Source organism: Rhinolophus hipposideros (genome assembly GCF_964194185.1).
Source record: "Rhinolophus hipposideros genome assembly, chromosome: 21".
Classification (NCBI taxonomy): Eukaryota; Metazoa; Chordata; class Mammalia; order Chiroptera; family Rhinolophidae; genus Rhinolophus; species Rhinolophus hipposideros.
This window is the reverse complement of record NC_138067.1, coordinates 38,425,024-38,568,312: the sequence shown is the minus strand read 5'-3', so window position 1 is coordinate 38,568,312 and position 143,289 is coordinate 38,425,024. Positions and strand designations below refer to the sequence as shown.

The 143,289-nt window shown below is 45.2% G+C and overlaps 6 protein-coding genes across 8 annotated transcripts; 2 read left to right on the top strand and 4 right to left on the bottom strand.

Annotated features, from left to right (window-relative positions):
- The first annotated feature begins 6,401 nt into the window (after positions 1 to 6,401).
- LOC308489393 (galectin-10-like) lies at positions 6,402 to 40,857 on the top strand. Its single transcript, XM_081030429.1, has 4 exons — positions 6,402 to 6,666; positions 38,349 to 38,425; positions 38,926 to 39,136; positions 40,659 to 40,857. The coding sequence occupies exons 1-4, from the start codon at positions 6,505 to 6,507 to the stop codon at positions 40,782 to 40,784; spliced, it is 576 nt and encodes a 191-aa protein (XP_080886555.1). The 5' UTR covers positions 6,402 to 6,504; the 3' UTR covers positions 40,785 to 40,857.
- A 4,759-nt stretch (positions 40,858 to 45,616) lies between these two features.
- On the top strand, positions 45,617 to 66,816 carry LOC308489887 (uncharacterized protein). Its single transcript, XM_081031511.1, has 2 exons — positions 45,617 to 46,223; positions 64,255 to 66,816. Exons 1-2 carry the CDS (start codon positions 45,688 to 45,690, stop codon positions 64,973 to 64,975), a joined length of 1,257 nt encoding a protein of 418 aa, XP_080887637.1. The 5' UTR covers positions 45,617 to 45,687; the 3' UTR covers positions 64,976 to 66,816.
- An 11,239-nt stretch (positions 66,817 to 78,055) lies between these two features.
- SELENOV (selenoprotein V) lies at positions 78,056 to 80,871 on the bottom strand (the record flags this gene model as incomplete). The annotated part of the gene is made up of 5 exons (XM_081031510.1): positions 78,056 to 78,163; positions 78,257 to 78,331; positions 78,443 to 78,496; positions 78,652 to 78,676; positions 80,120 to 80,871. 5 exons carry the CDS (start codon positions 80,869 to 80,871, stop codon positions 78,056 to 78,058), a joined length of 1,014 nt encoding a protein of 337 aa, XP_080887636.1.
- Positions 80,872 to 84,912: 4,041 nt separating this feature from the next.
- Positions 84,913 to 94,934, bottom strand: DLL3 (delta like canonical Notch ligand 3). Its single transcript, XM_081032111.1, has 10 exons — positions 94,844 to 94,934; positions 93,959 to 94,127; positions 93,549 to 93,827; positions 92,631 to 92,688; positions 91,313 to 91,555; positions 90,029 to 90,246; positions 88,870 to 89,092; positions 86,861 to 87,452; positions 86,537 to 86,621; positions 84,913 to 86,200 (listed from the first exon to the last, which is right to left on the bottom strand). Exons 2-10 carry the CDS (start codon positions 94,025 to 94,027, stop codon positions 86,195 to 86,197), a joined length of 1,773 nt encoding a protein of 590 aa, XP_080888237.1. The 5' UTR covers positions 94,028 to 94,127; positions 94,844 to 94,934; the 3' UTR covers positions 84,913 to 86,194.
- Positions 94,935 to 97,436: 2,502 nt separating this feature from the next.
- Positions 97,437 to 105,510, bottom strand: TIMM50 (translocase of inner mitochondrial membrane 50). Of its 2 annotated transcripts, XM_081031902.1 has the most exons (12): positions 105,362 to 105,494; positions 105,098 to 105,199; positions 104,333 to 104,483; positions 103,751 to 103,782; positions 103,513 to 103,534; positions 101,982 to 102,040; positions 101,770 to 101,889; positions 101,229 to 101,333; positions 101,032 to 101,130; positions 99,973 to 100,129; positions 99,568 to 99,674; positions 97,437 to 98,627 (listed from the first exon to the last, which is right to left on the bottom strand). In XM_081031902.1, exons 1-12 carry the CDS (start codon positions 105,482 to 105,484, stop codon positions 98,526 to 98,528), a joined length of 1,179 nt encoding a protein of 392 aa, XP_080888028.1. In that variant the 5' UTR covers positions 105,485 to 105,494; the 3' UTR covers positions 97,437 to 98,525. The 2 variants fall into 2 exon arrangements, with proteins under 2 accessions (XP_080888028.1, XP_080888027.1); XM_081031901.1 differs by lacking the exon at positions 105,098 to 105,199 and having other exon boundaries at positions 105,377 to 105,510.
- A 1,298-nt stretch (positions 105,511 to 106,808) lies between these two features.
- Positions 106,809 to 136,711, bottom strand: SUPT5H (SPT5 homolog, DSIF elongation factor subunit). 2 transcript variants are annotated; one of them, XM_081032750.1, is made up of 29 exons: positions 136,655 to 136,711; positions 136,299 to 136,373; positions 131,655 to 131,820; positions 128,047 to 128,112; positions 126,909 to 126,978; positions 126,714 to 126,782; positions 126,551 to 126,616; positions 126,217 to 126,247; positions 125,758 to 125,826; positions 120,236 to 120,487; positions 119,013 to 119,102; positions 118,840 to 118,910; positions 117,377 to 117,482; positions 117,049 to 117,142; positions 116,820 to 116,956; positions 116,218 to 116,373; positions 115,968 to 116,114; positions 114,979 to 115,125; positions 114,769 to 114,894; positions 111,314 to 111,398; positions 110,857 to 110,970; positions 110,670 to 110,772; positions 110,459 to 110,586; positions 110,264 to 110,369; positions 109,675 to 109,833; positions 109,390 to 109,558; positions 109,081 to 109,284; positions 107,309 to 107,404; positions 106,809 to 107,235 (listed from the first exon to the last, which is right to left on the bottom strand). In XM_081032750.1, exons 2-29 carry the CDS (start codon positions 136,371 to 136,373, stop codon positions 107,092 to 107,094), a joined length of 3,246 nt encoding a protein of 1,081 aa, XP_080888876.1. In that variant the 5' UTR covers positions 136,655 to 136,711; the 3' UTR covers positions 106,809 to 107,091. The 2 variants fall into 2 exon arrangements, with proteins under 2 accessions (XP_080888876.1, XP_080888875.1); XM_081032749.1 differs by having other exon boundaries at positions 136,545 to 136,692.
- Between the last annotated feature and the right edge of the window lie 6,578 nt (positions 136,712 to 143,289).

Here is a 143,289-nt window from a genome sequence, read left to right as displayed (position 1 = left end):
CTCATAGGCTCTTCTTGGCTGTAACAGTTTCTAACTTTCCTTGGTATTAATGACCATGGCAGTTGTAAGGACTGATTAGGCATTTTGCAGATTGTCCTACAAATGGGATTTGTCTGATGTTTTTCTCATGATTAGACAGGGGTTATGGGTTTGGGGAATGAAGACCACAGAAGTGGAGTGTCATTCCCATCACATCATCTCAAGACTACATACCATACACACTGTCCTAGTTCACCTGGCTAAGGTAGCGCTTGTCAGCTTTCTCTACTTAATGTACTAGTTTTTCCCCTTTCCTTACTGTCCTCTTTGGAAGGAAGTTACTATGAGCAGCTCACACTTGAGGACCGAGGAGTTATACTCCACCTCCTTAAAGGTGGAGTGTCTACATAAATTATTTGCAATTCTACGAGAGAGATTTTTCTTTTTCCCTTATTTATTTATTTCTCCAATAATTTATATCCGTATAGAGTCATGGATATTTATCTTATATTTGCGGTTATTTTGTGTTAACTTAAATTCTTCCAGTTTGGACCATTAAGAGGTTTCAGTTGGGTCCTGTGTCCGTTTGACATACAGCCGTCTGTGTGACTGGGGCACTTCCTTACTTTCTTGCACCATGAGATGCTCCAGGCTCATCTTGTATGTTTTTTATTCCAGTCCTAGAATCAGCCATTTCTCCGAGGAGTCCTCGTTCATTTTATTGTAGCATGGCATTAGAAAACAAGATCTCGGTGGTAGTGTCGTTGTTGCTGCTGGGTAACATTTGTTTTGATTACAAAATCATATGACACATTTGATCAAGTCTTCTATTATAAAACACAGCATTGTTCTATTCCCCCTAGGAAAGAAAAACTGCTATCTGTTATACTGACATACTTTGTTATCCTTATAATATTTATTATACGTTTACTGAAAGAGCACTTTTAGGCTTATGTGGAAAAAGATTTTTTAATAAATCACTCTTTGGTATCTATGAAGGAAAATATAAGCTTAATTAATTGGTTAAGGCATTCCTCAAAGTTCCTCATACTCAGAACCTGATTCTTTTGCATGATTTCCCCCCAAAATTTTTATTACGAAAATTGTTGAACATACAGTGAATTTTAAGCAATTGTATAGGGAATATATATATATATATTTATGAATATATTTATATATATATATATTTATGAAATACACTTTCTTTGTACACATCTATCTGTCTATCCATCCATCAAAGTATCTCAAAATAAATTGCAGATGTTTTGACTAATTTTCTGATTAGAGTTCTTTTTTAGGGGGTACTTTTCACTTTATTTTACTTTTCTTAGCCATTGCAGAATATATTGAATTGAGAATCTAGGGGGTAGTATAAACTCTATGCATTTTTAGGTGTCACAAACAGGAAGACACAACCTGAAGCCTTTGGTTACTGACTTTCAAACATATCTTGTCAGTATACAAAAACAGCTGTACAAAATCCCTGTCAGGAGAAACTAGCAACTGCCAATCTGGCTCGCCGGGGCTGGCCGCTTTGAAGTGAGCTGGGCTAACGGTGGGGGGAGAGGGGGATTCATCATCTAATGTCAGACAGCAGCCTGGGGAAAGTCAAATGATGGTGAGCGTATTCGAAAAACCCTCGTTTCCCAAACCAGCTCCTCAGATGCTTTTCTCGAACAGGGTAGAGTTCTTGATGTTTATGCTTTCCCATAAATATTGTCCTTGCATTGTTAAGAACATTGTTTTGTTTTGTTTTTTTAAGATTTTATTGGGGAAGGGGAACAGGACTTTATCGGGGAATAGTGTGTACTTCCAGGAGTTTTTTCCAAGTCAAGTTGTTGTCCTTTCAGTCTTAGTTGTGAAGGGTGCCACTCAGCTCCAGGTCCAGTTGCCATTGCTAGTTGCAGGGGGCACAGCCCACCATTCCTTGCGGGAGTCCAACCAGCGGCAGCTCAGCTCAAGGTGCTGTGTTCAATCTTAGTTCAATCTGGGGGCGCTGCCCACCATCCCTTGCGGGAGTCGAGGAATTGAACTGGCAACCTTGTGGTTGAGAGCCCACTGGCCCATGTGGGAATTGAACCGGCAGTTAGATCCTTCGGAGTTAGGAGCCCAGAGCTCTAACCGCCTGAGCCACCGGGCGAGCCCATAAAGAACATTGTTGATGGAGCATTTCTTAGAAGAGTGCTCAACGATCATCTCAGGATTTGCTTCTAAGCTTGGCTTTCTTCCTTTTACAATGTGTCAGTAGAAGGGTTTCCAGACACCAACCAGAATTCATATTCCTTCTTTAAGTGACTTTTAAATGATGTGTGCTAAAACATTAAGGGATTGCAGTGGTCCCGTCACCTCACTGGGAACAATAACCAGGGAAGGGTGACTGTGCCGTGATTGTTGTCCAGTGGAGAGAAGCTGTAAGATAAAAATCTGCTTTCTAGAGACGTTGAAATGTGGAAAAGAAACAGAGTAGCTCAGAATCGATACACTCACATAGATAACGAATGATTAGCACTTACTATATGGCCGATTTTACCTTCACATATTGCTTTTCTGATGCTCTTCCTTTCTTTATGTACATGCAAGTTTCTGACCTATATCATTTTCCTTCTCTGCAAAAAACTTCTTTTAACATTTCTTGCAAGGGAGTTCTCACACAAATTCTCTCAATTTTTATTTTTGTGAGAAAGTTTTTATTTCTCCTTCACTTCTGAAAGACAATTCTTAGGGAACAGAATTCTATGGTAGTGTTGTTTTTCTCTCAACACTTGAAATATTTCGTTCCTGTCTCTTCTTGTTTGCATGGTTTCTGAGAAGTTGGATGCAATTCTTATCTTTGCTTCTCTATAGGTAAGGTGTTTTTTCTCTCTGGCTTCTTTTAGGAATTTTTTATATTTAATTTTATGTAGTTTGCAAATGTTATGCCCATGTTTGGCTTTTTTATTGAAGCAGGGTGTGGGGTCAGTTGGCATTTTTCCTGCTTGTTGTTCTCTGAGCTTCCTGGATCTGTCGTTTGTCCATCTGACATTTGGGAAAATTCTCAGTCATGATTGTTGCAAATGTTTCTTCTGTTCCTTTCTCTTTCTTCACCTTCTGTTATTCCCATTGTGTATGTCATATTTTCGTGTATATTCTGGTATTTTTTCAGTCTTTGTTCTCTTTATTTTTCAGTTTTTAGGTTTCTATTGCTATTCCTCAAGCCCTGAGGGTCTACTAATGAGCCCATCAAAGGCATTCTTTATTTTGTTATAGGTTTCTGATCTCTAGTATTTTTTTTTGTTTTTTCCTAGTATTTTTATCTCTCTGCTGTCATTGCCCATCTGTTTCTATGTGCTATTTACTTTGTCCATTAGTGTCCTTAGCATATTAATCAGAGTTGTTTTAAATTCCCAGTCTGATAATTCCAATACCTCTGCCATGTCTGGTTCTGATGCTTGCTCTGCCTTTTGGTATACCTTGTAATTTTTTGAGAGCTGAACATGTTGTGCTGGGTAAAAATAATTGTTGTATATAGGCCCTTTGTAATGTGGTGGTAAGCGGTGGGCAGAGGGGAAGCACTCTCCAGTGCTCTGATTAGGTCTCCATCTTTCAGTGAGCCTACGCCTCTGGACTGTGAATGTTACGAATGTTTCTCCTTTTTTTTTCTTCCTCTTAGGTGGGACATATGGTTAGAGAGGGCTGGATTTGAATAATTTTCTTCCCCTGGGTCAGTTATGTTCTGATGATACCCTAGCAGATTAAATTCTGGTTAAGTAGTTTGCCCTGTATGCAGGCCTTGTTAAAGAACAGAAGACTCTGGCATATTTTAAAAGGGTTTATTTTCCCTTTCCCCTGCTACATGATGGGATGTTTCTTCATTATTTATTGGTTGAACTCCTGGAAGTAATTCTCACAGTCTTGTGAGGGCCTCTTATAACTGGGTCTCCCTAGAGTTTTTAACTCTGAGTTGTCCACACGTAGCCTCTGGTAATTTGTCCATTACAGTTCAGGTTTCCCACCCCAGCACTGATTGCTGCAGTGGTTTTGCTTGGTACGTATCTTTTCCAACAAGCAGCGACTCCTTCATTTGCCTGCCTCTCCAACCTTGGGTGCAGCAGTATGCCCTGTGTCCTCCCATCTCTTAAGGATCCAAGAAGAGTTGATTTTTCAGTCTGTTCATCTTTTGACTTGTTAGGATTGAGTGGCACCTTCCAAGCTCCTTACATGGGAACTGGTAACCAGGACGTCGGAGGTCTGCTTTTTGTTTTTCATTAACATGTCATCACACCTTTTCTCCCAGACTGTATTCTATCTCATCCTCAGTACTATCTGTCTTCCCCCAGACAATCTCATAGTTCCTGGATCAATTTAGCAGTTTTCTTTGTTCATTTCCCACTCTAATTTAGCAAATGCTTCAATTATGGCCAACTTCAGCAGGAGTGAGTCAAATTACAGGTAAGAAGATCCTGCCTGGACAAGATGGGCCACCACGCACTGCCTCCTGCACAGGTGAGATACCTGGAAATGAAGCTGGTGTACCGTGTGTCTGAGTTCATGGGGTGGAGCCAGGAACAAGACATGGTAAGTAAAATGTAAAAAGTTCTGTACGCACAAGACTACATACACAGTGTAACAGTCATACATACATAGGTAAATGATCATATTTCAATAATGTAATCATTTGTAGTATGACAGAGTACCTGCCTCATATCAAAAAAAGTGTTGCTCGGCCTGTAGATTTCACCCTAAACAAAATACTGGCATCAGGAAACTCAAAGCGTTGAAAGGGAAAGAACCATTAATAACTCACAGAAATACGTGGATATTGTGAAAACTGCTATAAAGATGTACCATAGAGCCCAAGGTTATTTCACTTTCTTTAGTTATGGAGTTTCCATTTTCAATAGCAAGCTAATAGAAATAGCGAGCGTGCCTCTCGCCCCAGTCTACACTCCACATAGGGAGGGCTCTAGCACAGAGAATTTGTTCCCACCTGCACTCCAGCTTCTATTCTACACTGTGTAGGCTCGGGCAATCTTACTGGTTTCAATTTCACATGTCCAATTAATATTCTTGATGGCTGGATTTACATGCCTTCTGTTTCCCAAGACTAGACAGGAGAAACATTCCCCATTCAGACACAACCTTCACCCCCCAATGCAATCAAGCAAGAGACTTAACCACTTCTCCTAAAGCTTGTTGAATCATCTCCACACTTTCACCTTAATTCACCTTAACTCTTGCATTCTTAACGGCAGTCTCCATTAAAACTTTATTAACAGTTTGGGTTTTACAACACTCGGTAGGGAAAGTGTTCCCCAGCCAGACATAATATCCATTCCCACGAAACATTCAGGTAAAGGAGACACAGCTTATTAACACAAAGCCTGTTGAAACATTCCAAATCTCAATCCCATCAACCTTTACGTTTGAGAGAACAAACTTGATGTTCTCTCAATACAATTATAAGCCACCCAGGGCTTCAGCAATGGATTTTGGTTCTACAGTTCATGGGCCCCTGTATGAAGAACTATAGAAACTTCTCTTCCCCACCTCCCTGATTAATTTAACCCACTCTGCTGCAAAGGCTTTCGGTCCCCAGTGAGGGGTTGAGTCAAGGGACCTTGGTCCTTTTGTCAATCTCAGTTCATCTCCCTAAGCATTGCTTGAAGCAGTTGCAGGTAAGATTTCTTATTATAATCTTTGAATCTTGACTTTTAGAATATCTCCAAACGAGGGTAAATAAAGACTTGTTTAGGGATCTTTAATTCCGGGGGACCAGTGTGGGGTCCTTTTGGCCTACACCACCTTTGGTAGTATTATATGAGGTATAATCATAAAATATGGTGAATGTTTAAATAAAAAAGATTGCAGTAAAAGGCACATTGTCATTAATCCCCTTCAAAATACTCCCCCTCACTTTGAACACACTTATCCCATTGTTCTTGACACTTTCTGAAGCAGTTCTGGAAGTCCTCTGTCGTGAATGTCTTTTTTGTGTTGTTGTAGCCATATGTGGCCAAATAGGTGGCTACATTTGATTTTTGTGCTCCACTGGGTTTCTGCAGCTTAATTGTACTCCAGAGTTCTCAGAACTATTTTCATTGGTGAGTAGTTGTTAAATCATTTCTTTTCTTGAGGTACAAGTGCTGGGACTTCCCAGTCCACCAATCTTGCTAATGTCATACTCCTAAATGTTTTTCGGTTTGTTTTTCTTTTTGTTTTTGTTTGTTTGTTTTTTGTTGTTGTTTTTTTTTTTTTTTTTTTAGAAATAAAGCTAGTCCATAGGGAACAGGAATTTCTACATGGTCTTGACTTCAGTTGGGGTGCTTTCATGGAGCTAAACTCAATTCGGACAAGCTAAGACCCAAGGAAAACTAGCCTGTTTCTGCTTTCTCCAAAGGCACTGATGACTGTTCTGATACTGAAATTTGGATGACGAGGCTCGGTGGACAGAAATTTCAGGCACTGATAAAAAGTAGAGGGATCTCTTTCTTCTCACAGAAAAAGATAAACTCCTGAGCTCTGATCTGTTTAGATTGGAGTCGACCCATGGCAAGTGTTTGGAAATGTCTCAGTTTGGCAAGATTTGGATCCCAGACCTTTCTCAGGCACTGTGGACGTGTCAGCCGTCACACTGAAGATCATTGCCAGCCATGCCCCCTCCACCAGGGAGGAGGTACTGATCCAGACTGCTGGGATGGTCATCCCCAGGTAAGGCATATAGTTGTACAAATTGATCTATGTCATAGGGAACGGAGGCCCAAGGAGGATCAGAGACCCCCAGACATAGCTGCTGGAGGTCATGAAGCTGAGAATCCCGTGAGGCATTCCTCACAGAAGCACCAGCCCCGCCAGGTTGCTCAATACCAGAAGGCTTAGGTGGTTCGTGGTCATTGGCATCCAAAATGCTGGAAGTCGTGGGATGAGTGTTTGTAGACGTTACAGGTAAAGGGTTCTCTTCCTTCACTGAAGTGATCTGGGTTGGTGCTTCTGGTGACAGACTTGGCCGAGTTTGTAGCTGCTGCTTCCTCCTTTTGATGCGTTGGTTTTTGAACCAAGTCTGGGGAGGGAAGAGCTAAGCAGGTTAATACAGGGGGATATGCCCAAAGGGGAAACCTCATGTTCCTCAGGAATTAGGTTGTTTTGGTGTGAGAAAGCTAATCTCGCATCTCTTCATATTTAGCTGAGCAAGAGAAGTTTGTTCTCTCCTTTGCTGTCCTGGGTTCCAGAGGGCAAAGGGGATGTAGGGTGGTGCTAGCAGGGGGTAGAATGTTCTGGGCTTTCAGAGAAGGGATTCTTAACTCTGAGAACATGGAGTGGGAGTCTAGCTTGGGGTATCTTCGGGATTTATCTAGGGGTTCTTATGCCCTGAATCTTCTGTGGGAACTTATTTGCAAGGCATCTAGATAATTACAAATGTCCTGATCCAGGACAAACTAGAAATAAACAGGAACAGACCCAAATGGGAGTATCTGAGATCGAGGCCCTAAGGGTCTCCTGTAGCATTGTGGGTCTGGAATCAAAAAGGCCTGGGTTCAAATTCTAGCTCTTGTATTTATAATTCTTGGAAGACAGTTCCCCTCAGTGAGCCTTAGTGTTTCTCAGTGAAATGGGTGATCATGAGAATAACAATTCCTGGCACATAGCAATTATTCAATAAACAGGAATTCTGTGATGATTAAAAGTGTGTGTGAGGCTCTGGGGTAGGTGTGCTATCTAGAGACACACTCAGGGACCCACCTTTATTACTAACTCATCAAGATGAGTAGCTGAAGTAAGTGCTGTCATGGTAACCCAATGTGGGTACATGGTCTTTTCGAATGTATCTTTCAGTATTCGAAGCTGTTCTGGATTAAAGATGGTGCGGTACCGGCGAGTAGACCCTGGCTTTTCTGCAAAGGGAATAGACAAAAGGCTTTCATAAAAAATATATCCACGATGATGTAAAGTCTAGCATAGGGAATATAGTCAATCATATTGTACTATATTGTACAGGTGGACACTAGACGCATCAGGGAGATCACGTCCTAAGGTGTATAAATGTCTAATAACTATACTGTGGACGTGAAACTAATGTAATATTGAATGTCAACTGTAATATAAAAATAAAAAAAATAATATAATTAAGAAAATTATATATTTTTTTATAGAAATTGCTGTATACCAGAAGCAGTGTGTGACACGAAGCATTGTCATGATGTAGGATGATTTATGGCACACTTTAAAATACAGCTTCTCTCAACCATAGTTCACACCTGACTGATTGCACCGAACAAGTTAAAACTTGTCACACACTGTTACTAAGGTGCAACACGCTGCTTCCCATGTTGAAGATCCCTACCTTTCCGTTGGTTGGCACTCGGCAGCAGCATTCACCGTATTTTGTGATAAGAACGGAAAGGCTCCGTGTCACACGTTGCTGCTGGTATATGGCAATTTCTGTCAAATAAGATCATTACAATGTGTCCTCATCCACCTTATTCACCAAATCTGGTACCATGCAACTTCTGGCTCTTCCCCAAAGTCAAAATGGCCATGAAAGGTAAAGGTTTTGAATTGATTCAGGACATCAAAGCAGCCACAACAGAACAACTAAAGACACTCATGAACAAGGACTTCCAGAACTGCTTCAGAAAGTGGCAAGAGTAATGGGATAAGTGTGTTCGAAGTGAGGAGGAGTATTTTGAGGGGGATTAATGGCAATGCGGTTTTACTGTAAAAATTTGTTTTATTTAAACATTCATTGTATTGTTTGATCGCACCTCGAATTGTTTGCCTCCATTCCTTTATTAGTAAAATGGTCTCAGATATCCTCAAACATCAGGGAGACAGAGAGAAAAAGAGACAGAGAGAGAAGGAGGAGGAGGAAAATTAGCAGCAGCAAATAATTAATGAACAGAATTCTTTTCCTTAAGAAAAAAACTAGAAGAAAATTTCAAAACATGAAAATCAATATTCTAAAGATATTGTATTCATACACAGAAAATGTCTTGAAAATAAAGGAAAATCAGATTGGGTAAGTGTTCGTGGAAACTGGCAGCTAAAAATAAGCCCTTAAACAATAGAAGAGTTGGAAGAGTAAGTGAAGGAAATATTCCAGAAAGTAGAATGAAACAGATAAACTGGGGACAAAAAGAATGAAAAGATAGGAAAATAAAGATCTGATCAAGGAGGTCTAATATTTGACTAAGAAGTATCAGCAATATTTATTTAACTAAAAAGTATCTCTTTGACTAAAATTAAATTTTTTAAGAAGGGTTTTAAAAATATTATGCAAGAAATAATTTAAAATTTGAAAAAAAAGTACATGAGTCCCCAGATTGAGATATTCCGTGACAAGCACAGTAAATGAATAAAAGGCTCACTGCTGAAAAATACCAGAATACCAAGATTATAAAAAATCCTAAGAGCTTCAAAAGGCAAATAAAGTTTTCTTACAAAGAAATGGTAATTAGAATTCTATTGGTCTTCAGAAAAGCAATGCTGCATATTAAAAAACAATGAATCAAGGACTATAACATTCTTAAGGAAACTGTTTTCAACCTAGAATTCTCTATGCAATCAAATCTATTCTTCCATGTGAGAATAAGACAAAGACAATTTCAGATACTCCTGGACTGAGCCAACTCACCTGCCATTTACTCTTTCTTAAGGAACTGGCATGAGGATATAGTTCAACCCAACAAGATAAAGAGCAGGGGGGAATTTGTGTGGGAGCAAAAAAATCCACATAAGAGTGACAAAGGTGAAGTCCCAAGTTGACACTTACACACCAGGCTTAGAAAGCAAGCAGGGTCAATTCCAGGAGGAAAGAAGACAATCAGAAAACTAGATTCAATTGACTATCTGGTGGGTTTTGGTATTTGGAAAAAAAACACACCTGAATATGCCATAAGCCAAATTGATAAATCCTGCAGTTGAAAATTAAGAAAGATCCATCTAACCTCACTCCAGTCAGAATGGCTATCATCAATAAATCAACAAACAACAAGTGCTAGTGAGGATGTGGAGAAAAGGGAACCCTCGTGCACTATTGGTGGGATTGCAGATTGGTGCGGCCACTATGGAAAACAGTATGGAGGTATCTCAAAAAACTGAAAATGGAGCTACCTTATGACCCAGCTATTCCATTCTTGGGTATCTATCCAGAGAATTCCAAAATGCTAATTCAAAAAAATCTATGCACCCTTATGTTTATTGCAGCGCTATTCAAAATAGCCAAGACATAGAAACAACCAAAATGCCCATCGGTAGATGACTGGATTAAGAAACTGTGGTACATTTACACAATGGAGTATTACGCAGCCATAAAGAAGAACAAAATTTTACCATTTGCAATGATATGGATGGACCTAGAGAACATTATGCTAAGTGAAATAAGTCAGACAGAGAAAGACAAATACCATATGATCTCACTGATATGTGGAATCTAAAGAATAGAATAAATGAATGAACTATTCAGAAACAGTCTCAGAGATATAGAGGAAAAACAGAGGGTTGCTAGATGGGAGGGGGGTGGGGATAAGCTGGAAGGTGAGGGGATTAGAAAGCACAATCAGTAACCACAAGATTGCCCCCGAGATATAAAAGTCAATTTGGGGAATATAATCAATAATGTAAAGATTGTATATGGTAGCCAATGGACACATGTCTTATTAGGGAGACCACTTCAGGGATGGTATAGATGCCTGATCACTGCACTGTACTCCTGAAGCTGACGCTGAATAATAATGAATGTCAACTAGGCCAGCCCAGTGGCTCAGGCAGTTGGAGCTCCATGCTCCTAACTACGAAGGCTGCCGGTTCGATTCCCACATGGGCCAGTGGGCTCCCAACCATAGGTTGCTGGTTCAATTCCTTGAGTCTGCAAGGGATGGTGGGCTCCGCCCCCTGCAACTAAGATTGAACAAGGCACCTTGAGCTGAGCTGCCGCTGAGCTCCCGGATGGCTCAGTTGGTTGGAGCACATCCTCTCAACTATAAGGTTGCCGGTTCGACTCCCGCAGGGATGGTGGGCTGCACCCCCTGCAACTAGCAACGGCAACTGGACCTGGAGCTGAGCTGAGCCCTCCACAACTAAGACTGTAAGGACAACAACTTGACTTGGAAAAAAATCCTGGAAGTACACACTGTTCCCCAATAAAGTCCTGTTCTCCTTCCCCAATAAAATCTTTAAAAAAAAATAATGTCAACTATAATGATATATATATATATATATATATATATATATATATATATATATATATATATATAGTCACAAGAAGTGGAGTACAGCATAAGGAATAGAGAGAGTGGAAATGTAACAGCTGTATGCGATGTCAGAGGGGTAGTAGATTGGGGGAGGGGGGTTATCACTCTGTGAGGGGTATAAATGATAAAGTCTAACTATTACAGTGTTTTGTACACATGAAACTAATTTTTAAAAAAGATCCATCTAAAGTACATGGGGAAAAAAGGAAATTATTAATACTTCCCATTATGAAGTTTATGTTACATGAATCATTCTAGTATGGACTAACTCAGTGGACAATGTTTACATAATTCTGATTAAATTACATTGTTATCAACTTGACCAAAATAATTGATACTAAATCATTAAATTAATTAATGTTAATTAAATATTAAATTATTAATATTAACCTGTATTGGAAAGTTGACTGGAGTGAAATTGAGGAAGGATGTGGCTATGAGTCTAAAATTATCATCTACCAAACTGAGAGGTCAATATATCAAATTGATGAATTAATATTTTTATTAGGTTAGTGTTAAACAATATGAAACATATCAGAAGAAGCAGTTACAAGTTCCGATAAGTGGACATGTTGAGGCACAATTCAGTTTTTTCTCTTATGAAAATAAAATAATTTTTAAAACAATTTTTTAAAAGATTAATAAAATTATATTCATGTTCCTAGAAAAACAAACATACATTTCTAAACTAGGCTCTCCAAATACAATAAAAAAAGGAGCATGTTGATAAATATCACAACATCAACATTTAAAATATTTAAAAAATAGAACTCATAAATAAATTGAAAAACACAAGCCACATACTGGGAAACTATATTTGCAACGAATACAAGAGATAAATTATTAGTATCTAGAACACAACAAAAAATATTCTAAGAAGCCTCAAGGGAAAAAATACTTGAAAATGGGAATGGAGAGAAGTGGGAAATTATCAAAAGAGAAAAGCAAAATGGACTTTAAAGTAGAGTGAAGAGTCTCAATTTCACTGGTTCTTAAAAGAAATGGAAATTGGATCAAGTACGATTTGTTACCACTGTTAAAAACAAGGCAACGGGCCCAAAATGGAGTCACTTTTGTGAAGCCTCACATCACCAAACCAAGACTTAACAATGACAGTGTTGGTTTTCCCAGAAATGGAATTTTAAACCAATCATTCAGGAACTGTTTCATCAGCACCGGTTGAATAATTGCCAGATTATTTAGGGGCTACCCCGCCATCCCCTAAAGGAAGGTGACCTTGCTTTAACCAATCCACTTTTTGCCTAGCATTTATAACTTTCTTGTTCCTGCTCCCTTCTCCCTATAAAAGTCACTCATTTTGTACAGCTCCTCAGGGCTCCTTTCTATCTGCTAGATGGGATGCCACCTGAATCATTGAGGAAAGCCAATGAGATGTTCAAAATTTGCTCCGTTGCATTTTGTATTCTAACACCACCAAATGGTGGACATTTAAAACGTATGACAGTACCGAGTGTTTAAAAAGGACGTGGAGAAACAAGAAAACTCACGTTACTGCTGAGAGTCCAGTTACAATTTATTTTTTCAAGTATTCCCTATTGGTTTACCCCGTGGTTCCCCAAACTGACAGCCTGGTGTCAGCAAAGCCCAACGGCCCTTATAAAGTCTCCCCCCTCTCGCCACTCAACTTCTAACATCTTAAACATATGTTGCCTTTGCCCCAACCTACCTGCCATAATATCTTTCAGAAGTAGAATGTCCTTATCAGCTGTGTGTGTTTCTGAGCTCCCGAATTTCGTCTGTGTATCTGCTGGGTTTAAGGGCCTGACATTTAAGCAAATTTTTGATGTAATCAGGTCCCACCCTACCCCTCCCTCGTGTCACACCCTCCAATAATCCATTCAATACCTGCTTACTGAGAACCAGTTCTATGCTTGGTGCTGAGGGGCACTGGGAATAAAAGTGTGATTCCAGACTTAATCCCTGACCTCAAAGAGCGAAGGAAAACAAACGAAAGTCAAGCAAACTGAAAATGGATAAAATATTCAAAAATTTCACTGAAGACAAAAGAGTAAATAAACAGGGTTCTGAGTAGATGGCCATCAGCTGTGACTAGTTGGCCATCAGCTGTTACCAGTTAGCCATTAGCCACTGGCTATCTTGATTGGTTGGTTCACAGAGAAGCGGCAGGTTGAGGATCACGTGGCTCCTGCTTCTTGTGTCTCCAACCCAGCCTCCTGCTGCGTAAGTTTATTTGTGTGGGTGTTCTGGTAATGCTTCTCTCCACGAGGAAGGTCTCCATCTTCCTGCAGTGGTCCTCAGAGACCCGTGTAGGTGCTCAACACAAGAGTTTTGGAGGCATGAAAAAGAATATTGGACTCTTGCTGGATGACCATGTGGCTGTAATTGACTTTGCTACTACAGGATTTTGAACATAATAAAACTTTTGATTATTTAGTGTCTATTGCAATATCGGGAGCATGTATCTAACTTGGTGAATTATATGTTGTCAATTTAGCTAGTACTTTGTGCCACAGGACATTTCCACTAGCCTTTCTCAGGCATGCCCAGTTTGTAAGCCACAATTTTGTTTTCCTATTTTAATTTAACATACCTAGAGAAAAGTGCACAAATGATTAGCAAATAATAGGAGATTTATCACAGCCACATCCAGATTAGAAACAAAATATTACCAGCCTCCTAGAAGCCCCTTATATTCCCTTTTGGTTTCTGCCCACTAATGTTAGCTACTCTTCCGACTGGTGACATCATACAGTAGTTCTGTCTTCTTTTGAACTTTGTATAAATGGATCACACAGTATGTAGTCTTTTGTGTCTAGCTCTTTTCACTAGATATATTGTTTCCATCTAGTTATATAGTTCATTCATTTATTCTCATTTCTGTATCGTATTCCATTGTGTATATGCACCACATTTGCTTATCCATTCACCTATCAATGGACACCTAGGATGTGTCTATATCTTGGCTATTGTAAATAATGCTGCAATGAACAGAAGGGTGCGTATATCTTTTTGAATTAGTATTTTCAATTCCTTCAGATAAATACCTGGAAGTGGAATTGCTGGGTCATATCACAGTTCTATTTTTAATTTTTTGAGGAATTGCCATACTGTTTTCCATAGTGGCTGCATTAATTTACAATCCCACCAACAGTGCATCAGTGGGTTTCCTTTTCTCCACATCCTCACCAACACACTTGTTATTTGTTGACTTTTTTGATAATAGCCATTCTGACAGGTGTGAGGTGGTATCTGATTGTGGTTTTGATTTGCATTTCCCTTATGATTAATGATGTTGAGCATCTTTTCATATGTCTGTTGGCCATCTGTATGTCTTCTTTGGAGAAATGTCTCTTCATGTCTTCAGCCCATTTTTTTGATCAGATTGTTTGTTTGTTTCTTTGTTTATTTATTGTTACTGAATTGTATGAGTCTAGGTGGGAGAAGCCCTGGCAAAATTGAAGCTGCTCTCTGAATATGCAGTTCAATGTGTTACTCACCACATAACTTGGCAAAAAGAGGCTTAACCTCTATTTTTAGTTTTACAGTCTAATGCTTGCTCGGCCATCTTACCTACGTTCTTAAACCACTGAATGTTCTCAAGAAAACACAGAAATATCAACACTTTATACTTACTGTTCGGTGCCTGAGATGGAATAGTAGGTGCCACCCTAAGGATTTTCCCCCGTGCCAAACTAGGTCAACCTGGAGCTTTACGAGGAGATGGCCAAATCTATAATGTAGTGGTAACTGCCCATGCTTTTGTAATAGTTTTCTTTATAGTCATATCCATCATAAATGGAGGGTTGGAAAATGGACTAGTTCTATTAATAATGGGGACACCAGACATAGTGTTTTCTAGAATAGATAATGTGAGTTTCTGACTCCTTCTTTCGTCATACTTACTCTTTCTTGCTTCATAAGTTGTTGAAGCGGTCCTGGAAAAGGTTGAACTTTATATCCACGTCTACCCTGTAATCTAGATCATGCAGGAGCTTCCTTTGACCTCATCATGTTTGCCCTACATTTAGGAGGTGTTTTCTCAATTTTAGGCTCCATCAATTTTATTACTACAATTATTAATATAAAACCACCAGCCCTGTCTCAGTATCAAACACCACTATTCATTTGATTAGTCCAGGGTACAGCTGTACTGTTACTACTATTACTCCCAATCTTAGCTGCTGCAATTACTATATTATTAACAGATTGCAATCTAAATACTACCCTCTTTGATCCCGCCGCAGGAGGACATCCAATCTTACATCAACACTTATTTTGATTTTTTTTTTATTTTGGGGCGTGGGGGAGGCCACCGTAGGATTATCTTATCCTACCAGGATTTGGAATAATGTCACATATTGTTACATATTATTCATGGGAAAAAAGAACCTTTAAGATATATAGGAATAGTCTGAGCTGTAGTATCTATTTGTTTCCTAGGCTTTATTGTATGAACTCACCAGGTGGTTACAGTAGATATACATGTTAGCATACGAACATACTTTCCATCTTTAAATCAGCTACCATCATTATTGCCATTCCTACAGGAATAAAAGTAGTCAGTTGATTAGTAAGCCCTCCGTAGAGGTAATATTAAATGATCACCAGCCATCCTATTATCCCTAGGTTTTATTTTCTTATTTATAGTAGGAGGTCCTACAGGAATTGTTCTAGCTAGTTCATCCTTAGATATTGTTCTCCATCGTACATATGTAGTAGTACATTTTCATTACATTTTTATCAATAAGAACAGTATTTAACATTGTAACAGGGTTTGTTCACTGATTTCCACTGTTTTCAGCATACACACTTAACTCAACCTGAGCAAAAACTCACTTCACAATTATAGTTGTACACGTTTATGTAACTTTTTCCCCATAACACTTTCTTGGCCTTCCAGAAATGCCACAAAGTTACTGCGACTATCCAGATGCACATATAACATAAAATACCATCTCATCCATAGGTTCATTTATTTCACTAACAGCAATAATGTTAATAATTTTCATAAATTGAAAGGCATTCCATCTAAATGGGAAGTATCAATAGTAGAAATATATTCTACCAGCCATTGTCCTAATCCTGATTGCTCTCTCATCATTCTGAGTTCTTTACATAATAGATGAAATTAAATATCCTTCCTTAACCATAAAGACACAGACCATTAATGGCATTGAAGCTAAGAAATATACAAATTACAAAGACTTAAACCTTGATTTCTATATAATTCCTACATCAGATCTACAATCGGGAGAATTACAACTACTTAGAGGTTGATAACCGAGTAGTATTACCCAGAGAAATAACAATCTGAATATTAATTTTATCCAGACACATCCTACATTCATGAGCCATTCTTTCCTTAGGACTAAAAACTGATGCCATCCCATTTTTATTTAACCTGGAAATTGCCCTCCTCTTACCCCTGCCCTGAACATCCCAAACAAATAACCTAAGAACTATACTTATTATGGTGCTAGTCCAATCTCATTACCAGCCATAAGTTTAACTTATGAATGAATTCCAAAAGGGTTACAGTGAACCGAACGTGATAATTATTTTAAACTAAAACAAATTATTTGACAAATTATAATTAACTCCATACTTATCAAGTGTCCTTAGCTTCTATTAATATTATCCTAGCATTTACAGTATCCTCTAGAGGGCATAATTTTCTCATTATTCATTTATAGTAACCATGATAATTCTAAATACCCAACTCACATTAGCTAGCATAATAATTAATACCTTATTAGTATTCCTAGCCTGCAAGGCCAAACTAGTGTTATCATTACTAGTTTTTTAATAACTATGGGCTGATTTTGTACAAAACCTCACTTATCCTTCAATGCTAATAATTATTACTCCATCATATTGATGCTATTAACATGATTATCAAAAATACCATAATATGAATTAATATGACTTATAGCCTACTAATCAGCTTTCTTAGCCTATTCCTCCTGAATCAACTTACCTTAACTGTTCACTACTATTCTTTTCCGACTCCTTACCAACACGTCCCGTAGCACTCAAATATGACTTCTTCCACTGATACTCACAGCCAGCCAATATTACTTACCTAAAGAATTACTAACCTGAAAAACACTGTACATCACAATACTAATTTTATTACAAATGTTCTTAATTATAACTTTCACCCCCACAGAATTGATTTTATTCTATATTTTATTCAAAGCAACATTAGTCCCAATCCTAATCATTATTACCTGCTGAGAAAAATCAAGCAGCAAGATAATGCAGGACTTTTATTTCTTCTCAGATACACCAGTAGGATCACTTCTATTTAGCATTGTTCCAATTTTTCTCAAAAAATTAGGTTTATAAATGTCCTAATAATCCAATACTGAACTCAGACAATACGCAATTTTTGATGTAATAATTTACTATGACTAGCATGCATAATATCTTTTTATAGTAAAAACACCGGGTCTTATATAATATCATAATAATATAATATAATACTCGGTCTTATATTAATTTTTGCTCCAAAACACGCATTAGAGCTGATTGTTCGGCTAGGTCTTATTTTCAGGGAAACACGTTGAGTTCAGCAAGGTCACAGAATGCAAGGTAAACCCACACTAAAAGAATCCTATCTCTATAAAGAAGCAATTAACAATTGGAAACTGAAATTAAAATGACACTACCACTTATAATCATATCAAAAATGAAATACTGGAGACACGGCCCACATCTGCAGCTGTGGGGACACGGACCGCATCTGCGGCGGTTGAAACACGACCGGCACCCGCTGCTGCAGAGAGGCAGGGGATCCCAGGACGGAAGAGAACACAAAAGCCAGGAGAACAATATACACAACACAAGAGTCACTTTTGGAGCACAAGCAGAGGAGAAGAATGAAGTAGTGCAAGTCAAATATAAAGGACACATAAGATAACCCAGCAAGAACTAAGAACCCTAAGGGATCTACCTAATACATCAAAGCAAACACAGAGAATCAGCCAGAATGGGGAAACAAAGAAACATGTCCCAAATAAAAGAACAGAAGAAACCTCCAGAAGTGGAACCAAATGAAACAGAGGTAACCAACCTATCAGAGACAGAGTTCAGAACACTGGTGATAAGAATGTTTAAGGAGCTTAGAGATGACATAAAGAAGGATGTAGAAATCATAACAAACAACCAGTTAGAACTAAAGAACACAATTACTGAAATTAAGAACTCACTTGAAGGAATTACCAGCAAGTTAGATGAAGCAGAGGATTGAATCAGCGACTTAGAAGACAAGTTAGCAGAGATCACCCAAACAGAACAACAGAAAGAAAAAAGAATAAAAAACAATGAAGATGCTCCTGGGTATCTACCCCAAAAATATAAAAGCATTTCTCTATAGAGACACGTGTACGCCAATGTTCATTGCAGCTTTGTTTACGGTGGCCAAGACATGGAAACAACCAAAATGTCCTTCGATAGATGAATGGATAAAGAAGTTGTGGTACATATACACAATGGAATACTATTGGGCGTTAAGGAAAGATCATATAGGAGCATTTGTGACAACATGGATGGATCTCGAGAGAATAATGCTAAGTGAAATAAGTCAGACAGAAAAAGCAGAGAACCCTATGATTTCACTGATATGTGGTATATAAACCAAAAAGAACAAGACAAACAAATGAGAAACAAAAACTCATAGACACAGACAATAATTTAGTGGTTACCAGAGGGTAAGGGGGTGGGGGGTGGGTGATGAGGGTAAAGGGGATCAAATATATGGTGATGGAAGGAGAACTGACTCTGGGTGGTGAACACACAATGGGATTTATAGACGATGTAATACAGAATTGTACACCTGAAATCTATGTAAATTTACTAACAATTGTCACCCCAAAAAATTAATTAAAAAAAAAAAAACAATGAAGATGGTTTAAGAGACCTCTGGGATAACATCAAACGCAACAACATGCGCATCATAGGAATACCAGACGGTGAAGAGAGGAAGCAAGGGATTGAGAACATATTTGAAGTAATAATGTCCGAAAACTTCCCTAACCTGATGAAGGAAACCAACATACAAGCCCAGGAAGTGCAGAGAGTTCCAACCAGGAAAAACCCAAACAGTTCCACACCAAGACACATTATAGTTAAAATGGCAAAGCTTAAAGATAAAGAGAGAATCCTAAAAGCAGCAAGAGAAAGACAGAGGGTTACATACAAGGGAACTCCCATAAGACTATCAAATGACTTTTCTACAGAACATTGAAGGCCAGGAGGGAGTGGCAGGAGATACTCAAAATGATGGAAAACAAAAGCCTACCACCTAGATTGTTTTATCCAGCAAGGCTATTATTTAAAGTTGATGGAGAGATAAAGAGCTTCCCAGAAAAGAATAAGTTAAAGGAATTTATTACCACCAAGCCAGCATTGCAAGAAATACTAAAAGGACTTCTGTAAATAAAAGAAAGATGAAAACAATCAAACTACAAATTTAAAAATGGCAATAACTATGTACATATCAATAATCACTTTACATGTAAATGGATTAAATGCTCCAATCAAGAGACATAGGGTGGCTGAGTGGATAAGAAAGCAAGACCTTTGTATATGCTATATACAAGAGACTCACCTCAGATCCAAAGACACACACAGGCTGAAAGTGAAGGGTTGGAGTAAGATATTTCATGCAAATGGAAATGAGAAAAAAGCTGGAGTTGCAATACTTATATCTGACAAAATAGACTTTGAAATGAAGAACATATTAAAAGATAAAGATGGGCACTATATAATAATAAAGGGATCGATCCGACAAGAGGACATAACCCTGCTAAACATCTATGCACCCAACATAGGAGCACCTAAATATATAAAACAGATACTGACTGACATAAAGACAGAGATCAACAGTAACACTATCATAGTAGGGGACTTCAACACACCTCTGACAACAAGGGACAGGTCTTCCAGACAGAAAATCAATATGGAAACAACAGCCTTAAGTGATACATTGGACCACTTGGATTTAATCGATATTTTCAGAGCATTTCACCCCAAAGCTGCAAAATACACAGTTTTCTCAAGCGCACATGGAACATTTTCCAAGATAGACCATATGTTAGGCAACAAAACAAGTCTTGATAAATTTAAGAAAATTGAAATCATACCAATTGTCTTCTCTGACCACAGTGCTATGAAATTAGAAATGAACTACAGGAAAAAAACTGGAAGACACACCAATTCATGAAGGCTGAATAAAATGTTACTAATAATGAATGGGTCAAGCAGGAGATCAAGGAAGAAATCAAAAGATATCTCAAGACAAACGAAAATGAAAACACAATGACCCAAAATCTATGGGATGCCGTGAAAGCAGTCCTAACAAGGAAATTCATAGCATTGCAGGCCTACCTAAAGAAACAAGAAACATCACTAATCAACAGTTTATCTTTACACTTAAGGGATCTGGAAAAAGAACAGCAAAATAAGCCCAAAGGGAGCACAAGGAAGGAGATAATAAAGATCAGAGCAGAAATAAATGAAATAGAAACCAGAAAAACAATACAAAAGATCAATGAATCCAAGAGTTGGTTCTTAGAGAAGATAAACAAAATTGACAAACCTTTAGCCAGACTCATTAAAAAAAAGAGAGGACCCAAATTAATAAAATCAGAAATGAAAGAGGAGAAGTGATAACAGACACCGCAGAAATACAAAAAATTTTAAGAAATTACTATGAGCAACTATATGCCAACAAATTTGACAATCTGGAAGAAATGGACAATTTTCTAGAGGCATACACCTTCCAAGGCTAATTCAAGAAGAAACAGAAAACCTAAATAGCCTGATTACCATCAGGGGAATTGAATCAGTAATCAACAATCTCCAAACAAACAAAAGCCCTGGACCAGATGGCTTCACAGGTGAATTTTACAAAACGTTCAAAAAAGAATTATCACCTATTCTCCTCAAGCTCTTCCAAAAAATTCAGAAGAAGGAAAGACTCCCAAACACTTTTTACAAAGCCATTATCACCCTGATCCCAAAATCAGACAAAGACACCACAAAAAAAGAAAACTACAGGCCAATATCTCTAATGAACATAGATGCAAAAATCCTCAACAAAATATTAGCGAACAGAATTCAGCAATACATTACAAAGTTCATACACCATGATCAAGTGGGATTCATCCCTGGTATGCAAGGATGGTTCAACATCTGCAAATCAATTAATGTGATACACCACATTAACAAAATGAAAAATAAAAATCACATGATCGTATCAATAGATGCAGAAAAAGCATTTGATAAAATCCAGCGGCCACTTATGATAAAATAACCCTTAAGAAAGTGGGAATAGAGGGATCATATCTCAACATAATAAAGGCCATATATGATAAACTCACAGCTAACATCATACTCAATGGGGAAAAGCTAAAACCATTCCCCCTAAGATCAATAACAAGGCAAGGTTGCCCACTATCTCCACTTCTATTCAACATAGTGCTGAACAGAAGCCACAGCAATCAGACAAGAAAAAGAAATAAAAGGCATCCAAATTGGTAAGGAGGAAGTAAAATTATCATTATATGCAGATGATATGATACTATATAGAGAGAACCCTAAAGACTCCACCAAGAAACTATTAGAGCTGATAGATGAATTTAGTAAAGTAGCAGGATACAAAATTAATATTCAGAAATCAGTTGCATTTGTATATACCAATAATAAAACATCAGAAGGAGAAAATAAAAAAGCAATCCCATTTACAATTACTCCAAAGACTATGAAATACCTGGGAATAAATTAAACCAAAGAAGTAAAAGATCTGTACTCAGAAAATTATAAGACACTGAAGAAAGAAATGAAAGAAAATATAAATAGATGGAAACACATACCATGATCATGGATAGGAAGAATTAATATAGTTAAAATGTCCATACTGCCTAAGGCAATACACATATTCAACGCAATTCCTATCAAACTACCAATGACGTTTTTCACAGAAATAGAACATATAATCCTAAAATTTATATGGGACCATAAAAGACCCCGGATAGCCTCAGCAATCTTGAGAAATAAGAACAAAGTGAGAGGTATAACAATACCTGACATCAAATTATACTACAAGGCCACAGTAATCAAAACAGCATGGTACTGGCATAAAAACAGACACATAGATCAATGGAACAGAATAGAGAGTCCAGAAATAAATCCATGCCTATATGGCCATTTATTCTACGACAATGGAAGCAAGAATGTATGGTGGGGTAAAGACAGTCTATTCAATAAATGGTGCTGGGAAACCTGGACAGACACATGCAAAAAAATGAAGCTGGACCATCTCCTTACACCATATAGAAAAATAAATTCAAAATGGCTTAAAGACTTAAATGTAAGATCTGAAACCATAAAATACCTAGAAGAAAATATAGGAAGAAACTTCACAGACATTACCCGGAGTAAGATTTTTACTGATATATCCCCTCGCGCAAGGGAAGTAAGAGAAAAAATAAACATGTGGGATTACATCAAACTAAAAAGTTTTTTTTTTCACAGCAAAGGAAACCATCAATAAAACAAAAAAGGGCTCCTACTGAATGGGAAAAGATATTTGCCAATGATATATCTGATAAGGGGTTAATATCACAAATCTATAAAAAAACTCACTCAACTCAACTCCAAAAAACAAATAACCCAATTAAAAAATGGGCAAAGGACATGAAGAGACATTTTTCTAAAAAGGACATACAGATGGCAAACAGACATATGAAGAAATGCTCAACCTCACTAACCATCAGAAAAATGCAAATAAAAACCACAATGAGATACCACCTCACCCCAGTCAAAACGGCTATCATCAATAAATCAACAAACAACAAGTGCTGGCGTGGATGTGGAGAAAAGGGAATGCTTGTGCACTGTTGGTGGGATTGCAGATTGGTGCAGCCACTATGGAAAACAGTATGGAGGTATCTCAAAAATCTGAAAATGGAACTACCTTATGATCCAATAATTCCACTCCTAGGTATCTATCTGGAGAAATCCAAAACTCCAATTAAAAAATCTTTATGCACTCCTATGTTTATTGCAGCACTATACACAATAGCCAAGACATGGAAACAACCAAAATGCCCATCGGTAGATGACTGGATTAAGAAACTGTGGCACATTTATACAATGGAGTATTATGCAGCCATAAAGAAGAAAGAAATCTTACCATTTGCAACAACATGAATGGACCTAGAGAACATTATGCTAAGTGAAATAAGTAAGGCAGAGAAAGACAAATACCATATGATCTCACTTATATGCGGAATCTAAAGAAAAGAATAAGTGAATGAACTAATCAGAAACAGTTTTGGAGACAAAGAGGAAAAATTGAGGGTTGCTAGATGGGCAGGGGGGTGGGGCTAAGGGGGAAGGTGAGGGGATTAGGAAACAGTCAGTAACCACAAGATGGCCACGGGGTTTTGAAAGTTAATTTGGGGAACATAATCAATAATGTTGTAAAGATTTTGTAGGGTATCCGATGGACACGTGTCCCATTTGGGAGACCACCTCAGGGATGATGTGGATGCCTGATCACTGCACTGTACACCTGAAGCTGAAGCTGAACAATAATGAATGCCAACTCTAATTTTATATATATATATATATATATATATATATATATATATATATATATATATATATATATATATATATATTTACAAGAAGCAGAGTACAGCATTAGGAATAGAGACAGTGGAAATGTAATGGCTTGGTGCCATGTCAGAGGGATAGTAGATGGGGGGAGTGGGGTCCACACAGTGTGAGGGATATAAATGATAAACGTCTAAGTATTTAAAAAAAAAAGAGAGAGAGAAAGAGAAAGAGGCAACTGGAGCCAAAAAACCTGGGGAAAAAAAAAGAAATAGTTAGCGGCGGCTGGTTAGCTCAATTGGTTAGAGCGCCTGCTGTTACCAACAAGGTTGCCGGTTCGATTCCCACGTGGTCCAGTGAGCTGCGCCCTCCACAACTAGATTGAAGACAACAACTTGAGCTGAACTGCTGCTGAGCTGCCAGTGGGCGGCCAGATGGCTCAGTTGGTTAGAGCACGTGCTCTTAACCGCAAAGTTGTGGATTTGATTCCCACATGGGATGGTGGGCTGCGTCCCCTGCAACTAGATTAAAAACAGTGACTGGACTTGGAGCTGAGCTGTGCCCTCCACAACTAGATTGAAAGACAACGACTTGGAGCTGATGGGTCCTGGAAAAAACACACTGTTATACAATAAAAAAAATTTATAAAATGAAATACTTAGATGTAAATCTAACACATCTAACTATATATATATATATATATATATATATATATATATATATATGCTGAAAATTATAAAATGATAATGAAAGAAATCAAAGATGACCCTAACAGAATTGCAGACATATCCATGTTCATGGAAGACACACATGACAAAGCTTTTCTGTTGATATAAATAAGCATAGTCTTTAAAATTGATCTTTGTAGACAATATGTTATACAGATAATATACATACATCAAAAGAACTACATAAATATTTAGCCAAAATAGGTTTCAGAAGTTTTTTAATAAGAAGAAAGTTAGAGGAATCACACTATCTAATTTTAAGGCTTACTATGAAGTACTCAACACAGTGTGGTATTGGACGAAGGATAGACATACAGAAAACAGAACAGATCCAAGAAGTAAACCTGCATGAGTACATCCCATTGAGGTTGACAAATGTGCAAAAGCAATTCAAAAGAGGAAGAATTTCCCATTTCTTCTCAATAAATGGTATTGAAACAGTTGGACTTACACGGGCAATTTTTAAAATAGAAACTCAATTTAAACTCCATATTGTAAACAAAAATTTACCCCAAATGGATGATAAATCTAAACGTAAAAGTATAACTCTTTTAGAAAAAAACATAAGACAAACTCTTTATGACCTAGGGTAGGTCAGGAGTTCTTAGACATGACAACAAAAGGCCAATCCTATAAGAAATTAATAAATTGCACTTTATAAAATTAGAGACTTTGCGCCACAAATGACCATCTTCTGTTAAGAGAGTAAAAAGATAAGCCATAGAACGAGATAAATACTTGCAATTCATATACTGACAAAAGAATTACATTAAGAATATCTGAAAAACTTTCTAAACAGTAGGAAAACAAATAATTCCATTCAAAAATGGGCAAAAAACTTGTACACTTCACTAAAGGAGAGGTATATAAGACAAACGAATGCATGAAAATATATTCAACATCTGCAGCCATTAGGGAAATGCAAACTAAATCCATGATGACATACCACGGGACATCTATCAGAAAAGCTAAAGTAAAACATAATGCTAATACCCGGTGCTGGCAAGGATGTGGACAAACTGTACCTCTCATTCGTTGCTCGCAGGAATGTAAAATGGTAAAGCCGCTCTGGTAAAAGGTTTGGCAGTTTCTTGTATACTTAAACATACACTTAGGGGGATCTGAAATCACAGTCCTATATATTTGTCCCTAAGAAATGGAATTGTGTCCACACAAACACCTATACACAAATATTTATAGGTGCTTTATTTGCAATAGCGTCAAACTGTAAATAACCTTGCTGTCTTTCAGTAGGCAAATGAATAAACTGACATTGGTACAGTCATACAATGGAATACTCCTCAGCCATGGCAAGGAATGACCTCTTGAAACCTAAAACAACTTAGATGGGTCTCAAGGGTACGATGCTGAATGAAAACTGTCAATCTGAAGAGATTATTTACTGTATAATTCCACTCTTGAAAGGACAAAATTATAGTGATGGAAAGCAGGTCAGTGGTTGCCAAGCCTTAGAGTTAGGGTGAGAATCTGACTATGAAAGTTGCACAAGAGGGTTTCTTTGTGTTAATAGAACAGTTATTTATCCTGATAGTGGTCATGGACAAATCCACACATGTGACAAAATGTCATGGTATCACACACACACACACACACACACACACACAGACATTAAGCACATGTGACAACTCCTTAAATTTTAATAAAGTCTGCATTTAATAGTATTGTACCAAAGTCAGTTTCCTGATTTTGATAATGCACTATCGTTATGCAAGCAGTCGACACTGGGAAAAGCAGGGCCTAGTGTACCGAAGAAATCGCCATCCTCTTTTTTTATAATTTCCTGTGACTTTTAAATTATTTTGAAATAGAAGTTTAAAAAGAAGGTCTCTAATCACATAGCCATAGGCCCCCCTTTCCTACAACCACCCAGAGATTGCTTTGTCATGTGGAACAACTGACTAGGACCCAGAGGGCACAATCAAGGACTATTTCCTGAGGACTGTTTCCTTCTTTCACTGTTTCAGAGCACCAGGAGATCAGCTCTTGAATGGCAGTCTTGGGTGGTAGATGAAGGTAAAAGGGTTCACACATATGGTGATTCAAGGAGAACTGACTCTGGTGAACACACAATGTGACATATAAATAATGTATTACAGAATTATACACTTAAAACCTATGTAACTTTACTAACCATTGTCTGCCCTATAAACTTTAATTTAAGAAAATGGCAGCCTTTCCCATCTCAAGACTCTGTCTGTTGTTTAAAAATTCACCTTCTGAGCAGGAAGCTAAAATACACAAAACAGCAGAACCAGGAGCAGACAGAGCTGAGAGACAACTGCTGGTCAGATATTTTTAAAAGATGTACCGTGTGATTAAGATTTTAAATTAACATGCGAAACAATTCTGGATGTCTTCACCAAATGTTTTAGTCCCCCTGTATTCACTGTTAACTACCTTCTATCAGATGTTTCAGATATTATGTCTGCCATTTTGCTGATTTTCTCCTTTACTCATCTTTAGTTCAAATCAGCAGATAATCCTCTAAATCTTAAGACACATTTGCCTACTCTTGTAATTTTATCCTCACTTCCCACATACTTCCTTTGTCTCACGTGAGGCAAGCTATACGATCACTCAAATTTTGATATGTTCTTCAAAACCACCTTTAAGTACCCTGTGCTAATTTTCACACCCACCAACCTTATATAAAGATGCCCGATTAAAAAAAAAAAAAAAGGTGCCGAATAAACATATGTCACACACATACTCAAAAAAGACTCAGGAGCTCAGGAGGCTTTGCCTAGAGATCAGTGATAGATATTTATTCAAGAGTCTTAGGGTTTGCAAACTACTAATTGAAACACAACTAGGCAATACCCAGAGTGTTCTGAAGAAAGAAAAGCTAAGAGTTCTTATAGTAAAAAGGACATCCTTGAGAAGAATTAGTCCTGCATTAGCCTGTGAATTGATCTGAGCTGGGAATGCTCCAAATGACTACTGGTCTGGATGATGGACGTGAGTTGGCCTGGAGAGGTGAACATTCCTTCATTTGTTCATCAGGAGGCCATCACAGGGTTATCTGGGGGTTTGATGTATATCTAATCATTAATGCCAGCCTGGAAAGTTCAAAGGATCGATCTGTCAGGCTAAGCCAAACAAGAGCAGGATCATTTCCTCCTGACACAACCTTCTGTTTTAGTAACTGGGCAGCTTGACTACAGTGACTTTATTTTCTTGTTTACCTTAATCTTCACATGGCATATTAGTCACTTCTCTAGAAATTGGAGCAATTGCCATCCCTGCTATCTGCAATTACTCATCACAAGTGAGATTAAGCACAGATTCAAGTTCATAGAGTTATTAATTCTGCGAATTGGTCTACCTATGTATTTTCACAATTGCTCTCTTGCACATCTTTTAACAATTTTGTTCAAAACATTCATACATTATGCATATTATTTTTTATAATGTGGTTTGAAAACATTGCCTCCAGGTTGACCTTGCAACAAAGGTTGGCACCGCTGCTGAGATTACCAAGCATTCACAGCATGTGTTCTCCAGAATTTGTATTTCCTAATGCTAAGTAAACTTTTAAACACAACTTGACGTGTCTTTCTACTTTCTGTTTTCTTAAGGTCATAAAGTCAAAAAGAAATTCTGAAGAAATACTCAACAGGTTATTTGACTAGTAAAAATCACTGCTCCCTTCTGAGAAATGCTATATCATTTTTATTGCAAAAGAAGAAAGATAAGATTAATTTAAACACATGATTATGAAATCATTATGAAACGTGTACTATAAGCAACGCAAATTTATAGAAAATGGGAATTCAACAGTGAATACATTAGATAAAATTGCTGCTCTGAAACTAATGTAAGGTTATGTTTCAATTGTATGTCAGTGAAAGAAGGAAAGAAAGAAAGAAAGAAAGAAAGAAAGAAAGAAAGAAAGAAAGAAAGAAAGAAAGAAAGAAAGAAAGAAAGAAAGAAAGAAAGAAAGAAAGAAAGAAAGAAAGAAAGAAAGAAAGAAAGAAAGAAAGAAAGAAAGAAAGAAAGAAAGAAAGAAAGAAAGAAAGAAAGAAAGAAAGAAAGAAAGAAAGAAAGAAAGAAAGAAAAGAGAAGAGAAGAGAAGTAAATGAAAAGACAGAAAAGCACGATAATTGTGAAGAGTTTCCCTTGAGGATAGGCCTTGGTAAGGAGTACAGAGAGCTTTGAGCATATTTACAATGATCACTTTTCCTTTCCTGTGTTGGAAGCACAAGGGCATTTTTTTCTGATATTCATACTGAAAACCCAGTAGAGTTACTGAAAGTAGAAACATTTCAAAAACAAACAGCTTGAAATCGAAAACATAGAAATCATCTGATTTCCATCATATTTAGAAATCTTCTCTTTGATATAACAATCAAATGCAACATCGTGTGGTTGAATGAGTGGACCAGCTCCTTGATATTGTTTATGCTGCACCCAATTCTTTGAGGAATTAAAAGTAACTTTATCTTACAAATCTTTACAAAATCACAAACACAGCTGTAGAAAATATTCCTAGTCCACCTTTCCTTTTAACCAATGGCAAAACCACCCCTATGCATCTCAAAAACCTTGCAATTATTGTAGAAATGATGGTCTTAGGAAACAAAAGTCTTTTCTGGAGAAACTCGCATTCATTCTCAGATGTAAAAGTTCTACCTGGTCTTAGGAATTCTTATCTAGGTCAACTCTATGAAATGCAAATTTCAGAGAGGTAATTCCTATCAGAAGGAAAACAAAATGGGAGAAAGGATATTTGGAACTTAGGCAAATGAAAAAAACTCTTAAGCATTTTCTCCACAAGTATTAGTAAAAATCTTAGCCATCTGAACCGGTAACCTTAACACTCCATCTTCCAGAAACACAATTTGGGTCCAACTTCTTTAATAATTAGTAAGTTTTGTGTAATTATACAAGAATCATGGCTATAATTTTAGAATGAAAGCCATAAGTTCCCTTCGTGTGTGTGTGTGTGTGTGTGTGTGTGTGTGTGTGTGTGTGTGTGAAAGAGAGAGAGAGAGAGACAGAGAGAGAGAGAGAGAGAGAGAGAGAGAGAGAGAGAGACAGAGAGAGAGAGAATATCCTTCTATTTCCGGATGGTATTGCTAAAAATTCATTTGCGAAGGAGCTCTATTTAATCGGGTTACAAACAAAGAAGCACATATATGAATTAAGGATTCCTAAAAGTCTCAGAAATATAGAAACTAGCCCACAGATGTTTCAAGTTCACATGATCTGAGATAATCTTTGGTAAAAAAGCTAGTTTAAGTTTGCTGGTTTAATGAAAATAGGTATGTCTTCAGAATTATCAGCATGAAAAACAATTCAGACATGTAACTTTTCTTCTGCCTGGGTTCACTAGTCAGGTATTCATGAGTTATGTTATCTCTGTTACAAAAATGGTCAGCAAGAAAATAACTTGAGGTGACGCCATTTCCATAAGGAATCAAAACACATTTGTTGAGAATTAGTGAATTAAATTTATGTGAATGGCATAAAATTTCTCAGTGGACTTTTCAATGTCAATTATGTTTTATGGTATGTCTTTAAATAGTTCTCCCAAGTCTTTCTGGTAACGTAAAACCTCTAAGTTGTGTTAAGTTAAATTTAATGATGGACAGTCACTGACTGTTCACATTATTTCCTAATAGAATAAAAAGCTAAAACATTAATTACAGAATGTAGGTTTACCTAACTTGGCTTCATATTAACAAGAAGCGTAAGGTATTTGAGTCAAGCAGTAAATATGTTTCAGGCCACATTTTTAAAAATTAACTCTTAAGTGGAAATAGAATATGCCACCCCATGCGTTGACACTTTGGCATGTGGATTCATTCAAGCTGAAGACATCAAGGCCCAACACACTCAGAAAGAGCTATTCACCTTCCCCTTAACTGCCTAAAAGAATTCAGATAAAGGGCTGTACCAGGAAGAGAGCTCATACCAAAGATAATGTTTTATGTCAGAAAGACTTGTGTGTTTGGCCTGGCACACATTTGTTTACAAAACATTCACTCTTCACATGTTCCTATGAATTGTCTTCCTCCCTTTGGAAGCCCCAGACCTTACCTGCTTCTCCTGAGCTCCTGATGGTATACAAGTCTCAGTTGACTGTCTTTGGATCTCATGTCTTTGGGACTTCTCTATGAATGAAACATGTTGTTCTCCTGGTAATCCGTACAGGTCAATTTAATTGTTAGACCAGCCAAATAACCTAGAAGAAAGAAGGGAAAAGCTTTCCTTCTTTACACTGTCAGTGTCAGAAATGTCCCAAGCTGTAGAGAATTTTTACAAGTTTATTAAGCCAAACTGATGACAATTTCCAGAAAACAAAATCTCAATGGATTGAGAAAATTGTCCGGAGAATGGCTGTTCTGCAGCTTATTTTCTACTTTAGAATAAAAGGAGGAGATGTAGGAGGGTTATGTGAAATCCATTGTTGGGAGATTAAGGGGGCAAGAGAAAGCAAAGCGGGGAAATCTCAGAGACTGGGTATAAAGGCAAAATAAGCCCATACTTCTTCATTGGTGAGTAAAGGATACTCAATCACTAACAATTATAGCACATAGAGATGGCTTCTCGGGAACAAGATAGCAATGACCCTTTGTGTGGTTAGGTTCTGTGGTGGTTGTGCCCTGAGGGGTTGGGAAAAGAACATTACTCTGACATTTCAGAGGTTTCTTATCTTAAATGCAGAAAGACAATAGACAGCCTCCCTTAAAGTAAAGTTTGACCTGTGTCAAAAAAGCTACAGGCCTAAAAAGTGACTACCCGCCCCTCCATGAACAGCGTTCAGATAGGAATTTTTATGTTCAAACCATCCTATGTGGCTACTTAGGGTCTCTCACATTGTACAGCTCACCATGCTGGCATCCCCTGAGCTTGTCAGGTTTTCTATGTTGCCCCTCTTTGTCCACAACACTATGAGAAAGGAGACACTTCTAAAATTTATGACATGTATTCATAAGTCTGCCAATCCACAGACACAGTGTAAGAGACAGCCCATAATTAATTACCTCTTAATTGTCACTAGAAATTATGGGATCAGTAGGTTAATATATGTAATTAAACCTACTACTACTCATGGCAGCACATGGTGGCTCACGGCAACCCATGCCGACCTTCGCCTGCTCATGCAGCCCAGCTCCAGGGAGAGCTGTTGTTCACAATAATAAGAGAAAGAACTGTGTAAGAGAAACAATAAGAGAAACAACTGTGTAACAAGAAAAGTGGAATATGTTTTTTTGAAAGAAAGGTTATGAGGCATGGAGATATATTTTTTAAGGCAAATGAAAGTACATTTCTCCAAAAGTAAAACCAGTTACTTCAGAATGGGAAAGGGAAGAATAAAGGATAAAATAGTACAGGAAGTTGGGGAAAAAGAAAAAGAAGAAGAGAGAATTTTACGTTGTATAGTCAAGTTAGTTAAAACTGAATTGCTGGGGAGGCCAGTTAGCTCAGTGGGTTAGAGCACAGTGCTCATAACGCCAAGGTCGTCGGTTTGATTTCTACGTGGGCCAGTGAGCTGCGCCCTCCACAACTAGGTTGAAAACAACGACTTGACTTGGAGCTAATGGGTCCTGGAACAACACACTGTTCCCCATTATTCCACAATAAACATTTTTTAAAAAACTGAATTGCTACTTTAAGATTTTTAAAATAAGCTTTGATATCATTGTGTGCTTGTGTGATTTTCCATCCTCTGCTAAAAAGACAAGTTAACCTGGATTATTGGTCTGCATTTGATAAGAAATTGTAAAGGTTTTCCTATCCCTTTTAAGTAATCTGCCTTGAAGTAAAATGTTTGGTATCTCTACCAAAAGACTGTCTCCTTTCTCCTCACCATAAAAATAACATTTACTAGCCAGGAATCTATTCCCAGCCACTGACCCATAACCTCCTTCTGATTCATCTTTCCCTCATCACCATGTAAAAGTCAGGAAACCTTGCCTTGTCATCACATCACCTTTCTCCACCTGCACCTCCTCCTTCTTCCAGGCACACCACTGTGGCCTCACCCCAGAGCACTGCCAAGGCCTCCTCTTAGCACTGCAAACCGACCCCAGCCCTATCATCTGTCCTTTAAATATCTGTCAGACATCTTGGATTGTATCACTGTGAATGAAAAAGGGGCTGTGTAGTAAATCTGACAAGTTCAGTGACCGAAAGTAACGTCACAGGGTGATCTGATCATAAATCCCAAACTGGGCAGGTCAGGGTGGGTAGTCACACCACAGACCTACAAAAGGTTTATCTTTGCCTTAAGTGAGCCCTGCCCATTGCTGTGATGCATCTAGAGTAACACAGCTTTGGAATGCCAAAGGCAATCCTCTTTTCCAGAACCCTGGGAAGCATAACTACCCTCCAGAGAGCACATGATCTTGTTAGCTATCCTGTAATCCAAGCATAGAGCTTTCCCCACCTTGCTTTCTCCCACCTTCATGTAATAGCCCTTATGTTCCCCCCTGAACTCCAAATGTATAAAAAGAACTGCAAAGCTTGTCTTTCACCAGAGCATTTGAGACCTTGCTATCGACATGTCATCAATTTCACTCAAATAAACTCTTATAAAATTTTTCTGCAAGTTTGGACATTCTTACATTGACACTACTCTCCATTGGTGCCAAGTGGTTCACCTAGTAAACTTAGAATAGAATCTAACACTGTCCTCCACTCCCACCCACCCCCACTCCAGTTCCAGCCGTTGTTTCTCAGTGTAGTTGTGTAGGACACAGCTCCCTGGCCCATGCTGGTGTTATGAGACTTGCACTGCCTCAAAAGGGCAGTCACTCCTAATTCTGATGCCGTTCCTTCTCCCACACACCGTTGATTGAGCACATATTCAGGGCAGGTTCAGCATCAAGGAATTAACATGCATCATCTCCAGGTTTTATAGAGTCTTTGCCCTGCCACCCATTTTCCGCTGACACTCACCCCACACCACCCCCATACACACACATGACCTGCCTCTGTGGGAAGTCTACGAGCATTATAGTCTTGGCTGGGTCCTCAGAATGCCCTCCAAATTGTGTTGTACAAATTCTTCCACCGACGTCATGTAATGGTACCCAATTTGTAAGTCATCACCAACATGGCAAATCATTAGCCTTTCGATTGTTGCCCTTAGGAGAAGTGACATTATCATCAACCTTGAGATGATTTGCACTTTCCTCATCTCCAGTGCGTGATTCCATCCACTGGACATTTTTATTTCTTCTCTGATTTAGCCTATTCATGTGTTACTCATAATCTTCTCCTAAAGCATTTTTCATTATTTTGTGGTGCTTTTTATATGTCACAGATAATAGAATTGATGTTTGAATTATGGGTTACAATGTTTTCTCCAATTATTATTTTTTAAAAAAAGGGAAAATTAATTTCCTAACCTTGTTATAACAACAGCTTGCCTACACACAGCATTTGTTCTCCTTTCAGTTACTTATCATGCTGCTTAAACTTACACTTGGCGTTTCTTATTCTACTGACTGACCTTTAAGCCCACCTAAAAATCTGCTTCTGTTTCATTTTCTCTTTTAGTCACAAAACCATGAGTAGCTTCTGAAGAAACACAGTCTAGAGACATTTCATTGCTCTAATCACTCCTGATCTGAGAAATGCTACCATGTTTGTATTCCAGAAACAAGTTGCAGAAATTTTTATTTATAATTTATTTACTTATTTATTTATTTATGAAAAAGGTGTCAAGTATCTGCTATAAGCAAGGCACTTAGTAGTAAACACAACAGACAAAATATCTGCACTCAGTGAACTAGCTGGTGATGAGACGTGGTCAATTGCTGATTGTTTTATAAAGATCTAACAATAGGAATTTGTGAACAAAGGAAGGAAGGGAGAAAGGAAAGAAGGAAGGAAGGAAGGAAGGAAGGAAGGAAGGAAGGAAGGAAGGAAGGAAGGAAGGAAGGAAGGATAAAAGGAAAGAAGGAAGGAAGGACGAAAGGAAGGAAGGAAAATGGAAGGACAAACTAGACTGTTTCAAATGATTTGTTGTCTTCATGCTAGAAACAAAATTTTCAGAAATGAAGAAAATGATAAATGCTTATGTTTAAACTTTTTATAATTTAGAAAGATTTTGATCTAAAGCTTCTTTACCGAAAGGAACCATACTGATAGTTTTCGTATATCTTTCCAGAGCCAAACTAAGATTACTAAAAATCAAGAACTCATGATAATATTATACTCTGCATAGTTTCACAACTTACTTCCATTTTTAAAACACATTCTACCATTGGGGAATCTTAATATCGGAGAACATTCTGATCTAACTATTTCCGGTGATTCTGAAATATGTCATTAATTGAGTGTGCTAAAATTTATTGAAAAGTTCATTATGGTCAACTCATAACTTATTCAAGTTTTACAATTACAAATAATTTTTCACTTCCAGTGTCGCATTTTGATTCATGCATGTTGGAAGTGGACCAGAGGGTGAAACACGAAGGCTTAAGCTACTTTTCCAAAAGGCATTCGTACCTTATCGTTGGTTTCATTTCCTTAGTCATTCTGAAACAAGAATCTTTATATGATTCCCACGCCCACCACGCCATGTTCCTTCACCTCCCTCTGCCAATAGGAGGGGGTCAAAAGAAACAACCGTATGGGTTTTCTAGTTAGGTTTTGATTTGCTGTGAGAAAAAGCTTTCAGTGATCTCACCTGAGACCATCTCCCACTTGTGATTAGAGAGAGAAACTTCCCCACCCTTACCAGTCATGATCTCTTCATGGGACACTGCACAAGAAGCTCAGACTTAACACTGCATGAACAAAGGACGCTACCAATTGCCCAATCCAAGAAGAAACTTCCTCATAATGACCAGAGGACCACATTTATTTAGAGCTTTTGCTTAGCCCCCAAACTCCCACAAACACAAGATGAGGCCACACGATATAGCGTGAGACTAAAAAGCAGCCCCTTTACAGTGTCTTTCTTAGGTGATAAGCTTATGTTGCTTCCATAAACTTATTCCCCCATCTAGACTCATTAGTGATATATTTATCACAGAAACACCAATACCTCTTGAGGATTTTCAGGAGCAGAAACATCACTGAGAACAACCTCACAGAGAATGCCCAGGGACAGCGCCCATGCAGAAACCCTGAGTGGCAGGGAATGACTTCATTTGCTGCCCCACATGGCTGAAAGACCTCTACTCTCCATCTCTGCAGAGCTACAAGGAGAAGTCTCATTGGATTAAACTAATCAACAGTTGTATGTGTAGAAAATGCAAACACGACTTCCCGTCAATGGTGATTACATTGAGTATGTCCCTGCTTTAAATTCCTAATTTAGGCTTTGAACTTCAGGAAAAGTCCTCAGTCCTCCGCCCCAGGTATAGACTGCATGTGATTGAAGTCCCATCATCTGTACTTGTACGTGTTCTCAGGCCTGCAGCCAAGGAGCACACAAATCGAGGTATAGAGCCAAGGATCTCAAATTTCTCTCTGAATCTAGAGAATCAGGGTCCTTGTGATTTCAACGCACACAGATACCCAAGGAGAAAGGAAAAGGTGTGTTTCGAATCCAGATGTGTGAGAAAACAGAGTTTGAGCAGCCCTTCCCTGGCACTGCTGGCGTTAACAGAGCCAAGGGGTTACTGTGTAATGGAGATGACACAAAGGCTTTCTCCACCTCTACCTCCAGGTCTGCTGAGGATCAATTTCTATGCTCTCCTAAGGACTCTGGAAGAGACTCCTGACCCCAAGGCCACCAATTCTTTGCCATTGTTCAAGTGAAGCAAATGTGCACCTTTTGGGTACAATCTGCCCTGTGGGGTAAATAGTGCTGAGCAGACTGTAGGCTGTGTTTTAGACCCGCTTGTTCCCTCACTCCTGCATTTCCTGGCTACTCCTTCGTCACCCACAATTTCCTGATTGAAGTTTCTGCTGGATCAGACACATCCTGCTCAAGGGCAGGTCCAAATGCATAGTTGTGATTGAGTTTATCTTCACACCCCACCCTTCTCCTCTGCTGGCAATCTTGCTAGAACAGGGTTCAAAACTGGAAGAAAGCCACGGGGTGGGGCTCTCAGGAATCATTTATATTCTGCAACTTCCAGACATCACACACCAATCTAGACACAACTTAGAAAGGCTGCCCAGAGAAGACACAACGATGTCAGCACTACATGTGAGTTGAAAAGGCACAGCCTTCAATCATCTTGGGTCATATGGTTGAAGGAGGGAAGAGGGGAAATTGTACAAGATGAAGATGTGTGCGTTTCTATATGGAATGTTTTACTGGTGGTTGTGAGTGTGTGGAGAGAGATACCCTAGGGATATGATGGATGGAATCCCCATAGGGAATCACGTGTTGACCCTGCTGGGTCCATGTAACCAGTGTAAGCCTTGGGTGGTGTGTGGCTCAGAATGAACGGTGTTGAGACACTGACTTGTGTGAAAAGTGCACGGCTGACTGGGATGAGGGAGTGTGTACATGGGTGCAAGGGTTAAGATGTGTCTTTATGACTTTGAGGGTGTATGTGCTTACCATGGGGGTTGTGGCTGAGCAACTGTGCACGGCACATTGAGCAGGAGTGGTGGGAGGTACGTGTGACACAGGAGTCGCATGTCTCTGAGGGACAGTCTATGTGATAATCTGTGACTGGGTGTTGAACGGTGAATGTGTGTGGCTGTGTCTGCATGTGAGGGTTCTCCCTTCCACACAGTCGCTGGGTAAGTGACTGTGCATATTTCCACGTGCATCAGAGTGAATCCTGGTTGGCAGAACTGGTGGCCTTGGGGAGAGTGAGTTACCTGGGACTCCTCTCTGAGTATTAATGAGAGCAGTATGAGTGAGTCCTCAGGTGTGTCTTCTCAAGAGCGGTGTGAAAGGTGAATTCAGACTGTGGGGACGCTGGGTCTCAGGCATGGGTCGACACCAAGTGACCACCCACTGCCGCCTCAGGTCTCCGTTCCCAGCCATTCCTTCCCCATGTGCTGCAGGGAGAGGGGGAGCAGATCTTGGCCATCTGGGGAAGCAGGTTGGGGTACTTGGTTACAAAGAATGGAATCACCAGAAGCTGGAAGGAACAAAATGAGCCTCAGTCCAGACAGAGCTTACAGTAGATGTCAGTGAACTACTTGTAGATTCTCCCCAATTACTTTCCTGCCTTATGGGCTTTGTTTGTGCAGGAACTGACGGTGCTCTCGACAACTTGTGTAGGTTCCCGAAAGGACATGTGTAGCCCTTCTTAATTTTGGTGTATATACATTCCATATGTAGGGGATTCCTTTTCCATTATGATTTCCCTACTCTTTAAAGAAGTGTTTTTCACTAGAGTGAATTTTTATGTTTATACTTTTGTATCCTCACGTCTTGTCTTTAAAGTTTCAGATAGAAACTGATCAGAGGGCGGTAATCCAGAAAGGGCCTGACCCTTCCAATGGGTCAGCCCTGTATAGACCCAATCAATACGTGCCAGTGGTCAGGCTGAAGGTTTTACGTATATTAGCTCATCCATTTTTGATAACAGCCTATGAAGTAGGACTTTCTGAAAATTCTCCTTATACTGAGGAAACTGAGGCAGGGAGAGTTCAAGTAATAGATCTAAGATGTCACTGCTAGTCAGAGCCAGAATCAGGATTTGAATGCAGGCAGCCTGGCTCTTGAACCCTTGCTGTGAACTTTACCCTCTCATCTCTTCAAGGACACAGGGATCTCACGGTGGTGGGTGGGAAGAAGTGGGTCCTCAGAGTTCATCCTTTGATGTCTGATCTGCTTCGCCACTGGAAACTGTCATAGGAGGTGAGCCCACACCTGGCCCTGCCCCTTTCATCCTCTCTCATCTCGCCATGGCAGGTCCCATACCAACACCGTCTGTCCTTGTCTCCTGGTTCTTCAGTGACCATCCATGGGAAACCTACCACGTGTTTCAGGTGAGTACTCTATAGCCCACAGGCAAGGTGGGGAAGGACAAGTGAGAATTTTAGAGTCTGGGGGCCCACTTCATGCTTGAGTGATATTAAAATGCAGGTGCAGGTCCCGGAGATGCCTAAGTACCAGGCATCACGCCTACAGGTGCAGAACTATGAGCACACCTTGTGGTCTGTGGGCAGATGTCACTCAGGGATTGAAGCTGAGGCTCATCATCCAGGGGCATAGAATTTCCAGGGGATGAACAGCAAGTAGGCCCAGCCCAGTGACTACTACTCAGTTTGAGTCTTGGGCTAAGAGATAAAGCCACTCACCACCCTGGACAGGGTGAGCTGAAGCACCCCACAGCAGCAAGGAACTGCAGTGTCCCCCGGGAAGGCCTTCCGTCCACCAGGGAGAAGTTGAGAAAGGGTGTGTGTGTGTGTGTGTGTGTGTGTGCGTTGAATGTGGGTTCCGGACAAGGGAGGGGCCTGCTCAACATGCTGTGTGCTTTGCCCTTCAGCATGAACCCACAACTGCAGGTGGATTTCCACACTGGAGATGATGAGAAGTCAGACATCGCCTTCCATTTCCGCGTGTACTTTGGCAATTGTGTAGTGATGAACAGCTGTGATTGTGGGGGGTGGAGATTCGAGGTGAGATCCTCTGAAATGCCCTTTGAGAACGGCGAACCATTTAAACTGTGCATCTCGGTGCTACAAAATGAGTATCAGGTGAGTTTCATGGACATCCACTACACGGCCTCTACAGGCTCAGAGGAGGACGCAGCTCTCCCTGGCCTGGCCCCAAGAGTCCTGCGGGCTTCATCTCCTGCCCCTTTCATCACAGAGCACCCTCTGCCTGTACTGCTGTCCCCAGGTCTTTTCCCAAATATAACCAGAGTCAAGGTCAGCTCACATGCCATTTCCTCTGTCTTCACCCCAGCTATAATTTCTACCGATGCTGTTATTCTTCGATGTTTTATGTAGGTAAATGGATAAAACATGCAAAACAATAATTATAAATAGTCCAAAATAAAGCCTTTCTCTCACTCCCAAACCCCAGTTCTTCTTTCCAGGACAACAGTTACAAGTCTCCCTATGCTTCTTCTTCAGATAATATGGGCTTATACAACAGAATCTACCTGTCTACCTACCTATCTATCTATCTATTTATCTACCTATCATCTATCCACCATCTTTCTCTCTATCTATCATCATCATCATCGATCTACCTGTCTGTCTATCTCCCTATCTGTATCTGCTTTCATTTCTTTTAAACAAATGATGTGATAATTTTCTCTAAACGTCACAGCTTAAGGACTAGAGTTTATTTGTTATCAAAGGATGTATCTTAGAGAAATCATTCTATCCATGCTGCTCCCACATTATTTAATGTTTGCATAATATCCCCATAGAAACATTACCAAAATGATTGAACTGATTCTGATTCATGTACACTTATGTGGTTTCCATAGTTTGCTCTCATAAGTGATGCTACATTTTTAATACCACACTTTTGTCATTATCAACCTCCTAATGTCGCTATATATATATATATTTGAGGATAATTTCAGAGAAAGACAAAAACTGGTTCAAAACATATATTCATTTTAAATTTAACCAAGTAACACCAAAAAAGTGACTGTTTCTCCATAGTCTCACCAATAAAACGTATGTTTAAACATTCTGACCTTTGTAAATGGACAAGGAAAAATTAAGACTGAAGTGGGGGATCTTTTCATATGCTTATGAGCTGTTAAAAAATAATACCCAATTTTTAATCATATGTACTATTCTACCTCTTTAAGAACACTCAAGTTACCTTCTTTACCTCCATCTCTCCAAATCTGGTTACTCAGAGGAAAAACTGTGCGATCAGAAGTATGTGGCAGTAAAGCATCGCAGAATGGAAACTTCCACATTCAATGACACTTATCAACCACTTAGCCTATGATGCTCTGTCTAAGACACAAGAACTCAAGATTCATGAGACACAGGTCCTGGCCATGAGAATCTTCTAGGCTAGAGGAAAGGCCAAGCAAACACAGACAGTGCAACAGAGTGGTAGGACCTCACTGGAGGAATGAGAGAGATACAGAAAATAGAGTGAACAACTGTCTGAAATAGTCTCCAGGTTTAGAAGTGTGAGCAGGAATTCTCTGGGAGTATGGTGTGTGTATAGGGAAGAAGTGGAAAGGAAGATGGAAAGTTGGATCAGTGGCATACTGTATTTCTGACACATTTTCCCTTCCAGGTAATGGTAAATGACCAATACTGGTACAGCTTTCCCCATCGAATCGACCCACGATATGTGAAGATGATGGAGGTTTCGAGAGATATTTCCCTGACCTCAGTGTGTGTCTGTGAGAAAGAAGGGTGACCAGAATCCCATTGTCGAAGATATCCGTCATCTAAGTGACCCTGTGATTTCCAGAGCTCACTAACAGAATGGGTTATCTTCACCCTTCCCCATGATCGGTCATTAAAACTCCTGAAAACTTAACAAGATTTGCTTCTTGCTTCAGTGTGAAAAAAGTGTAAGTGGTCACGAGGAAGAGGGGCATGAGAGTATTGTGGGAGAGACCAAAGAATCAAAGAGGATAAATAGTCCTCCAACACAAGGAGTGAGTGACAGGGTCACTGAAATGTCTGAGAAGACATTGGTCACAATATCCTTATATAGTACTTACTTACTGTCAGATACTCTGAAGCAAAATCCTTCCCGAATTTCAGAAAACTGAACCAAAATATTAGGCATGTGTCAACAGCAATAGAGCTATAACTGGTGGTTTGGGGAAGAAACTTTGTGATTTGAGGGAAATCAGGTGACATTTCCTTCATTCTAAAGATGTGTATTACATATTGACACTGTGCCTGGCTTTGTGTAACATGTACTGGGGAAAACATGAACAAGGAAAATGACAGGCCAGCAGTTAAAATTTTTTAATCCAAAGAATAGTTGGAGAACCACAAAAGCTTTCCCTCAAAGAATCCTTTTTTTTTTCTTGATTCCAAAGAATTGCAAGATTTTTCTGTTTTATGTGAGCAGAAACCTGGGCACGTTTGGTAATGAATGGTTAGCGTTTTAGATCAGGGAGGAAAGAATCTATTGTTGGAACAAGTACAATTTATACACGTGGGTGCAGTGACCAGACTGGCTTTGATATTGTTCCAGTTAATCACGGAAGAATAATGAACCCCTCCCCCAAACATATCAGTATTGTTATCTCTCCTAGTTTTACACTTTTACTCCACTCATATAGGTACTGGATCATGTGACCTTAATCAGATTGTGGTGGAGAGTCTAGTTCTCTGAAGGATCTCCTGCTCTGGGCTTCCAGATGGATACTTTCCTCATTTGTCACACTTCACTTGGGGTAGCTGAAACAGCTGGGGGCTGGCTGGGCATTTCTCTCTTTACACGACCTCATGGCTGTCTTTGGCTTCATCACATCGCGGAGCTCTCACGGTTTTGGATTGAACGAATGGTGACTTTCCTCCACAGTGAGCCCTTGAAAAGGCTCAAGCGGAAGGTGCATGGTATAATAGGACCTAGTTTGAGAAGTCATACGGGTCACTCCCATCACGTCCTCCTGTTCAAAGACAAGTCACAGAGACAGCCAAAACCATAGGGTAAAAAGAGACTACACAAAGGCGGGGTTATTTTGATTTGTGCTTCATGGAAAGTCATCCCAGGAGACTAGCTACTGTTCCACCTCATGCCCCAGTGACTTTCATGTGACTTCCCACATTCCAACCAATAACCTCTCTCTAAGGAATTCCCAAATATAATACAATTATAGACACAAGCTCAACTGAAGTCCAGAAAATCATCATCTAAAACAGGACCTGGTGCTCATGAAGTGAACTGAATATAAATTCTCATGTGCACTTCCTCTCAGTATGTGCACTAAAGGGATGAATTACCTACCTGGTACACACCAAGCATACAGGGCCGAAACAGGCCTAGGAAAAAACGCAATCAACAACTCTGTTTACGAGGGGGCAAAAGGAGATGTATAGCAGTCATTGGTTCATATCACATCTGACAACCAGCCAGCCTCACATGTACCATTCTCTCGGGGACTGTCTTCTCTACAGCAAATGGGTCCACCCTCCATTCTCAGCTTCTCTGAGTTCCTGCCAAGATGGCACAATGACAGATTCAGGGTCTCTGATCATCAACTGCTTAGCAAGTCTGGAGAACCACTTGGGAGACACTGTTCCTAAAAATAGATCAAGGCAGATTAAAGAAAATCTTGTGGAAATAGACTCCATCACCACAGCTTCTTCAACTCCCACCTTCTAACTGGTATGCTTATTTCCTTAGCTTTCATCCAACCTCACATCCAGATACCTTGAGGTGGCAACACACAGCTACTCTTCAGGCCTTTCTTCCTGGTCTCACTGGAATGAAATTTCCTGCCCTCTCTCTGTAAACTCTTGGGTTTTGATTAGGCACCATCTCTTCCTTTCACCTTCCCTGTCTCAGTTTTGGTCACTTCTGAATTTTGATAATGGGTCATGGGACCCCATCACTAGCCTATAAGTTGTTTTAGGGAATTAGGCAATTCTTTCTCTAAGCAGATGAAAATTATTGTGGGGCCCCTGGCTTACTGAGAAAAGCATGAGTTAGGTTTCTTATCAACTTTCTCCCTGACTGGTGGCCATTTTATTTGAATAACCTGCATAACCCTATGTGGTCCCTGCTAAACAAACACACAATAACTGCCCGTCCTTGAACGATATTCATCCATCCATTCCACCTCGCATGGATTGTTACATTTATCTTTATCTTAGTTACTTCACTGTGTTCATGGTGGCCAGTAGTGATGTCTCAGAGAAAAAGATATGACATAGAGAATTTATAGCAATCAAGATTCAGTGAGAAATCTTTGAAGTGCCTCTTTGAAGAGATTTCCCCAAATCCCATTTTTCTCAAACCTCCTCAATCCAAATTCCTCATGGTCTCTCAGCAAATAAGGCATTTCTCAAGAAGTAGAAAGCTATTTCTAGACCCTAAAGCCTTCCTTTCACAGTTCTTTCCGCCTCCCATACTGTGCTGACGCCCCCAAAAGAAAAGAGAAAGCTCTTTTCTAGTACCATTCTTGATGCCCAAATCTGCAAATGCGGTCTCTGTGTCGCTGTCCATGGTGCTGCCAAGTGAAGGGCAGGACAGGCAGAATAAGACAGAATAAGAAAACTTTTTTTTTAATGAATCATAGCTCAAAAAATACTATGATAGATGAAACATAAATTTATCTTTGGATGAACCCAAATTTCTGAAATGTTTTAGATTTTTCTAACAGGAATTCTTATGCAACAGAGTTTAAGCCCGGAGAAAAGTCCATTTTCATCAGCATTTCATATATGGATCACGCAACAATTTTTAAATCTTTTACCTATTTTTTCACAAAGAACAAAGTTGCTTTAAGAGTTGCTCAGAAAATAAATGTTTTCATTTTCATAAAACTGCAATGGTAAGACAGACCTACATTCCACAGAATGGTCTCAAACCATTTATTAAGATGGATAGAAATTTCCTTACCCTTCCCTCACAAAATGGACACAACATTAATATAGGAATAATTCAATAAGAATTAGTAATTATTCTGAATATTAAAATACTAGTGTGGTCTATCAATAAGGAGTTGATGTAAAAATTAAGAAGCTGCAACATAATCAAAGAAAGAAAGAAGAGATATCTACATGTTTATGGTATTACAGCAATATTTTATTTTTAGGGCTCACAAGATGAATTTAAAAAGTTCGGTAAATATCTGAGAGTCAGGATCCCTATCTTAGAGGCTTAAAGTGCCAACATCAGAGGGTTGTATTTTGAGGACATTTGTGAGCCTTGGGAAGATACAAAGCAGTAAAGCAACAGGTCATCTGCTGGCATAAAAAACTAATAAACATAGCAATAAATGAAAACCAAGGATCACCACCCCTGCAGATTGTCCCATTCTCAGGGTCCCTAGTGTGAAAGCTGTCACATAGAGAGAAAGCCTGATTTGGGGCTCAGAGGCGTTAATTTTGTGGGGCCTGGCACAGAGAAGCTACTTAAAAGAGGTGTGTGGAGAGAGTACAGGAGTACTGAGTGAGCCAGTGTCCCTCAGTTCTAACCTGAATATTTAACCAGGAACATTGTTTAATGCTCTTACTAGGGAAAAGCTATAAATAATCCAAATATCAAAAATAGGTGTCTCTCCCAATTGCCTCCCACGTCCTCACCTTTCCAAGCAAACTACTGAATTTGTTTACCAGTTTTATTAACAGTTTTACTATGCCTGCAAAACAATTATAAAGAAAACTATAAAACACATAATTTAATAGGAGACCTGAATAAGTGGACACATATACCACATTTATGGAGGAGAATAATCAATTTGAAAAGATTCCAGTTCTCCCCTAAATTAATGTAAGAAGCCATGAATTTCTAAGCAAAATCCCAATAGGATTTTTACGGAAATTCTCAAACTGACTCAGCCTCATCAGTAAATCATATATTAAAGTGTATGATGTAATTATAATAAGACAATTTGCATTGGTGTAGATAAGCAAATAAACTAATACAAGAGAACAGAGGGCCCAGAAGCAGACCCAAGCATAGAGGTGGGCATTACAAGACAGGTCCCCTGGAAGTTACAGCAGTCAGAGCTGGCACTCTGCAGGGTTACAACAGGGTAAGCAGAGAAGTCTGCCAGAAAGTTAGACTCCAGAGGGAGAAAAAAGAAGGTAGTAGGAAGGCTGGGAGAAAGAGATGAAAGCAGAAGAAAACAGGATGAGGAGAGGGGTAAAAAGAGAGGGGGGGAGGAAGTGAAGGGAGGAGGTAGCAGGGGAAGAGAGAGTAAGGCCAGGAGGGAGGGGAATGTGAGGAGGGGGAAGAGTGTGACGTAACAGGGCCGTGGGAAGAGAGTTTCAGGTTTCCAGAAGCTAAACTTGCAGCGCTTTCTAAAATAAGATGGGGACTGGGATAGAACTGCGTCGGTGTGTCTTGCAAAGAATTACTTGACGCAATTTTGGAACATGCAGCAGCCCTTGTCCGTCGTTGGGGACTAGGGCCAACGCCCCCTGGCTGGCACTTAGTACCAGGAATCTCCTCGCAGGCGTGGCCGCCACTCAAGCGCACGCGTTAAACACACGCGCGCGCGCGCACACGCCGCAGCACGCAGGCGCACAGGCATGCGCACACGCACGCGCTTACGTGCTCACACCCGCGATCGCGCTGCCGCTGTGGTGCGCTGTTCCTGGCAGCGGCGGCGCGTGGCTGGCGGTCGGCTATGTCCCAGCGGCCCGCAGACAGCAGCGTCCCGCAGGCGGGCGCGGCGAACGGCGACCGCGACCTTCCGCAGGCCGAGGTAGGTGGCCAGAAGTGGGAGACGGCCGTGGCGCGGCCTGCGGAGCCCGTGGGAGGCCGAATGGCAGATGCAGGCCCGGTGGCTGGGCCCCACGGGGACCCCGCGAGGCGGCCCCGGCCCCGGCCCCCGCCCCGCCGGGAGAACGGCCGCGGCCGGGCTGCGTTCCCACGCCCCCATCGCGAGCCCGAAGGCTTCCGGCCTGACGTGGGGCAAGTGCAGCCAGTGTTTGGGGAAGAGGTGCCCAACGCCCGCGGCAGCCGGGGGAGGGGCTTTGACGTGCCCAACTGGGTGTTTATGGATGTGTGCAGGGCGAGGGAAGTGGCCCACGATGCCAGCTGGCAAGCGTGTTATCCCAGTGTCTACCTGGATTATTTTACATTTATCGAAGATCTCTTTGCATCTGTGGCTCTCAGTCGTCTGGCAGCAGAACTCGGCTGTGATAGGCTCAAAGACAGGGAGTAGGGTCACGCGACGTCTTTTACCTCGACAGAGAAGGAAGCCATCTTCAGAGGACGCTGTCATTTTCTGTTGGGTTCCCAGAATTGTTTGCCAATCCTACAACTAGACCGTTTTTTCCCTTGGGGGGAAACTTTGTAATTAAGGGAGAAGAGAACAAGTCTTGCAAGATAGGACAAGAAGGATAGCATCGGGAAACAGCAGAAAACAAGTGGAATGAATCTTGGGTCTTGTGAAGGCTGTTTTCAGAAAAATCCTCATTGATGAAGATTGTTGTCCTTGCACTGTGCAAAGTATCTTTTATGGTTGCCTCACGGTAAAGGTTGGTTTTGTGACAATGAAGCTTGCTCAATAATTTGCCAATAATAGAGCCCATGGATGTTAACCAACGTGAACAAAAAAAATAACTGCAAGACCAAATTCCTGAACTTATGCATACCTGGAGAATTAGAGCTGGAAAACTATTGGGAACTTTTGAAATTTTAGAATTTGTAATGCCTTCGTGTCATAGCAACAAAGACTAATTACTTAGTGGAAGATTAATTTTGTGTGTTTGTGTATTTAAAATGACAGTTAAAATCAAAATAGAACAAAGCATATATTGTATATATTATGTGTTATAATGTTTTCAAGAACATCTGAAATATGGGAAGGACATGTTTATGTTTAACTTTTAAATTTTTTATTTTATTTTTATTTTTGAAAAGGAAATACCTTCACAAGATTCAAGAGAAAAGGTGTAAAAAATACAATGAAAAATCTTCTTTGCATGTTCCCCTTCCCCTTGTTCCCACTACAACCCCACAGGTAATCAGTTATTAGTTCTTTGTGTTTTCATAGACCAAATGTCTTCATAGACCAAAAGACAAATACGAATATAGGTTATTTTCCCCCTCTTTTTACACAAAAGATATATACAGAGGGTGCCAAAATAATGTATACACATTTTAAAAAAGGAAAACTATTAAAATTGTAATACCCAATATATACCAATAACAAAAGATGAATACAAGTAACGTTTGACTTCTGCAGTTACACTAGGTACTCAAAGTGGTTACCATCAGCGTCCAGACACTTCTGATTACAGAAAACTACTGCTTGAGCAATGTTGAACAAAGTGTACACTTGTATACATTTTTTTGGCACTCCCGGTATACTCGTTCACGCCTTGAATTTTTTTTAATTACCATTATGACGAGGTCTTTCTAAATCCTTACATAGAAATCTTCCTAATTCTATAAAAGTGCACTATTCCGTTCTACAGATGTACTGTAATATATTTAACCAGTTACTTCTTGATAAACATTTGGGTTGTACTTTTCTTTCCTGTTACAAATAATATTACAGTGAATAGCTTTGTATATATGAAACGTGCAAGAAAATCCACAAGATAAATTCCAATAGATCAAAGGGTATCCGCATTTGTAATTGTAATAGATGTTGCCTCCATCTATGTTTTACTGATTTGCACTTTCATCCACAGAGGATATGCGTGCCTGTTGCCTCTCATTCTAACCAGTACATTGTATTCTTAAATTTCTGGAATGTTGACAGGTAAATACAGCTGTTTGATTTCAGTTGAATATCCTTTGATAGGTCTAATAGCTGTTGTGAAAGTTAGCCACCTACAAAGTTAGAGGAACAGTCTACACAAAACTCCCCTCACTTCTGATACCAGCTGCAAGTTTGGGGGTCCCCACAACCATCTGAGGTTCAACAATTCACTAGACAGATTCACAGAACCAAAAGAAAGCTGTTATACTCACAGTTACAGTTTATTACAGGGAAAGGCTACAAATTGAAACCAGTTAAAGAAGGAAGTCTCTAGGCCAGTGTCTAAGAGGGTACCAAATGTGGAGCCTCCAGATGTCTTCTCCTGGTGGAGTCAGGACACTGTTACTCTCCTAGCATTAATGTGTGATAATACACACAGATTAGTGTCAACTAGGGAAGCCCACACGAGCTTTGGTGTCCAGAGTCTTGGGCCTCCATGGTCGACTGCCCACGTAGCTGACTTCAATCCCCCGTCCCTCTGGAGGTTGACTAAAAACTCATGACCTAAAGCCTTCACTATAAATCACATTGTTGCTATCTGGTTTGCCCGAGGCCCTCACTCTAAATGGCGTTGTAGTTATCTGGCTAGGCTTAGGGTCCCAGGTAAACAAAGACACTTCTATCGGGCATGACACACCATGGGCTTAGAAGTTATCTCCCAGAAGCCAAGGGCAAAGGCCAGACCTCTCTTTGTTCAAGGTTAAATTCTTTTTTATGTATTCATATTGATTTCTTTCCCCATGAACTACCTGTCCATAGCTTTTATTCTTTTCCTATTGAATTATTAGTCATTTTTCTTATTGATTTCTAGAGCCTCTTTATGTATTAGATTAGCCTTTTGTCTGCTATGAGTTGCAGAGACTTTCCCCCAATTTACTTGTCTTTGATTATTGTGAAAGTTTTTATAATGCAGAACTTTTTGTTTTTCATTTAGTCAGTTTTTATCTTTTACTGCTTCTGGATACTGAGACATATTTTTTTCTTACTCATTCCCAGGTTATAAAGAAATTATACCATATTTTCTTTCCAGTTATTTTTAGTTTCTTTTTTTCCCATTCAAATCTTTGAACCATGTGGAACTTATCTTGATGTACAGTGTAAGGTAAAGATTCAAATGGAGTTTTGCTACCCAGTTGTCCCAATACCATTTACCAAAAGTCCATCTATTGCTTCATTGATTTAAGTTTGAGGTCCCACTTTATCAAAAATTAAATTGGGTTTGTCTCTATTTCTGGACTACCCACTTCCATGACTTTTTATGTACTTGCAACACATAGTTTCAAGTACTGAGACTTTGTCGTATGGTTTTAATATCTGGCAATGGTAGTTCCCATTTAGCATTTTCTTTGTTTTAAGAGTTTTCCTACCTGTTCTTGCTGGGCTATAGTTCCACATAAACTTTAGAATCAACTTACCAGTTTCAAAAATAAGTACTTTATTTCTGTTAAGATCACATTAATATATAAATTAAAAAGAAGTATTGCTTTTTTATAATATTGATCATTGCTATTAAAGAACTTGGGTATCCCATTGATTTCTTCATGTATTTTTTTTATCCTTCAGTAGAATTTAAATTTTTCTTCAAATAGGTCTTACATATTTTTTGTTTAGGTTATTCCTAGACTTTTACCTTTTTGTGGATATTTTAAATAGAATTATGGTTTTGGTTAAATCTTTTGAACAATTTCTTTGCATAGTAGCAACTCTTTACAGTGACAAATGAGAAAGATATTAGGTTGGTACAAAAGTAATTGCAGTTTAAAAGGTTAAAAATTGTAAAACCCACAGTTACTTTTGCACCAACCTAATAATTGTGAACCTCACCTTTCGAGATAATACTTTTAGTATTTTCACTTCTAGTATGATGCTTTTTGTGGGCCTGGGTTACATGTATACTCGTATACCATGTAAAGGAATTTTCTATCCCTGTTTTTTTAGTATTTTTTCTTTTATTAGGAGTGGTGGTTGGATTATGTCAATGGCCTTTTGGCCATAGAGATAATTAAATGGTACTTATTAGATCCATTCCTATGATGAATTCACAGACTTTCTAATGATGCATGATCCTGGATGTGAAACAGTCTGGTCAGGATGTATTCTTTTAGTGTGCTCCATGCTGTTCATGAATATTCTGTTTAAGGTTTTCCTTCAATATTCTTGAGTGAGATTGCTATATACTACTGTTGTTTGGTCTTTCTCAGCTTTTAAATCTGCTGTTGTACTTACTTTATACGAAGAATTTAGAAGTTGCATTAATTTTGTTGTGCTCTGAAACACTTTAAAATGTATTAGGGAGGTAAATTATTGGTCCTAACAGAGGAATAGACTTCCCACCCATTGACACCAGGTTTGGCTGTTTGACTTAATTTGGCCAGTGAAATGTGAGCAGTAGTGATGAATGTCACTTCTGAACAGAAGTTTGAAGAGTATTGCACAGTTCCATCACGTATGTTTTCCATATTCCCACAAAAATGGGATGTCCCAAATAGGCAAGGCTTCTTCAGGCCGGGTCCTGAAACGAGGAAGATATGTGGAGCAGGGTCACAGCTGACCCAGAGCAAATGTGTAATGTAAGTAAAAATAAACGTTGTTGTCATAAACCAGTGAGATTTTGGTGATGTTCTTTACCATAGCAAAAGTTGATCGACGGAGACAAAGTCATCTTTTCGGGACTTAGTAGGATTTGCCTTTAAAACCATTTGGAATGTTCTTTTGAAAGAACAACTCTTTGCTTCCGGGAAAATGTTTTCTCACTGATTGAGAATACAGTAGTTCCTAAATTGTTTATCCTGTATTTACTCATCACATGCCTGTCTCACCGCCTTATGGCAGCAGAGATTTTGCTAAACTAGTGGAATTGTCAGGTAATGTGTGGTCTCCTTAACATTAAACACTTTCTAATGGTTTCTCCTCAAAGTTCAATTTGAGCTATACCATTTCGTGCTTTGGCAATGCTAGTGGTCATCTAAAGGTTAATCGAGTTTCCTTGAATTTCCTAGGATTTCAGAAACCAGCCTGGAGTCTTTCTTCACTAGGACCCCAGGGAGGTCACATACATTGGGGAAGCGTTTCTGTGCCCTGAGAGTTAGGGTCCAGCCTCACTCCCAACAGCTGTAGCTTCAGCTCATTTGGAGCCATACAAATCTTAGACAAAGGATGAAGAAAATGAAGTACTTGTGTCAACCCAGCACTGGAGCAAGTTTCCTGAGAGAGCCTTCAGTCACAGAGAGGAGAGGCTCTGAGGAGAGAGCGGATGTAGGAGTGGCTAGAACCTTCACCAGATGCCCCCTTAAAAAGGCGTCTCAGAACTCCAAGACACAAGAGAAGGGATCTTAGACAATGCCTGACAACCTGGTAAGATGGAGGACTAGGGCTGAGACCCTCTCTCCTCTCTCTGAGGGCCTTGAACCACAGCTCTCCCAGGAGAGGAGAAAATGACCATGTGTCCCATTGTGTGCCTCTTAACGTTGTCTTGGGAGTGACCTGGGTATGGGCTGATGACCAATTCCCTGCCGCAGTCGGAGTGGAATGGGTTGGGATGAATGTGCCTGTGTCCCCGCATGCCCGGCCCATCCCCTCTGCCGACCCCAAACCAGCTGCCCTTCTCCCTGTGTTCCCTGGGGGGACCTTCCAGCCTTCAGGAGAAAAGTGAGCAGCCTTGTTCCCAGCACCGACATCAGCTACACCTCTACAACCAGAGGATGAACTGAAGGTGGATAGCTGGCGCCCAATGGATGGGCCAGAATAATAGCAACAATAAATACCCAACATGTGCACAGCACTTAGTATGTTCCGGCCACTGTTACAGGCATGCTACCTCAGTTAACTAAATTCATCACAACAACCCTCAGGTAAGTACTATTATGCCCATTTCATACATGGGGAAACTGAGTCACAGAGCTATGAAGTCACTTGTACGCAGTCACACAAATGAGCCACACAACCCTAACTCCCCACATATCCACAGTGGAAGGGAAGAGTTGTACCACAGCAGGAAGAATTGCACTTTCCAATTACGAGATAAGCGTGGACAAGAGAAAAGATTTTCAAGGCTGGTGAAGTGGCATGTTCAGAGTTGCCTTTCCATTTTCTCCACACCCTGGTGAGTTTCTACTGTGGCTCTCCATTGTTTTTTACTCCCATGAGCCCTTGAATAGGGAGGTACAAGAGGGATGGAAGAGTCAACATCTTGGCCTTGAGTGGATGGCAGTCTCCCTGAGCTTGGAGTCATCACATAGCCTAGGGGATGTGGGGACAGGGAGGCTATTAGAAGAGAAATAGGTGAGCTGTATTAGTCTATGACGGCGGCCATAACAACATCACAGACAGTGGCTTAAACAACAGAAACTTATTTTCTCACAGCTCTGGAGGCTGGAAGTCCAAGATCAAGATGCCAGCCTGGTTGTTTCTGGAGAGGGCTCTCTCTTTGGCTTGCAGGTGGCAGCCTTCTCTTGTGTCCCCATAGGGTCTTTTCTCTGTGCACTTGTGTCCTTGGTGCCTCTTCCTCTTATAAGAACGTCAATCAGTCCTATTGGATTAGGGCCCAACACTGTGACCTCACTTAACCTTATTACCTCCTTAAAGGCCCTACGTATCTCCAAACATGGTCACACTGGGGCTTAGGGCCTTAACATAAGAAGTGGAGGGGGACATAATTCAGTCCATAGTATGTGCTAAAAACGTGTGATCTCCAGTAAGTTCTCAAAAACGGAGCAATGGTAGTGAAATGAGGTACATGGGAAGGAAATCAGCACCAAGAACTATAGTAGTAATGGTGCCTCCTCGTCTGCCAAGTTAATTGTGGATGGTCAGTTAACTAAATATTTAACCACTGGATCAGAGTTATATGAAGGCCTCACTCTGATATCCAAGAAGGTCCCGTAGCCTGCACCTGAGGAAAGCAGGCTTATCCTCAACTGAAGGAAGCTCTTTAGGGTTTAGGGCTGAGGCTTAGAAAACTCGAAAAAGGTGCTTGGAACCAGATCTAAGTGACCCCAAAGTTCAAGTTGCCTACTATTTCAGCTGTGCCTTCTGAGTATACCTATAAATAAAGACTACTGTAAGCATATGTTTGGGACAAGGAAGGGACTGGGTAATATTTCTCCCCCTTGTGGCAGTTGTAGCAGGGAGGTGGGATTGCAGCTAAAGCATTTAGAAGAGGATTGCAGCCTCTGTTGGGGAGCCATCTCCATGGATTTGCACCAGGACTCCCAGGAAACTACTTTCTGTGGAGAGAGGGTTCAAAGGTGTGATCTATTCAGGAAGCTGTAGCATGGCAGCTAGATATAGGACTTATTTAAGGAAGAAAATGCTTCTGCAGTTTCTTATTATCAGGCTTAGAGGTTTTAGAGGCTCAAAATTATTTATAATGCAGTTAAGTTAGTGAATATCGTCACCCATTATTGGCAGTATTCACTGTTTATAAAGAAAAGCGTTTGTGAAACTCATAGGTCTGGGAAACGAGGACAATGTCTCTCTCTTCTGGAGGTGGAAAATCATATAGTAGAGTCATGTCAGGCACAATTGCAGTTTTCGCTTGTAGGCTTTGTGGTCTTACAGGCTACAAATAGAAGCAAAATATCCATTCTTCTTTAATATAGCCGTTGAAGGAAAAGCCAGTAAGAAACAATGTCTTAAGTGAGTAATGATTTACCAAGAAATACAATGTCACATATTTTTTAATTTGGATGAAAAGAGAACGGTTCTGGGTATATTGGAGACCTTGGTATTGTGAAAGAACATGTCCCAAGAATATGAACTCATTCATTCAATAAACATGTACTTTTTGTCAAGAACTATTATAGGTGCTAAAATAAACAAGGGGTGGGGAGTGTAGGTATATTACAGTAAACTATTTCATAGTATTTCAGTTGGCCAGTATTGTGGATAGATTCGAAATAATCAAAACATGAAGGCAATATAACTGAATTAACAGCATGGTCTTGAACAAGTGACATTCTCATCAGCTTTCAACCTGGAATTGGGACTATTGTAAGAGTTCGGTTAAAACAGTGGTTCTAGTGTAGGCTATGCATTAGGATTATCTGGGGAGGTGGAAGTTCCCATAGCACAATGGTAGCACATCTGACTCCAGATCAGAAGATTCCAGATCACAAGGTTGTGTATTCAAAAATACCCGGGAAGCTCTTAAAAACCCCACTTCCAGGCTGCCTCTGATAATAAGTCAGAATCGCTCAGGGATTCAGGCATGAACAGTTTTTGAAGCTCTTGGGTGATTCCAATGTTCAAACAGGACTGAACCAGTCAGTGGGTTAGAAGAATAATTTGTTGCAGGATTAATGTTATGTGGAGCATAGTAATATCCTTCGCAAGAGGTATTAAGGAGGTTTGGGAAAACACTTATCTGAGTGTAACCTAATATTATCTGACCCAGCAGAATGAATAAGTCGAGTTTCCGCTTCATTTTCTTTAGTGAAACACAAAGGGGGAAAAGGTACAGAGACAAGAATGCTTCACTGAATTTTTTACTAACTAGAAGTCAGAAAACCAGTAGATTTTGAATGGGGCGTCTCAGTTCCACTTCTGAAGGGACTTCCAGAAATGGTCCATCACAAAACACATAGGAAATTTTAGAGGAGAACCCCCACTCAACAAGTTAACAATAAGAGGAAGCACTTAATAAACTGCTCTGACATGAACCCAAACAACACTCACAGGAAGAGCAGTGTGTGACATCTTGAATTTTCTCTCAGCACCAACAATCTCAGAAGCCATCAGCAAATCTGGAAAAGTCCCTTGGAACTCTGTTCAATCAAGCCCTTGTTTCTATCAAGAATTTGACTTGACTGCCCTCTAGTGGGCTGAAGACTGACCCTAGGGTGACAATGGAGGGAAACCATGGGCCAAACTCACTACACTTTGCCTAGCGGTTCTAAGTGGAGTGTAGATTCTGGATGACCATTTCCAGGATCCTCTGAGTACTGAACTCTATTTAGAGATTTATGTGGAAATTTGTCTTTCCAACGTCTGTTCACAGTAGTGACTTAGGGGAAAGGACAGCAAGAAAAAAAGTAGGAGAGCAGAAGAATGCTACTAAAAATTTGAGCTAGCCTTTGTAGGCTAGAGATTAAAGTACAATGACCAACTTTTTAAAAATACATCTTTTGGAAAAGAGCCAAGAGGAAGACATCAATTAATAATCTAATTATTGATTGGTTGGAAGATCAATGTAGCCTAAACAGAAATTTTCTCTTTTTTTTAAGAATTGGGAAGAATAAAGAGGTTGTCATGCAATGCTGGAAAAATATAGCCTTTGGAAAAAATAATTCATTATTTGACTCAATAAAAATGCATTAAGCATTTCCTACACACAAAACACTGTTATCAGTATTCAAGTAGACAAGAGTGGTCCATAGGATTATTACAGTGAAATACTTACCAATAGTTACTAAGTTGGCCTCTATTATGGGTGGGTTAGGAACAATAAAGAATGAAGATACTGTAACAGAATTAACATCACAGAGAGCTTGACCATATCACTCTTCATATCATTAGTCGTCAGACAAAATGATTAGGCCTGTTTCAAGGATTTGGTTAGAGGAGACCTTGTTGCACAAGAGATGTTATTACAAGATTGATACCCTCTCTTCTTCTGACCCAACAGGATACTGGGGAAAGGCTTCACCCTGTTTAAACTAATGTTAAGTGGACTAAGAATTAATGAGCCAAAACTCCAAACACATTGAGGCCAAAAGGGAAAATGTACATTGAATTTGTCATTGAATTTCTTACCAATCATAAGTCACCAAAACAGTGGATTCAGGCTATGGAATCTCAGTCAAGATGCAAGAAGAGTTATCTACTGGAATTTACAAACAAGATCTTCACCCGTCAGAGCTGGGGCTCAAAACCACATTTGTCTGATTTGTGGTACATGAATCCCCTAGAGCAATAATTATATAATTTAATTTAATATCTTACTGCTGACATGACTTTTTCCCCAAATAAGATCATAAACCCCCTTCTGAGTTGAGATTCAAACCATGGAGAAATCATGCTGGAAGCTCCTGAACACATCCTGAGTCTTCCTGTGCTTCTGCCTGTGCCCCAGTGACAGGCAGAATGTAACCTGCATTCTAGAGTTGTCCAAGAACTTTACAGTTCTGCTGGAAGCTAATCCCAAACCATTATATAATTCCTGAGGCCAACGGGATGGGGTGATGGAAAATATATCTTTAATGAAACAGTACATTTGCGTATGCTGAACTCATAGAAGCAAAAAGTAGAATGGTGGTTCCTAGGGGTGGAGGAGTGGGGGAAGTGGGGAGATGTTGTCCAGAGGGTACAAACTTCCAGTTATAAGATGAATAAGTTCTGGGGATCTAATATTCAGCATGGTGATTATAATTAATACTGTATTATGTACAGTTGCTAAGAGAGTAGATCTTAAATATGTTCACTATAAAAAGAAAGTAATCGTGTGAGGTAATGAAAGGGTTAACTATTCCTATTGTAATTATTTTACAATATATAAGTGTATCAAATCATCATATACAACTTAATCTTACACAATGTTATGTGTCAATTATATCTCAATAAATCTGGGGTAAAAACAAGCTTTTTTCTGTAGACTCCTTGCTATTTTAAGATCAGATTTCTTAAGGACCATGCTCCTAAGCTTCCTAGAAACCCTTTGTTTAGCTGGGAGGCCCTCTTAGGTATTGCCTCATATTTCTGGAGGTCATAACAAAGGGTCATAAAATCACACCTTTAATTTGATCTATGCTCACAGGCTGTTTTTCATTTTGATATTCTCTGGCTGGAAAAACTGGATATGAGAAAAGGTTTTCTTTCCCAAACTAGCAAGTCATAGTCCCTCTACATTTCCTCTAAATTCTCCTAAAAAATCAGCCAATTCCTTCTGTAGGTCAACCCTCTCTTGCTATGCCTTACCATACTTATCAATGAATAACCAGCATTGTCCTAAGGATCTCCTTAGCCAAATACCTAGAATTTTTCCATCTTCTAAGTAACTACAGGCAACAATACCAATTACTTCACGACATGGGTCACCGTTTCTTCTGCTCCAATAACAATTTCCTCACTATTTACTCCACATATTTTAGTCTTTTGTTAGGGCGTTACCCAACACTTGGTGCCAATTTCTGGAGCAGTTTTCTATTGCCACAATAAGGTCATATGACAAATCCCATGAAACACTGTGGCATAAAACAATAAGCGTTTATTTAGGTTAGGTCAGATGGTAAGTCAGCTGGGACTGATGGGTCTTGTGTGCTTTGTCTGACACCACTTCTCTCAGCTCCATATTGTCTTTGACCTTCCAGCAATCCAGTCCAGAGTTGCTCTCATGAAAGAGACAGGGGTCAGACAGAGAATAGAAGCAGGAAATGCCTCTTGAGATCCTCTCAAAATTGACACTCTTATCAGTTCTGTCACATCCTGTTGGTTAATGCAAATCATACGTCCAGCTCAGATTCAGGAGGTGGAGAAAAAGAATCTACATCTTGAGGAAAGGGGCTGCAAACTCATATTACAAAGGGTGTAGACACAGGGAGGTTGGAGAATTGGGGCCATTTTTGCAATTAATACAGCGCAGTAACAATCTTGGGAGGAGACAAGATTTGTAACATCCTGTTTAGAAATCACCACGGCATTAAATAAGTCAGAAGAGATTCACAATCTGGAAAATCGTCCCCATCAGAGCTTAGAGGAAGAAGCATCTGTGTCTACCAACAAGTGGGCCCAGCCAATCTAGTCAGCAGAAGATATAAGGCCTAGGATAATCAGAGGAGATAAAAATGCAGAAATGACATTGTGATGTACCCAGATGACCCAAGCAGATTCTGAGTTGTGGTTTCATCCCACATCCATCAAAGTATTGATTGAATTCTGAGGTCAACATGAGTATTTATCCTTTTAAGAAAAATCTTTGTTTAGAGCAAGGACAAATTTCCCACTAGTGCTATTTATTACAGGCTTTGTGGTCTTTGGGAGAAGCAGATCCCATTATTTTCCTTATAAACTCTTAATCTCCTCTTTTAAAATGATAATCATATGACCATAGGTGTGATTCTCGTTTCTGTTTTTTTTCTGTGAAAAAAAGTCAGCATGGAGCCCCTGCTATTGGCTCCCTTAACTGCTTAGTCTGCAGCATGACTGAAATTGTCCTCAGTGATCCTGAAATTATGGCAGCAAGTCAGCCTGAGATGCTGCAGCTGTTACTGACCAAACCGGGTCCAGTTACTCGGTAGTTGCAGCCAATAGACAACTCTAAGATGATTTTATGAGAAGGAACTTTATTGCAAGCCAGCAAGCAAGGACACACTGGAGGTCACTTCCCAAAGTGGTGTGTCCCCTAACAAAGGATCAGATTCATCTTTATTCTGGAAAATCATGCATAAATATCAAGGTGAACTTCTTTATTGCGTATATAGATGGGGACATTCCTACACATTTGCAGTTAGAAAACAGGTCTACATATACATCGCATGTTCAAAGATGGTGGGAAATCTCCAACACTGGGAGATTTTAGTATTACAATGAGGGTATAATGAGAAAAGTTCATGAAAAGGGCACTAGAGGGTCCTCCAAGCTGCTTAGACTGGCCTCAGTTGGTTTCATGGGACCAACCCCCTGGTTCTGCCAAACATCCTGACTTGTTCCTGAAAAACAGCTCCAGCGATCATCAGGGTCAGGGATGGCATAGGTATGGAAGGGAATTTACTAAAGTCAGACTTTCTGTTAAACTCTTAGCAAATTACAGGATATGGTTACACAGACCTTATAAAATCTAGGGTGATCTAAGTGGGTTTGCAGGTAAATCTAAGCAAAGTTATGAATTCTAAATAAGATTTCATCTATGTTAGGCTACCTGCTAGATTCTATGTATAGGTTAGGTTGCACACCACAACGGATCAGTCTTGGGAGCAAGAGCTAACCTGAAATCTATCTCAGACGTGTTTTATAAATGTGGTACTTGGTCCAGGAAAATAAAAATGCAGCCTCATGATGTGTAGATGAGACTTTAATGCCTCAGTAAGATAGCTACTCCTGACAGGGAAGAAAACAATGAGCCACTAAAGTTAATTTCTGATGCCCATGAATCATGGCATCACGATGCGGGTCACCACCAGCAAAATCAGTGGTGGAATTTCCTTTTATGATGTTTTTAATGTTAATTAAACTACAGAGAAAGTAACTGGAGAGCTAACATTTAAGATGCATGTCATAATATTATGGGACACATAAAAAGAGTGGTAATGAATATGCAAGAAAACAAACTATTGGGAAAACAAACCACAATGAAAATCACGGGTGAATCTCATAAAAATAATGTGCAAAGAAATTATGAATAGAATTACCATATGACCCAGCAATCGCTCTCCTGGGTATCTACCCAAAAAATGTGAAAGCATTTCTCTATAGAGACACGTGTACTCCAATGTTCATTGCAGCTTTGTTTACGGTGGCCAAGACATGGAAACAACCAAAATGTCCTTCAATAAATGAATGGATAAAGAAGTTGTGGGATATATACACAATGGAATACTATTCCGCGTTAAGGAAAGATGATATAGGAGCATTTGTGACAACATGGATGGATCTTGAGAGTATAATGCTAAGTGAAATAAGTCAGACAGATAAAGCAGAGAACCCTATGATTTCACTGATATGTGGTATATAAACCAAAAAGAACAAGACAAACAAATGAGAAAGAAAAACTCATAGACACAGACAATAATTTAGTGGTTACCAGAGGGTAAGGGGGTGGGGGGTGGGTGATGAGGGTAAAGGGGATCAAATATGTGGTGATGGAAGGAGAACTGACTCTGGGTGGTGAACACACAATGGGATTTATAGACGATGTAATACAGAATTGTACACCTGAAATCTATGTAAATTTACTAACAATTGTCACCCCAATAAATTTAATTTAAAAAAAAAATAATGTGCAAAAGAAACCAGACATGAAAGTACATAAAGTTCAAAAAATAACCCAAACTAAAGTACAGTATTAGTAAGGCACCCCTAGGTAGTAAAAGAAAGCAAGGAAATGATTACCATTAACATCAGGATAGTAGTTACCTCTGGGTAGAAAGGGGAAGATAGTGATAAGAAGGTGGGAAGGGTTCTGGGATACTAGAAGTACTCAATTTCTTGACATGAGTGGTGGTTACATGGATGTTCACTTTGTGATCAATCATTCTACTCTATAGTTATAATTTATGTACTTTTGTGCATGTTATATTGCACAGATAAGATTTAGAAAAAAATAAATGTCCAAGACTAGCAAATCAATTTTAAAGATAACAAGAAGGGAATAGTATTATAAAGTATTAGCAGTTAAGAGGATTGGTATGGTGACGGCAGAGTAGATAAACACGGTGCCTGCTTTCTTCCATGAACACATTAAAATTACAACTAAATTATAGAACAATCAACCTAGACAACCATCTGAAGTCTGGCTGAACAGAATTTGTATAACTACAGATTTAAGAAGAAGCCATGCCAAGACTGGTAGGAAGGGCAGAGACGCAAAACTGGCTGGCCCCAAATTCCTGTGTGGTGGTTGAGAACCAGGAGGGATATCTCGCCACAGAGGTTCCCCCAGGAAGAACAAGGCACCCCAACCCCACACCAGCCTCCCCAGCCAAGAGTGCTGGTACTGGGGAGAGTAGTCCCCATAATATGTGGCTGTGAAAAACAGTGGGGATTCTGACCAACGGTGATGGAAGGCTTTAGAAAACCCAGATGTCCTCTTAAACAGCCCCAGCACAGACTCTCTCACTCTCAGGCACTCACCTTGGGCTTCAGCGGAGGGATAGTAACTTGTGGGCATCAGAGGCATACGGGGGACAGAATGATGTGTGTAGCTTCAGAGCAAAGGTTGGAGGACAGTCACCATTTTTCCTGGGAGGGGGCCTTCTCCCATGCAGGCAGCAGGCAGCCGCCATCTTTAATGTGGTGATCCCTCCCCCTATGCTTACGGCCAAACTTGAATCTGATTGGTCTGTTGATCTCCGTGTTCCACCCTGCTGACTCACTGGGATTTCACCCCACTGAACTCCCCAAATGCAGGAGGCACTTTCTCCATAAGCAGCCAGCCCCACCCACATTTCACTCTTTCTTGGAAAACTATCAAAGTCCACAGGTCCCGGCAGTCAGCAGCTGGTCTCAGTGTGCTCTGAGACTTTTGCTAAGTAGCTCCAGGCTCAGGACTGGCACCAAACCAGAGTCTACATTAACCTGTTGACCACAATTCTTCCCTCTAGTGACTCCCTGAGATCCTGCCTCACACAACTCATGTACTGGCACAAGACTTTATCAATGGCTTAAGGGAGCTGGCAGGTGGCAGCAGGCCTCTGGGTGTCCTGGCTTTTTGTATAGTTACCCCAGGCCCAGTACTGGTGGCAGACATCCTCACTTTACAGTGTGGCCTCTCACACATGCGTCCAGGTTTAGCACAGGCAGCAAACAACAATGGATTGTTTTTTAGCTCCTACCACATATTCCTTGGCCAATGACAGGCAGTGGGTGACCTGGGCCTGCACCAGAGCCCCTCCCAAAAGACCACAGAACCAACATACTTGGAGGTTGGTGTAAAACCACAACAGAGCACCACCCAATTAGCCCCATAAGAGGCATTGCCAAAGGGAAGTCTCAACAGGTACCAGAGCCCTCTGGAGTGAATCCCACTCAGTGGGGTAAGCCCCACACATAGCAGCCTGTAAGCTGTGGACATGTCCAAACCCCAAGCCAATCAGCCTGAGGGTCAATCCCACCCACTGATGTGCCAATAGCAACCAAGACTCAACTATAACAGGAGGGCACACATAACCCACACAAGGGACATTCCTGGAGCACCTGGAGCAGGTGACTAGGGAGACTATGCCAGAACCTGCACAAGTCCCCTACTACATAAGGCCAGGTTGGGAGACATAGAAGATCTACCTAATGCATAGAAACAAACATAGAGGCAGCCAAAATGAGGAAACAAAGAAATGTGTCCCAAATGAAAGAAGAGCAGAAAACTCCAAAAAAAGAACTAAAGGAAATGGAGGCAAGCAACCGACCAGATAAAGTGTTCAAAACAATGGTTATAAGGATGCTCAAGGAACTTAGAGAGAACGTCAACAAAAAGATTGCAAGCATAAAAAAAGGACATAGAAACCATAAAAAAAAAAGAACCAGTCCATAGTGAAGAATACAATAACCGAAATGAAGAATGCACTAGAAGGAATCACCAGCAGACTAAATGAAGCAGAAAATCGAATCAGTGATTTGGAAGACAAGGCAGCAGAAAACACCCAATCAGCACAGCAAAAAGAAAAAACAACCCAAAAACATGAGGATAGTTTAAGAGACTTCTGGGATAACATCAAGAGTAACCACATTCACATCATAAGGATACCAGAAGGAGAGGAGAGAAAGCAAGGGATCGAGAACCTATTTGAAGAAATAATTACTGAAAATGTTCCCAACCTGGCGAAGGAAATAGACATACAAGTCCAGGAAGTGCAGAGTCCCAAACAAGATGAACCCAAACAGGCCCACACGAAGACACATAATTAGAATGGCAAAGGTTAAAAACAGAGAATCCTAAAAGTGACAAGAGAAAGGCAACTAGTAACTTATAAGGGAGATACCATAAGATTGTCAGCTGATTTCACAACAAAAACTTTGCAGGCCAGAACAGATTGGCACAAAATATTCAATGTGATGGAAAGCAAGGACCTGTAAACAAGGTTACTCTACCCAGCAAAGCTATCATTTAAAATTGAAGGACAGATAAAGAGTTTCCCAGACAAGAAAAATCTAAAGGAGTTCATGACTACCAAACCAGTATAATAAGGAATCTTAGAGGGACTTCTTTAAGATGGAAAAAAAATAAAGATCAAAAGTATGAACAATAATATGGCAATAGCTACATGTCTATCAACAATTACTTTCAATGTAAATGGATTAAATTCTCCACCAAAAGACATAGGAGGGCTGAACAGATAAGAAAACAAAACTTTTACATATGCTGCCTACAGTCACTTTAGATTGAAAGACACACACACAGATGGAAAGTAAAGGGATGGAAAAAAATGTTTCATGAAAATGGAAACAAACAAACAAAAAGTAGCAATACTTACACCAGACAAAATAAACTTTAAAACAAAGGCTATAACAAGAGACAAAGAAGGACCCAGTAATTCCACTTCAGGGTATTTATCTGAAGAAGCTTGAAACACTACTTTGAGGGGTCATGTGCACCCATATGTTCATTGCCACATTATTTACAATGGCCAAGATGTGGAGCCTGGGTGTCCGTCAATGGAAGAGTGGATAAAGAGGAGGTGGTACATATATACAGTGGAATATTGCTCAGCCATGGAAGGGAATGTGTTCTTGCCATCTGTGGTGCCATGGATGGACCTGGAAGGTACTATGTTGAGTGAAGTGTAGGACAGAGAAAGACAGATGAAATGTGATTTCACTTGTATGTGCAATCTAAAGAATAAAATAAACAAAACAAAACAGAAACAAACTCATAGATACAGAGATCATATTGATGGCTGCCAGATTGGAGGGGGTTTGGGGGTGAGTGAAAAAGGGGAAAGGATTAAGAAGTACAAATTGGTTGTTACACAGTAATCATGGGGATGTAGGGTATAGCGTAAGGAATATCGTTAACAATATTGTATTAGGTTGGTGCAAAAGTAATTGCGGTTTTTGCAATTATTTTTAACCTTTTAAACCACAATTACTTTTGCACCAACCTAATAATAACTATTTATGGTGTCAGATGGGTACCAGATTTGTTGGGGTGATAGATGGGAGGGTGTTGGGGGGACAAGGTGAAAATATGAAGGGATTAACTACAAACTGGTAGTTACAAAATAGTTATGGGGATGTAAAGCATCCCCATATGGGGGAATATAGTCAATAATATGGTAATAATTATGTATAGTGCCAGGTGAGTACTAAACTAGTCAGGGCAATCATTTATTAAATCATATAAATGTCTAACCACTATGCTGTACATTTGAAATTAATATTAAATAATATAGAATGTCAACTATAATTGTAAATTTTTTAAAGGGGAGAAAAGGTGAAGGGGAATTTTTTTTAAAAAGCCAACAGGACTGGTATGTGAAGATAGGCAAATGAATAAATGTGAAAGAAAAACCCCACCCCACCCAAAAAAAACCACGAATCTAGAATATCTTGGTATATAATGGAGGTGGCATTATAATCACTAGAGAAGAATCTTAGAGAGAAGTATCCGAGGATGGACTCTTAGGAAAGCCAACAAGAAGCGATCTTGTAAGACTTTCTTATAAACATTAAGCTGGTGGAAAAGTAAAATGTAGCTGGGCACTGGAATGTTCAGTGCGATGGGATGGGGACGATTTCAAGTGTGTTGGCGCTTCCAGCCGCTAGGTGGCACATGGAGGATCCCAGGCCCTTGAGGATGACGCATGCGCAATGCTCTTGGGTTCAACCGTGAAAAACGACGCTCGCGCACACGAAGTTGTACACAGCGTTTACCCGTGCGGATAGCGCTCGTGCACGCGCACTTAAGAGCACACTCGTAATCGCGCTTTGCGGTTATTCCGTTTTCCTGGAAGCGGCCCAGCTGAGCGCGGGATCTGGGATGTCCGAGCGACCCGCAGACAGCAGTGTCCGGCAGATGGGCGCGGCGCACGGCAGCCGCGAAGCCCCGCAGGCGGAGGTAGGCGACCCGAGGTGGGACCCGGCCCGGACGAGTTCTGGGGAAGCCAGGGAAGGGCTGATTACGGCGGCCCGGGAAGGTCCGATGGCGGCGCCCAGGGAAGCCCGGATGGCAGCGGTCGCCCGATGGTTGGCGGAGCCCGCGGAGGAAGAGGGTCCTGAGGGCAGGCCCGGGAACGGCCCAGGCCTGGCAGCGTCGCCATATCTCCGCCTCCGTCACCCGCTGAGCGTTTTAGGGATCAGTTACCAGCAGTTCCTCCGCCGCTACGTGGAAAACTACCCGATCGCTCTGGGCAGAGTACGGGAGCTTGGAGAACGCCGCCGGCGGGTTGTGGACGCCTGCAGAGCCCGGGAAGCTGCGTCCGACGCCGCATGTCGGCGGAATCCTCCAAGGATGGATTTTGATACGTTAGCAGTTACTGTATCTCTGAGTGCCTCTGAAGTTATCAATCCTCTGATAGAAGAACTTGGCTGTGATAAGTTTATCAACAGAGAATAGTTGAGTGATGAAACTACTTCCAGAAGAACCTCTGCATTCAAAAGTCTTCCACTAATCCTGTAACTTGATTTTTTAAAAAAAAGTCACAGTATATGAGAACAAAGCAATGCACAGTTTGGAAAAAAAAGGGAAGCTTATGAAAAAGATTCAGAAAAGAAATAGAAAAAAATGTCAAAAGCACTATGACTCCCCTTAGGTTGAGTTTGTAATTGATCCCGACTTTTTCCCTGCGTTTGGTAAACGTTTTTGCAAAATTGCTTACCTTAAAAAGTGAAGAGTGTGGTTTTATAGAATTAAGACTTGATGAAGAAAAATTGCCAATAATAAAGCCCATGATGATGAAAGGAATCATCAAATAGCGATGATAGGAATAAAGGAATTACAGCCGAATTATTAGGACTAGGGAGAGAACTTGAAAGTATCAGAATATGTACTGTCTTCTTGTCAGGTTCAACAGTTTTTAGTGTAAGATTGATTTTTGTGTTTTCTGGGGCATTTCAAATGGCAAGCAAGGTGAATATTGTATATGTTGCATGATAAATTACATACTCAAGAATATTTGAAATTTCTGGATTTTTTCTTTCATTTAATTTTTAATTTTTATGTAAATTTTTGGTAAATCTATTCACAAGCCCTCCAAAATATAAAATATACAGTGAAAAGTTTTCCATCCCTGCACCCCTCCACCCAGTAACTGCCATCATTACCCCCGTTTGTAACCACAGTTCCTTCTGCCCTTTCAGTTTCCTTATGTACACACAAGCAAATACAAATCTGGTGGTGGTTTTTTGTTTCTTCACAAAAGTTGGCATATTATATTTACTGATTTATGCGTTGCTTTTTCGTAAAAACGTATGTTGGAGATCCTTCCAAACCACTAAATTTCCTCATTCTTTTTTAGAGCTGCATTTTATTCCATTCTGTGATTATGTTGTAATTTAACCAAGAACACAATGATGGGCATTTTGGTTTTTGCTCGTCTACCTCTATAATCTTGTACGCGTATCACACGGCATGTACACAGATACAGTATTACTTCAATTCTAAAGGCACTTTTCCTATGTTGACATCTCTGAAATTGGGGTATATCTTACAGTTGACGGTGTAATACAGGATTTTCATAAAAATAATGGTGCATCATATAATCGGCAGCTTCTTAGATTCTTTGTTATACAGAATACTTGTACGATGAACTTCCAGAAGCAAGAATTCTGTGCCAAAGCTACTCATTTGAAATTTTGTAGCTATTGCTAAATTGTCACCCCTACATATACAGTTTTGCACTCCCACCAACTGAAGAACATGGACATTTTCTCACAGCCTAGCCCACACAACAGCCATGAAATGTCTGGATTCTGCCAATCTAAATAGTAGTTGAAATATGTAGATCAGTTTTAATTTGCTTTTCTCTTATAAATGAAGTTAAATACCTTTTCATTTAAAAGTCATATACCCATTTCCATGAACTATCTGCTTATATATTGTATCCATTTCTCCTGCATAATTTTGTCCTTTATTGACTCTAGTAGATATTTAGATAATAGTCACATGAGATATGATAATAACTTATGATGTGAGTTATGAACATTTTTTCCCAGTTTGTCATTTGTCTTTGGTTTTCCTGAAAGCCTTTTGGCATGGAGATTTTTACATTTGTTTTTGTTTCCTGTTTTCTTTTAAACCTGCAAGATTTTGAAGCTCAAGTTTTTCTTGGTCTATGTGTGTGCTTTTATTGTTCATATTTGAATCTTTGAACCATTTGGAATTTATCCTGATGTACAGTATGAGGTAAGGATCCAAAATTTCTGTTTTAGGTGGCTACCTGATTGCCCACACACCAGTTACTAACTAGTCCATCTTTTCCCCACTAATTTTGTTTGTTTAAAGATGTCCTCACCCAACTATCCTAAAGTCTTCTCTAGAGCTTACTCTAGCCTTGACTATCCTTTTCCTTATAAATACTTCTATAGATAAGGACTTTTTTTTTATTAACATTATCTTTATCATAGCTAACCAAATTAACAGAAATTCTTTATCATGTTATACCCAGGCAGTGTTCAGATGTCTCCAGTTGTCTTTAAAATGGCTTTTAACAGTTGATTTTTTTCATCAAGATTCCAACAAGATCCACACGTGGCATTTGATTGACACGTCTCTTAAACCGCTTTTAATCTCTAACAGTTCCCCTTTCCATCCTTTTTTGTGCCATTCATTTCAAGAAACTAAGTTAGTGTCCTGTGTTTACATGAATAAAATGGCTTAGTTCCATTTTGCTACAATGTACAGCTAAAAATACTGAATTTTAAAGTCACATTTTCTGTGTGGTCATGCCATCAACTTGGAATACAGTTAGCTTTATTGGTTTTCATTTGTTTTGCAATTGTAAATATTGCTTTGTTATTTTCTTATTTAATTTTATATTTGTTAATACAACTCACTGGATAGAGCCTCTCCTCCAAACCTTGCAGAGACCCTTGATTTAGGAGGGACCTTAGGGCAGGACTAAGACCAAATGGAGAAAGGAAGTCGGAGGGACTCCCCCAAAACCTGTTTTGAGGCGATATCTCCTGGGAGTCCCTCGCAAGGCAGACACAGTCACCAAGCTGCCAAGGCAGGGAGCCTCAGGAAAAGACCCGGGCTCATCCGAACAAGTTCTGGTCTGGAGTCTCCCCTTTCCTAGTGCCCAAAAACAAAAGGACCAAGGGAAAAAACCAACAGTTAGTTGTATGTGATGGTGTGAGCGACTGGCTTGAGTGAGTGTGACTAGGTAAGTCTCTTGCATTTGAGTGACCATATGGGCTCTTTGTCAGAGTGGGTGTGACAAAGTGACTGCAGTGAGGCGAGGTTGTGTTTCTTGTTGTTACTTTGTAAAGGTTGAAAAGGTGCATTGGAGAGTAATAACAACCAGCATCCAGGGCTTAACAAAGGTTCCTTGATACTTTTCCAATAAAATCCACTCACACTACAAATCCCTTCACTTTGGTAGACTTGAGTGAAGATCTGAGGGGGTCACAGGGCTGGGGTCACCCCATGGTGAGCACACAGCCTTCCCACCTGGCCGGCTGCTCTCACCTCTGTACTTCAACCCGTTCTCCCCCTCTACTCTTCCCCTTCTCAGTAGCAAAATCAAGTCCTCTTCTTATCTCTCAAAGCACTTTAAGGAGTATTTTCTCTTGCTTGAACAATTTAAGCTGCATGACAGTGTGAACAATGAATTCTGACACCAATTCCCCAGAGTCAGCCAAACTTCACAGGTTAGGGACCGAGTCCTCCACAAGACTGCCCTCACTCCAGACATGAGCTGTAAGTTCGAGGTGCCCAGGCCACTCACTTGTGACTAGCTGGTTACAAGTTCAAGGATTCCCACTGACCCCTCAGGTTCAGTAATGCTCTAAAATGACTCACAGAACTCAGGAAAACACTATGGTTATGAATACAGTTTTATTATAGCAAAGGATACAAGTCATAAGCAGCTTAATGGAAAGATGCATGACTCTGGGAGAGTCCCAAACATGATGTGTCTGTCATCCTAGGGGACATACCACACTCCTGACACATAGTACATGGATGTGTAAAAATATGCGGTGTTGTCAACCAGGGAAATGAGCCCTGAAGTCAGATTGATACTAGTGGCTCAAAGATTGGCAAAATTAGTTATTACACAACATGCTGGCTTCCAAATGAATACTGGCCCTTAAGAATTCTGATAAAAATGAGTCTTCACCCACTAATATTAATGCTTCAGTTATTTACTGTTATATAACAAACCACCCCAAACTTGACTGGCTTTAAACAACCACCATTTCTATTATCGCTCACTACTCTGTAGGTTGACGGGGCTCAGCTGACCAGTTCTTCACACCATATCGTCTGGAAGCTCAACTGGGCGGAACATCGGGATGGGTCACTCATGTGTCTGTCACCTTGGTGGGGAAAGGCTGGAAGGCTGAGCCTCTCTCTCTGTGTGGTTCCAAGGCTTCTGCCTCTCCACATGGTCTCTCCACAACAGTGTAGCCAGATTTCTTATATGGCGGCCTCAGGCTCCCAAAAAGTGCAGAGATGGAAGCTTCCAGCTCTTTTTAAGACTCAGGCCTAGAAGTAGCACACTTCTGCCTCATTCTGTTAGTTCAATAGACCAAGCCCATTTCAAGGGGAGGGCATAATCCACGGAAGTGAGTCCGGAGAGTGATTCACTGGGAGCCATCTTTGGGAACCGGCCACCACAGAAGACTTAACCACTATTGCCATCTATGGAGAGCTTACTGTGAGCCAGGCGCCGATCTTGGTGCTTTATATATGGTATCTCAATGGATTCTCAATGGTGTGAGGTAAAGAGTATTAGTATATCCATTTCACGATGAGAAAAACTGAGGCTTACTTGCCGTATTAGGGTTCACCAAAAAAACAGAACTAATAAGACTTCTCTTTCTCTGTATATATATATATATATATATATATACACATATATATATATACATATATATATATGTATATATATATATACTGTGTGTATACTGTGTATGTATATATCCATACTGTATAGACAGAGAGAGAGATTTTTTAAGGAACTGGCTCAGTCAACTGTGGAGGCTAGCAAGTCCAAAATCAATAGAACAAACCAGCAGGTGTAGGTTCAGGTAAAGTTGATGTTGCAATGTTGTGTCTGAAAGCTGAACACTGGCAGAATATCTCTATTGCGATTTAGAGAATTCCTTCTTCTTCAAGAAATCTTAAGGCCTTCAACTGATTGAATAAGTCCCCCCACAATCTGGAAGCCAATCTGCTTTACTGAAAGCCAACTGTTTGTAAATGTTAATCACATGTTTAAAAAATATTCTTTACAGCAAACATCTATAGTAGCGTTTGACCAAACAATTGGTCACCATAATCTAGCTCAAGTACACCCATCTAAGACGTAGTAGAGTTGAGGCTCAAGGTCTGCTTTTTTTACTCCAAATCTCATACTAATAACCAGTTCATCAGTGATTGCCAAAATGGACCAACTTTAGGAATGAATTGGAGTACTGGCAAGAAAATTTTTTTTCCCAAGACTTGACTCCAACTCTAGAAGACACTTCTTGGCATAGCTACGCAATCTGTCCTTTCTCCAAGAATCTTGCCCACCCTGTCAATATTTGATCTTAGTGACTCCATTCAGCCCCCACAATTATAGTTGATTTTATCAAAGGTGGCACTTGGACTAGGCTGGGCCAGTGAAATTTGCTCAGTTCGTATTGGAGCTGGAACATCAAGGTTGGACTCCCTACTTTGCTTCTTATCAGCAGTGAGATCTGAGGTGAGTTACTTACCTCATCTGGCCTAGTCGTCCATCTGTAAAATGGGGGCAATGTTAACAATATCTACCTCATAAAGGTACCTTATAAAAAAAAGTATCCAAACCCTGTACAGTTTCAATAATGGAAGTCTTTAACCTGGCCAAAGGGACAAGTGAGGCTAAGGGCCGCCCTGAGGTCCTGCAGACGCTCTGGGAGGTGTGGGTCTGGTCATTAAGCCATTTCAGAGAACCTGCTCTGATGAGGTCTCAGTTCAACTGAGAAGCTCTCTTAGTAAAACAAGATTCGTGTAAATATTCATAACTATTTCAGCAGGCCGTGTTCCCTGTGAAGGTCAAATCTATCCAGGCAAGTGTTATTTGACAAAGGGCTCTCTTCAGATTCCTACAGCCTCAGACACTGGTGCCAGGTTCTGGGAAAACGCCCTTCAGAAGGAACGTGTGGTCCTGCTCAGTTGCCAGACTTGAGATTTGGTTGCCCTGGTGATGATGGTGGTGTTGACATCTCTGTGCTCCCAGGCAGCATAAATGCTCAGAACTTTTCTTTCTCCTCTGCCACAAGCATGTCAGGAAAATATACAAACCCATGGGTCTGCCAGATTTCTTATTTTCACAAAGCTGTAAAGGCACTTGACTCATTCCCTCACCTCCTTCAAGTCTTTGGCTCGAATCATGCTCTGTTCACCACATACAACTGCTCACACACAAACGCTGTGGAACCCTCTCTTATCCCTCCCTCATTTACCCCATAGAACTTACCACTTTCTATATTCTACTTCTGTTCCTTATTTATGTTGTTAATCGATTCTACCATAAGATGTGCGCTCCACGATGGTGGGAGTTTTTGTCCATTTTTTTCACTGTTGTGTCCTCAACGATTAAGACTGTGCATGGCTCACAGGGGGTGCTCAGTACCCATTTAGGGAATGAATGAATGAATGAATGAATGAATGAATGAGTGGCCTTCTGTCTGAGTGAGTGTATTTACGGATGTCACACTATCTGTGCAACACACGTCTGTGTCTGAGCGTGTACGAGTGTGTGGAGGTGTGCATCTGTGGGTGTATTTCAATGTCTACATCTGCTTTTGTCTGTGTGCACCTTTGGTTAATAGGGCCTGGAGTGAGGACTTGTGTCTCCGTGGGCACATCTGTTTGTGTCTCTATGTGTCTGAGCTCCTGATCTGGCCGGGGTGAGGGGCTTTGAGCTGTATTCTCCATCCTACCGTCTATCCTAGCATCTGAATGAGGAGCAAGAAGGCCTGGCCTTTCTGAGCCCCCTCCCACCTTCCACCTCCCAGCCTGTTCCCAACAGATGGCAGATCAACCCAACTGTGGGTCACACAGTGACCTTCAGGGGAAGTTCACGACCCCCTTTTTGTAGAGTCCCCAACCAATGGGTGGTGAAGGGCAAACCATAGGGGGGTGATAGCCAAGCTAGGGGGACTCCAGAGAAGTCATGTCAGGTCCCACTTCTCCAGCCTGAATGAGCTGAGGAGATGGAAAGAAGGACTGAAGTTAGACTTCAGGCAGGTCTTCCCCACCCTATGACTGTGAGGTAAGAAAGGGGTTGTGTAGGTTTACGGAAGTTAGGGTTTCACAAGTTAGCAGAGGAGGACTTGACAGGAAGAAAAATGTCTGCATATTTTGGGCCTTTGCAGGATTCCCCAGCAGTTAATGGAGGACAATATGTTAATTATTAAGGGACACCAACGGCCATCTTAAATACAGCCTCGAGAACAAAAGCCATGAGACCAAAACTGATTAATTTCATCACAGCAGAACTAAGGATTTCTCTTCACCAAAGGTGTCCTGTGGTAACAGGACAAAGTTAATAGACAACAGACAGGAAAAATTATTTTCAACATCTAAAACCAAGAAAGATTAATATCTAGACTATACAAGGAACTCATGCCAGTCAATAAGAATAAGACAGAAATCGCTGTAGAGAAAAGAGCACAAGACATCAACAAGGAATTTGCAAAAGATATCCACGAGGCCATCAAATAGATGATGAATAATCAAAGAAATGCAAATTAAAACAAGGAGATGTCATTTACACCTAGTAGACTGGTAGAAAACAGAAAGCTGGATAATGCAAATGGTGATGGGGATGTGGGGACCCGGGAACCCTCATACATTGTGGGTGGAATGTAGCCTGGGACAGCCATTCTGGAGGACAGTATGTTCCCCCTCAAGTCAAAGTAGCCTGTGACCCAGCAATTCTGCTCCTGGGTGTCATCCTAAAGAAGTTCTGGGGCAGCAGGATGACTCAGCTGATTAGAGCAGGAGCTCTGAACAACAGGGTTGCCAGTTCGATTCCCATATGGGCCAGTGAGCTGTGCCCTTCACAACTAGATTGAAGACAACGAACGAACGAGCTGTGCCGCTGAGTCTGGAGGGGCAGCTGGCTGGCTCAGCTGGTTAGAGCGCGTGCTCTGAACAAGGTTACCGGTTCAATTCCCACATGGGATGGTGGGCTGCGCCCCCTGCAACTAACATTGAAAACGGTGACTGGACTTGGAGCTGCGCTGCGCCCTCCACAATGAGATTGAAGGACGACTTGGAGCTGATGGGTCCTGGAGAAACACACTGTTCCCTAATATTCCCCAATTTACAAAAAATTTTCTCACACAGGCCCATGAGGAAGGTGCATGATATTTACAGTGGTGGCTGAAGCTGGGGACAGCCAGGGGTCTCCACCCCCTGTGGAGAGTAATCGGAGTAATCCAGGTAATCTGAGGGGGACACACACCAGGGAGTCCCGTCCAGCTCTCAGGAGTAGTGGCCTACACCTGCACAGAGAAACACGGGGATGTTTAAACATAGTGCTTACCGTAATGAATTATCAGTTATGAATTATAAGCCATTGGGTGAAAAAATAGGAATTCATGAATCCATACTGATAATAAATAGAGGAACACACAGAGGCATAAATAGAGAGAGGCAGATTCTCTTGCTTAACCTTGGATGCCGAGTGCTGCCTAGTAGATGTGGCAGCAGCTCAGACGCTGGAAAATCAGGTTGTAAACATCATGATAAAGGCAAGAGTCATCAATGGGTGCTAAATCTAGGGAAAATCTTTCATGAGGAACAGAATATTTGCAAAGTTTTTGACACATCTCCCCCACAGATTGCTTGTTGGCTGCAAAAAATGGGGGAAATGGTAACTACACAGAGGGGAAATGGACAATACTGTAACTAAGTGAGCAAAGTGAGGGGCAAATGGATACTGTCACCTCCAGGTATCCCTGAGAAGAACACGTGTCACTTCTGCAGTATTCCAACTGAGAATGAAGAATTTCAACCTGGTCGTGAGAAAACATCAGACAAGCCCCAAATCAGAATGTGCTGTTAAGGGGGCAGGGGCTGTGTTGTTCACAATTGTCATAAATCACAATGTCATAAAAAGCAAAGGCAGGCTGTGGAAATGTTCCAGATTCAAAGAGGCTAAAGACACATGACAATGAAAGGCAATACCTGATCCTAGACTGGCTTCTGTAATGGAGACGGGAGATGCTACAAAGGACATTATTGTGTCACTTGACAAAATTGGAATATGGACAGAATATGAGACGAAAGTGTGGTATCAATGTTGAAATGGTCAGGTGATAACTTTGCTGTGGTTACGTAAGAGAAAGTTCCTATTCTTACACCCCAAAAGTATTTAGGGGTGAAGAACCAGGATGTATGTACCTTACTCTCAATTGGTTCAGGGAAAAAAACTCTGTGTGTGTGTGTGTGTGTGTGTGTGTGTGTGTGTGTGAGAGAGAGAGAGAGAGAGAGAGAGAGAGAGAGAGAGAGAGAATATGAGGTAAAATGTTAAAGTATAGGGGTGTTCTTTGTACTGTTTTTATTCTTGCATTATTTTTGTTAGTTTGAAATTATTCACTATGTTTATTCACAATTTATTCATTATGTTTAAAGTTTTAAAACAGCGCTTAGTGACAGCGCTTAGTGAAAAAGTAAATGAATTCCAAGAAAATTTTGAAAAGTAAAGTAAATGAAATAAAAATTGTGGTATAATGTCCTTTGTACAAACTCAAAATACAAACCCACAAAACAACGAAACACATTTGGCAAGGACCCACAGAACAAAAATGACAGATGGGATAATGTAATTAAAAAGAAATCAACTGATCAGCCCATCTGCAGAAGGCAGTCCTCAAGGGGACCAATGAGGATTCCACTGGGTGTGTGGTTTCAGGAGAGGGTTTCACCCCACGCTCTGGGCTGCTGGAGTTCCCTGGTAAGATTCCACTCCTGCTCCTGGAGGGCTCCCCATGGCCGCCCACTCAGGAGTGTGGCCAGTGTGGGGACGCAGATTTGCCCAGACAGGGGAAGCTGCCAGCTAGGTGCCACAGGCACGCCTGGCCCTTCGGAGCGTCCTGTCCCCACCCACCACACACAGTTTCCTGACACCAGACCCTTGCCCAGAGAGCTCTCTGCATACAGCAGATTTCTCTGGATTTCCAGAGGACTGGAATACAGGACTGAGGGTAAGTGGTTCCCTCAGAGGCAGAACTGGCCTGTCACAGGATGAGAGAATGGGGTCCAAGTTCATAAGATGTCTGGGAAGGGAAGGGTCACTAATTGGGGAGGTTAGGAAGCTTCCTAGGAAAGAAGGCTGGGCTGTGAAGTGTGGGTAGGAGTTCGTAAACCCACAATGGGCAGGAGTGTCTGAAACAACAGCGAGGAAGAGGGGTTCCTGGTGTCCTGCGTTTCTGGAGCAAACCTGGGGAGCAACAAGACCACCTTATGTTCACACCGACCTCCCTCCCCCACCCAGGGAGACCGCTGAAGATACTGGGAGCACTGAAGCAGGAGACGGCCACAGACCTCAGAACTGAGTGTGGTAACGGTAGACACAGTCAGACCAGAACACAGGGAGCCAGACTCTGTATGTATTTCCCTCTTCATCCCATGGGGCCCCATCCCAGCTTCAGCCACCTTCAGAAAAGGACCTGACCCTGACGGCAACATTTCAGCCCTTCTCATCATCTTGCTGAAGCTCCTGAGATAAGGAGAGAAGAGAGAGAGAGAGAAAATTAGTAACAATAATGACAACAAAAGCTACATAACAATAGTAGCACTTATACCAGGCTTACTATGTGTCAGGCACCATTCTAAAGCTTTCCATGGATTACAATGCCTACTCACATCTCCTTGCCATTTTTCAGACACACCAGACAGATTCCTACCAGGAGGCCTTTGCACAGCTACTCCCTCTATCTGGAATATTTTCCCCCAGACATCCACGTGGTTCAATTCCTTCTTTCAAGTGTTTAAATATCACCTTCCCAATGAAGTCTTCCTTGACCACTCAATTTAACATTGAAAAACTTCCCAGCACTCCCCATGCCCGTCCCTGTTTCACTTTTCTTCTCACAACTTATCTCCTTCTAAAATTGCCTTCATTTGCCTATGTGTCTTGTTCATTGTCTGTCTCCCCTCTAGAATGTCAGCTCCAGTCGGGCAGGGGTTTCTATCTGTTTTGTTCACTGCTGTACCACCCCCAAGGCCTAGAACAGTATCCAGACGTTATAGGTACTCAGCAAATATTAGTTAAATACAATGAAATCCAATGAGGTAAAAGAAATCACAGAGTTTCTGCTTTACAGTGGAGGAAACTGGAGCACAGAGAGGTGAAGGTATTTTCCCCAGGTCACACAGCCAGTAAATGACAGAGCTGGGATTCAAAGCCAAGCAGCACTGACTTAACCATTACCCACCCTCTAGATCTGTAATGTAGAGGACTGTGGCTCTTGTCCACCCAAAACTCTGCCCCCATTACCCTTCCCCATGGGGTTCAGGGGAATCAACTCCACCCCCAGCTCCCGGAATGGGCACATGACTCAAGACTGGCCAATGAGAACATTACATTCCCTTGAGCCTCAGTGATTGGTTCAAGGATGGACATATGACCTAATCCAGCCCAATGGGAATCTTCTGCAGATTTACGCCACCAGGAGGGGGAAGTTTCCTGAGAATAAAGTCAGCCCAGGAAAAAAGCAGAACCCAGAGCAAGAGAGAGTCAGATTCCCAATGGCAACCTCCTGGTGCCTGGATGCAGCCATGCCTGAAGCTAATTAACCCCTAGACTTTTATTCCCGTGAGCTAATATTTTTCCGTAAGCCAATTTGAACTGGGTTTTCAGCTGCAGTCAGAACAGTCCTGATTTCAGTAGCAACAACAGCTTTACTTGCTGAAGAAGCATTTTGCAGGCCCTTACCTACAACAACGAACTGCACCCCACTTCAGCCTTGTGTGGATGGTGGGTCCAGGATTTGAACCTAAGTCTGTGTGACCCCGGAAGCTGCATGTATAGCCGCTATTGTATTCTGCATATTGGTGGGTGTGAGAAACAAATCTCTGTTCTGCCTCCCCTGCTCTCCACCTCCAGTGTGTTTGCTAAAAAATAGACCTACTAAGAGCCTGGCACATAGTAGGGATTCCAAGAATCCTGTTTATAATTATATAAAAACATATGGACATTGTCTAGATCTTGATTCCACAAATCACCTATAAAAAGATATTTTTGAGACACTTGGGTGGGTATTGAATGGTATTAAGACATTTTAAAATTTTTGTTGGGTGTGATAATGGCCTTGTAGTTCTGTTTTAAAAACTTGTTAGAGATGCATACTGAACTATTTACAGGTGAAATAACATGAGGTCTAGAACAGACTTTCAAATACTACAGTGAAAAAAAAAGGTGAGGAGGAAAACATGCAATGAAAGAAGAGAAAGTTGGTAATACTTGACGTGGGCAATGGGAACATGGAGTTCATTATACTAGTCTCTCAACTAGTATATCTAAAAATTTCCACAAAAAACGTTTTTAAAAATTATAGCCTTCATTTATACAAAATTCTAGAAAATGCAAACTAATCTTCGGTGACAGAATGCAGATGGGCAGTGTCCTAGGGTGGGGTAGAGGCTGGGAGAAACTCTGGGAGGTGGTGATGGATATGGTGTTCCTTATCTTCGCGTTAGTGATGGTTACACAGATGTGTTCACATGTCAAAACTCACTGACTTGTATGCCTCGAACATGTACTGTTCCTTATATATCGCTTACACCTCAGTAAAGTTGAAAATAAATGTAAAAAATAGATATCCAACACCTGAAGCATTAAATCAGTGGCAGCCTTAAAAACTAAATTTTAAAAATCAGTAGCTTGCAAATGTTTATATACTAAGTGGTTTCAAAACTCCAGTATTGGCGGCAAATAACTTACTTTGTAGACACGTCAATACCTTAAAACAATGTCAGCAATAGAATTTTCTGCAGTGCTGTATTTGTGTTGTGTATCTGTGCTGTCCAATTCAGTAGCCACGTGTGGCTACAGAGAACTGGAAACATGGCTGGTGTGACTCATAACCGAATTCTTAATGTATTTGATTTTAATTAACTTAATTTTAAATGGAAAAACCAAATGCTGTTATTGGATAGCATAGCTTTACAACTAAAAGCTAAAAAGAAGAAGAAAGAAAAATAAATAAGTCTAAAGTTCTTTTGAAAAAAACTTTATAGCTGGCATACACGGAGCCCTAAATCAAGCTGTGCACGATTTAGCATCTTATATGAGACCACTCACAGAATCATCTCAACAGCCCCATTTTACAGATGAAAACATTGAAGCTCAGAAAGGGTGCCGATGACTTCTCCTGATTCTAACAGTGAGGACTGATTGAGCTATGATTGGGGCTGGGGTCTCTTCGTCCCGCCCACCCACACACCCACAGTCCAGCCTCCACCCCTCCCACCTCACCTCCTTCACCTCCCTCACCTCACCTCCAGTTCACCAGTTGCCTGCTGCCTTTTCCTGATCTCCTCATTGATAATGTTCACAATTTTCTCTAGCCTGGCCTCATCCACAAAGCCATCACCTCTCTGGGCACAGAGGGGAAAGTGCACAGACATGTGTTTCCCACCTTCCCAGGACCCCAGCACCACCCTCCTTCCCTGTTCAGGACCCTTGCTCACCTTCTTGGAATGAACCAGTTTCCCATCCACAAACACTTCAAACTCCCCAGCGGACAGGGTAGATATTTCCTCCTCCTGGGGAGGGAATGTTGGGGGTGGGGGGAGGCTAAGAACTCCACTCCAAGCCCCTCAGGGGTTGTGGAGCCCTGACTACCCACCACTCCCCCAGATCACCAGCACACTCACAAAGAGTAGACAATTGGGAAATTGCTGCTCCAGACTCTTTTTCAGTAGAATGTACTGTGGGGAGGAGATGGGATCATTGGGTCACAGGATCACAAGATCATGGGGTCACGGGATCATGGGATCAGGGGTTTTGTGGGGAGGAGAAACAGGAATTCCTTGCAGATTTCATGTCCCACATTCCCTCCACCTCCAAAGCCAAAAACACTCACCCGTAGGCTATAGCTTCAGAGGCCACTGGAGGCCAAGGGCAAGAGGAGGGAGGCAGAGAGAAACAGAAGAAAGACACCATGTCAGTATCTCCCCAAGTCCACAGGGACCCTGTGAACCGCTGAGTCAGGTCACATCCTTCACCTGCTCAGAACCCTCTCATAGCACCGTCTCACTCAGGGCAGAAAACCACTGTCCTCCCCGTGGTCCACAAGCCCCCACGTGACCTGCCCCATCTCCTCCCATTCTCCCCTGGCCACTCTGCTCCAGCCACAGGGTCCTCTTCGCTCTCCTCCCAGCATCCTGGCATGCCTTTCTCAGAGCCTCCGCACTGGCTGTCCCTCCGCTGAATGCTCTTTCCCTGGTGTCCACATGGGCACCATCCTTCTCCCCCCTCCTTCAGGTCTTTGTTCAACTGCCACCTTCTCAGTGAGGCTTTCCTGATGACCACCCTAGCTAAAGCTGTGACACCCCAAGATGCCTTTTGTCCATAGCACTGATCACCTTCTAGAATACCAGATAATTTACTGTGTGTCATACTTATCCCACACCAAAATGCCAGTGCCACAAGGACAGGATCTCTGACACTGGTGTGTCCCGGATGCCGAGAACAGGGCCTGGCATATGGGAGGTGGTTGAACAGTTGTTGAGTGGAAAAAATAATAAATACATGGAGTCAGAGAAGAGACAGTGAGTGGAGGAGAGAGACAGAGTGGCAGAGACCGCCCTGGGCAGAGATAGAAGACAGAAAAAGTGAGACAGGGAGCAATAAGAGGGAGAGAACCTTCTAGAGCAGAAGAGAGGCATGGACATTGGAGGCAAGACAAAGCCCCTCCCCCTGTGGCATTGGGCCCTGGGTCTCAGGAAGGTCAAGGAAGGTCATTGCTGATGTTGTCGTTGACGCAGAGACTAGGGCCAGCCTCCTTTGGCTTTGCACTTGTTGTTTCCCCTCCCCCTTACTAGGTTGATCTCCTCCCCTCCCCCACCCCCCGCCCCATCCCCCAGCTCTTAGCAGCGTCCTTCTCACCACTGAGAAGTGGCAGCTGAAGTGGCACCTTCTGAGAAAGGCCCTCCCTGACCACACACTCTGAAGTTCCCCACCACTGGGCCTTCCTCCTGGCACTCTGTCTTTGGGTCCGTTGCCCAGCCTTGCCTGGGGACAAAAGCAGGTGGCTCTGCTTAGCACTGCATCCCCAGCACAGGCCTGGCCAACGGTGCGCAGGCTACTCCGAAATGAATCAATGAATGAAGCTCAGAACCAAGAATGGAGAGGGCGGGGCAGAGCCAGGATTTGAACCCAGAGCTCTCTAGCCCCGAAGAGAATAAGAATGCTAGGTGGAGCCAAGTTTCCCGTCCGGACAGTGGGACTCGCTCTCCTCGCCCTACCTGCAAATCCTCCAAGTCCCAGCACCTGCCCTTTCCCCATGGGGAGGAAAGCAGGCGTGGGTGGGAGCAGCCCCTCACCAGTAGATCACGCGAATCACGATCTTGTTTTCCACTTGGAAGTACACGCTAGTGGAGGCCAATGTGTTGGCAGCAATAGGTAAGGAGGTGGCGGGGGGGATGGGCGTGGGAATAGGTCCCGCAGTGATCTCTGTGAACTTGGTGGCCGCTGGATCTGCCCTCCGGGTGGACCCGACAATGGGCCCGAGTAAATCAACGGCCGACCGAGTGAGCGCAGAATCTGGCTCTGGAATGGGCCCGGATTCTTTGGCGACTGATAGGACGCGCTTCACACTAGGCGTCGGCGCAGAATCCTTATCAGGCGACAAAGTGGGCTCCGGAGCAGATTCTGGGGGCGGATCCAAAGGCAGGGCCGAGCTCGGGAAGGACTCCGAGGCGGGGACAGCGGCCGCGACCGGGACCCGGCCTGGGCGTGGGGTTGGGGTTTGGGTCCTGATCGGGGTCAGGGTCCGGAGCGGGATCGGGGTCCCAATAGGAGTCGGGGTCCGGACCTGGATCGAGGTCGGGACCGGAATCTGGGTCCGGACGGGAGTCAGCGTCCGGACCGGAGTCGGCGTCCGGACCAGGGCGGAGGGGACCAGGGTCGGGGTCTGGACCGAGGCTGAGGCCGGAACCGGTGTCGGGGTCCCGACCGGGGTCGAGGCAGGAATCAGAATCGGGGACCGGCCGGGGATCGAGGGCCTCACCCGGGTCGAAGCCCGGAGCAAGGCCGAGGTCCGGGCCGGGGAGGGGGCTGGGGCCCGCGCCTGGTGGTTCATGGGGGCCATGGGGTCCCGGGGAAACCCGGGTTGGGATCCCGCCCGCCCGCCCGCCTTCCTCGGGCGGGGGAGAGCCTTGCACACACCAGGGTTCTAAAATGGGGCGCGACCACAAGGGGGACTGTTACACGGTGTTCCACTCGCTGCGCAGGTTCTAGTGCTCGGGGCCAGGGATGGGGCGGCTGGGCCTCGCCGAGTAATTTCTACTCCTTTAGCCCCCACCCCCGGGGTAAGGAACACGCAGGCAGCCCCAGCGTTCCCCTCACTGTCGTTAACATTCACGTGTTCAGTATACGTGTCCCGGTCATCTGTAAGCAGATCTGTAAGCCGATGGTTTATATGTTTATCCTGTGCACGGTGCAGTACTGGGTGAGTCTGGGGACAGAGCAGCGATCTGGAAAAGCCCTGGTCCAGGGATCAGGCTCCTGTCCAGTAGGGGGAACATACCTATCACTAAACGTAGACCGACTAGTGTGGTCAGGACTGGGGTGGGGGACGCCCAGACAGAGGAGTCAGAGACAGGGTGCGGGCATCGCAGGGACCTGTGGGATCCCAGAAGAGGTGCTAGAACCAGTCTGGGGCAGAAAGGGCTCCCTAGAAGAGGGATGACAACTGAAAGACTTGGAGAAAAATAATAACAGATTTTACATTTATATAGAGCTAAGTGTTACACACATGCCCACAGCTAGTAAGTGGCAGAGCCAGGATTCAAACAAGCTGTCAGACTCCAGAGTTCTGGTGCAGAACCACTCTGCCAAGAACTCCATCACACAGAACTCTATCACAGGATAAGCTCCTCCAGGGTGGGATATCCCCAGCTCCTAGCACAAGTGTTGGCACCCAATAAATATGTCTTTTTATTTTGAAATAGTTTAACACAAGAAGTAGGAAAAATCGTACAAAGAATCCCTGTGTAACTTTCACGATACATAAGTAACAACACCTTATGTAACCACGGAATGTAAAACCTTATGTGAAACCAGAATGTTGACATTGGTCCCATACTATTAGATCAAGTACAGACCTTGTTCACATTCACGAATGGGTTTCCAATAGAGGAGAGTCCTGACCCCTCTCTCTGTTTCCCGGAGCCCTTCCTCTGTTAAACCTCGGGCCTGAGTCTCAAAAGCCAGGAAGATCAGGCAACACATCCAATTTTCTGTGTGATGCTAAGCAAGTCTCTACCCCTCTCTGGGCTTCGATTTTCCCCTCTGTGAAATGGGCTTCCTGCTTCTAGATAATATTGAAAACTAACATTTACTGAGCACCTATTGTGTACCAGCCTGTTATAAAATGCTTTGCACTTATTATTTAATACAACTTTCTGAAGCAGATTCTATAAGCATTCTCATTTTACCGGTAAGGACATTGAGGCACAGAGAAGTGAAATGACTTGTCTGTATAAGAGGCAGAAACAAGATCTGGACCTAGGCAATCTCATTTCTGTGCAAAAATAAATAGACTTTATATTTTCAGTGATCATTTGGGTTACTTTATGTACGTACTATTACCATTGTGCTAAATGCAGTAAGTTTGGGCCTGAAAGATTTAAAGCTTGGCCAAAAGAAAAAAAAATTACAAGTTGCCCCTTGGTGTGGAATGCCTTCTACCTTAGTCCTTTGGGACTCTGCTTCCTTTCACCTGTAAAGTGAGGGATTTGGATCAGAGTAACTTTCCCTTCCCTGAGAGCTCTGATAATCTGAGATGGTCTTCCTTATCCCGGAAGCTGCTACCTTAGGCTAAGCCTGCAGCAGCCTACGTATGAGGCAAAGCCATGGAGCAGGGCCTGCTGATTTGGATAGGGAACTCTTCCCTTATGATGGTCAATCAGAGAACTTCGGTCACCCCTATTTGATAATCCAGCCAGCTCTGTTCCTGTAATGACTACTGAATGTGTACGGCAATAGTGCCAAGCTCTGCCATAGATAAGGCATTCTTTAGGCCCGGAAGTACATCAAAGGGGGAATCCATGGGGCTCAACTGCCTGCCTTGTGTTTATACAGCCACTGATTAAAGTAATATCATGAGTTCTTCCCATCCAAGATGGGAAAGCACATCTTGCCAGCTTGGCTTTTAAACTGAGTTCTGCTCTCTCAGGCTGCATCATTTATTCAAGGCAACAGACTCTGCCTCAACTTCGAGTTATCTTAGGAGGATTCATGGGCTGGTGTCAATGTCTGTATTTAATCTCAATTTAATATTATTTTAGAATAGGCTTTCGTTTCAATGTCCACTTATTCTTTAATGGTAAAGTCATTCCTCACGACACATTCAATATAGTGAAACCTGAAAGAATTTATAGGTATTTATTCACTATACAGGCCCTGTTGACTGAATTAAAGAAATATACAGATCTCGTGGCTGACAGTCTAATAAAAGGATTCCTTCATTTGTTCATGTGTTGCTATATTCCATTTGTTATTTTTCTCTGTTTTTTCTTCTTCAGTTCCCATGATTTTGCTCATTTCCAAAAGTCTTTGGACACAATCCCAGCCTACAACCCGCTAGAAAATATGGAGAAGGAGGACTGGCAGGAATTGGCTGATGTAGGCTTTTATTTATTTTTTTTGTGGCAAAAGTAGCATTAAATGTGTAACTGTCTTGGGATATTCCCAATATTAAGGGAGATCGCCCGCCCCACCCCCACCCCCGCTAGATCTTATATTTGTTCCATCTCGTTTGGAAGGAAAGTTCAGGACCCAGAGAGGCAGAGACAAGTCAAAGTATTTGCACTTTCCCTTTATTCTACATCCAAAATAGTGCCAGCAACATTCGATCACTGCCAGCTCTGCTTCCTACCACTTGCCAAAGACTGGATTCTTCAACTGTCTGAACGACATCCATGACCCATGTCTTATTTCTGTTTTCCAGTAATTTGATGGCATGAGAAGGGAGTATCTGTGTCCCACAACCTGGATGGTTTTCTTTCCACAGGGCGAAAGCAACATGCTGGTGGAATGTGACTGTACCTTCTCCCATCAAGAGGTGGAGTCTGTTTCCCTACTCCTCAAATCTGGGCTGGCCTTGTGACTTGCTCTGGCCAGTAGCATTTGGGCAAGTGATGACGTTCAGCAAGGTCCACTCTCTCTTGGGGCCCTTCCTTAGCCTTGAGACTAAGCCAGGAGGGCCTGGGGGAGCGGAGCAGAGCAGCCAGCCTCCAGCAGACCCCTGAGCTTACTACACACATTCATGAGCCCCTCCCGGATCAGGCCAGCCCAGTCCAGCCCAAGCAACAGAACTCCAGCCAACCTGTACACTTGGCAGCAAAAATATGTTTTGTATTTTATGCCATTGAGTTTACGCAGCATTATTGTGGTAACAGATAACTGACACAACTAGCCACAATTTTGTTTTAAACATTTTGCTGTTAAACATAGCATGCAAAAAAAAAATACCCTGCATAGAACGACTTACTTAACAACATAAGGTGATATAAGGCGAGTATCCTTATCACCACCGATATCAGAAGACAGGTTCCCATAATCCCTCTGTGCACCCCCTACCACAAATATCACCCATTATGCTGACTTCTACGGTAACTACTTTTATAGTTTTACCACCCAAATGTGCCTTTCTGACATTCCAGTTTAGGTTTTTGTTTATCTTTTAAGTCTCTCTTCATTTATAGGTTTCCCTTCATTCTTTTTCCTCCCTTGATAATTATTTGCTTTTTTCTAAAACAACTTTACTGAGAAATCATTTAAAGACCACAAAATTCACCTGTTTTAAGTGTATATCTCCAAGCCATTTAGTAAACTGACCAAGCTGGGTACCATCACCACAACCATTTTGGAATATTTCCACCACTCCAGCAAGATCCCTCCTGCCTATTTAGTTCATTTCCATTCCCTTCCCCAGGCCCCTCATCTACTGTCTCTACAGACATGCCTCTTCTGGACATTTTATATAAATGGAATCATACGACATAAATGGCACATTTCATTCAGCATGTTTTCATGATACATCCAAGTGGTAGTATGTACAGTACTTCATTCTTTTTTATGGCTGAATAATATTCCACTGTGGGGTGAGACCATATTCTATTTATCCACTCACCAGTTGACGGACACAGGTTGTTTCCACATTTTGGCTATTCTGAATAATGCTGCTGTGAACATTTGCATGCAAGTTTTTATATGTACATATTTTTTTCTCTTGGGTAGATACCTGGAAGTAGAGATGCTGGGTTATATGGTAATTCTGCTTAATTTTTAAAGAAACTGCCAAAATGTTTTCCAAAAGGGCTTCATCATTTTACATTCCACCAGCAGAGTATGATGGTCCCCATTTTTCTATATCCTTGCCAACACTTGTCTGTCATTGTGATTAGTCATTCTAGTGGGTAGGAAGTGGAAGGCTCCTTCTTCAAGAAACCAATTATGGAATCCTCAGTCTGGATTTTGCTCATGCCCATGGTGTTACATAACATGTCCTTGTGTCCCCTGAATGTCTTGTAAATAGGTATCCAGTTGAGCTACATCAAATTGCCAATATCCAAAATTTTAAATCTGAACAGATATCAGTGCACCTCTCTTAGGAATAACAGAAGGAATCAGTCTGCTACTCTCTGTGCTACCAGTGAGAAAGAAAAAGTTGTTACCTAGTGATGTCACATGGGACGTTTGTGAGGTTCTCCAAAACAATATGTATACATGGGAAAACTTTTAAAATAGAACAAAGGTGTACACTGAGAAAAGGCAGTCTCCCCAGGAATTCTTATACACCATGGTGGGAGTGTGGGCTGAGGAAGCCATCTGTTGATTCTTGGTGAAATTGATAGCTATGCCCCATAACCAGGCAATCTCTCTCCTGGGTATATATATCTGTGACAGACTCTAGTCTACTCAAAATGTTCACTGCCCCTTCCTCACAGAGGATTGACTTACTGCTCTACAGATACCAGGCTTAGCCAGGTGACTTGCTTTAGCAAAAGAAATGTGAGCAGCAGTGTTAAGAGCCTCAGACATGGTTCACTACTTCTTCCTCTCCCACAGAGCCTGGCAATGTACCAGACAGAGGCTGCTCTGTTAGCCTCAGCCTGGGAGCGAAAACAATGTGGAGGAGCCCCAACAACAAATACAAATCACACCGCCTGATCAGTCAAAGCTGACCAAAATAAGGGCCTTTATAGAGGTCTCTGGAGAGATGGGGAGAGAAAAAAATATAGGATATAAATAACCATTATGTACAACTTCCAGTGGTAAAACTCTCCCAGCCACCCCTTCCAGCTTGAACTCCAAAGTCTGAAGCAGAGATTGGCACCACCAGGTAAATATAAAAGTATCCAGGCTCTGTCTCCAGGCGCCGATGAAGATGGGGCAGGTCAGGCCTAGAAACAAAGTGAGTAGGAGGCATTAGAAAGGGCTGCCCCTCTGCCTCCTCCCCCTCCCCCCAGGGAGGGGAAATCAGTAGAGAAGGTCTGGCTGAGGCTCCACACTCTGACCTCTTCAGGCCCGCGGTCTTGAGAAGGTAGCAAGTAGCTCAAAACGACAGCAAGAGGAATTACAGATATAATTAAATTGAGTCAGAACAGAAAAATAGATTATGGACCTTCCAAAGACTCTACCCTCCTCATTTTACAGATATGACAAAGTAGGGCCACAGGCAATACAGGGGCTGCCCAGTGTGTGCAATGTGTGCAGAGGAGGTAGAGGGGAATAGCTACCTCCCGTACATAGACCGAAGGAGCAGATATGACGTAAATCTCGCGAGCGTCTCCATCTTCAGGACGACTCCAATCTGCGGCTGAGCTGCGGAAGAAAAAGACCGAGGCTCTTTACATTCTCAGATCTTATGTTCCCCACCCACCGTTGAGGGGAACCCAAAGCCAACTGGGGGAACTGTGGAGCGACCCAATCGGGAGAGGGCTGGAGCAGGGATAAAAGGGACGATCAGGAACGCCCGTGCAGGAATCAGGCGAATTGCATTGAAGAGATAGAAGCAAGCAGCCAAGAGGGCTAAGGCACAGGTCTGCAGCCCAGTCCCTCACCTTGGGACATCGCCGGAACTGTCCGGCGTCCTCATGTTGTTGAGTGCATCAGGGAGCGCGTGGACAGATGGCTCCGGGGTCCCAGCCAGCAAGCGAGACCCAATATCCCGGCCAGGCCCACGGCGTCGCACGTGGACCAGCAAGAGCGCAGCGCCAGCCAAGCCCGCGGCCACCAGCAGTCCCAAAGCCGGTGGCAAAAGAAAGCGCTGTGGGTCGCCCTGCCTCAGGCCGGGCAGGGCCGCGGGCACTTCGCCTGCACCGTCGTCGGCGCCGTCGGGATGGACCCGGAACTCGCAACGCGTGCCCATGTAGCCGGGTGCGCAGGCGCAGACGAGGCCGGAGAAGTGGGCGTAGCAGCGGCCGCCGTGGGCGCAGGGCCGCGCGGCGCACGGGTCGGCGCGCTCGCGGCAGTCACGACCCGCGAAGCCCAGCGCACAGGAACAGCGCCGCGCGCCGCCACCCTCCAGGCACGTGCCGCCGTTGGCGCAGGCGCGGCCGGCGCAGTCGTCCAAGTCGTGCTCGCAGCGCGGCCCCGCGAAGCCTGCGCGGCAGCGGCAGCGCAACGCGTGGCCCAGGTCCAGGCAGAGCCCGCCTGTGGGGGGAGGGGCGTCAGGGGTGCGGCCTGGGGGAGGGTTCCCCTCGGCCGCCTTTCTCTTTTCTCTTTCTGTAAGCCCCGCCTCATCTTGTCTCTGGGTTCCCCGGTCTCCAACTCCACGGCCAACCTCTGGGACTGTGCCTGGAGCCCCTCCCTGCTGGTAAAGTCGTGATTAACCCAGTCTTCACCAGCAGGCAGGTGCCTCTCTTTTTCTCTCAGTGTCTCTCTTTTTCTCTCAGCTTCAACTGTACTTAAATAGCTAACGGTTCCAGAAGGATGGGTTTGGACCACTTGGCCTTTGCCAAAGCCTTCTCCCTTTTTACTTCTTCCGTTTCTTCCGTTCTTTTTACCTTTTCTCTTCCTGAGCTTAACCTTCAGGTCTCTGCTTAGATGTTCCCTCCTCCAAGAAGCCCTCCCGGACTCTTCCTCCATACCAGCTCTGCACTTTCCCAATCACAACCCTGACCACTCTGGGCTCTGTCTAAGGACGACTCTGTGTTCCTCTCTGGGCTGGTACCACTATGAGGGCAGAACCTAGAGCTGGCCTGGTCATTGCTGTGTCCCTAGTATCACTCAGCCCAGAGTAAACACTCAGTGAATGTTTTGATGAGAATTAGTATTATTATACTACTGCACTGAGCCCTTTACATTCATATTTAATCTATTAACGCATAGATCAGGTCTCTCCACTGCTCAGAACTTTACTGTTGCTTTGTCTTCCTCAGGGTAAAACCAAAATCCTCCCCATGGCCCATTAAGGCCCATTATGTCCTGGTCACCTCCCTGACCTCATTTCTCACCACTTTCCCCTCACTCACTGCTCCAACCGCACTGGCTTTCCTGTGATCCTCAACACACCAGGCACATTCCTACCTCAGAGTCTTTGCACTTGCTGTTCCCTCTACCTGGAACAAACTTTTCCCCCAGGTGCTCACATTGGTCCCTCCTCACTAACTTCACCTAACCACTCCAGCTAAAATGTCAACCTACCCACCCCCCCCATACTCCACATCCCCTTTCTGGCTTTAGTTTTCTTCTTAGCTTTTATCACTACCTAACCTCCCACATAATTTACTTTATCTTATTTATTGTCTACCTGCCCCATCAGCTCTGAGGGTAGGGGTTTTGGTATTTCATTCCCTGCTGTATCTGCAGTGCCTAGAACAAAGTCTGGCACACAGTAGATGTTCAATTAACATTTACGAGACAGGAATATCACCTCACCCATTTTACGGAAGAACAAACTGAGGCTGGGCAGAAAGGGTGGTTCACTTCCCCAGGTCTCAGGCCTAAAGGAGGCAAAGCTGGGATTCCCATCCAGGACTGTCTGAGCCAAGCCCTCCTCTTGCCTACTGACCATGCAGGGACCCCACCCCCACCCCCATCCCTGACCGTTCTGGCCTCCCCACGTCACCATTCCGGCATGGCTGCAGGCTGCACCGGTCCAGCCTCTTCTCACAATTGGAGCCTTGGAAACCGGGCGGGCAGTGGCAGATGTAGGCAGAGTCAGGGTCTGCACCTCCCACACACAAGCCACCATTGAAGCAAGGTCCATCCGCACATGTCACCCCGCTCACCTCACATCGCAACCCGTAGAACCCACGGGGACAGGTACATTCGAAGGAACCCAGTGTCTCCTGAGCAGGGGCAAGAGGACTTCAGATTGGGGTCTCCTTGTAGCAAACCCCATCTCCCTCCTCAGTCTTGACCATGGGGGGTGCTGCTCCTTGTCAGGTCCCACCCCCCAGCATGCAGGAACCTCACCTGGGAAGTCCTCCCCAAACAACCCTTCATTTGCTCCATGTTTCTGGGTCGGCCCATCCGACCCACAGGGAGGAGGGTCTGGAAACCCAGAGACAGCCCATTCCGCCCTCCATTGCTTTGTCTACCAAACGCTGCCTTCCTGGTCTGCCCTCCCTGATTCTGTCCACATAGCCAAATCCTACTTTGAACTCCTAGCTCCGAGCCCCTCTCCTCCATGGAGACTTCTCAGGCCCTCCCCCTAATTTGAACCCTGAGTGTGTCTCCCTGTCCCATGCTGGTAATGTCCAGATGTCCCACTCTGGGCTCTACATTATCCCAGTGCACACCCGGCTCATTCCTACAGCCCCTCCTTTGCTTACCCAAGCCACTCACCTGGTCTACCGTCTCCAGTCACCTCCCTTCAGCCAAATCAGACTTCAGAAGCCCCAGCCCTGGGCCCATCTGCAGGAAGCCCTCTCTGATGAACCCCATCCCTAATCCCCAATCCACCTGGCCCCACCACCCCCTACCTTGAGCTCGGAGTTGTTCTCTATTCCAGAGGAGGGGCAGTTTGTGGCCCCACAGGACTCCTCATCATTCCCACACCACATCTTTATGTGCCACACACTAGATCTGCTCTCCCAAATCCCATCTCCATCACCTAATCCTACTTCAAGGCCCCAGATGCAGGCTGGACACCTCCAGGAAGCCCTCCCTGACAGCTACCCCAGGCCCTCCAGAGGCTGTTCTCATGGAACCCCTATCAGGGGGTGGTAAGAGCTCCCAAGGCAAAGTACTGATGAGGATGAGGTGGGAGGGGTGGTACTAACACTACAGCTGCCCCCATTGGCACAGGGATTCCCATCACAGGGCCCAGGACCCGGTATGAGGCATCCAGTGGCGGCAGAGGATGGGCCCCTGGAGCTGAGACAGCTGCTGGTGGAGACAGGGACCGTGCAGAGGGACCCAGTCCAGCCCTCCAGGCATCGACATTCGTCAGGCTGCTCACAGAAGCCGTGCTCTGGGCTGCAGCCAGCTCGACATGCCGCTGTGCAGGACAGAGAAGCAGAGGGACAGGGAATACTAATGAGGGCAGAGTCAGTAGGGTAGGAATCAGAGAAGTTTCTGAGAGTTTTCTGTGCACCACCTGGTTTTGTCCTTGCGACAGACAATCTTCTGGGCTAGATGGTATTGTGACCCCCAGTTTATAGACAGGGAAACTGAGGCCCAGAGAGCAGGGGTGACTCGCCCAACTAGGAAGAGGAGGAATGAGGATTTGAACCCAAGCCACTGGACTCCAGAGTCTGTGCTCCTGGAAAGAGAATGGAATAGGGGCTCGCAGGTCTGAACTTGGAGAGTGGAGAATGAAGCTAGAGCATTGGGGATTAGGCAGGGACCCCTGGTCTTTCAGGGGAGACAGGAGGGCCTTGGATTAGGGCCGGTCTGGGAGGATTTGGATAAGCCTGAGAATCCTAGGAACTTGGGAAAGGCTCAGAAATTTGGGGAAGAGTCTGAGAGTACCCAGGATAGAGGATGGATTCCAAGGTTTAGAAAGTAATAGGGTCTGGCTTGCATTTGCAGGGAGGGAGGATAAAGAATTCCTTGGTGAGGGAAGGGGGGGTAAGAGGGCCTAGGAGGAGTTTCCAAAGATCCTGGATGGGGTAGGGAGGGCCCCAGAATTAGAGTAGCTTGGGGGTCATAGCATCTCGAGAGGGGTATGGGTTAGGGGAGGAGGTGGGAGGGTACCGCCAGCATGAGAAACGGGTGTGGGGTTTCTATTTGGGGTGACAAGAGTGCTGGGAAGAGTGAAGGGGGCTGGAGTGCACAGGCAGGGCTGGAGAGAAGTTTAAGGTCCTCAGTTTCCCTGAAGGGGTAGCTGGATCGTGGGAGGGAGTTGAGACCTGTGAATGGAGTTGGAGCATGGCGTGGGGTACAGGGGCAGAAGTCGGCATCATTTCCAAGTTTCCTAGAGGGGGGTGTCTGGGGAACCTGGGGAGGGATCTGGGGTCCCCAGGTCCCTGAAGAGGGTAACCGGGTTGCAAGAAAGGGGCCCGGGGACCATGAGGGGAGCTAAAGAAGGGTGGGAGATGGGTAGTGCTGAATGCAGGACTCACGCGGCGCCTGGCACTCCTCTTCCACCGGGGTGCAGGGGCGCAGTCCGGGGCCGCACCGCGAGGGGGCGCTGCGCGAGCGGCAGAGGCGTGCGCACGCGGCCCCGACGGCGGGCGGCTCGCAGCGCGCGCGGTAGGAGAAGCGCAACTCCCAGGCGCCTGCGCGCTGCAAGTCCCGGGCCCACTGGCCCCCCGCCGGCAGGCGGCGCCGGCCGGCCACACGCGCCAGCAAGCTCCAGGCGGGCCCTGCAGGGAGAAGGGAACGGAGCTGACCGTGGCCCCACTCAGTCTAGCGACAGAGGAGGAGCGCGCAGACTTGCACTTCCCCTGCCCCACTTAGCGAACCCAAGATACCTCTTTTCGAGCCCTGAGAATGGCAGTTACCCCTTAGCAAGGCTCTAAGCTCCCCTAATGCTCCCTGGGACTTTTGATGTCATGATCCCATCTAGTACCCAACGACCATTACGATGATCACAGTTCTCCCATAAAAGCCAAACTACCCCAATCTTTGGCCCCAGAATCTTTGCATATTAGAGTAGTGATGAAACCTCAAACACCCTGTGACTTTTGATATCTCGATATGGCCAAGGGGCAGTAACAGGTCTTTTGAAGTGAGGTCATAATACCCCCAAACTGTGCCATATCAAAATGGTGACAGAGACCCCAATTACTAAACCATAAATTACCCTTATTGCCTGAGGCCTTGGGATACCGGGAGAGTAGGAAGTTGCCCTCAGCAAGGCTCCTAACAGCTTTCTATATCAAAATGATGACAACCCCCACTGTGGGCCTTATATGGCACCCAAGTTCCCTCCAAGGAAGGATAAGATCACTCCACGTCCCTCCCTTTGCTCAATATTCTTTGTTCAATATTCTCTCTGGTGAAACTAACATCCCATAGAGCAACCTGGGACCTCTGAATAGACATGTCACAGAGCTTCACATACAAGAACTATATTGTACCTTGAATTCTCAAAATCAGATGGTGACAGAGCAAGAATGTCACTGTGAGATGCTATATCCTGTTCTGGTGGCTTTGGTTCCAAGATAGAGTTTCCTCCACTTCGCCTGGTGTCAGGACCACGGACTTCTACATCCAGTACCAGGACATTTCTGTACTGTCATCTCAAGAGCCCTGGAGCTGTCACCACCCAGCACCTCTCTCCAGGAGCTGTGATTACATCATGGGTCCAGCAATCCCGTGAACGCCCCACTCTTCAGACGGCCCTATGACACTGTCCTGGACCTCAACTCACATCAGGGCCCAACTCCCTGGAGCCCCCACACTCTACACTGCAGTCCCAAGACTGAGGATACTCACCTCCAATCTGCTCTCCTAACTCCTCTCTCCAGGCTTCAATGATGAAAGAGAAGGTGCCCTGGTTGGGTGGAGGAAGGGGGAGAGGAAAGAATGTAAGACTGGGCAGGACAGGTACTCAATGAGGCCAGAGTTTAGGGATGTTTACCATTCTGGGGACCAGACAGGCAAGAGATAGCTAATTCCCAGTGGGGCTAGTCCAGGGAAGGAATAATAGTCTGGGCTTTCTTTATTGAGCACTTACCAAATGGCAAGTGCTATACTCAAGATACCTGGTTGAATCCCTCAAAACGGACCCTCATGAGATACCATGATGACCTCATTTCACAGATGAGGAAACTGAGGCTAGAAAAGGGAAAATTACTTGCCCAAAAGGACAAGGCTCTAAAATTCAAATATAGGTCTGTTCACCTCTGCAATTTTTGGGTTGTGGGAAGGGAGATAAGATTTTAGAGGTGAAAGAATCATGACTACAGACCCCAAATGGAAGATCTGAGAAGGGATAATGTAAGAAGAGATTGGGGTCCCCAAGATAGGGTGTGGGAGGGCCCTTAGGTGCAAGAAGATTTGGAATTAAAGATAAGAATCCCAGTATTTAGGGATTCACAGAACAGAAATAGGGTTCTATGAGTTTAGGATTTGCAGGTGTGTAGGGGATTCCAGGAATTTGGGGTCCAAAGAATGCAGGGCTGGGATCAGAACGTTTGGGATCCCTAGAGAGCAAGGTGGAGTTAGAAAAATTGGGGTCCCCAGTGGGTAGAGCTTATGGGTCTGAGAATGAGGGGTTCCAGGTGGTAGACTTACTGGTCTGGGAATTTGGGATGGGGGGGCAGGGCTGGGGTCTTGGAAGTTGGAGGGCAGAAAGAGGGCAAGGTTTGGGTCAGGTCCCCAGCACCGGGATGCCCTGGGGCCGGGTCTCACCGGCCAGACGTCCCGGAAAGGCACGCGCATGAGGCCATCGGGCAGCGGCAGGTCGGGCGCCCCGGACTGCTCGGTGTAGACCGGTCCGCGCGCACTCAGCGCCGCGCCCAGGGCACAGCGAGCCTCAGCGGCCTCCTCGGAGACCCCTGGCTTCAGGCAGACCCTGAAGAACAGGCGGCAGGGGCCCCCGGCGGCGCTGCAGGGGGACCGCGGGATCCCCGGGCCAGGGCCAGGCCCGAAAGAGTGGATCTGCAGCTCGAAGACGCCGGCCAGCCGTACCTGGGACGGAAGGGGCACAGGGTGAGGGGACCGCAGGGATCCGGGGGTCTCGCCCCCCTTGAGGTCCCTCCACTCCACCCCCCCAGACCTCTGGGTCGCACTCCCATCATCCCTTTCCACTCCGCTCTGACCTGGGGAAGGAAAAAGTGTGCCAGGATCACCGTCCGGGACAGGAGTTGGAGCATCCACGAGGCGACCATGGCCTTTCTGAGGTCTGGGGAGCCGCAGCTGCTGGCTCTGGAGCCTTATATCTGAGGGGACGGCTCCGCCCCTTCAGGCAGCTACCCGGCTCCAGGGACCCTAGGGGAGGAGGTCGAGGGGAAGGCAAGCATGCTGGAGCAACAGTGAGATGGTGTCGTGGGCACAGGCAATGCAGTGAGGGAATGATCTTGTGTGTGGTTGGAGGCCGACTGTGTGCGGCTACGTATGGGGTGAGGTCAGGCGGTGAAGCCTGGGGGTGACGGTGTATATGATGCGAAGATTCTGAGTGTGTGTGTGGTGTAGCAGGAGCTGCTGGACAAGTGCCCAGGACTTTGTGATTGTGTCTAGGTGAGATTGTGTTACGTGCTCCACGTGTGCCTCAAACTGTATACGGTTTAGCCAGTTTGCGAGGCTGTGAATGATTGTAAGATTCCGCGTGGACGCACGCACACCTGCGTGAGAGGGGCTGCATGTGATTTCATGACTGTGTGACTTGTGTGCGTGCTTCTCTGTGCGTGTGTAAGAGTAGATACATGTGAGAGCCTGGACCACCGTGTGCAGTCGTATGAAGCTGTGACTTTGTCATCTGTGCAGGAGCCTGTAGGAGGCCGGATGTGGGTGTGTTTGGGGAGTGGGTAGGGTCTGTGCGCGGTTGTGAATGACTGAGGGTGCACGTGTGAAGGAGATGCGGTATGGGGGGTCCATGGCTGAGCTGTGTGTGGATACGATTAAGATCGGAGTTCTTTGTGGACGTGTGTGTGTGTTTCCCCTCCCTAAGACAAAGCAACCCTCCCAAACCCGCATCGCGCACGCACCAGACGCCAGGGCGAGCTCTCGCCTCGGAGGGGGTTCCCAGCTGTATGTAAATGTCGCCATCTGCCGGGCGGCGGCGCCCCTCCCCCTTTGGGCCGCAGCTGGGCTGCGCGTTTGGCCTCCGGAAGGTGTGAGGAGCAAATGGGCAGGAAATTCCGTCTTCACATATCAAGGGCCTGATCCCTCACTCCAGGATGGGGGGGGGGGGGGCGGGGCGGGAGTGAGAGGCACCCCTGGGGCCTCCAGAAGCCGCTTAGTATTCCGGGACGATGGCAAGGAAAGCCAGTTAGGAGCAGATGTTCCAGCCCTCTGGTCATAATCACTGTGCCAGGTGCGGGGCAAAGCCCTTTGCACGGAGCAAGCTTTTTTCCTCCCCAGAATAAAAACTGTAATACTTACAGGCGAATAACTATAGGGGAAAATACAGGTTCAACTTCTATACATATTTTTCTTTTAGGGAAGATAGAGTGAACAATAAAGCCCAGCCTAGCACAGCCAGGCATACTGTGCTTTGTCATTTTTAATAAACCAGAGAATTCAATCTACTTTTCTCTTAATCCTGAGGACGGGAGTCGTGGGTTTTGAGCAGAAGGCCATAGTCAAAACGTGCAGAACATCCCAGGGTCCTTTGCACAGGTTTTCCCTCTACTTGTTCTTTCCACCCCCTTCTCTACTTAATCGTTCTCACCATTGACTTCACGTCCTATGGGAAGCCTTCCCTAACACTCCAAGCACCTCCTCTGAGTTGCCATAGCCCCGATTCCTCTATCCCAGCCCTGACCACTCTGGTCTATGGGGTCTTTAATCTGCCCATGTCCCTCTCCTGCATAGACTCTCCCATGGCTCCACAGTGCCTTGAAAATACACTTCGAGATTCTAAATTTGCCATTTGAGACCCTCCTTCCACATTATGCTTACTCCAACAGGTTCTGTGGCCCCAAAGCATGGAGCCAGACCTTGTGGACCAGTTACTAGGAGACAAATGAGGCCCTGTATTGGGGTAGGTAGAGTGAGCTTCCCATCATAGGAGACATTCAAATGGGATTTGGACAGCCATCAGACTAGCTGTGGGACAAGGCAAATTCCTGCCCTGGATAATTATATGGGAGGGTATCTCAAAAAATGTAAAGATCATAAAAATAGCCAGCCTTTATTGAGCATCGGTGCCAGGCTTGATAGTGTTTCACGTGAATTCTTTCACGTGTGTGAAGTACTTTAAGGGATTTCTAAGCATCTTTTTGGCTATTCAGGACTTTTCCTTATGTGCTGACCTTAGAGCCCACAGAAGGCCATGATGAGGTGACATGTGAGCAAAGACCTAAGAGGGGAGAGGGTAAGCCCATATGGATCCTGGGGAAAAACATTCATGGCAGAGAGAACAGCGAGTGCAAAGGCCCTGAGGTGACCATGCCTGGCGCACTCTGATATCCCCGTAACTACCCTTGTTTCATTCTGGTCTCCGCTCAAATACACCCTCCTGAGCCCTTCCCTGACTGTTCCATCCCATCTAAAACAGCCCCAAGTCCCCAAACCACTCCATCTCCTTACCATACTTTTTCTTTATGCATCTGTTACCCCGAGAAATACCTGACCATTGTCTGTCTCCTCCAAGAGAACATCAGCTGCATCAGGGCAGAGCTTTTCACCTGGTTTGTTCCCTGATGCACCCTAGTGCCTGGAAAGAGGCCTGGCAGCTGGTGCTGAGGAGATACTGAATGAGGGAGGTCCTATCATTAACCTCTTAGGAGGAAACTGAGAAGCTTGAGACCTTGCCCAGGGCCACCGGGCTTGCGCGAGGTGCGTGACCTGGGAATTCGGGCTCTGTTGGGATATGCCTTTAACACTGGCCCAGTCCTGCTCCTCACATGACGCCACGATGCAGCCCGAGGGCATTTTAGAAAACCGTCTTTGGCCATGCCGAGTAAATAATGTCACAATGTGGCAGAGGCTGCCTGTGCACATGGCAGACCCTCTCCTTGCCTCTTGCCCTCTAGCCTTGAGCAGGCGTGGCCTGACATAGCACCATCATTAAGCCAGCACTGAGGCGGGTGGAGAGGCCTGGGGGAACCCAGTGGGCACTGAAGCACGTGCCACCCAGGGTGCCAGAGCCTTACTCCCCAGGGGCCCCTTGACCACTGAGGGACAGGGGCCAATGGATACATTTCCTCCTTTCCTGCCTTGTGGATGGACAGATCTGAGTCACATTTCAAAAGCCTGCTCAGAAAGTTCCGCGTGTTACCCGCGTGGTAGGCAAGCACACACTTGTGGTTCTCCCTCCGTCCACAACGCTCTCTCCCCAGGATCACACTGTCCAAACACATAAGCCTCGGCCTCCACCTTTGCTTTCAGTTAAGACAGTCTCCAATTCTCAAAGCTACATGCAAAAAACAAAACAAAAAAAACACCAACAAAAAACCCCTCAATGCTGCGAAGGTCCTCAAGCTCGGGAAGTCCTGAGGACTTCAGGAAACTGTCCCCTGCGTTATGGACAGTACACCTTAGGGTTGGGGGTGAGGGTGCAAATCTAAATCCTTCTTTGTAGATGTCTGTGAGCCTTTTTAAAAACCTAGAGTTCAGAGGTTCGAGCTGGCCCATACAGTTTCAAATACATTTTAATTATCGCAATTACCAGAGGTCTCTTTAAAATATTTAACTAGCACTAGCATTAAATGCAGGCTAGAGCAGGAGAGGCTGGGGCAGCCAGGGGAGCAGCTGCCAAACTGGTACAGGATATTTCAATCTGTGAATAACCAGCCTGGTTATTCACAGATTCACCAGGCCCCATGTGAATACACATATGGCTTGAGTATGAATTGTCCCGTTTACTCCACACAAGCATTATACTAAGCTAGGCACTACCATCCCCTCCATTTTAGAAATGAGGAAAACTCATCCTCTTGAGTAATACGTAACTGTGTTGTCCAGTATAGGAACCACATGTGGCTATTTCATTGAAAATTAATCAAAATTAAATTAAATTAAACAATTCCATTCCTCAGTTACCCTAGCCACATTTCAAGTATTCAATAGCCTCCTGTGGCCACTGGACAGTGCAGACGTAGAACACGGAATAAACATCGCAGGAAGTCCCACCGCAGTGCTGCCACGCAGTCTGCCTGTTTTAGTTAGAAGCCAACATTTAAAAATTGGGAGATTTAACATAAAAATCCCAATTGCTGGCTTCTATTGAAAAATCAGAAGCTCAAACGATGCTACACCCACCTTCCCATGGGGCCACAGTGGCAGAGCTGGGCAGAGCTGCCCTCTTGAGATGGGCCGATCCCTGTCCACCAGAGCCCACACTTCACATATTTCCACAGCGGGCTGGCAGCTACCTGTCTTTAAAACCCCCAGGGCAGTGCTCTCTTCTCTTTTCCACAGATGGAGAATCTGCGGCCAGAGAGGGAGATGCACTTTTTGCAGATCACACAGCAGGGACCCAGGTTTTCAGATTTCCAGGCCAGGGTTAAAAACCAACCCTGATTCACCAAAGCACTTATTCTGTGCTTGGCAGCCCATCAGCCACTCGGACCTCACCCCGATTCCCCCATCTGGAGACTCTCCGGACACAGGAGTATGGCGACTGGGATGGACTTTATTGGACATGTGGCTGCCCAAGCCGTGGTCTGGAAGCACTGCGGCCTGGGGCCTGGGACCCAGGAACTGAGTTTGAGGAGGCCCAGGTCAGGGCTGTTTGGAGCGAGGCCACAAGCGGCTGGTGAGAGAGCTGAAGAAGAGGTTCTGCTTGCTGGATTTGGAGAGTTCAGCCAGGCGCTGCTGCTCCTCCTGGGGTTGGGGGACACATGGAGAGGGAGGGTCAGCTGGGGTGGGCAGAGCCTCCTCCCAGACTTCCAGGTTCCCAGCCCTCAGCCCAGGGGCCACCTTAAATCTCTGCCCAGCCCAGACCCTTTTCCCCAAACCCTTAGAACACCAGCCAAGACACAGGAGGAGCCCAGACTCCAGGGATCCAGCCCAGACACTAGCAGGAGCCAGCTCTGAGCCACAGGAGCCCAGACTCCAATCCCATCATGGTCATGATCCCCTTCCCCAGATCCCAGTGGGGTCCCTCCCCTCCCCACTGGTAACCTATGTACCGCAGCCTGGATGCTGGTGAGACGCCCCCCGAAGCTCTTCACCACACTGCATCATCCTGCCCTCTGACCCCCAGTGCCAGCCTTGAGCCTTACGGCCTCTGTCAGGATGCTAGAGGATGGCCAGGCCCAACTCTCCAAGGAACCCTGCACGGCACTCAGGAGCTCCAGCCCTACTCCAGGAACCCAGCCTAGAATCTGTCAACCCCCGCCTCGATCCCTGGGAATCCCTTCCCCAGACCCAATCCACACTCAGCCCCACTTCCAAATCACCAGGATCACACCAGAAAGAACTCCTTCCCTAGACCCTGGGGCCAAGTGTCCGTGGATCCCCCTTCTCAGACGTGATCCAACCCACGGTCCACAGAAAACCAGGGCCCACACATCTGCTGGAGACCATCAAGGACGACCGCTCTCCCAGACCTAACACAGATGCTTGGTGTTTCCTGCCTCCTTTTCTCAGAGCAGGTGCACAATCAACCCACCCCTCAGGGGGCAGGGGGTGTGGAGAGAAGGTATTTGCTCCAGGTCACACAGCCAGAGCTGGCCCAGGCTGCTCTAGGACTCCTCCTTCAGGAGCCTCAGGAACTGCCACGATGTCCGTGTCCTGCCCCCACGGGGACCTGAGCACCCACCTGCTCCAGCCGGGTTTGCCGTTGTTTAAAGGCCTCCAGTGGGTCGTCTTCCAGGGCATAATGCTCCAGCACGGTCCGGACGTCCTCCACACCATTCAGTGCGATGGCTGGAGGCACAGCAGGTGGGGGTCAGCTAGGCTGAAGGCCAGAGGCAGGAGCCCACCAGGGCAAAGGTCAGCCTCTGGGGGGGGGTCAGTGCTACCCGGAATGCTTCTCAACACTCGGAAAGGGCTCCCAAGGAGCACCCCAAACATTCTAAGAAGCTTCTAAAGACTGCAAGAGGCCTTAAAAGCCCCAGAGCAGTGGACCCACTGCCCAGTTATACTTGAAAAATAAGCCAGAATCAATCATTCCTCTTGAGGGTCAAGGGCTCTGGGGTCAGAGGCCAGGTCAGGGGTGACTCACTCTTGAGGAAGGCAGACAGGTCCAACAAGACCCGGTCATCAGAGTTGCCATCCCAGGGTCGCAGGGCAACGCCATTGTAGGGCTGTAGGCGGAAGGCTTCCTTCTTACAGTCCACAACTACTACACGGGCTGGGTCCCGATTCAGACACGAAATGTCCTGGAAGCAGGTGATGGGTCAGGTCAAGGCCTATGTTCCTCCCATTCCCACCAGGAACTCACAGAGGGAGACAGAGGGAGAAAGACAGACAGAGATACACAGACAGCACTGCACACTCGGGTCACCATGACAGGGCCACCCAAAGACCAGGCTGGGATGATGGCGTTAACCCGCCCTCCCCAGAGAGCTGTGGAGCTAGTCACACAGATTCCTGGACCCAGAGCCCGGCGCACACACACAGGCTAACCTGTAGGTTCCCTGGGGAGGGGCAGGCGTTTGTGTGTTCAACCACTGCCCCAGATGATTGTGACGTGTTGGAAGTTTGTGAACCTCTCACCCAGATAAAGAGGTACGGACAGATCTACAGCCACACAGGGAGTCACTCACACAGGTACCCCGACACAGACCCTTCAAAACCCTCCACCACAGCCCGCGTCCTTCGGCACCCTGAACCATGCAGACCCCCCCACACACAGTCAGAAACGCAACAGACACCTATGACACATGGAAACTTGGAACAGACCCCCAGACTCCTGAACCCCTGGATACACTGCTGGCGACAGCAATAGACCCAGGTCAAACAAACCCCCAGTCTCATGTAAGTTACTACAATTACACAGTCCCAGAGACACTCACTTCCAGGCAGAGACAAAAACAGCTTCCAAACCTCATGTCCCTACCCCTTACCCCCAAGTGTCTTCTTTAGGGGGACTCCATTTCCCCCCGCTCCCACTTCCAGATTCTGGGGAAGGAGAAAGGCCTCGAGGCCCAGCCAGACTTCGGCAGGCTGGTGTCCTGCCACAATCAGACCCGGGCAGGGTTGAGGCTGGGGTCAGAGCTGGGCCCTCTTTCTCTCAGGAAGTGCCAGCCCCCCACCAAATCTCATCGCCCTCACATGGCACCTTAACATGGTGTCCATCCATGTATCGCGTAGCGTCCCGGAAGAGGCGGTAGGAGATGAAGCCGTGGGGGTCCACGCTGTCAATGAGTGGAAATGCAGTCTGGGGAGAGAACAAGGTCAGGCTGAGCCCTAGCCCTGCAGCTATCCTGCATCTCCCTTCACACCACCAAACATCCCTCCCCTGCCCCAGGGCCTTACCATGCCAGTCTCTGATGTAAAGATGACGATTTCATACAAAGGAGCAAGCTGCTGGAATAAGGTCTCAATGCCTGGACGCTTCTTAAACCTCCAGCCAGTGGCCAGCTGGGGAGACAGTGAGAACAGTGAAACACCGAAACCCAGACATCCCCAGAGAACAAACCCGCCAAGAGAACAAAGACCCAGCCTGAGGGAGCCCCAGAACCACAGTGCTCTCCCTCTGTCTTTGTGGCTCTTGGGGGATTCAGGAGTACATGGCTATGCCTGAGGGCCTGGCAGTCTGGAGGGCCTGGGTCCCAGAAGAACAGCTGGCTCCTCTGTAGCACTTACTGTGTGCCACGGCACACTTACAACCACCTACGGGGTGGAGAGCATCACAGTTGGGGAAAGGGAGGCAATGAGTGACACCTGCTTCCCAAGATCACACAGCGGAGCTGGGACTAAACCCCAGCCTGCCTCCAGAGTCCCTGCTCCTAACCCCATCATCCAGTCACCCAGGTCTATCTAGTGTCCCCAATTCGCTGCCTTCCCCAGGACACACCGACCACTCAGGGTGCAAGAGGACGCCGGTGAGCTCCAAGACCAGTGTGTAGGGCGGCTGGTAGTATGGCTCCCGCAGAGGGTCTGGGAGAAGGCAGGGGCTCGTAGGCTCGATGATCATCTGTGGAACAGGGACAGAACAGGGTCGCTGAGACAAGGAGGCAGGGAGCTGGGGACGGAGGCGCGGGGACTGGGCCCAGGGCTGCTGCTCACCTGTCTATAATCTTTGAAATATTTGTATGTCCGGCGCAACTGCTGAACCAGAATTGGATCTAGGAGAACACCGGGCACAAAGGGATTCCAAGATAAGCCGCTGCTCAACCTCCGGACAGACCAGGGCTTTACTTATCTACCAGGTACAAACCAGGTCTACATACCTACCTGGGTTGAACGAGCTCACATTTAAGTCCAAAGGTAGAAGGCAATGACATGACCACCAGACAGGAACAAATATATTTATTCACCTGCTCCGTTTTAAGTTGAATACTTTTATTCACACACCACCCCAGATATAAAATAGAATGTTTATACATCTGCCCACTTAGAGCCCACATACATGTAACCCTGCTGACATGACACCGGTATATTTAGTCCATTCTAAACCACTAGGCGTCCAGATGTGCCCACTGTAAGCCAGCATGCTGGGTCTAGTGGACCCATGATGAACATATACACAACTGTGGGCTTTAAACCAGCGTTTCTCAACTAGGAGCAATCTTGTCCCCGCCTTCCCAGGAAATGTGGCAATGTCTGGAGACATTTTTAATTGTCAGGATACTGGCAACTAGTGGGTTGAGGCCCAGGACGCTGCTAAACATCCTGCAATGCACAGGGCACTCCCCATAACAAAGAATTATCGGCTCCAAAGTATTAACAGGACCGAGATTGAAGTATCCTGGTTTAAATGAATATAGTGAATCCAGTTTACAGCAGGAAACTTACACGACTGCCTACTTCAATGTAGTATTTTCAGTTTTAAAAACCAAATCATTCAAACTAGTTAAGCTAGTAAACACCCACATTTTAAACCGACGTGTTTACCTGCCCAGCTTAAATCAGTATACTGACTTGTTTAATCCAGAATGATTATGTAGCTGCTCAGTTAAAACATCACACCTGCCCAGTTTAAAACAATCAATGTATTAACATGCCATTTTGCAAACTTCCCCAGTACAAACAACAGGTGGCTTTCTGGACCTATCAATTGTAGTTTTCTCCTGGGAAGGGCCAGGTGTGACAGAACTGACAACTACTGTCTACTATCCAATTTGTCAGAAACTCCCCACCAAAAGTTGGTTAACTAAAAGGGGGAGGGAGGAAGGAGGCATTGTTTTGGAAATGAGGAGCTGGATGGGGTAGGGATTTGGGGGGGGGGGGGAAAGAAGCTGTCCTACAGAGGAAAGGGTTAGGGGCTGCAGATGCTCAGATCTAAGGCACAGGCAGCCAAGTGTCTGGCGATGGTAGACAGCCCCCTCTCCCCAAGCACTCCCACCCCAGACTCCCCTCCCCCATCTGTCCCTGACCATCTGCTACTGGGTTGAGAGGCCAGGGAAAGGGACTGGGGCTTTGTAATGCCCCTCCTCCCAAATCCATCCATCCAGCTGTTGACTTCATTACCCCCCCCAGTGGAAGGAGGAGGGGTGGGGGAGGGGGGGACACTAGATGGGGAGGGCAACATCTCATCCCTACAAATGCCAGAACAAGGAGGGTCAGGGGACTCCGGAATCTATGCTTGTTTACTCACCATTGTCGAATTCATCAGGAATCTAGGAGGTGGAGAAAAAAATGGAGTGTTTGGAACAGCAGGGGCAAAATCCCATCATACCCAGAAAAGGAATCTCCAGGACCCTGGGAGGAGTAGGCAAAGGTCCCTGGGAGGGAGAGGCTCACCCCAGACCAGAAATGTGCCTCAACAGACCAAAGGGGCGGGCACCCACAGGACGGGACCTCTGGCAAGGCCTGTGGGTCTCTTTCCCCCTCACCTTGGCACCAGTTTCATCCACAGAATTGTTTCCTGCAAAGAAGACAGGGATGAATGAGAGGAATTGAGACCCGGTTTCCTGGGTCTTGAGGGAGGAAGAGCAGGGGGCCTGGACTCCTGAGACTAAGGGGAGGTGGCTAGAGGCATAGTCTCCTAAGATTGAGAAGGGGCTGGTAGCCGGGATCCGTGGGTCTTTGAGAGAAGAGGGGCTGGGGCTGGGTCTCCTGGATATCTGAGGGATAAAGGGACTAGGGCGAGAGCTGGAGCTTTGGGTGAAGGGGGAAGAGGTAGCTTAGGAGGCTGGTCCAGGCCTATCCTTCCCCATCTTTCCCTTTTCCAATTGATTCCCTATAGCCTAGGTGCAGGACCCCGTTAGAAAGAATGTACCCTTAAGCAGAGGTGGTAGAAGGGAGAAGAAGGAGGCTTCCCCCTTTCCAAGACAGAACGTTCTAGTTGACTGTCCTATTATGGGAGAAGCCAGGGAAGGAAGATGGGTGAAGCCCTTAGGGAAAAGAGGGGGAGATTCTGCAGAGGAATATAGAGCCAACAGAACAAAACTAGGGGACAGGGATATGTCCCTCACCGAAGATATAGACGACACTCACGGTCCCACCGGCCCCAAGCAGCCCCGCAAGCCAGAGTGCAACTTTTTTGGCGTAACTGGGACCCTCCGTGCCCCGCTGCTGCTGTGACCCCTGCGCCTTACTGCTGGCACGGCTCCCAATCTCCTGGGCCTGCAATTGAGAGCGGGAAGGATAGCTAAGTGAGAAGAGAAAGAAGATCAGGGTGGTTCCGACACCCTGACTGAAGAATCAAGGTCCGGAATCAGGAAGCAGACACCCACATAGCCTTAGGGGTTGTGTCCCTGGAGATTGAATGGGTCTCCCAGAAAGATAAAAAATTAGACTGGCTAGTGCCAGGATCCCAAGAACTAAAGAGCTGACAGGCTAGGTGCCCAGGATCCTGGAGGCAAAGCACTGGAGAACTTGGAGCCCAGAAAAGCAGGGCGGGGAGATAAGATCAGGGAGCCTGGCTGGACATTGGGGTGCAAGGTAATGGAGGACACAAGAGGGGACACAATGGAGAGCTGAGGCATCCGATGTCTGGGGATCAGGAGGAGAAGAGATGGGAGCGAGGGTAGAGGGGCAACCGCTTGTCTGGGGCTTGGGGAGGAAGAACACACAAGTGATGGACCTGGAGGTAAGAAAGGCTGGTTCTCTGTCAACATGGAGGCAGATCGAATCAAAAGCACAAACGTCCAACTCACCACCACCACCGCCACCGGGAAAATACCCCTAAAGCCAAGCTGGGACCCCAGCGTCCCGACCCCTGCCCCTCAAATTATTACCTGAACAGTCACTGAGATGGGGAACAGGTGAACCCCTCCCCCGGCACCCACGTGGTGCCCAAAGGAGGTGGAGTCCAGAGGACGTACTTGAGCCCCCAGCCTCTAGCCCGAGGGAGCAAGTGTTGCTCACCCTGGAAGGCAGGGAAGCGCCCCGCGACACGGGCGGCGTTCCATTCAGCACCCTAAGGTGCTGCGTCCCAGAACCCACGGGCGGCAGCGGTCCGCCCGCAACTCCAGGAAGGGGCCCACGCAGCCGGGGCCCACCCGCGTCCTTCTCACCTGGTCCGAGGCCCGAGGCGGCGGCGTTGCCAGCCTCGCGCACAACCCCCGCGCGCCCAGCCGGAGCCCGCTCCGCAAGCGCAGGACCAGCGCCACCGAGGCCGCCATCTTGCGCTGACGCCACGCGGCCCCGCCCACTCGCCCGTCTCCCGCCCCGGCCTGGGGATACAGCCAATGGGGGCGCAGAGGCGGAGCGGGTGGACGGGAGCCCGAGAGAGACAAAGGGCGGCGGGCGGAAAGCCGCGGGCGTGCTCCGCTCTCCTGGCGCCGTGGCTGGCCCCTGCGCGCCGACTGGGAGTCCGCCGGCACCACGCCGCCCTCTGGCCCGAGGGTGCCCCAGCAACAGGCCGACACCCATTGATCAGAGGTAGAGCTGAGGCCATAAGGAAGGAACCCCAGGGCTGCCTGACTTGTCCTAAAAGCGCGAGCCACAAGTCAGTAGCCCGGTGGCCCTTGAGGGGTCTGCCCGGGAGGCGGGCCGGAAGCCAGCGCTCACCAACTCGCTTCCTCACGTGGAGCCGGGAGGCCCATCGGCCCTCGCCCGTTCGCAGAGCCCTGTCTTGCCCCACCTCCCACGACCGTCTTCTAAACGGTCTCCAAAGCCAGCCGTCGCGCGGGGATCAGCCAAAGGACAGCGGCCGTGTCCGGCGGAGTCGGTCGTGATGAGAGACGGAAATCAACGAATTAGAGGCCGCTGGTACCACGAAGGACCTCCCTCAAATTACTTTGAGGAAAAGTGTCTGAACAGTGTTTACGTAAACTTTAAAAACATGTAAAAACTACCATGTAACAACATTTAGGGATAAAAACTGAGGGTAATAAAAGTACCATTAGGCAAAAGACACATGCACTTCAGCGTTGTGGATACCTCTGGAGGGAAAGGGACGGGTGCTGTCCACGTGGGTACGGGTCGTTTCCTAAGCTGGGTATTCCTGGCATCTCTTTTTGAACATGTGAAATAGTTTATATTTTATATCACATTTGTATAAAGACGTGCATATCCAATGGGGAGGGTGAAGGAAGGTCAAAGCACTACGCCCCGTTCTCCACACTGCTCCCCGTCCCCACCCCGCGCCTCGCCATCAGACAAGCTACAGTAAGTGGTGTCACTGCCGTGTGGGATCCAGAGAAGGGACCGTCGAATGCTGCGTCGGGCACCGCAGGAGGAACTCGGGTTTCCTGGGGGGTACTGATTTTCACGTAACTCCAGCATGAGAAGGATGTAGGTTCAATCACCTGTCAGGCTGTTGTAACACTTTCTTTCCCACCCTTCTCAGACACTCCTTTCCAGGGCCGTCTGGGGTAGGCAGTGTCATCTTCTACCTGGGGAGACTGAGGCTTAGTGAGGACCCAGTTGTTTATTTGCCCAAGACCACATAGCAAGGAAGTGGGGTTTACAAATGACCTCACAACCAGACACAGACACACACACACACTTTGACCAAATAGCTTTTTATTGAAAGACTGTAACATAAAAGCAAGCTGGGGAAGGGAGGATACAAGAAGATGGGAACCCTCCCCCAGACTCTATTCTGATTCTCATGAACCTCAGGGAGGAAAACAGGAACCCGGAAAGGAAAATAAAAGAAGTATGGAACAACCAGGCCAGCTAGCCCTGATCCAGGCCCAGATACTGTGTCAGAGCCAAGGGCCGGGCAAGGAAGGAGGGACACTATCTGCCAGATATCTGCCAAAGTCCGTCCCTCCGGCCTATCTCAGGCCTCCAGGAGCTTCCCCAGGAAGCGGAGGTTGAGGATCTTGAGCTGCTCGTCAAGGTCCATGCGGACGATGCCGTCCTCGCCATCAATGCTCAGCAGGACACCTGTGGCTTCCCGATCCTCACCCAGGATCACCTTCACCTGGGGAGGGGGTATGAGGTCAGTGTCCATGTCAGCAGCCCAAAGCCCCCACAGCCCCTTGGCCTCCCCTTACCTTGTTGTTCTTGGTGGGGGTGATGGGCTCCAGGTGCTCACTGGAGATGCTGACAACCTTCTCACTGTCCTTCAGGTACACGGAGCACATGCCTCCCTGGGGGTGGGGACAGCCTGGTCAGCCTCGCCTGCTCCCAACACAGGCTGATGCTCACACATAGGGGACATAAGTTCATTCTAAGAAGTCACTTTCCCAAGGTGAGACATAGGAAAGGCCAAGGCTGAGCCTGGTTCCAAGGCCTGGAGTCTGTGGTGTGTGGGGGCAGGGGGACCAGCGCAGCAAGGGAAGCACCAGAATGAAGCTAACTTAGGCTAAAAGGGAGACTGCTTCTCAGGCACTGACTCTTCGTATCTCAAACTGGCTTCAGCTTCTTCCCCACACTTGTTCCTCCTCCTGGGCTCATTTCCGGGATGGCCCTATGGTCCTGAGTCCCCAGCCAAAGCTCTGGACTTTGTCTTGGTCAGCTCCTTCATGGACAACCTCCATCTCTGAGGCCTGTCCATTCGACCTCTTAAGGTCCCTCCTCCTCCCCTCCCTCCTCCCTTTCCCAGGCCCTGTAGTGCAACCTGACCTCCACCGGGCTCCCAGCCCCCATCGCTGATAGAGCAACATAGTGAATTAATTCCAAACCACAGAGGTGATCCCTCCATGACCGCCAGTGCCCTCATGACATAGTAGTTGTTTCCCAGGCTGGCACGTGACCCGGCCCCAGCCACTTCTCTGACCTCATCACCTGCTACCTTGGATATTTCTATTCCACCCACAATGAACATACTTCAACTCTCCAAATGTGCCAGACTTTCCCTCACCTCTAGGCCTTTGCAAATCCCCTCTATCTGAAACATACTTAACCCCTTCCCTAGCCATTTCCTTTGGCTTACTCCTATTCATTCTCAGGTCTCGATGTAGATGTCTCCTCCAGAAAGCCCTTCCTGGTCCCCCTCCAAAGTTGGTTTGCATAGCTCCCTTCGCCCTCTGGGCTTCCCGCATGCCAGCTCTGGCCACTCAGGCTGCCACTGTCTGGGGAAATGTCCCACTGGAATGTGAAATCTGTGAGGGCAGGGCCTGGAGCTGTCTTGGTCTCTGATGTTTAATTAATTCAAATATTTACCAGAGAACCAACAAGGTGCCAGTCCTTCATTTAGGAACTGGGATTACTTAGGAATAAAACACAGGCTTATAATCAAATAATCACACCAGGGTAAACTTGAAGCTTTTAGGCAGAGATAGATAACAAAAAGAATTACATGGACCTCTAAGAGACAGATCTGAAATAGCCTAGATGCTTCCCTGAAGGATGAGTAGGAGTTAACTAGACAAGGAACGGAAGGAAGAGAGTTCTAGACAGAGGAAAGTGATGAGCAAAGGCCCTGAGGCTGGAGAGAACTCAGTGACTACAAAATGGAGAGGCCGATAGTGCTGGCACAGGGAGAGCCCCGGGGCTGTGTGGGTGCCCAGGGCCAAGCCGAACCCCGGCACAGAGGAACACTCAGTCCATGTTACTGAACGATCTCAGAGAAGTATGTCACCAAGTAACCACACTCCTGGGTGCCAGTCACCGTCCCAGGCAGCTGGGGCCCAGGCCTGAGCACAATAGGATAATCCCAGTTTTGGGGAGCTTGCACGCCAAACCTTTCCACATCTCTTTTTCCAGCTATAACCATACTGGAAGATGTGGTCTGACAGTTAAAAAGAAACACAACAGCAGTAACCACAGCGACTGGGGATCCCAAAGGAGATCCTGCCCCACCAACAACCTGAGCCCCACTTACCGTGACACTGCGGATGACACCAGTCTGCCCCACCACCTGCGTATCCAGGTAGGTGTCCCGCACCTTCACCTGGATGTCAGTGGTTACCCAGTCGCTGGAGTTCTGCTCAATGCCTGAGCCTGGTGTGTGTGGGTTGTAGCCTCCAGGGGAGGGGGCTCCAGGTGTCATCGGACTGTAGCCAACGGGACTCGGGCTGGGGCTGGCCTATAGGGGGAAGAATTGGGAGTAAGTCATCTGGCCTGGCTGTGCTTCTAGGTCCCAAGCGAACCCTAGCCCACCACCCTCAAGGGCATGCCAGCTGGCCAGCACCTGATAGGCCATGGGCGAGGGTGTGGGGTGGTAGCTGGCTGGAGAGTGGGTGTTCTGGTAGCTGGCTGGGCTTGGCGCCACCTGGTGGTAGCTCTGGGGGCTGGGGCTGGGCTGGTAGGAGCCTTGCGGAGAGGGGGCCGCATAGGGGGAGAACTGGTCTGTGTTGTACCTGCAGAGACAAGGAGCGAAGGGGGCACTTGTTGGGGTGGCCGGGAAGAGAAGGAGGTGGTGGCAGTAGGGAGGGCTTGGGCAGGGGCTAATCAGGGCTAGCCCCAGTGGACTCACATGGCTGGCGTCCCTGGCGTCTGCGGGTTGTACTGTGGGTTGACCTGTGGGGACGAGGGGTCTGGGTAGCCAGGTGTTTGAGGATTGGGGGTACCCCCGTAGGCCTGTGGGGATGGGGTGGGCTCGTCATCAAAGGCATACTCGTATTCTTCCTCAGCCCTGTTGGGGAAAGAAGTCTGTTGAGAGTGACTGTGGTGATCACAATGTAGCCAATGCTTCCAGAACAGCACTGCAGCCAGGCAAAACAGGGCAACTTCATCCTCACAAGAGTTCCATCCAGAGGCCTCCATTTCACAGCTGAGGAGACCGCAGGCAGACATGAGGTTGCCAGTGCAGAGTCACACAACCTGTCACATGACCAAGGCCACACAATCTGTTTCCAGGCCCAGGTTTTAACCCCAGCCTGCCACTGTGGTCAGTGGAGAGGTTATTTTGCCCCTGGCCACACTGCTCCTTCACAGACCAGCTGGGACTGGGTGCAGAGAATTCAGGGGGGGCCACTCCCCCGGACACCCAGCATAACCACTCACACAAGGCATGCACCCCCGGTGGCTCAGGGAGCCCTGCACCCCCAGCTCCTGGTCCTCACCGTGACGGCGTGTTAGGGTTGTTGGGGTCCCAGGCCCCACTCTGGGCAGGAGTGCGGCTGCCATCATGCAGGGGTGTCTGCGAGCCATAATGCGGGGTGCGGCTGCCTGGAATGGGAGATGCGTGTCGTCAATTCTGTCCTGTCTCCAGCTTCCCCCACATCCCCCATCCCCCCCGTCCCCTGGGAAGCACTCACCATCCTGGAGAGGAGTCTGAGAGCCATACATGGGCGTGCGGGAGCCAGAGCCATACATAGGTGTCTGGGAGCCATACATGGGCGTTCGCCCATAAGTCGAGGTCATACCACCCGGGCACCGTGAGCCCCTGTGGACACACAGAACTTGGAGGGTGAGCAGGGCCTTCTCACCACCTGCCAACCCCCTTCCCAGCCCTGCCCTGGCCCGTACACTGTGGTGAGCCGCTGACGGTCCACAGAGATGGTCTGGCAGGTGGAGTGCAGCTCCACACGGGCCGTGGACTCCGTGGCGTCCTTCACCACACCAATGTAGCCTGGTGGGGAGCAGGAGGTCAGGCCGGGAGGGGTTCTCCTTCACCACGCCCCTCCCCGGGCCTCCACAAAGCCTCACAGGTCACCTTTGTAGGGCCCCTGGGAAATGCGCACAGTCTGGCCGATGAGCTCGTTGTCTCTCCGCCCTCGGCCCCTGCTCATGCCACCGCCGCCAGGGCTGCCAAAGCCACCATGCTGACCTGGAGAAGGAGGAGAATGTCACCAGTCCCCAGGGCTGTTCCCTCCCCTCACATGCTGTGCCCACAGCCAAGGCACCCTCAAACCTCCTCTTTACCTGCTTGACTCTCCCGTCCCCTGCTGGGTTAGAAGACTCCTCTGGGCTGCCCCCCTCCCCCAGAGCCCTGGGCTTTCCCATCACAGCCCTAACCACCCTGGGCGGTCACTGTGGAGGGGGGTCCGGTCTCCTGTGGACTGGGAGTGCCATCATGGCTGAGCCATTCCAGAGCAGGCACTCGGTGTGTGGGCTGAACGACCTCCCTCCCCCCACCCACCAGATGCATCCCTGCCCCAACTCCCCCTCACCTCCAGCGCTGGGGTGCATGGGGCTGCTGATCCGGGGGCTCATAGGGCCAAAGCCACCCACAGTGACGTTGGTCACATCTCGGGGCTAGAGGAGGGGCAAGAAGTGAAATGGCAGGGTCTGGGTGACAGGCTCCCAGTCCCTGTGCCAAACTACCCGCCTGCATTTGGGAACAGTTCCTGTTTGATCCTCCTGGTAGCCATTCTCCCTCCTTCTGGTGACAATGCCTCAATTCCCCTTTGGGGAAACTGCCACCATCCCTATGCCACTGTGGGCCTGTCAATCAAGACACCTGGGCCTTCCCTGGCCAAGTAGTGGGTCTGAAATATGGTAGTCAGGCATTAAACCCCTAGTGCCACAGAAACTGCATGTCACAGAGTTCATCATCCCATCTGCAGGGCCCTGGGAAAACCACCTCCTGGTCCCAGCTGCCAGATCCCGGGCCCGATTTCCTCTCTGATAGCTGGTCTGTACAGGCTTCCTATAAGTCCCACCTCAGGGCCTTTGCACCTGCTGTTCCCCTGGGCTATTCACGTGCCTCTCCGTCCCTTCTTTCAGGTCTCTGCTCAAATGTCCCCTCCTCAAAGAGGCCTTTCCTTAACCTCCTCTATCTAAAGCAACTGCCTCCATCATTCTCTATCTCCTTACCCTTACCTGTTAAAGACCACAATACTACTGGGGGGAAAAAAAAAACGAAGGGGAAAAGCTAAGAAAACTTTCATTATAAATGCCAATTAGACTTCAATGCCAACAAGCCTCTTTTGGGTTTTCTCACACACATAAAGAACATAATGTAGGGTGAAAATGAAATATGTCATACTAACAATGTATTAACGTACGTGTGAAATCATTTTTAAAACTGCTTTACCAGTAGTATTTGGTCTTTCAACAATAAAATATAGACTTACGAATTCATTACATAAAATTAACAAGACAAAAATAGTTTTTTTAAACTGCAACAAGTTTGATATCAAGTTTATATACGACCCATATAAAACATAAAAATTAAATAGACGGAACAAGTTGTCATCTGTTAATGGTTTAGAGCACCAGAATAAGTTTAAATTTCAAATTCCAAGTAAAAATGTGAGAATGACCCATGCGATTCTGTATTCGTTTTAAAATAAACACATCTCCAGTAGAGAGAGTTCCCCCTTCCCCCTTCTTTTGCAGTCCCCCTTCCCTTCCTTACTGCCTCCCACACGGGAAGCATGCACACAGTTCTAGCAGAAAACACGCAATTGAACCTGAATAGTACATATGATCTCTCTGCTCAGGAAGGGTGCTCTGCTCCAACGACAGGAGCAACAAAGTTGTGCTGTGCTTCCCCGAAAAAAAGACCGGGTCTTATGTGCAGTTTTGCTCCAAAAGACGCATTGGGGCTTATGTTCAGGGGATGTCCTCCTGAACAATCATGCTAGAGCTTATTTTCTGGTTAGGTCTTATTTTCGGGGAAACATGGTACTACTTTTAGATAACTGTTTTTGGTAACGAGGTTTTATAAAATTTTAAATAGGTATTAGGTTGCCTCCAAACTATTTTGGGTCACCTTACAACATTCCTAAACAAAACAGTATCCAAGGTGTGATCAAACGATATGGTGAATGTTTAAATAAAAAAAAAATTATTACAATAAAAGACACATTGCCATTAATCTCCCTCAAAATACTCACCCTCGCTTTGAACACACCCCATCATTCTTGCCACTTTGTGAAGCAGTTCTGGAAGTCCTGTTTTGTGAGTGTCTTTAGTTGCACTGTCGTGGCTGCTTCAATATCCTGAATTGATTCAAAATGTTTACCTTTCATGGTCATTTTGACCTTGGGGAAGAGCCAGAAGTCACACGGTGCCAGATCCAGTGAACAGGAAAAGGACACACCATGTTTTTATTTGACAGAAATTGCCATATACCAGAAGCGATGTATGACACGGAGCTTTTCTGTTGTGATCAGAAAATATGGTGAATGTTGCTGCCGAGTGCCATCCAACAGAAAGGCAGGGATCTTCAATACAGGAAGCAGTGCATCAAACCTTAGTTACAAGTGTGACAAGTTTCAGCTTGTTCAGTGCCATCAGTCAGAGGTGAGCTACAGTTGAGAGAAGGTGTGTTTTAAAGTGTGCTGTAAATCATCCTCCATCATGACAATGCTGTGTCACACATTGTTCTGGTTCGGCAATTTCTGTCAAATAAACACATCACGGTGTGTCCTCATCACCTTATTCACCGGATCTGGCACCGTGCCACTTCTGGCTCTTCCCCGAAGTCAAAATGGTTCAGGTATCGAGGCAGCCACGACAGCGCAACTAAAGACACTCATGAAACAGGACTTCTAGAACCGCTTCAAAAAGTGGCAAGAACGATGGGATACGTGTGTTCGAAGAAAGGGGGAGTATTTTAAAGGGGATTAATGGCAATATATCTTTTACTGTAATAATTTTTTTAATTTAAACATTCACCATATTTTTTGATCACACCTTCTATATTGACCGGAGACATAATTCACTTCAGGAAAAAAATCCAAATTAGAGTAATGCAGTGAGAGGAACTGAAGCAGGAATTATAAGCAGCATGTTCAAAACCCAAGATGTAACCCCAGCCGCACACCCAGAGTAAAGAACATCATATTAAGAGGGACGTACTGTATCATCATTAGTTGAAGACAATCCCAAACGTCAACTATATAGACTATGGAACAAAATTAAATACTTATATTTGACTAGGGCTGTGTTTGACCTTCTCACTACTTCCTGTATTTTAGAAATACTACTGCTTGAACTGCCACATTTTATCCATTTGCATCCTATTCAACCAAATCCTAAGACCCATTCATTAGGGGAATTCATTAGGTGAATGAATAGTATCATTTACCAGATTACTGAAAAGTATAAACCAGCAGATCTGTTCCCTCCCTTTCTGAACCAATCCTTCTTTAAAACACAGCAATAAATAAAATGCTTAGACTTCAAAGACATTCCGTTAGGCAGCAGTGATCATATTTACTAAGGAGAATTGAAAGTAAGGCATGAGGATAGCTCTGAAAAATAAGGATAAAGATAACACACTTATTTTTAAAATGAATAATTAAAAGAAAGCAGTCCCCGTCGTTCTCTATCTCCTCCTGTTTTATTTCTCTGAATAATGGTTGTCTTCACCTCATGTTACATCCTTTGCCATGTGTGTATTTATCTATCTGTTCATCTCTGGAGCAGTAGCTCCAGGAGAACAGAGCTTTGCCTCTTGTTCACAGCTGGCACCTAACATGTGCTGAATCAAAGCGAATGAGTTCGTAAACAGCTCAGAATCGCAATGAACCTTTTTACATCCTTTGCCAAGGACCTGACCCTGACATTTGTCTCCGAATCCTCCATAAGCCCATTCTCGCCACTCCTGGGGTCAGGGAAACCCGGAAAGCCAAGCCAGGTATTCAACAGATGGGTGCCACTGTGCCCACCTCACCTTTGAGCCGCCGGCCAGCACCAGGTGGCGGGTCTTGCAGACAAACATGCCCCCATTCTTCACCAGCTTTTTGCAATGCAGGAAGGCGAAGCTGCGGTAGAGATGGCGAATCTCGCCTTCCCGGCCCTGGAGGGGAAAGGATGGTCACTTGTGGCCATACCCCAGTTGTACCCTTCCAGACACAACTGATGGACAGGAGCTCATACTCACTGAATGGGGGCCATCAATGACCTTGACGATGTCTTTCACGTGGATGTTGTTCTGTTCCGAGTCCAGAGCCACGGCAAAGCGGTTGTCCTTCTTCCGGGTCACAGCCTGGTGCCTGACAGTCACCACCTTCCCGTACATGTTCAGGACCTACAGAGGGAGCGGGGGCATGCTGAGGGGGTGAGAGTGGCAAGAGTGAAATGGGTCAGGGCTTCCCTGAAGTGGAATGAGCCTTCCTCAGGGGAGACTGCAGGACGCCTAGACTCCCTGGGTCTGGGGCAGGCAATGGCGGTATCACCTCCTAGGCACTGGCTCAACCAAAACTGTTCCCAATCATCTGGGAAGACACTGAATCCCCTGATTGAGTATCAGGGCCCCAAGAGATGGGTGGAGGAATAGATATTAACATAACAGCTGATGTTAACCCATTACTCTGTACCAGGCCCCACACTAAACTCTTCATACAAGATTTCACTGAAGCCTAAAAACTGCCTTCTGAGATGGATACTGTCATGATTCCCAACTTCACAGGGGGCGTCTCAGGCCAGAGAGGGCAAGTCAGCAGCCTAGGGTAACACAGCACCACAGCAACAGAGCTAAGTGAATCCAGAGTCCAGAATCCTAAGCACTATGCTGTGTGGCTCCCACATTCTTGGCGAAGGGGTGAAGGGGAGGGGGCACCTTTAGCAAGGGTCCTTTAGCAAGCACTGAATGCCAGCATGCATACCTGACCTCAGAGATTCATTCACAACTAAGTCAGTAGATGCTGCCAATACCTCCATTTTACAGGGTGGGAAAATGAGGCACAGAGAGGGTAACTGACTTGCCACTTGCCCAATCTCACATAGCCAGCCGTGGGTAACAGAGGCAGGTCTGCAACCCTGAGAAGTCTGGGTTCTCAGCCACCATGCTCTGCCACCTCCCAGGAGGAGGAGCTCAAGGGAGAGGAAGCCCCCTAAAGTTAAGCTCGCCACTGAGTGCAGCACCCACACCTGGAAGGTCTCCCGCTCCAGCCGCACGATGACGCCCACGGTCTGGGGGTCCAGATGCACCAGTTCCCCCCATTCATGCTGACCCCCGACATCCACACCTGATGCCGTCTCCGAGCAGAGCTGCAGGTCCCGGGGGAGCACCTTCAGCTGCCGGGAGAGGGGAAAGGAAGGGGTGAAGCAGAGTCCAAGTGGCTTGCCTGCCTGGATCTCCTCTGGACATATCCGCCCCACTCCCTCCCTCCTAACCCACCTCGTGCATGGTGAGGTCGGAGAAGAGGATGACGAAGTTCTCCTCCACTCGCACAATAAGGCCTGTGTCGCCCTCGAATCGGCCAGCAATCACCTTCACATGGTCCCCCATCTTGAAGTATTTCCGAAGTTCCTGGGCCGGGAACTCCAGCATGTCCTGTGGATTGGGTGTGGAGACGAGCAGGTGAGGGGAAGCTACCACAGCTCACCCGCACTACCTGTCTTTAGAATCCACTTGAGTTGTTGGAAAAGACCCTGGCCAAAACCCACTGCAGGCTGATCCTACCCAATCCCAGGCTACCTTAGGCCACCAGGACAACCCTCAGACTGCTCCGGAGACAGCTGACTTCAGACAGGGTATCAGCCTAGACAACCCATTACTCCACAGAGAGCCAGCCTGTCCTCAGACACGACACAGACTAGACCCCACCTCAGACCCGCCTGGAGACAGCCTCACCCCAGACATGCCATGCTAGCCTGGATAAGCCCTCGGAGAGGGAGAGAGGGAGGGAGGGAGAGAGTAAACCCAGCAGCCACCTCAGATTACTCATGGTTACATCGCGCTCTTAACCCAGGACATATGTGCAGGCAGTGGGTGCCCACCTTGAGGTCCTCGTGCTTGGGCATGATGGTGATCTTGTTGCCGTCCACGCTGAGGATCTTGCCCTGCAGGTTGATGAGCTCACCCTCACACACCTCCACGTTGTCCCCAGGTTGGAAGTTGTGCTCCCGCTCCTTCCCTGCAAGGGCAGACGAAGCGCTGACTGGGGCCACCCACTGCCATGGGCCACCCACCCCTCCTTCGCCTAAGTTACAGATGGGGACCAAATACCTGTGCTTTCAGTCACCACCTCCAGGTCAATGCCCTCGGGCTGGTCCTCAAACTTCTCCAGCTCAGAGAGTGTGGGCTTCACACCCTCCGTGATCTGAGCCCCGAGAGACAAGGGGAAGAGGAGGAAGTGGACGAAGGTCAGTGTCACAGCCCAGCTGAGCAGGCTAGAAAGACGGTGAGAATTATTCCCCAGGAACACTCCTGACTCGAGGATTGCACGGGACAGACCCAGGTCACCCACTGCTCTGGGACCTGGGCTGCAGGAGGGAGAAAGCTTGGCCTCCCCGTTCCCTGTGGCCATTAGCGTGACCCCCTCTGGGACCCTTACCACAGCAGACATGGCGAAGCTCTTGAACAGAAAGCCCTTCCGGCTGTAACGGTTCCCCTCAAAGATGAGGAAGTCGCCATCAGAAGCAACATCGCCCCCCAGGGACCTGAGATTTTGTGAAGGAGAGAAGATGGGAAGGGGAGGTGACGACGACAATCTGCTGTACCTGTCTCCTCCACTGGCAAAGGGGGCGGAGGATGGCTGACCCAGCCCATCCTAACACACGCACTCCTGGTGGGAAGGACCTCAGAGAGCCCAAGGACCTGGCTTGGTGGAGGGGCACACAGCCCGTACTGCGCTGCCCCTTCCCTGCCTTCTTTCTCACCACAGCACGTGCCACCCACTGATGCGCTACTGTTGGGCCTGTCTCCCTAACTAGAATAGCAGCTTGGAGATAAGGCACGTCACATCTTTGATTCCCTGTTTCCCCTGTAACTGCCTGCACAGCACAGACACTCAGTACGGGTTCGACGAAGTATCGGACAGTTAGCCTTCAAGGAGCACTCAGCCTGTGCCTGGCCTGGACACACCCTGCCTCACTGACGCCTCCCCAACGCCTGTCACAGCAGTCATACACCCCTTGTTTCCAGGAAAATGAAGGGACAGGCTTGGAGAGGGCACAGCACATGGCCCAGGCAGTGAGTCTGAGTCAGGATTCTCTCCTGAACCTGCATCTGCCCCATGCTTCCACACTAGGGAGGGAAAACTCCCCCACTCCCCGAAAAGGAGCAGGTGGGGCTCTCGTGCCACTCACTCAATACAGTCTTCTCATTCACACGGTCAGTTTGGGAGGGGACAAGCATGCTCTGCTGGCCTGTCAGGGTAGGCATGAAGGGTCACTCTGATTTGCTCTCTGCCACACAGCAAGGGGTGGTCCAGCTGGGTGGAGACCAGTGGTGTAAGTCGGTCCAATTCAGACACGGCAAGTATTAGCCAGGTCTTTAGGTCCAGATCGGAAGGCACATTCTATAATCCAGACAATGAAAAACTGTCTGGCTAACTCACAATGGGTTCCAGACCAAGACCTGAGGGAGAGCATCACCGGCAGCTCTTGTTTTTCCATCTCCTCCTTTCCTGCCCTCCCTGTTAGAGCTCCTGCTAGGCCTCGAATGCTGGAATCCCTGCATGCTCTAAACTCTATCCAACAGGGAGGGTGAGGGAGACATTCTGAGAGGAAGAGGCTCTATCCCCCCATCTTGGCTGCCCAGACATCACAAGATCAGGGAGAGACTTTATAAAGCCTGACGTGTTACTAAATCCCATTTCAATATGTGATACCATTAATCACACTTACTACATGCAAAGCGCTACTCTGGTACACATGCATATTATTTAATTCAATTTTGACTACAATCTTTGGAAACTATACCTGCCAGGGGTCCATCCCTGTGAGGGAAGCTGCAAAGGCACCTTCTGTACCACAGCTCTGGGGACCCAACCCAGTCAAACCCTAAAACACGCACCTGATCTTCTCAGCGTCAAACAGCCTCTGTGGAGGCCGCTTAAACTTCTTCCTTTTGGCAAACCAGTCTTTCTGTGGAGGACAAGGGGCACGGGTGGAAAGGGCAAGGGAGGAGGGCTTGGCCACCAGCAGGGATCCAGCATCCCCCTCCCCACAGGCAGGTCCCCACGGTACCAAGCTCATTCGGGCCTTGATACGGTCGTAGTCAATGCGCGGGATCATCTTCAGGGAGATGGTGTTCTGGCTGGGCTCCACGTAGTCCACCTGGAACAGGGCGCGCTCAGGAAGGGCCGGCCCGCCCAGAGCCCAGAGCCCAGACACAGGAAGGACAAGGAGACGCCAGGAAGAGTACGGGACAGAGGGTGATGGGGAAGAAATCAGACGGCTGACAACTCCCCAATTCTCTCTCTAGCCTCTTTCCTCTGACTCGCCGTTGCCGGTTTGACATCTCCACTTGGATGTTTAAAAAGGTCCCTTGACTGTGGCATAACCACGACCAACCTTCTGATTTGCCCTGAACCTGCTCCTCTCCCAGTCTTCTCCCGGAATGGGTGCCTTCTGCTCAGGCACACAACCTGAGGGTCATTCTTAACTCCTCCTTCTCTTAACATCCGTATCCAATCTGCCAGCAAATCTTGCCAGCTCTGCCTTCAAAAACTCCAACCTCTTCCCTTCCTCTGCTGGTCTTGCCCTACCATCAATGGCCACCTTGACTATGGCCTCACTGGTCTACTCATTGGTCTCCCTGCTCCTGGGGTCCCATCCAGTCTAGTCAAGGGTTTCTCAGCAATGCTTTGTTGTGGGGGCTGCCCCAGGCATTGTAGGACGTCAGCAGTATCCCTGGTATCTATCCCCTAGATGCTAGAATCAACTCTCTCTCCAGTTGAAATAACCAAATATGTAGCCATACATTGCTAAATGTGACCACTGCTTGAGAACCAGTCACCAGAGTAATCCTGTTAAAATCAAAGTTATCCTGTATCCCTTAGAACCCTCCCACATCACTCCAGTAAAAGCCAAAGCCCAATGATGAGCCTCTGTGAGCTCATCTCCTCCCACTCTTACCCTCACTCACTCGGCTTCATCTGGAGATAGTCCTAGCTCATGTGCTGTTCCTTCTGTCACAACACGCTTCCCCAGTAACTCCACATAGCTCACTCCCTCGCCTTCTTCTGATTTTCACTCAGTGTGCTTTGATCATGCACAGAAAATGGTCATTCACTTCCTATGTGCTCACAACAACATCCAGGCTCTGCTTCACCTAACCTGAGTGGGGTACTGCTCTGCAGGAAACGGGCTAGGAAGGACAAAAGGCGAGGAGAGGAAGAGAGAGCAGAGGAGCTGAAGTGTGAACGTGAGTCCTGGCTCCCCTGGTCATACCCCACTGCCCCAGGCACCTGTGCGATGTCGTCCTTATAGATGCCCCGCTTGAGGCGGACCCAGGATTTTGGTTTCAGGTTGGCCACCTCCTTCACCACTTTGAGCACGTCCGTCATCTCCTTGATGGGCACCATCTGCTGGTTCCAGTAGCCGAGCCGCAGATTGCCCACGCCCTCAATGGCCTGCTTCACGTGTGTCTGCTTGTAGGCCTCCACATAGATGTAGCCCTTCACGTGCTCTGGAGCCACCACCGACTTGATCTGCAAGGGCTGTCAAACCAAGCCCGTGGAAGGAGGCAGTGAGACACTCCTGCCAGTAACAGGAACAACTGCCACTTCGGCAGTCTCTCCTGCAGGACTTTATCCCACGGACACGGGCTGACTCAATGACGTGGACACAAGAATGTTCACAGCAGAGTTATTTATTAGAGCAAACAAACAAGATTGGAAATTTTTAAATGCCCTGAAAGAGGGATCTGTTAAATTACGGCCTAACCATACCATGAAATACAATGTAGGAGTCAAAACAAAACAAACAAAAGAAAAATGATGGGGAAGGGGGTTTATCACTTTGTGAGGGGTATAAATGTCTACTACATTGTTTTGTACGCCTGAAACTAGTAAAAAAAAAAAAAAAAGAACCTGAAACGAATAAATAAAATTAAATAAAAAATAATAACATGAACCTATGTAGTGACACAGAAAGAAATCCAATATATTTTGTACATAAAACACAATTAGAACCAAAGAGAGCTGGAGTGGCTATACGAATAGCAAACAGAACAGATTTTAAGACAAAAATTGTTACCAGAGATAAAGGACATTTTATGATAATAAAAAGGTCAATCCATCAAAAAAGATTTAAGAATTATAAATATATGTGACCCTAACAACAGAGCCTCAAAACACACTGAAACAAAAATTAACAGAAATGAAGAAAATTGACAATTCAACAATATCAATCAAGGTGGCCCAGTGGCTCAGTTGGTTAAAGCACGGTGCTCATAATACCAAGGTTGCCGATTCAATTGTCACATGTGCCAGTGAGCTGTGCCCTCCACAACTAGGTTGAAAACAACCACTTGACTTGGAGCTGATGGGTCCTGAAAAAACACACTGTTCCCCAATATTCCCCAGCAGAAAAGAAAAAGAAAAACAAAACAAACACAAAAAACAATAATAATCAGAGGCTTCAATACCCTACTTTTAATAATGGATTGAACAACTAAACAGAATATCAAATCAGCAAGGAAACAGAACACTTCAGTAACCCTATAAACACCCAGCCCTAACAGACGTCTACTCGTATAGATAGAACATTGCAGGGAACAACAGCAAGATGACATTCCTCTCAAGGGCACATTGAGCACTCTCCAGAATAAACCACATGTTAGGCCATAAAACAAGCCTCCATAAGTGCAAAAGGGCTAAAACCATATTTAATGTATTTCCAACCCCTTGAAATGAAAGTAGAAATCAGCAATACAAAGAAATTTAGGAAATTCACAAATATGGGAAACATACTTCTAAGTAACCAATGTGTCAAAGAAATCAGAAGAGAAATTCGAAAATATTTTCAGGGGAATAAAAACAAAAACACACATACTAATATTTATTGGAATACGAAGAGAGCTACGCTCAAAGTAAATTTACACCTGTAAATGCCAACTTAAAAAAAAGAAAAAAATATCTCAAATCAATAACCTAACTTTCTACCTTTAAGAAACTAGAAAAGAGAAAACTAAACCCAAAGCAAGCAGAAGGAAAGAAATAATAAAGATCACAGTGGAAATAAGTGAAATAGAGAACAGAAAAAAAATAAGAGAAGCATATTACAACCCAATGTTGGTTCCTTGAAAAAAAAAAAAATCAACCGATTTGACAAAGCTTTAGCCAGAAGGACCAAGAAAAAAGAGAAGACTCAAATTACTAAAATCAGGAACGAAAGGAAAGATATTACTACCAATCTTACAGAATTATAAGGCAATACTATGGACAACAGCCAGCTAACAAATTAAATAACTTAAATGAAATAAATGTTTTTCATAGAAAGACATAAACTATCAAAACTAACTCAAAAAGAAACAGAAAATCTGAGTAGACCTGCAAGAAGTAAAGATACTGAATTAGTAATAAAAACCTTCCACACACAAAAATCCCAGGACTAGATGGATTCACCGGTAATTCTACCAAACATTTAAACAATTAACACCAACCCTTCACAAACTCTTTTTATAATAGAAGAGAAGGAAACATTTCCCAATTCATCCTATGAATCCAGTATTACCCTGATACCAAAACCAAAGACATCATAAGAAAACTACACCACTATCCCTTATGACATAGATGTAAAAATTTATAATAAAATAGAACACCGAATCCAACAACATATGAAAAGGATCATGTACCATAAATTTTATGGAATGTGCACTATATGTCAATTTTTTTAAAAACAATTAGTTTGCTTCAGCATTGTTTGTGATCATGAAAAATGGAAACAACCTCCTATTTACTAAGCATGGAAAGATAATTATGACACTGACAAAAGGCTCACTGCAGAATGGTACATATTAACACCATTAACACGATTTTGTGTTTTTTAAAAAAAGACAAGTTTTCAATATGCAGAGAAGACTCTGGAAAGAAAGACATACAAACCAACAGTAATTACTTGTGAAAAATGGGACTGGTATAAAGAGATTTGGGATTTCACCATATACATGTACTACTCTGAACAAGAACAATAATCAGAGTCATAACTCAAATGAAGTCACTAGACTTTTGCCCAGGGCACAACACAGAGGTTTGTGTACATTAAAAATCATGATTGGCAAATCCTGCAACTGTCCACTTGGTCCCACTGACACACACCCATTACTTCAGCAGATAAAAGCAACGCACTCAGCTGAACACAAATCAAATGAAGTGAAAAAGTTACCAGCCAGCACACAGTTACTAGCAGACCTATGTTTCACGAATTTTAAGGACACCCTTCATAAGGTTTGCCCTGGTTTCAAAACTGAGAATTACATCTCTGACAACTACATTTATTAAACACAAGCTGCTGGACAATACCTGGCTGAGAGCTGGACATGCCCAAAGCTATTTAATTTTAATGATGCTGAAGGACAAGCAAGGGGTCCAGAGAGGGGAAATGATTCGATTAAGGTCACACAAGTAGGAAGTGGCAGGGACAGGATTCAAACCCTGGCAGTCTGAAGAATCTGTGCCCTTAGTAGAGATCATGGATGGCAGAATGGATAAATGATGTGCTTGCCTCCTTCCGTGAACACATGAAAATTCTAACTAAATTATAGAACAATTACCCTATTGTTCCATCTGAAGAGAACCATCTGAAGTCTAGCAAAGCAGAAGTTTTATAACTGCCATGTTGAGACTGGTATGATGGGCAAAGACATGGAACCGGCAGCTCCACATTTGTGTGTTGGTTGAGAATCAGGAGGGATATCTTGGCCTTGGAGGCTCCCCCTAGAGGAGTGAAGGACCCCAGCCCGACACCAGGCTCCCCAGCCCCACACCAGGCTCCCCAGCCCCACACCAGGCTCCCCAGCCCAGAGTACTAGTGCTGGGAAGAGGAACCCCCACAACATCCGGCTGTGAAAAACAGTGAGGATTCTGACCATCCAACTGGGACAGAAGGCTTAGGAAAGCCCAGACATCTTCTTAAAGAGAGGCACACAGCCTCTCTTGCTCACTCACCCACCCTGGACCCAGCAGAGGGATAGTGACTCAGGGGGTACAGGAGACACACGGGGAAAGACTGACTTGTGTGGCTTCAGTGTGAGGACTAAAGGGACAGTTGCCATTTTCTGTGTGTGGGGTCCTGCTCCCGTGCAGCCAGCAGGTGGGCACCATGTTTCCTGTGCTGAGCCCTCCTCCCACACCCATGGCCAAATGTGAATCTGAGTTGGTCTGGTGAGCTCCGCTCGCTCCATCCTGGTGACTACCTGGGACCCCACACCACCCAACTCCCACAACGGTGGAGGCACTTTCTAGGCCAACAGCCAGCCCTGCCCACATCAGACTCTTTCTTGGAAAGCTATCTGGGTCCGCAGGCCCCAGGCAGGCAGAGACTGGCCTTGGTGTGCTCTGAGACTTTTGCTGAGTAGCTCCATGCTCAGCACTGGCACCAAACCAGAATCTACATTAGCCTTCCCACGCTAGTGACTCCCTGAGACCCCACCTCACCCATCTTGAATACCACATGAGGTTTTGTAAGTGGGTGAACCTTAAGGGAGCCAGCGGGTGGCAGCAGGCCTCTGGGTGTCCTGGCTTTTTGCAGAGCTACCCCCAGACCTGGTACTGGTGGGAGCCGGCCTTGGTTCTCAGCGTGGACTCACCCATGAGCCTCCAAGTTTAGCACAGGCAGCAAACAACCACAGATCACTTTGTAGCTCCTACCAGGTAGTCCCCAGTTGGTCACAGGCAGTGTGGTGACCTGGGCCTGTACTAGAGCCCCTCCCAAAAGACCCCAGAACCAACATACTTGGAGGCTGGCTTCAGACCACAGCAAGGCACCACCAAATTAGCCCCACAAGTGGCACACACAAACGGCAGCCTCAATAGGCACCAGAGCCCACTGGGGGGAATCCCACTCAGTGGGATAAGCCATAAGCTGTGGATGTGGCCAAACCCCACAGCCAGTCAGCCTGAGGGTCAATTCCACCCACCAATCAAGGCTCAACTATAATAGAAGGACATACACAACCCACACAAGGGACACTCCAGGAGCACCTGGCACAGGTGAGCAGGGAGACTGTGCCAGGGGCCCACAGGGCACCTACTACATAAGGTCACCCAGCCAAAACGGGGAGATGTAGCAAATCTACTCTAATACATAGAAACAAACACAGAGAGGCAGCCAAAATGAGGAAACAAAGAAATACATCCCAAATGAAAGAAAAGGAGAAAACTCCTGTTGAATAACTACGGTGTACACTTGAAACTAATATAATATTGTACATTAGCTATATTTCTAATAGAAAATCTTTTTTAAAAAATCTGTGCCTTTAATGCAGCATTTGCTGCCTTGCATGCAGGTAGCATCTCGTGTTTTGTGTGCTAAGTGAGCCCCGAAGGGGCAGGGACCATCTCTGGCATGGTCTCCACTTATCCTCAGTATCTCCCAGTGTAGGGACCGGCCCAGAAGAGGGGCTCAGCAAATGTTTAATCATTGCATGAAAGAGAAGGAAGGAATTCTCCTCCAGATATGTTTGTTCTTGACCCCCTTAGCCACACTGTCCTGTCATAAGACTCGCTCCCAAACAGTGACAGGCAGAACTCATTCTCAGGCAGAAAAGGCTGACTTCCAGAGGGCGACAGGGGCTAGGGGACCCAGCCAGAAACGCAGAGAAAGCAGAAACAATACCTCTGACAAGCACAGAAGAACATTTCAATCCAGGAAATGGTCATTTCCTAGTAGAAGCAACTCTGTTAACAGGCAGTGATACCCTTGAACCTATATTGTCCCTCCTTCTGGGCTTTGGCCTATCTCTCCTCCCCAAACTGCCTAGACTTACTGTGTCTGTGAACTGGTAGGCGATGAACTTGCGCATCAAGGAAATAGCTGTGGCCCGTTCCTCCCCAATCTGGAAGAAGAGAGGAAGACTTAAGAGATGATGAGATGGAGGGCAGGACACGGGAAAGAGGACTGAGAGAGCAGCAAGAAAGACAGTCATTAGGCAAGAAAGGTAAAGGAGAGAGGGGAACACAAGAGACGGAGAAATACAGAGCAAGATGAACAGACAGCAAGAAAGACAAAGGTGGGAGACAGTGAGTAAGGAAGGGCGAGAACGGGACTGGGAGGAGGAGAGGTGGAAGAGGGTGAGGGGAGAGAGAAGGATGGAGAGGCAGAAAGAGAAGGACCAAGAGGCTGACAGGCCAAGACGACCCAGGACAGACACATGGACAGTTCTCCCCTATAAGGCCACCTCCCTCATTCCCCTGCCTTCCCCAAACCATGAGGCCAGAGCACACACCTTACATTTGACAGTCCACAGATTGGGATCCCTAGACAGGAGAGGAAAAGAAAGACCTTTAGTGAAACTGTCTCCTCATCGTGAAACATACAAATGATCACACCTAGCCCTCTTCCCTTAGCTCCACACCCTCTCCCTTATCCATCCTTCCATCCATCAGCAGAAGGAAGGAATAGAGTGGCATCATGCTCTCCCTCCTCCCCCTCTCATCCACTATTCTGCCTGTGTGACTGACTCTGTGTCCTGATTTATTTCATAGAGTGACCCACGTGAGCACATCACCCAAGTACACTACAAAAGTCCCACCCCAGCCCCCCTGTCCCATTCCCCTTACTTGACTCCCGGGAGCAGCTGCTGCTGGGTGATGTCGTCCGAGAGCTCATCAGATCCTCCATATACCCTGGAGAGAGAAGGGCAGTTGGAAAGAAGAGGTGAAGCTCCGTCAGACCCCTTTCCCTCCCGCAAAGGGATCACCTGCTCCCGCCCCGCGTCCTTACGTCTCTCCTACAGATGACTTGGCATATTTCTTCATGTAATACTCGCCCAGTTCTTCTTCTCGCTGGTCCCTGGGGTGTGGGGAGGGGGAGTGGAGGGGAGTAACCATGAATTGAAGGTTGAAAAGAGGAGGTGGGCTGACTTGCCCCCAAATCTCCATGGGAGCCAGTCTCACCCCTTTTCCCCTCCCTGCTCACCTCCAGAGGTTCTGTAGGCGGCGAGCCCCAGAACGGTCTTCGTCCAGGACAACATTATCGATGTTAGAGGCTGTAAAACAGACAAAAGGGGCAGATGGGGTGAGTAAGGGGAGGTGAAGAACAGGGGCCTGGAGAAAGTGGTGGGGCTAAGAGGGCCAGAGGCAGGCCCTGGGGAGCAGACACCTTACTGAGGAAACCCCCAACCCTCACCCTCCTACTCTGTCCTGCTCAGCATTCTCCTTCTCGTGAAAAGACTTGGGGAGGGGGCCCAGCCGTCGGGGACATCCAGCTGTTTTCATCTCCCAGCCACTGTCTAAGCACGCCCTGAACTCCATCCCACCGCACTCATCCCTGTGTCCCTGTGCCCAACAATGCTCACACGCATAGGCACACACACACTTTCCCAGGCCAAGCACTGCCGGGGGCGTGGCCCGCCCGACTCTGGACCCTAACACGAGTCAGAGACCCCAGGGCCGGACAGGATCGGGGTGAGGGAGGGTGCCAAGGGCCGGAAGGGGGAGATGTCAGGATATGGGAGGCGGGTTGGGGAATCACACTTTTCAGATTCTTACCTTCAATCTCTTCTACTTGGAGGAAGAGGAGGTGGTGGTGGTGGTGGTGGTGGTGGTGGTGGTGGTGGTGGTGGGCGAGGGCAGACAAAGTATGAGCCAAATTATAGCAGCAAAATCAACCAATGGGTTGTGGGGAGGGGAAGGGAGGAACACAGGAAGGTTGAAAATCAAAAGTAAAGGCCAGGCACCAGGCGGTTGGGGGACAAGCCGAAATGTATGAGGCGCACAGAACGGAAAATAACAGGGAAGGGGGGCACTGGCCCAGGAAGTGGGGGGTATCTTGGGACACAGCCCACCCACCCTACAACCACCAGAAGGGATTCATTGGGGCCCTGGGATCCCAGAGTCCTCTCCCCACAACACCAACCACCCCACGGCCCCCGCCCCCCAACTCATGGGCCTCAAAGGAAAAGGGTGCGGAGCGGATCTCTCTGGCAACGACAGAAAGAAGCAGGTGAGGAAGGTGGGGTTGGGGTGGTGTGGGGCATGGGGGTGGGAAGGTGGGCTCTCAAGACCTTCTCGGTCCCGTCTCCCAGTGGTTTTCCAGAGGTGGGGCCCACACACACCTTTCTCTAGGATGTCCTCTGCCCCGTCCTCCCACTGGTCCTCGTCTTCATACTCATCGTCCACATCTGAAACATGAAGGCCAAGTGGTCAGGGGGCAGCAGGGACAAAGGGGACATCCTCACAACAGTTCCAGGAAACCACCTCTGGGAGATGGACACAACAAACCCCCACCTTACAGGACACTGAGGATCAGAAAGGTGAGGTTCTCACCCGGGGCCACAGAGCTGCTCCAAGCAGCAGGGTCAGGTCTCCCAGGTAGATCCACCTGAACCTGAGTCATCCCTTCCCCCAACCCTAGCCACAGATCCATCTTAAAAAATAAGATCTAGGGCCAGCCGGGTAACTCAGGTGGCTAGAGCTCCATGCTCCTAACTCCGAAGGCTGCCGGTTCAATTCCCACGTGGGCCAGTGGGCTCTCAACCACAAGGTTGCCAGTTCAATTCCTCGAGTCCCGCAAGGGATGGTGGGCTGTGCCCCCTGCAACTAAGATTGAACATGGCACCTTGAGCTGAGCTGCCACTGAGCTCCCAAATGGCTCAGTTGGTTGGAGCGCATCCTCTCAACCACAAGGTGCCGGTTCCACTCCCACAAGGGATGGTGGGCTGCGCCCCCTGCAACTAGCAATGGCAACTGGACCTGGAGCTGAGCTGTGCCCTTCACAACTAAGACTGAAAGGACAACAACTTGAAGCTGAACAGTACCCTCCACAACTAAGATTGAAAGGACAACAACTTGACTTGGAAAAACGTCCTGGAAGTACACACTGTTCCCCAATACAGTCCTGTTCCCCTTCCCCAATAAAATCTTTTTAAAAAATAAAATAAAATAAGATCTAAGTAAGCAAGCAGAAAACTTCCCTCTCAATTACCAAGAGAAGACAGGTATATAGTTTTTAAAAGACAGCACCCATGGCTGGTTGGCTTCACCATCATTCTCTTACATTTATAACGGCGGACACTTGTGAGATCGTATTATGTGCTCTGCCCTGCTCTGAGCACTTGCTACACATCCTTCTTTGGATCTTCTTGGCAACCCTAAGGGAGGCACCATCATTGTTCCAATTTTAAAGTGAGGGCTCTGAAGCCCAGAGAGGTTACCTGACTTACCCAAACATTCTTAGCTGCTACCTGAGAGGCAGCCTGGCTCCAGGGTGCATCACTTAACCTGTTCACTACGTTACATATACTCTTCTGTATGTTTCAAGTATTATACTAAAAACGTAAACAACATTAATACCAGCATGAGGTACACGTGTATACATGTGTACACATGATGTTCTGTGTACAGCAAGTTTCCCTCCCGTTTCTGACCCCCAGTATCTCAGTCCCCTTCCCCAGAGGCAACTCTGACGTTTCTTGCCTGGAGATAATCTGTGCATACACAAGAAATGTATGTAAACCCCCACCACTATTCCCACCCACCCCACCCCACACCGTTTTTTAACACGCTGTTCTGTACCTTCCTAGTTTTCTAAGCAATAATACTAGCTTGGAGCTCTTCCATAGCAGCACATGCCTCATACGCTACCTGATAGCTGCCCCCAAATTCACTTTACCAGGCCCTTATCATCAATGGACCTTTAGCTCACCAAATACTTGCAACCGCAAACAGGATTGCAGCAGGCGTCTTTGTTCTCATGTCTTTACATGCGAGTTGCATTGTAGGGTGAATTCCTCTGCAAGGAATTGCGGGGATCAAAGGGTCCCTGCCTGTTAAGCACTGATGGGCGCTGCCGCTCATGCAGCCTTCCAGCACGCAATACCCAACACTCCCACCACCAACACACAGTGTCCCACAGCTTAGTCGGATGACGTTATCCATTCTTTCCATCGCGGCCCATCCGCCACCTAAGACCTTTTCTCTACTAAGGCCTCCCTGACCCTCAGCCTTGAGAAAGGGCCAAAGCTCTCCGAGAACCAGGGACACCTAGAGCATTTCTTGCCCCTCTACTCCCTTGTTTGCCCCTGGAGCAAGGAGTTCCCCAGGAAATGGAGGATGGTGTTCCCTTTTAGTCACTCCCCTTTACATGGGTGTGGAGAAAACAAACACCTCACGAACAGTGGGAGCTGGTGGGAGCATCAAGTAATGTGACCTTTCAGGGGCCAACATTTGACCGCAGATTTTAAAAAGCTTTAAAAATGTATGCATCCTCTTTGCCCAGCAATTCGACTTGTAGGGATTTACCATGTAGGAAATCTGTGGGATCCATCCTAGATGAGAAAAACTACACCTTCGTTTTCACTAATCTGATTGAGATTTAGCATTTCTATCAATTAGGAACAATGGCAAGAACCACAGCAGTGCTAGCAGTGAAGTCTGATTATTTTCACAGCACAGTTCAGCTGCAGATATCTCAAAATAGTCACTCACTGCTACTTCAAAATTAGTCTCACCAGACCCTCCACTAAATCTTGTTATTGAAATGTGTTAAGAAAGAAGCATACGTCACAATGTACTTTTAGTTTTGATACTGTTTCAATAAAGAAGCACATACGTCACAATGTACTTTTAGTTTTGATACTGTTTCAATATAATCGTTCTTGAAATCCTGTTTTATGCATTTCAGAACAGGACTCCAAGAAGGGGTCCATAGACTTCACTAAACTGCAAAAGAGGCCACAAAAAAGGTTAAGAACCCCTAGAGAATAACTCGTCTAGATAATAACTTGCGTATGGGTGTGTAAATACATGTGAAGATGTTCACAACAGGGCTGCTTATAATACTGAAAAATATAAACAACTTCAATGTCCAACAGGAGATTGGTTAAATACATTACAGAATGGAACACTACACAGCCATTGGAAAAAATAACTACTTCGATGCTGATGACAGCAAATAACGTTTATGAAGCCCTTAGGTGCCAAAATTTGTTCAGAAAACTCTTCACACGAATTAACTCATTTAACCTACGCTATCTATGTTATATCCATCTCCACAAACATTGAGTAAAAAAAAACAGTTTATAGAACAGTAAATATAATGTGGACCTGCATAACATAAATAACCACCCTGTTTTCTGAGGGCCTCCTCTAAGCTGGCATGACACTTTGCGTTGCCTTCAATTTGACGTGCTTTCAATGCATGGTCCCCTAAATCCTCAAACTATCCCTGCTGAAATAGGAAGGACTGTTGGTCCGCCTTGTAGAGCGGGGGCAAGAGGCTCAGTCAGACAGGAGAAAAGAGTAGAGCCAGGCCAGAAGGGACCCACATCGGTCAGCCGCCACTACCAGGTCCTGTTGTTTATTCCTAGGTCATCTGAGCTTTCCATTACAAGTACAAATCGCTGTCAGTTTTTTAAAGGGTGATAATGGTATTGTGATTCTGTTTTAGGAATATACGCAGAAATTTGGGGGGTAAAATGATGTATTTGGGATTTGCTTCGATGTCATCCAGTAGTGAGCAGGAGTAAGGAGGAATAAGCAAAACCAGCTGGTACTGAGCGGGTAACTGTTGACACTGGGTGATGGCACATGGGGGCTTTACATGGTACCCTCTTATTGTACGTGTCTCACATTTACCCAAATGGTTTTGGAAGAAGGACATTCAAGAAACGGGACTAAGGGTGGACGTCCAGCCTGTGCTTAGCACCGCAGCCCTGTGACATACCAGCCTCATCCAGAATGAAGCCACCGTGGCGGGGTTTCTTGGGGGGCCGGTCATCGTCTTCCTCCTCCTCTTCCTCATCATATTCCTCCTCTTCTTCCTCCTCCTCTTCTTCCTCGGGCTCTTCCTCCTTCTCACTGCCTGCTGCACTCCGCCGCTCCTCCTCTACCTGCAGGCTCAGTGATGGTTGGGACCGCAGGACCGTGTATCCCAAAACCCGGACACCACGCTTCCCACCCCCAAATCTGACCTCAGCTATGCCTGACCAATCACAGCCCCTCTGCTCTATGTACATGCCCCTCCCTTCTAGCCAGGCCGCTCTGGTACCGTGTTCCCCGAAAATAACACCGGGTCTTATATTAATTTTTGCTCCATGAGGGAGTATTTTCAGGGGATGTCTTATTTTTTTCATGTACAACAATCTACATTTATTCAAACACAGTCATGTCATCTTCTTCTGGAACATCATTATAACGTACTAAATGAGTCTGTCTGGCTGACAATCTTAACTGGGGCTTATTTTCGGGATGGGTCTTATTTTTGGGGAAACACGGTAGCCATCCTATCTCAGCAACAGCACCACCAACCACCCAACCAGGGGGGAGCTGGTTGGGGGAGCTGACCTGGCCTCCCCCTCCCCCAGACTTCCTTGCTTGCTAGCCTCCATGAGGTATGGCCCTTGGTCTCTGCACTCTACGACTCCCCGGGCCATCCCACCCACTTCCTCAGCTGTGGAAGACATTGCTGGGACAACGACTCCCACGTCTCTGTTTCCAGTCCACAGTGCTCATCAAGGTCATTAACAAACTCTTGTTCCTAATTCTGTGGACGTTCTTTGGTCTTTACTTACAAGACATCTCATACCACCGACCACGCCCCCACTACGGAAATGTTCTTCCCTTGGTGTCTGTCACACCGCGCTCTCCTGGCTTTCCTCCAACCTCTCTGGCTGCTCTTTCACAGTCTCCTCTTACTCTGCTCTCCCCTCAAACACTGGCTCCAATCACCAGAGCTCAGCCGAAGGCCCCCCATGTTTCTCCCTCCATGCTCTCTCCCTGGCCATTTTACCTGCTACAACCTCACTTCCTCTCTCTGCAGTCAATGCACCCATCTGTCACGAGTCCTCCTTTTTTCCAGAACTAAAGACCCCCATGTGCCAGAAGCCTCCTGGATGCCTCCCGATGTCCTGAGTCCTTCACACCCACCATGTCCCAAAGTGACCTTCATGCCTTCCCCTAGAACTCTGCTGGCCTCCTCTAGCTCCCATCGGGCACCAAATTTGTGACCTTTCTGCTTTTTGAATCTTCTCTCTCCCATCCACGCCTTCTCCCCTATCCCACCCACAGCCCCTGGCCTGGACGAAATATTGCCCTCTAAAACCTGGATCCTTGCCTCAGCCTCCTTTTTGCTCTCCTGGGCTCTAATCCCTTCCCAAACCAGTCACAAAAAGGCAGTGATCCCCACAAATCAGTGTTCCCCCAACAGCAATCTCTTCCTCATCAACCTGATGACTTCTTGCCATGTCCACAACAGGACAACCCATGTATCTGACATTTTCTTTAAATTCACTCACAATTTTATTTAATTTAAAAGAGCAACTTGCCTGTTTTGAAGTAAAACTTTTTAAAGGTTAGCTTGTCCTAAATAGAAAATGACCACAAAGATACAAGGAAAATGATGTTGTGAAGTCCCAGCATGATAGCGTTGCCTGCTACAGGCTCTAAGCCTAGCGCCTGTTCTCTTTGATAAACAGAGAGACTAGCAAACACCGAGGTGAAACTTTCCCCGACCCAGTCAGCACGTGGAATGAACTTAAAAGGAAATAACTTTCTCAGTAAATGATCCAATGTGGCTGAAGGTCTTATCCTTATTCCACCTAGAAGCACCTCTCTTCATCCCTCGCTCAACCTGGAAAGCATCTGGTAGTCTCGGGAAGCCATGTTCTAAAACATGAATCTGATCATTTGGTCCCCCATTTAAAACACAGCCACAGCTCCCCTCAGCTCGCCTGGACTAGAAGCACCCTCTGCCCACTGCCTCTCCTCCCACCTCTCTGGGCTCCCTCTTCAAATGCTGGGTCCCAGCCACACGGAACCACACACTCTTAGCACAGTCCATCATCCATGCTGCTCCTCTGCATAAAAAGCTATTTTGCTCTGCCTCTCATTCACATTTCAATGAAAGTACCCCTCTTTTAGGAAGTCATGCCTGCCCTCTCCCCACCAGGCAAAGGCAGGCACATCCTCTGCATTCACCACCTTCCGGGCTTTCTCCACCACCGTGACCACGGTGAGCTCCCTGAGAGCAGGGACCAGGCTATTATCTCAGGCACTGCGGGGTCCCCAGCATCACCCAGCCCATGGCTGGGAACACAAGATGACTTAAGAACTATTTGCTGAATACAGAACCCTGACTAGCTCACAAAATCCACATGTGAACAACTCAAACTACAATAGGATCACATCCTGATTTCTAAAAACCTTGTCATCACCCTCAGTCCCAGCATGGCCTTCTTTCCAAACCCGGCTCCCCAATCCCCGAGGAGAGAGCTCCCATACTATCTCTGTATTACCTCAGGACTCTTACACCATCAGTCCTCAGGATTCCCCTCAGTACTGGTCCCTCTGTTTCTGAAACTCTCCTCCCCAGGACAGAGGTCTCCACGAGGGAGGCTGTGATCCCAACACAATAAGAACTCAAGGAACACATGTCGAATTAGTGAATGAGCAGGTTACTAGGGCTGAAAAGAGTGAACCCAAAAGTGGCTCATTGTGTACCATCCCCTACCTGTCTATCCATGGGACCCAGTTCTTCAAGGGCCATGCCAACATCTGGCTGTCTGAAAAACCCATCCAGTCCCATCTCTGGCAGTGAGGGCGGGCTTCACACCGCCCTCATGCCTCATCTGGTGACAGCAGACAAGTCAGCCTGGTGTGGTGTTAAGAGTGAGACTTGCACAGTGCAAAGCAGACTACCCCAGCCAGGAGAAGGAAGCGGGGATCCTGGTCGCATTACCACCCGGCTTTCACCACAAGCAAAGTGTCCTGAAGCCATGAGTCGGAGCCCAAGGACTCTTGAAGCAAAGGCCCTTCCTGGCATCCTCCTAGTTGCCCCACTCCCCCACCACGATATCCCAATTCCTCCAACTCTTCACTGGAAGCTGAAGATTCCCCAAAAGGCACAAGGTTTGACAATCAAATGCCTACAGAGGGCAAGCATGCAACATAAATAAGTTCAAGGGAATCCCATGGCACTCTCCGTCTACCTTGTGTTTTCCATAACACAGGTATATGAAATCTTTCCTTTTCTTAAATCTGCCACAAGATAGGCATGATGACAAATGGCGATTTATGTATCCTGGAAACTGGAGAAAATGCCCAGTTCTAAACAGTGCTGCCACTTCTTGAGCAAAGAGCTACTATATGGAACAATCCTGAGTCCCGGTTGCTGGCTCTTCCCATATCCCCAGAAAAGCAGGAAATGTTGAGTTTTACACGAAATCACCCTTCCAAGTGTTGGCAACTAACTTGCACAATAAATTCCCATTTCTGTAGGCTAAATGAAACCCATATAATCATCGTGTCATCTCTTTGTTTATTCCCTTGTAACTGCTGCCTACTAAACTCCCTGAAAGGAAAGGTTTGCCTTGTCCCACTCTCTCCGACACCTAGGGTGTATCTGCAGCACAACGTAGATGCTCATTTGTTCAACAAATGAGGAAATCGAAAATACATACAAGAGGATAACAGGGAGTGACGGAGTATTTGAAATCAGATGTGTCCCAGGAAAATGTCTGATCTTTAGTCCCTGAAATGGCGACATTCAACAGACCCAAAGCCGGAGTGATCCTTTCCAAACATTCGATCACATCCCTCCTTGGCTCGAAACGTTCTCATGGCTCCGTCTCACTCACTTAAGGACAAATTCCTCACCACAGTCTTCAAGATCCTGTGTGATTGGACTTCTTTCTGTTACTCCTTTGCTGCAGTCTCTCTGATCCAGCAAAAGTGGACTCCTTGTTACTTCTGGAACACCGCAGACGCGCTCCCAACTTTGCACTGCCTGTTCCCCCCTTTACTGGAACACTCTTCTTCCCTATGACGGGACTCACTCCCTCACCTCCAACAAGTCTTTTTTCAGATGTCACCCGCTCAGACTCACCCTGATTATCCTATTCCAAGTGCAACGAGGACTCCCTGTTCCCCTTCTCTACTTTCCTCCCGAATACCTTCTAACATTCTAATGATTAACTAACTTACTATGCTGTTTACTTATATTCACAAGGCAAAGGTTTTTTAAATCTCTCTCGTTTGTTGGTGGAGCTCCAGGGCAAAGACTTCTGCGTAGCACATAGTGGGCAGTAATGACATCTTTCTAGAACGAGTGAACATACCTAAGCATAGAGTGCTCACTGTATGGCAGGTCCTTTCCCCACATGGCTGGTACCTACCTGCGCCTGGGGCCGCCCTGGCCTCCAGCACCGGGCCCCTCTGCTTAACCTGGGCTTCCCTGCTTCTCTCTCTCTCCCGACAACCTGGACGCTCCGAGAGGCCAGAGCTCATTCGGATCCGCTCTGAGCTCGCACCGGGGCCTTTCTGCTTTGCTCCCGTCCCCAGGCGCCACCCCCCCAGCGTCCCCGCCACAGACCTCGGCCTCCTCGCCGTCACTGCTGCGCTCGCTGTCTTCCTCCTCAGAGAAGTTGCTGTCCTCGCTGTCCGACATCTGCTCTTGCAGGAAAAGACGGCGGCCTCAGTGCCTCCCCCAATCCCGAACGCCACCCCGAGCCTCAGCATCCCCGCCGGGTCCCGGGGAGAAGAAAAGCCCCTCAGCGCACTTCCGGCAGCCTCGTTCTGGCCGCCGGGATCCCGAAAGGAGACCCGCCCCCAACGCCACCTGCTACACGTCCAGAGTCCTTGAGTCCGGTCTCTACACCGCCCGGTTCCCGGCGACCCCGGGGCCTGCCACGTCGGCTTCCAACCCACCCCTCACCGCGCCGGCCTCACCTCCACCTTCGGCACCGGTTGCACTTCACACGACGCCTGGCTGGGAATGACGTATCCTCTCGCGATAACCTACCGCACGTCCTCGCCTAACGCGAGATTTCTAGGGCTCCTCCTCCTCACTTCCCGGGTACCGTGTTGAGAGTGGCAGAGCTGTCTTTAGGTGGCACTTGCAGCTGACATCTTGGGAAGGTCAAACAGGGGAACGGCACCTTATATTGCTGTGTATAATACGCACTTTTTTGCCCGAATTTGTGTGTGTGGGGGGGAGATAAGGATGTGCACTATACATGGGTAGTACTAATTAAGTATCTACATAAATGTTTTTGATTATTTTACTTATGCTGATGAGTTAAAAGTGTAACAGCAGGGGTGGCCGGTTGGCTCCGTTGGTTGGTGTGCAGTGCTCATGACACCAAGGTTACCGATTAGAACCCCACATGGGCCCCTGTGAGCTGCGACCTCTTTAAAAAAAAGTATATACATATAAAGTATATATATTAAAAAGTATATATATATATATATACATATGTATATATATATATATATATATATATATACATATATATATGCTAAAGAGCATGGCAACAGAGCTGCCAAGACACACTTTGGACCTCCTCCCACAGAGAGTGTCATCAGATTGTGGCGGCGACAGGAAGAAAAGCTTCTTCAGATGCTGAGATAGAAGAAGGCAATGCAAGGGAAACCTCCAAAGTGGCCGGTTGGGAGCAAGAGGTAAAGATCTGGATTCCGGAGGAGCATCAGACTGGGATCTCTGTGTCAACCAAGATGATACAAGAAGAGGGTAAAGAGATTCCACGAGAAAAAAAATATTGATGATTTCTCAGGGACACCTAAATGGTGCTTTAACTTTATCAAGAGAGAAGGTTTAAGCATGAGGACATGAATGAAACTTGCCTCAAAACTTGCAGCAGCCAATGAGAATCAAGTTTTGGAATTTCATTCTTATGTTATCAATCTTCAAAAGACTTCCAACTTTGAGCTGTCCCAAAGCGCCAATATGGATGAGGTCCCACTCACATTTGATGTGCCATCTAACAAAACTGCGGACGTCAAAGGACTAAAGACCAGGGCTGTTAAAACTAGTGGACATGAGAAAACACATTTCACTGTTGTTCTAGCCTATTGTACAGATGGGACAAAGCTACCACTTATGATCATCTTTAAAAGAAAAACGTTTCCAAAAGAAAAGATTCCAAGTAGAATTATTGTCCACGTACATGAAAAAGGACGGATGAATGGAGAAGGCACGAAAATCTGGTTTAACAAAGTCTAGTCACAAAGGCCTGGAGGATTACTTAAAAAAACACCTTTGCTTGTTTTTGATCCGATCAAAGCATGTTTTTGATCAGATCAACTCGCTGTGATACCTGGTGGGCTAGCCAGCCAACTGCAACCTCTTGATGTGTCAGTAAACAAGCCCTTAACGGCCCTCATGAAGAAAGAGTGGATGTCGTGGATGCAGTCAGCTGGTAATGATTTAGCACCTACAGGCAGAATAAAGAAAGCATCCATCGCCCAGGTTTGTGACTGGATCCTAAGATGGTGGAACAGTATCAAGAATGAAATTATTGTGAAATCGTTTTAAAAATGTGGCATCAGGGTGGTGAACACACAGTGGGATTTATAGATGATGTAATACAGAATTGTACACCTGAAATTATGTAATTTCATTAACAATTGTCACCCCAATAAATAAATTTTAAAAAATATGTGGCATCAGCAATGCAATGGATGGGACTGAGGATGATGAAACTTACCGGATGAGGAAAGTGACTAACTCTTCAGAAAACACCAGTAACGTAGAAATTGAGGAAGGCGATACTTCTGATATTAACAGTGACGAAGAGTTCTTGGCCTTCTATGATGTGTAAATATCATAAATTTGTTACCGGTACATATTAACACAATTCTTGTACCTTGTATCTGTTCTTGTCTTTTATAATTATTTGTTACATAAAATTTCTTGTACCATATGTTAAAAAATGCTAAAATTCCTTTATAATACAAAAAACTACCTAAATATAAACAAATAAAAATTTGAATTAAAAAATTAAAAGGGACCGGCCCAGTGGCTCAGGCGTTTGGAGCTCCGTGCTCCTAACTCTGAAGGCTGCTGGTTCGATTCCCACATGGGCCAGTGGACTCTCAACCATAAGGTTGCCGGTTCAACTCCTCCGAATCCTGCAAGGGATAGTGGTCTTGGCCCCCTGCAACTAAGATTGAACACAGCACCTTGAGCTGAGCTGCCTCCCAGCTCAGCTCAGTTGGTTGGAGCGCATCTGTCAACCACAAGGTTGCCGGTTCGACTCCCGCAAGGGATGGTGGGCTGTGCCCCCTGCAACTAGCAACAACAACTGGACCTGGAGCTGAGCTGTGCCCTCCACAATTAAGACTGAAAAGGACAACAACTTGAAGCTGAATAGCACCCTCCACAACTAAGATTGAAAGGACAACAACTTGACTTGGAAAAAAAGTCCTGGAAGTACACACTGTACCCCAATAAAGTCCTGTTCCCCTTCCCCAAAAAAATCTTTCAAAAAAAATAATTTAAAAAAAATTAAAAGATTTTTTTTTTCCCCTGAAAGTTTGGGCCAAAAATGTGGGGGCACATAATACACAGCAAAATATGGTATTCCTCATTGGACCTGGCCTTTTCCAGCCAGGAATAAGTACTTGAATTTAGTTCAGACCACTAATGCGGTGTGCCATGCCATGAGGAGGCAGGGGGAATTAGCAAATAATAATAATAGCAAATTAGCAAATAAGTCATACTTTATTTCATAGACTCTCTAAAACATTCCTAGGAGATAGGTACCTCCATTTTGCAGACAAGAAACCTGAAGTCAGAAAAATAAACTAAGTGGAAAGTGGCAGACATATGATCTTCCCCCAACTTTGGGTGACCCCAAAGCCTTTGTTTTCCTTTGCAGTGTCCCTAAGTTGATTTAAATGTGAATTTATGTATTAGTACAACAATTATTTGTCAGAGAGATGGCAAAGAGAACCAGACAGGAGGGAGAGATATGAAAAATTAACCTAATGCAGGAAAAAAACATTAGAAGCTTTTAGAACACATTGCTAAAGTTTCTCGCATAAGCACTGAGACACCTGAATTCAATTTACAGAAATTTAATACACACCTAGTTAATTGCAGGGAAATGTGGGGCGGTTGGGCTCACAGCAGGTTCAAAAGGCAGCTACCAGAGTGAATATACACTCATTAGTATAACTTGCAAGTTCTCCAGGTGCATCTCTGCATACGCACACATTCCCCCATCCAACAATCCCTCAAACTGAACTCAAGACAGATTGGGGTAGGGAAGGGCACCCTATAGAAATATTTCTCCTACAAGCTTGCTTCCTTTACATGGCAGCTCTAAAATAGGATTCCACATACAAACTGCCTATTGACACTTCTGCAGAAAGATATTTACTCCAGGAAAGAGAGGGAACAGTCATTTTCTTACTATGGAAAGTTCTTCCTTGGTGCACCAGTGGCGCTCAACTCTCAACCCTGGCACTACATTAGAATACTTAAGATGTAAGAGAGAGAGGCATAATAGCCCCAGACAGGAAACAATCAATGTCCATCATCGAGAATGGGTAAACAGGTTGCGGCATATCCATGCAATGGAATAGCAACAAGCTACTGATACACACATAATGAGTTTCAAAATGTTACGCTGAGTGAAAGAAGCCAGACACTAGGATATGCGCCATATGATTCCATTCATATGAAACTCTAGAGGAAGCAAAACTAACCTATACGGACAGAAAGCAGACCAGTGGGTGTCTAGGACTAGAGGTAGAGATTGACTGCAAGGGATGTGAGGGGATGCTTTGGGGTGATGGAAATGTGGGGCCTGTTACAAATTCAGAACACATTGAAATGCATGCTTAAAATGGGTGCCTTTTGCTGTATATAAATTGTACCTCAATATAGTTGATTTTAAAATACAGATATTCAGGATTGACCAGAGAGCAATTACCAAATTCTCTGAGTTGGGACCTGGCCATCAGTATAACTTGCAAGTTCTCCAGGTGGTAATTATTTGCAGCCAGGGATGTGAACCTCCCTGTCCTCGAGGGGAAGGTATGAGGTTCAAAGACACTTATGAAATGGTCTGTCCCTTTCCTAGAAGAGGAGAGAGAAAGGAGTATCTGAAAGAGAGGGAGATCAGGGGCAGGTGGAAGCAATTTGTCCAACCCCCTGCCCCAGTATGTCAGAGACTTCAGGCTTCAGATCTCACCGTATTTTCCTCCCTCTCTTTTTCTCCCTGGCTTCTCTTCCCCAGGGGTGTCCTCTGGCCTAAGAGAAGGCTTAGGGTTTGGGACTGGAGACCAAGTCTCCTCTCTCTCTCTCCACCCAGCCTCTCCAGGAGTATCAGGGAGTCAGCGTCTTCAGTTTGGCCAGGAAGGGAGAGACAGGTCTCTGGGAATGTTCTTCACAGGGTGAACAACGGCCCTGGGCTGTGACCCACAGCTGGGATCCCAGGGTATCCAGCAAGCGCTGTAGCCAGAATACAGCAGTCCCCACAGATAGGCCCTCCTGGAATCCAATCAGATAGTTCCAGTCGGAAGCAGCCTAGAATCTCAGGAGGACACACCTGTAGGGATAGAGCGACCTGATGTCTCTGGGCAAGGGCCTGATCCCAAGTCCCCAACCCCAAGGTTACTGACTGTGGGCTGGGACAAACCCCTCCATCTCTTTGGGTATCAGTTTCCTCATCTGTAAAACAGAGCGCTGAATAGTGCCTATCTTGAGGGCTGACACTAGCCCATACTGTACCTGTGTAAGTTAGAAAAAGACACTCCTTCCTTAAGACATTTCTACCCCGTCTTTCTCCGAAAATAAGACCTAGCCGTACAATCAGTTCTAATGCGTCTTTTGGAGCAAAAACGAATATAAGACCCGCTCTTATTTTAATATAAAATTACATTGTACTGTATTATGTTATATGACCGGGTCTTATATTAAAGTAAGATTGGGTCTTATATTACTTTTTGCTCCAAAAGATGCATTAGAGCTGATTGTCTGGCTAGGTCTTATATTCTGGAAAACACGGAAGTGCTATTTTGTTAGAAAAAGATACTTGACTGCCATCTGCTGGAAACTGACGAATATATCCAGGATGTGAATACTGTACCTGTAGATGGGGATCCTCGTGCAGTACGCAACCTTCTGCATCTACACCGAGGCCCTGTCTACTTCATAGGGCCAGTGTGAAGAGTAATAAGCTAATAATATACTTACAGCATTTAGACCAGTCCTTGCACAGGATAAGCACTATTTAAGTGTAGCTATCATCATCATCATCATCCTGTGTTGTTATGTGCTAACCACTGTTCTAGGTGTTGGAGACAGCAGTGAACAAAATATATTTGTCAGGGCTGGAGGCTGGGTCAGGGACTGGCTCTCCCAGAGCCTCCTGCCCCTAATATTCATTCATGAATTCCAAGCCTAGTAGATTCTCCCTAAATTTCCACCTTGGCTAGTGAGCTAATGAAATACTCACCGAGAGATCATCTGGGATGTAGAGAGTGCCATCATTTTTATTTCCCTACAATTTTGGGTTAGGGAGGAGAATCAGATCTTGGAGGAGGAGAGCCTGACCTTCCACAAACATGCCCGCCACCCTAACCCCTCCCTGCCCCCCTGCTGGCTCTCCCCTCTCCACTCCTTAGCAGCATCTTAATGATGGTAACCAGGAAGTAATAAGGCTTCCGGGCAGAGGGGTGGTCCTAGGCCGAGGGGAGGGCCTTGCCAACAGGAGGATGGTCCAGAGAGGCCACGTGGGCACCCTGCCCACTCTGAGGCTTGCCCCGGCCCAGGGTCCTGGAAGCCAGAGGTACAGAGAGAGGGACCAGTTTTGAAAACTGGAGTGGGTGAAGGAACTGCCCCTGTCCCCTCCCTGTCCAGCTCCACTCAATCTAGATACTCAGGGTGTGTTCTTCAAAAGGCAGGGAAGAAGGTGATCCTAGAGTAGGGAGGGCCTAGGTCAGAGGGCTCCCTGACATAACCCCCCAAGGAAGACAGGAGACTTAGCAAGAGTGTGAGGATCAGTCCGAAGACACTGGAGAGTTTGAAAGCCTCCCCGACAACCCCCCCACCAAAAACAAAACAAAACGGGCCCATAAAGCAATACAGAGGATGTTGTGAGTGTGTGTGTAATCTGTGGCCTGTCTTCTCATTGGAAAACACTGCTAACCTTATCTGGGCCTTCAGGTGTATAATTGGAGGTCTTCGCTCTGCTTTCTACCATTAGTGTCTCACGTATCTTGGAATCTCCACGCCTGCTTGTACCTGTCTGTCTCATTATCTGAGGGTTGGCCTCTCTGCCTGGGAATTTCTGTCACTTGTGTCTGTTTTCTGGGCCCATCTCTGACTGACCTGGTGTCTCTCCTTACTTCTCTTCGTCTCCATTGGTCCCTTCTTTGTCTCTCCTCCGTGTGCGCCTGTCTCTCTCTTGTGCTGTGTCCCTCTAGATCAGGTTCTGGGTGCTCCCTTCTCCCACCCGCTTCCCCTCTCCCTCTCTCATCCTTTCGGAGCTGGATTCTAGGCTTGAGGATGCTCCCTCTGGCCCCAGACCCACCTACCAACCTCAGCCCTATCT

Excerpts from the sequence above, each read along its gene's own strand:
- TIMM50 (XM_081031902.1), bottom strand. The coding sequence starts at position 105,484 with ATGGCGGCCTCGGTGGCGCTGGTCCTGCGCTTGCGGAGCGGGCTCCGG. Across the intron at positions 101,334-101,769 it reads TCTTGCACCCTGAGTGGTCG|CTGGCCACTGGCTGGAGGTT; the intron begins GTGTGTCCTGGG and ends CTGTCTCCCCAG. Across the intron at positions 98,628-99,567 it reads GGCAAACCCGGCTGGAGCAG|GAGGAGCAGCAGCGCCTGGC; the intron begins GTGGGTGCTCAG and ends CCCCAACCCCAG.
- LOC308489393 (XM_081030429.1), top strand. The coding sequence starts at position 6,505 with ATGGCAAGTGTTTGGAAATGTCTCAGTTTGGCAAGATTTGGATCCCAG. Across the intron at positions 6,667-38,348 it reads GCTGGGATGGTCATCCCCAG|GTCCCATACCAACACCGTCT; the intron begins GTAAGGCATATA and ends TCGCCATGGCAG. Across the intron at positions 38,426-38,925 it reads AAACCTACCACGTGTTTCAG|CATGAACCCACAACTGCAGG; the intron begins GTGAGTACTCTA and ends TTTGCCCTTCAG.
- SUPT5H (XM_081032750.1), bottom strand. The coding sequence starts at position 136,373 with ATGTCGGACAGCGAGGACAGCAACTTCTCTGAGGAGGAAGACAGCGAG. Across the intron at positions 109,285-109,389 it reads CCTCGCCCATGGCCTATCAG|GCCAGCCCCAGCCCGAGTCC; the intron begins GTGCTGGCCAGC and ends TTCCCCCTATAG. Across the intron at positions 107,236-107,308 it reads CCCCCACCAAGAACAACAAG|GTGAAGGTGATCCTGGGTGA; the intron begins GTAAGGGGAGGC and ends CCCCCTCCCCAG.
- DLL3 (XM_081032111.1), bottom strand. The coding sequence starts at position 94,027 with ATGGTCGCCTCGTGGATGCTCCAACTCCTGTCCCGGACGGTGATCCTG. Across the intron at positions 92,689-93,548 it reads CTTTCCGGGACGTCTGGCCG|GGCACCTTCTCTTTCATCAT; the intron begins GTGAGACCCGGC and ends CCACCCAACCAG. Across the intron at positions 89,093-90,028 it reads CCAATGGGGGCAGCTGTAGT|GAGACACTGGGTTCCTTCGA; the intron begins GTTAGTACCACC and ends GCCCCTGCTCAG.
- LOC308489887 (XM_081031511.1), top strand. The coding sequence starts at position 45,688 with ATGTCCCAGCGGCCCGCAGACAGCAGCGTCCCGCAGGCGGGCGCGGCG. Across the intron at positions 46,224-64,254 it reads GATAGGCTCAAAGACAGGGA|AACGACGCTCGCGCACACGA; the intron begins GTAGGGTCACGC and ends TCAACCGTGAAA.